General features: G+C 49.9%; 3 protein-coding genes and 1 pseudogene across 10 annotated transcripts; 1 reads left to right on the forward strand and 3 right to left on the reverse strand.

Moving 5' to 3' along the window:
• Window positions 1-5494: 5494 nt before the first annotated feature.
• Window positions 5495-32606, reverse strand: Sft2d2 (SFT2 domain containing 2). Of its 2 annotated transcripts, XR_013092936.2 has the most exons (9): window positions 32313-32606; window positions 28233-28319; window positions 27977-28062; window positions 24663-24744; window positions 23388-23423; window positions 23246-23304; window positions 21483-21512; window positions 18497-18720; window positions 5495-6945 (listed from the first exon to the last, which is right to left on the reverse strand). XR_013092936.2 is itself a non-coding variant. In XM_076872980.2 (8 exons), the coding sequence occupies exons 1-8, from the start codon at window positions 32373-32375 to the stop codon at window positions 18681-18683; spliced, it is 483 nt and encodes a 160-aa protein (XP_076729095.1). In that variant the 5' UTR covers window positions 32376-32606; the 3' UTR covers window positions 18393-18680. The 2 variants fall into 2 exon arrangements, 1 of the variants encoding a protein (XP_076729095.1); XM_076872980.2 differs by lacking the exon at window positions 5495-6945 and having other exon boundaries at window positions 18393-18720.
• Window positions 32607-36986: 4380 nt separating this feature from the next.
• On the reverse strand, window positions 36987-58751 carry Tiprl (TOR signaling pathway regulator). The gene is made up of 7 exons (XM_076873070.2): window positions 58497-58751; window positions 52243-52422; window positions 51460-51559; window positions 45422-45553; window positions 40938-41033; window positions 39797-39859; window positions 36987-38738 (listed from the first exon to the last, which is right to left on the reverse strand). The coding sequence occupies exons 1-7, from the start codon at window positions 58598-58600 to the stop codon at window positions 38595-38597; spliced, it is 819 nt and encodes a 272-aa protein (XP_076729185.1). The 5' UTR covers window positions 58601-58751; the 3' UTR covers window positions 36987-38594.
• Window positions 58752-74459: 15708 nt separating this feature from the next.
• Window positions 74460-75185, reverse strand: LOC143379417 (charged multivesicular body protein 5 pseudogene; annotated as a pseudogene).
• An 8183-nt stretch (window positions 75186-83368) lies between these two features.
• Gpr161 (G protein-coupled receptor 161) lies at window positions 83369-116008 on the forward strand. Of its 7 annotated transcripts, none has more exons than XM_076831497.2 (7): window positions 83369-83520; window positions 85082-85208; window positions 96858-97275; window positions 102404-103128; window positions 107968-108072; window positions 109092-109211; window positions 110875-116008. In XM_076831497.2, the coding sequence occupies exons 3-7, from the start codon at window positions 96902-96904 to the stop codon at window positions 111138-111140; spliced, it is 1590 nt and encodes a 529-aa protein (XP_076687612.1). In that variant the 5' UTR covers window positions 83369-83520; window positions 85082-85208; window positions 96858-96901; the 3' UTR covers window positions 111141-116008. The 7 variants fall into 7 exon arrangements, with proteins under 7 accessions (XP_076687612.1, XP_076687616.1, XP_076687614.1 ...); XM_076831501.2 differs by lacking the exon at window positions 83369-83520 and adding an exon at window positions 83983-84139; XM_076831499.2 differs by lacking the exon at window positions 83369-83520 and adding an exon at window positions 84386-84782.
• Window positions 116009-118659: the final 2651 nt, after the last annotated feature.

Raw genomic sequence — 118659 nt, forward strand, 5'->3', positions numbered from 1 at the left:
AATTTTCTCCACTATTATTTTGACCCTTGCAAATTATTTCATCTTATAAATAGGTAATGTTCCAATCCTCTTTTATATTCATTGCTTCTTCATTTTTATAATTTTAAACACTCAGATAAAAATTATGGACAATAAACATTTAGGAACATTTATAATTATTTCTTTACACCTGATTTTTTAAAGTAGTGCTCATGGTCAAGAATAAGAAGTGCTGGGCTGGGGCTGGGGCTCAGCGGTAGAGCCCTTGCCCAGCACGTGTGAGCAGTGGGTTCGATTCTCAGCACCACATATAAGTAAATAAAGTCCCATCAACAAGTAAAAAAAAAAAAATTTAAGAACAAAAAGCACTAAGCATATTTACGTCTCCTTTAGCCCTTCCTTATAACAATCCCAGGGGGTTGGAGCTCGGGTGGCGAAGTGGCTTCCACAGGGTCCAGCCCGGAGCATGAGGCCGTATCTGAGCCCAAGGAGCTGCCTCTTCTCTGACCCAGGATCCTCCGCTGCTCACTCACCGTGACCTGGACAGCTCCCTGGTGGGCAAAACCAGCAAGGGTCATGTTTTCCTTTCACATGAGGATGATACGGGGATAAAAGGAAGTAAAGAAGGGATCTCATGAGACAGAAGGCGAGCAGGGAGAGGCAGGGCAGAGGGGGAGGGAGCAGGAGGGGACCATGCTGGGTGTGTGTGTTCCACACTCACACCTTCTCGGCAGCCCTGTCTTCCCAGGTGCAAGGGGGCATCCCGTGACATAGTGGCATGCCGCGACGGCAGCTTACCACTTTCTGAACTGTTCTGTAGGAGTTGACAGCTGTGTCCCTGGCAGATCTTGTCAGCAGAGGCCCGCTTCCTAGAAACGTCATTTTCATTCTCTCTCTCTCTCTCTCTCCCCCCCCAACACACACACCCCTTTCCAGCTTCTCGGCAGCACAGTGCTTCCCTGAGAGGGCTACACCTCACAGCATGGAGCACAGTGGCGCGTCTGGGACATCTGATGGTACCCCATGCACGCATCTTAGGGTTATGTTGGGAAATGGTTCTGCCGTCAACACCCTAAGTCCACACGACCATTAACCCAAAAAACCTCATAGCTGGCACACAGTAGGTCCTCTATTGTTATTGCTTAGTACATCAAGATGTAATGAGGTGATAACTGATACTATTAAGAAAAAGATGGGCTGGGGATGTGGCTCTAGCGGTAGCGCGCTCGCCTGGCAGGCGTGCGGCCCGGGTTCAATCCTCAGCACCACATGCAAACAGAGATGTTGTGTCTGCTGAAAGCTAAGAAAATAAATAAATAAATGTTTTAAAAAAGAAAAAGAAACCTGCTTATTTAATTGTGTATCACAATATTTATTGAGGCACTTTTAAGAGACAATTAGTATTTCATAAGAAGTTTTTCAAAGACATTTTGTTCTATTTATTTTTTTATTTTTATTTATTTATTTTTTTACATGAGTTATTATTATTATTATCATAATTATTATTATTGCCTTACAATTCTTAATTCACCTTTTTACCACAATTGACATTTTGTTTTAAACATTTTGCTAGGGCTGGGGATGCAGCTCAGTGGTCGGTCACTTGCCTAGAATGCATGAGATCTCACCTTCAGTCATCAGAACCACACACACACCAAAAAGCCTACCTTTGAAATAGCCCAGCGGAATTTTTATTAAAAATATTTTAAAATAAATTCATTTCCATTCTGAGATTTTTAAAAAACAAAAATTTTACAGTAATTAAATAATGATTTTGTCAACTATGACATGAGGCCAGTGCAGTGGTGCAGTCTGGAGTCCCAGCAACTGGGAGGTCAAGGCGGGAGACCTGCTTGAGCCCGGGAGTTCCAGACCAGCAAGATAGGGAGACCCCGTCTCAAAAGCAAACAACGCAGCAACAAAAAAGATACCAGATGTTTCCTCAAGATTGTGGGGCGGCTGCATTTTGAATAAAGTGTCAAGTCAAATAAAACAACAGCCCACAACCCACACCCAAGAGAAATCAATGCAATTGGATGAAAATACACACACACACCTCCTCATGCACACGACTGGGAGGAAGCTGTGCGTCCTGTGTTAATCCCAGGACGGCAGTGGGAGGGCTGGAACCCCTAAAATCCTGGCCCTGCTGACCCTTCTGAGTTTAGGACCACCGCCTCTCTGCTCTGCCACCCCTCATGAGACCCTCTACCCCTCTGCTGCTGGTTCAGATGCTCACCGGCGGGTCCCAGCAGATGCCAGCTGCCTGCAGACCTCCCCACACACCGCATCAGGACACAGGTCATGGCTGCAGGCAGGCCCTCTTTACCCGTCCTTTAACCCTTCGAAGGACACTTGCTACCCAGGCCCTCCTACTGTGGCCAAGCGGAGACTCCACAGAAGCCTGCCCTGAGAATCTGTGCGCACCTCTGGCTCTGACTTGCAGGCCCTGTTCAAAGAGGCCTTGGGCAAAGCTTCCTGAGAAGGAGAGTCCGAGGAAGTCTTCGCCGCGGAGGCCCAGGAATGACGGACAGGCGAGTGCTACCGGCCAGGAGTGGGCCAGCCCCCTTCCTCCCATGCTCCCTGTCTACTTCTCCACTAAGCAGCTGTTTCATTCCTACAAGAGCCCAGCCACTCAGTTCCTCTCTAGTCTCCTTCGCCAAGAGCTCTTGACAGTGAGGGGCAGGTTGTAGCAGGGCCAGGGGGCCTCTCACTGGGGACACTGCTTCCCAGGCTGTGGCTTGTATGTGCCCGTGTCTGCCACGTGAGCTGCCATGTCAGGAGGAACGCAATACTGAGATCCACGGAAAAGAGAAACATAACGTGGGCTGTACTCTGCCTCAAGTGAGCTGCGTCCATCGCCGAGACTTTCCCCATCGTTCCTTTTTCACTAGGAGGAGCACAAAAGAGGTCCCAGAGAGCTCCCAAATGCCCTCTGACTCCACAAAGGGGACTCCTGGCACGGGGCGGGGCCCTTCCAGCAGGGCTCAAGGTCACTAGGTGTGGAGCCACCTCAGGAGGTTCAAGAATCCAGAAAGCCCACCACTCCAGCAGGGCCGTCCGAGCTGGAGACTGTGCTGAGCTGGAAGCCACCCGTCACCTGGCACACTGGGGGGGGGGGGGGGAGGCCCAAGGCAGAGAAGCCCTGAGTGTTCAGATGACAACAAAATGAGCCAAATGACGAGGCTCTGAACACCCCGAGAGGCGACAAGGACACAGCGGCAGCTGGCTTATGGCTAACAGCATTTGACATTGTGACAGTTACAGCGGAGAAACGCAACTAGCGTGTTAAAGGTGGCCTTAAGGACATGTCGCCACAGACAGGTAAAGGTAAACCTAGGAAAGCGAGAAGTGGTCCGAGACGCTAAGGAAGCAATAGGAAGTGAGCCTCAAGAATCAGTGGTGGACGGCCAGCCAGGAGGTGCCCAGGAACCACTGGATGATCTGACCAAGCAGCCGGCCTGACCAGGTCTGCACCATCAAAGGGCCTCCTGGGCAGCAGGCGAGATGCAGGGAAAGGAGGGAGGCAGGGAGGCAGGGAGGCAGGGAGGCCAGGAGGCCGCTGCAGGAGCCTCGAGAGGGCTGAGGACCCACGGGCACGATGGAGGAAAGGGCTTGGCTGATGTGAGAGCTGCCCCAACGTAGACTCCATGGAAGTGGTCACCACTGAAGGCGGCTTTTAAAAGAAGGCACCCGGGATGACCGCTCAGACATCCAGCTGGACAACTGGGCCAAGGACAGGACATTCTCCACACCAGGAGCAGTGAGCGCTCACCATGGGCAGGGCACTAATGCAGAGGACAGTCCCGTCCTCAGACTTCTCAGCCTGCCTCCAGCACTCCTGAGACACAGCTGGATGTCTGAATTGGGAGGTGCCAGTTCTGTGACCTTGAACCCTGCAGGAGGGGTGAGGGGCTAAGTGCTCCCCTTCCCCCTGACAACCTGACATCCATCTCACAGGCCTGGTGGCTGCTCGGCTCCAGTTGTTGGAGGCAGGGGAGGCAGAGGGTGATGAGATGTTAATTAAGGTGTGTGGCCTAGCTGACACCTGATAGCACTGCCGTGTCCTCTGGCACACAGAGACCCATGTCTCCAGCTCAGAGGGCAGAAATTAAAAGCCACGCAACCTGAGCTCACCTGCTTGAGCTCCCCGGGACTGTCCCTAGGTCTTGAGGCTTCTGCAGGGCAGAATCCACGTCTGCACATTCAGTCCCCGCAGACTGCAGAAACCTAACACCGTTCTCCACCCACAGCCAGGGCCACCAGGAAATTAGCCCTCGCCCAGGGACCTGGGCATAATTAAACTGGACAAAAAGACAGCTGTTCTTACCTTTCTTTTTTAATCACCAACACGCAGCCTGGGGATTACTAGCTTTGGGGTGATTTGGGGAGGATTATTCTTTCATTAGTGTCTGGGTCAGTTCCAACACAATGTCATAAGAGCCTTTTGCGATACCCTCCCATGCCAACAGCTCATCCCCACCCAGGTCTGAAAGGTTAGATTTTTGAGAGCCCCTGGCAACCTAACCAGAGCCCCAGAGAGCTGACATCTGTTACCAGAAACATCACACAGAAGTGACTTCTGCTCCAAGTTTCCAGGCATCTGTGCTACCATCTTTCTAAGTCCCCCGTAGTCTCTGGGATGAGGATGACGCACACAGCTGACCCTCCACGCTGACAGGAATGTGTCCCCATGTACTAACCAGGGGACACCGACGTGCTGACCTCAAGTGAAGAGGGGCAACAGGAGAAAGGAAAAGTGCGTGTCCATCCAAAGCCCCCAAAGGGCCACAGCGCCCAAGTCTCTCCCCTCCATGGGTTGGTACCCGCAGGCTGGGGACACGGTAGCCAGCAGAGGCAGACACAGCCCCTGTCCCCGGGAACACAGGATGGCTGGAAACCACGGGCTGAGGGTCAGGGAAGGCCTCCTGAGCTCGAGGCTCACTCTGAGACCTGGGGCTCAGCAGAGGGAACCTGGTGAACAGGAGACATACGGGCAGCCGAAGCCACGGCGCAGAGACCACAGGGCAACACAGCACGACAGGAGGGGCCACCCAGGCACAGGAAGGAGACGGAGGCAGAGGCCACCCGACCAAGACACACAGCCGTGTCGGCGGAAGTGTGGAACACTGCCTTGTGTGATGACCCTCACTGGCCACGGTGAAGCACCAGAGGGGTCCTGGGACAGACACGGGTCAGCCGGTCAGCAGTCGGCCTCAGCACCCCCAGCCAGTGATGGTGGTGACTTACACATCTGTTACCTCTCAGAGTCACAAATGTCACCTCTACTTCCTGCTAAACAGAGTCTAAACGGCCTCCTTAGCCCAGCACCCCTTGATCCCAGGAGGCTGAAGCAGAGGATCACAAGTTCAAGGCCAGCCCCGGCAACTTAGCAAGGCCCTGTCTCAAAATAAAATAGGCTGAGAGTGTGGCTCAGTGGTTAAGCATCCCTGGGTTCAGTCTCCTGTATCAAAAAGAATTTTTTTAATAAAAAGTAAATAATAAAATGGCTTCTTTAATCTATTTATTTATTCATTTTTGCATTACAATTCTTAATACACTATTATACCATAATTTATCATCTCTCTGATTATATATAGGTATGTTGACACCAAATTCACATATTCACACATGTATTTTGAATAATGATGAGGGCCTCCTTTAATCTTGAAGGGCTGGTTCCGTTCTTGGACAAGGATTTGGTGCACCAGCCTGGGGTTTTCTTCGTTGTGTGATTTCCATCCTTCCCATAGCAATAGCTCCTTAGCTGGTTTCATTTTCTACCCAAAAATAATTCTCACTATTAAGTATGATGTTAGCTTTTTTTTATTATTATCTTTACTGAGTTTAACAAGTTTCCCTGTGTTCCTAGTTTACTCAGAGTTTTGTCATGAGTGTTGGATTTTGTCAAATGCTTTTCCTGCACCTATCTACACCATCATGGTCATGTGACGTTTTTCTTTAGCCTACTAATGTGTGATGGATTATATTTATTGATTTCCAAATGTTGAACCGGCCTTGTGCACCTGCAATAAATCCCACTTAGTCATGGTGTATAATTCTTTTTTCTTTAAATTCAATATACTGATATTTTGTAGAGGATTTTGCATTCATGTTCACCAGACATATTGGTCTATGGTTTTCTTGTAATGCCTTTGACACTCACCAAAGAAGAGATGCAGATGGCAAATAAGCAGAGGAAGAGATGTTACACATCATGTTGTCAGGGAAGTGCAGCCTAAAATGAGATGGCACTTTAACACCTGTTCAGGTGGCCAAAATCCAGAACTCTGATCCCACCAAAGGCCAGCAAGGATATGGAGCAACACTGGCTCCCAGTCATTACTGGTGGGGGTGCAGGATGGCTCAGCCACCTTGGAAGAAAGCTGGGCAGATTCCTACAAAACCAAACAAACTCTCACAGTGAAATCCACAGCGCATCCTGTGGTATCTGCTCAAGGGAGCTGAAAACTCACATCGACGCAAAGACTCTTCACAGGTGTCTATAGTACCTTTGCTCATAACTGCGGCCACCTGGAAGTAACAGAGTGTCCTCTAGCAGACATGTGAGCCCTGTGGTACATGCACACAGTGGAAGTTCCTCAGGACTTCAGTAGGTCTGGAACCCTGGGGAGAGGGCGCCACAAGGAAGGCACCAGTCTGAGAAGGCTGTGCGCTGAGACATCGAACCAAGGACATTCTGGAAACGCAGAACCCTGGAGGCAGTAAAAGATCAGTGGTGCCAGGGAGGGGCGACAAGGCAGAGCACAGGGGCGAGGGAGCAAAACAACCTGCGTGCCACTGTGAGGGCAGGCGCATGTCACTGTGACTCTGTCCACAGAATGCAAAACACCAAGAGTCGTTCTGATGTAGACCCCAGACTGAGGGTCAGTGCTGGGTTGGAGCAGGCTCTTCAGCGTAGGTACGACACTGGGGCGGGGATGGTGGCAACTGGTGGCGTCATGCCTGTAAGGGTGCAGAGGATGTATGGGAAATCTCCATCTTCTGCTGATTTTCACTAAAAACCTAAAATTGCTTTGAAAAAAATAAAGTTAAATTCAAAAATTAAAGCATTTTCTTTAGAAAAAAATTTTAAAACTATCACCTAAAATTTTAAGTCCAACCAAAAAATCTTTCAAAGTAAAGGCAAGTAGTTTTTTCAGACAAACAAAAGCAGAGATAATCCAACACTATCAGAACTAAATTCAAAAATTATTAAAGGTGGTTATCTGTGGGCAGAATAAAGTGGTGTCTTTGGATCTATTCAAGGCAACCACAGAAAATGGTAAATATTTGGGAAAATATCATACTTTTTTCTTATTTCTTAATCTTTCCAAAAGATAAGTGTGTGAAGCCAAAATAACAATGTATTGTGGAATTCACAACACGTACAAGCCAAGTGTGTGGTGGTCTCTTGGGACACCAAGCGGGAGGCTCTTAGGCCATGCTGCATTACTCAAGGTAGACGGAGGTATGTTACAGATGCGTATTGGAGACAGACCTGAGAGCCAGCACTAGTAAAGCAGAGGTGTAATAAGCTAATAAGGAAAACCTAGAAGAAAAGAAAATCTCTATTAATCCAAAAAAAGGCAGGAAAAGAGGGGAAAGGAACAAATGGAGTAATGCTGAGAGCCATAACCAAGTAGGAATGACGCATGGCAATTTCCTTGTCAGCCTACCCAATGTTGCTTAGAGGGAGGACTCTCCATTGTGGAAATGGGCTTGCCTTGGACCCAGGTCATTTGCAGTGACATTGCATGAATGTTTGAGAGTTTGGGTTTGTAAGGCGACCCTGCTCAGGGATTAGGGCGGCTCCAGGTTTAGGGTGGATCCTGCTGGATTAGGGTGGCTCCAGGTTTAGGGTGGATCCTGCTGGGAATAGGGTGTATCCTGCTGTCTCAGGCGCCCACTCCTTGAGTTCTCGCGGGATTCAGAGGGTATTTGGTACGCAGAGCCCGGTGGAGGATGTGCTATTTTCCCAAGAACATGCGTGTAGAGTGCCGGTGAGAGTTCGGGAATAAAGAGTTGCTGTTTGAATCTACAAGGCTTTTGTGGTGGCTCGGTTATTTTGTGCCCAGCCAGACTGCGGCATTTGGTGACCCGTGCGGGGAACGCCTGAAGCTTGGAGGTAAGTGAAATTGCTCGTCCCTGAGGAAGAGTGAAAGAATGGGTGACCATTTCAAAAAACAATGTGTTCTTGTTTTGATTTATTTTGTTTTTATTTCAAGTTGCCTGTCCCTAGAACTTTCACAGGCAAACTGGGGAAAATGGTTGACCCAAGGTTTAAAGTTGTTCGCCCCCGAGGAAGAGAAATTGTTAGAGGAAGGAGGCACCCCAGTAAGACCAAGAACAGTTAGAACATATGTTGATACAATACAAAAATGTAGCCCATGGCTTTTTAAAGACGAGTTATTAAGTATATCAATGGGACCATCATGGTATCCTGTAAAAAGATTTTTCTTCAACAAAAAAGAGATGGCTAGTTCTGCTTACTACACTTGTCTAAGATCTTGGTTTTTACAGACATCTGATTAATTTACAAAGCTAAAGTGTTGAAACATCAACCACTAAATATAAAATCAAGTATTCTTTACTGATTAAGTTCCATAAGGTAATATATTTAAACATTATGTGTGTTTTCATAAATTGGTGAATGGAAAAATGTTTAATATTGCTTTGTGTCTGTGTCTTTGCTGAAACAAGGTTACTGTTAAGATTCTATCAGGTGTAATTTATATACAAAGAATATAAGAAGTTTCAGTTGGGTTTCAATTATAGTGTTATAGTACCATAAAAAAACATGAAATTATTTCATCTTATTAAAGTGGAGTAATTTGTTTAAATTCAGAAATTTTATGAGGGTTGTTTCAGAATGTGAATTTATAAAAAGGGTTAACAGCTAAAAAAGAGATATAAAAAGATTCAAGATGTGGAAATATGTTTTAATATGAAAGCTGAAGAAAAAAGAAATGTTTTTAGATGAGATAATCTTTGTGTGATAAAGTGAAAAAAGAAATGTTTTTAGATGAGATAATCTTTGTGTGATAAAGTAAAAAGTTGTAAAATGTCTAAGTAAGTTGCAAAAGGCTTTAAAAGGTTAAATTGAAGGTGGTTAAGATGCCTTCATGACGGAGGAAAGATTGCATCATTCGAAGCCTAGTTAATCTTAAAAGCATTACTTTAAAAAAACCATGAAAATGGGAAGATAATAGGATAAAAGCAATTTGGAGAAAGAATATTAGAAATTTGAAGTGAAAAACTTTGAAGACAGAAGTACAGGAAGGTGAAAAAAAGATAGAAAAGATGTAGGAAGATAGAGAAGATGTAGGAAGACAAGAATTTTAAACCCACAAAATAGGAAACAAAAGAAAACAACGAGGAAAAAAGGAACTAAGGGTCAATGTACAAACCTTAGGGGGAAAAAACTAGAAGATAGAAATAAGATAGAAAATGGTTGAAAATGTCAAGTAAAGGTATTTCAGATAGAAAATGCAAAAAGCTAAGACAACTATTAGATACAGACATTCAAGATAGAAAAAGGTAGAAGAGAGAAGTTTAAAGTCAAATATTGGATAAAATAGAAGAACAAGGAGATTATTAGTAATTTTTTCAAAAAGTCCATCAACCTAATTTCTGGTGGTGCAGAAATTAGAAGTCTCAGATGAGGGTGTTAAAATTTATAGACAAGAGCCATAGAAAACATTAAACTAGAAGGAAATTGGTTTAAAACCACATCAAAAAATTCAAAGGACTAAAGTAATTCTAAAAACTAAGGCAAAATGCTTTTGGAAGACTTGAATTTAAAAGGATCTTTAAATTTCCAAAGGATGCATATAGGATATTTTGGAACATCATCCCTGAAGAAAAATCAGTTAATGTTTTACTTAACAGGAATCCCATACAATCCACAGGGACAAAGCATAGTTGAAAGAGCTCATCAAACTATTAAAATATACTTATTAAAGCAAAAAGAAGGAATTGGGAAGGGGTATATATCCCCCAAAGATAAACTTAAAATAACCCTTTTTACTCTAAACTTTTTAAATTTGGATTCATCAGGACTCAGTGCTGCGGAAAGGCATATGTATCCAAGAAATGTACATAATGTACTTTGGAAAGATATTCTAACAGGACAATGGAAAGGTCCTGACCCAGTGATTGTCTGGAGTCAGGGTTCTGTTTGCATGTTTCCACAGGGAGAACAGCAGCCAATTTGGATTCCAGAGAGACTAACCAAAGCGATTTCTACAGACCAAAAAGAAGATGATTTGACTCAAATCCATAACAGCTGATATCCAGAGCTCCAGCTTGGCTATTCTTACATCTGTGACAGTGATTAACCAGGATGCTTTTTTCAATATCTATTTTATTATTGCATTTTTCCACATCATAAAGTTCTATTTTATTTTTTGAGCTCATACAAACTTAGATTAATGTTTTTCTGATCAGTTTTATTTTTTGACTGTGGAGTTTTTAAACATTGCAATGGAGATTTCACTGTGTAAAGCTACAAGGCCTTTACTATTATCTTATGTGTTGTAAGTTTGTGTGCACTCTTGTGTTTTGTGTTGTATGTCTGTGTGTGCGTATGTCCATATATCATATATGAGGAGCGCTCATGAAATAATGGATCCGAATTTTTTTTTTATTCACATGATTTAAATGGTTTAATTTAAATTAGGTAAACAGCTGTTAAGGATTGTTTTTAAAGGAGGTTAACAGATCTGTTTGTTTACTTGCACCTTTCCTTTTCATTATATTTAATAATTCTGTTCAGGATAATGTAAATTGTTCAAAAAAATGTTTTCTTAGTACCTGTTGGAATGTTACATAATTTCTTTTTAGCATCATTGCCAGAATTCCTATCTTCATCCCAGTGCCGGTGAAGACAAAGATAAAACCAAACTACAGCTTCTATGATAGCTATCACAGTAAACTGTATAAACTGATGCATCAATGAATAATAACAAGTAATGCTCAATCAAGGAGTCAATTTACTTTGGGAGGAAATGGACATATTGATAGATTCCTCCACTTTGAACTGCTTGCAGAACTTGCCTGGACTATGTATCACTTGTATGCATTGTGAACTATCTGTTGGTGCAGTGAATTGTGGTAGTGCTGGCATATCTTTGCTGATGGTGTCACTGGTGGTACAATTTTTCCAAAAGAGCCGTCAATTGGCTTGGTGTCCTTGCATTTCTGTATCCTCCTCCCTTCTGCTAGTGATGGTCTAAAATTTGGAGACCAACAGAGGTGAGGCAAAGAACCTCACCCCCCCACTGGTGCATAGGCCTATCCACAAGTATGGCTGTATGCTGGACCGGTAGTCAGTGACGGGTATGATCCAATTGCAGTGGTACCAACCTAAGACAGGAGGCTGATGCCTAGAGGTCAGATCATCTGATGATGGGTAAGGACCATATGTTGAATTGGAAAACCTAACAGGCACGGTCCCTAAGCCACATTGTTTGTTGTTTAATTAATCAGAAGGGGGGAGATGCTGAGAGCCATAGCCAAGTAGGAATGACGCATGGCAATTTCCTTGTCAGCCTACCCACTGTTGCTTAGAGGAAGGACTCTCCATTGTGGAAATGGGCTTGCCTTGGACCCAGGTCATTTGCAGTGACATTGCATGAATGTTTGAGAGTTTTGGTTGAAAGGTGACCCTGCTCAGGGATTAGGGCGGCTCCAGGTTTAGGGTGGATCCTGCTGGATTAGGGTGGCTCCAGGTTTAGGGTGGATCCTACTGGGAATAGGGCGTATCCTGCTGCCTCAGGCGCCCGCTCCTTGAGTTCCCATTGAGTTCTCGCCGGATTCAGAGGGTATTTGGTATGCAGAGCCTGGTGGAGGGTGTGGTATTTTCCCCAGAACATGTGTGTAGAGTGCCGGTGAGAGTTCGGGAATAAAGAGTTGCTGTTTGAATCTACAAGGCTTTTGTGGTGGCTTGGTTATTTTGTGCCCAGCCAGACTGCGGCAGGGTAAGACCTAGGAGACAAATAGCCTAGCAACAACTTAATGGGAGTTTTTTAAAGCAGGGCTAACTATGTGCTGTCTACAAGAGAGCCACTCTAGATACAAAGGGACAGGCAGGTTGGAAGTGCAAGTCTGACCCCATTTTAAAAATGTTTGACTACTGCTAGTTTGGATCATTTGGTGGGGGCAGGGGATTGAACCCAGGAGGGCTTTACCACTGAGCCACATCCCCAGCCCTTTGTACTGAGACAGGACCTTGCTAAGTTGCTCAGGCTGGCCCGGGATTACAGTGCCTCAGGAGGCTGAGACAGGAGGATTCGTGTTGTTGAGGCTTGGTCTTCAGAGCAGTGCTACTGACAGGTGGTAAGGCTATGCTGCATGAGGATAAAACTGAACAGATGGAAGAGGAACAGTGAGAACACACAATCGACATTTGCTCAAGGACTGTCGGCAGTGAGTCAAGCACGAGTATCTCCATCAACCTGCTTGACCGAGCTGGTACCCACCAAGCACTCCACCCAACGGTGGAGTGCAGAGTCTTTCAAAGTTCACAGGGGCGTTCATCAGGACAGACCAAGGCGCTGGCCATAAACAAGGCCCAGTGAATATAAAAGGATGGAGTCAGTATATTAGTCCCATCTTTAAATGACTACGGCCATTAGAATAGGTTTGTCTCTACACTGCATCTATGTTACACGTCCTGTTTATTGCATTGGCTCACACAAGCAGAGGCTGGGCAGTCCCACAGTGGTTGTCTGCACCTGGAGCCAGGGAAACCAGTAGCTGCTCCAACCAAGAAAGAGGAAGCCTCAGAGCAAGAGGTTCCAGTGCTGCAGCCCCAGCTGGTGGTCCTGGAGAGCCACCCAGAGTCCAGGATGAGGGCTGAAGCGGAGGCTGACGTCACGGCATGGCAGCAGCCCACCCACCTGAGAAGAACCAAGCTCGCCAAGCTGGGGCTCCTCCACCCTGCTCCACAGGCCCAGTCTGTCGGACAGTGCGGGTGGCCCTCCCAGTTGGCTGGCCCACATGTCAGTCATCTCCGTAAGCCCTCTCAGACACACCCAGAAGTGTGCTTTACTGGATTCCTGGGCATCTCATTCCAAGCTGCCAATCAAGATTAACTATCACACATATGGTCTCTGACGACAGTGAAATAAATTCACTTTCCTGGTAATTGCACAGTCTTCATTTGATTTAGTGATTCCTGGAAACCTAAAATATAGATATTTGGAAAGAAAGTCCTTGAAATGTTTAGAAATTAAATATACTTCTAAGTAATCAATGGGTCAACAACGATATCACAGGAAAATTAAAATACTGAACTGAATTAAAATAACGAAGCAACTGAGTCTCACTAATCACAGGCTGCCGACTGATTAGAACATATCCACGTCAGGCAAAGGCCAACTGTGTGTGACCAAGCTTGGTTTTGTGTTATCACTTCCTCTTCTCTGACCATAAATACAACTCCACACTTGGTGGGGTGCCGGGGTGGGATGTTCCATACATCTTTCTGCTGATTAATTTGATAAACTACTTTATATAGAATAAGTAAACCAGTTACATATGCAGGAATATTCCAAAATAAACACTTAAATTTTCTTACCCTTTGAAAACCTTCAAAACTGTCCTTAGACCCAAGTTAAACCCCAAATCACTTGAAAAAGAGGACTACACATCATTTTGGGGAGAGGGGGCCTTTTAAGTGCCTACAATGTGTACTACACACTCAGAATTCAGGTTAAAGGGCTGGGGTTGTGGCTCAGCAGCAGAGCGCTCGCCTAGCACGGGCAGGAGCGGGATTCGTTCGGTCCTCAGCACCACATAAAAATAAAGGCATTGTGTTGTGGCCATCTACACCTAAAAATATAATAAATGTTTTCTTAAAAAAAGAATTCAGGTTAAAGGTGTGGTCTTTTCTGATAGTTGTACAATCTTCATTGGGTCTAGGGATTCCTGGAAAACCAGACACAAATAAGAGACAACACTCAGTTTCTTAAAATCATCACACTACCATTTATTGGAGAATGATAATTGTGACAGGAGGAAGAGGAAAGAGCTTAGTTACCAGCGACACTCTCTCTCTGAAATAGGTTAGTCAAAATAAAACAGTATTATATGAAATAGATTCCCAAGAATATGTTTTTGGATACAAAAATTCAGTTATCAATAGTAGCATTCAAAATTAGTAAATTCAGTTATCAATAAGTAGCATCCGAAATTAGTTGTAGCTATACAATTATAAAAAACTGATTCATGTTGTAACAAAGTTTTCTAAAAGCTCATCGTGTTAGAACAGGCATGCAGCAGTGTTCTGAGGCTTACAAATTCACCAAAGGTTTTTTGGGGGTTTTTTTTTGGTGGTGCTGGGAGTTGAACCAGCGTCTGGCGTAGGCAAGTGCTCTACCACTGCGCCACACCCGAGCCCTCACCATAGGCGTCTGAACACCCTCAGTCCCAACTTCACATCCAGAATTCACACAAACAACAGAAGATCAGAGTTCAGAGGGTTTTTTTCTTTTTCCTTTCCTTATTCAAGGTTGCTAAGTCAGTCAGGCAAATACATAGAAAAAGGCAAAATGAGTACTTTTCATAGCAGAAAGATCACAAAGTCCAACGTAAACTCATTTCCTGTTGTAGTAGGACCCTCGACAGGCAGAGCAAACTGGCCCAGTGCCAGCCTCCATTTGCCCTCTAAAGAGCTCACAGAGATGCTCTGCCCGGACACCCGGCCTGTTGACATTGGGGACCATTTGTGCTTTTGCTGCTGCTGTTTTGGCTCTGTGGCTGCTTATCAAACACAGTGCTATCGGGTTGGGAACACACACATCCTCACTGTCGCGCTGTGTGCACAGACCCCATTCCCCAGCACAGCTTGCTGTGCACCGGCTGCTTCCCTGGTTGCCCAAAGGCTTGTCTATAGAAAGCAGCTTTGAAGCCTGGGGTCACTCCCAGCTCCTGCTGGAAAGGCTGCCGGCCCCTCACCTGACTGCCACAGAACCCGACTAACCAGGGTCTCGCTCCAGGTCAGGCTGGGAGGGCTGCGGAGCATCATCCCCGCGTCAAGAAATACCCAAGTGCAACTGAACGTCCTGAGTGGACCCAGGTCACATGAATCCCCTGCACTTTCCTCTTCACCAGACCAAAAACACTGGATTCCAGGACTGCACAGAACTCTGAGTTGGAAAGTACCTTGATGGATCGCCTCCTAACCAACCTCTCAAGCAAAACTCTAGACCTCTAGGTTGTTTGGTGTTGGGGGGTGGGCAGCAGGTTTCAGGGGTTAAACAAACAGATCTGTATTTGAGTTGAGGGACAATTTGCTTTTTTAAAAATACTATCTGTAAACTCTTGCATGTGTCAAAAATCACAAAAAATAAATATCTTAGATGTGTAAATTTTTAAAACTATGCCAAAAGCTCTAGTACATAGTTTCATGTACCTTTGAACAGTTGAATATTTTATGTGCTCAAATGAGGTTTTAGATTATGTTGTAAATCAAGTGTCTGTTATAATCCCACAGGTGACTCTGGTCAGATGTCATCTGAGAGATGAGGGAGGCCTGGCGCAGGCTGTCCCACGGGAAAGGGAGCCCACGGCCTCAGGGCCTTGCTCTAGCTCTTCACGGACACTGTGGCTCCTGCCCTGTTCACAGGGCCATCAGAAGCGGACGCCACACTGGCCAACCCCATACCTTTCTCCAGGTGAGGCCCACTTGCTAATTTTTCTGTCTGTGGAAGAATCAAAAGGTAATTCCATTGTTTCCGGCTCCGTTGGCATACAGTGATTGGCACACGGGCAGATGAGCCACGAGTCACGGTACGAGTGTGCTGGGTCGAACTTCAGCACTGAGAGATCACCCAGGGAACACGCCGCGTCTGCGAGACAGAGGCGGGAGCAGGGACTTGGGGCCTCCCTTGCCTGGTACGGAACAGGCAGCCTCAGAGCCTGGAGCAGGAGACAGGGCCTAGGGGACTCGGTCGGCAGGGCAGAGCCCCTCCCAGTGCAGCGCTCACAGAGCCTGTGGGAGGGAGCTCACAGGGAGCCTCTGCCAGGACTTCTCACAAGTGGGGAGCACAGCCTGAATAAGCAAGCACGGCCACCACAGGAGAACCCCCTGGATGGCCCCCCACTCCTCAAATGCAGCGATGCCTCCTCTGCCCAGCAGCGAACAGGGCGAGGACCAGAGCAGGGAGCCAGTAAGTCCATGACGAGCCTCAGGACTAGAACCCAGCTGTGAACCTCCACCTCGTCCGCTGGGTCGTTTCAACCCACGTGGGGCTTGGTGCAGATGGCAGCAGAGGGGAAGTGGGTTTCTTCCTCCAAACAAAAGCAAACAGACAAGGAGGCACTGCAGGAAAAGTGGGGGGTGAGTCTGCAGGTCCAGGAGGCAGCATATCCAAAAGCTGCTCAGCTCTCTCATGGGGCTGTCTGGGCAAACCAGCCACAGGCCACGGCCGTCAGGGAGAAGCCTGGCTCCTGCAAGGCCTCCGCCCAGGACTTGCCCTGGTGCCCTTGCCGGTGGGAGGTGGGACTCTCCCCGGAGCTGCTGCTTCTCTGTCATCATGGGAACAGCAGCAACAGCCACTGTGCACCTCAGTGACAGGACACACAGTACCAAGTGTCAGTCAGATACGCTCATGGCCACATGCTCACCCTGCCACTACCAGGGTCACCAGTATTCATTCCTCAGATTCAACAGTGACACCTGCCCTTCACAGAGGGGGCTCGGCCCAGCTGGGCCCTGCCGCACCCCCCTCCAGCATCCTGCAATGCGCCAGCAGGAAGAATCGCCCTCGCCCTGTGTTCACAGAGAGACGGAGAAGGACACCATACACAACCCGGTCGACAGCACACTCGTCTGTGACTAGCCCAGCTCACGCCCAGACCCCTGTGACTTCCAAGCTGCATTCACTGCCACTGTGCTGTCTGGACAGTCTGGTGAGGCCTGGAGAGGCGTCTCAGAAAGGGCATCTCACTCCAGCCCACTGAGGCCAACCCCATATCCCACATCATCTATAAGAGAAGGACCCCGGCCTCCCACGTCCTTCTGGGGTCTGAACTGCCTCCCAGAAGAACTGGGACATGGATACACCCCACAAAAGCCAGAGGGTAGCACGCGTCTCCCCTCCTGGCTCAGGGCAGGTGGAGGACAGCAGTTCCTTCGGCAGCCTGGGAAGGGCCTGCAAGATGGCCTGCCTCTGCCATCAGCCCTGCCCTGACCTCTCCAGCCACAGGCAGAACCCAGGCAGCCTGAGCTCACGGCCCCAAGCAAACAGACAGCCAGAGGCCACTGCCTTTGGTGTGGAGGTGCTGGAGCACAGCCCAGGTGACAGCCAAGAGGAAAACCCAGAGAGCCTTCATCTGAGGGTGGGCCTGGAGGTCCTGGAGTGCCAGGGACCCGGCTGATCAAGACAGGCCCTGCTGATGGTCAGGTGGCACAGAGCAGCTGAGAGGGTACACCAGGGACCAGCAAACGCCCTAGAGACCCAGGAGGAGACGGTCACAAAGGACGGGGTGTGGCAGGCAGGAGACGGCACAGGTGGCATAAGACACTGGAGCCAGGCAGGCAGGGGCCAGGCAGAAGAAGGCAGGGTGGGTCCTAGGAGGTGGGGGGGGGGTGCCCAGCCGGCCCAGCCCTGCCCTGGGGAGGTGGAGGCTGGTCCAGTTTCCCAGCTGCACAGGGGAGACAGGCCCTGCTGCTCACAAACCCCTTGTGAGGACCAGAAAGCCCACAAACATGGAAGCACACTGCACATGGTTGGGTGTGAGCTAAGACCTGATCACCTGCAGTGCTCCCAGTGTTCCCTGCACTGCTGAGTGCCAATACAGGGACCGCCTGAGGGTGGCTGGGCAGGCATGCTGACCTCCTGCCCTCCCAGCAGGAATCTGTCTTCTCACCCGCTCTGCCCGGGCCCCACCGCAGGGGCTGACAGAAAATAAAATCAACTTAAAAGCGAACACCTAGGAATAATCAAGAAAAAATACAGCAGGAAGCAGCCAGCTTTTCACCTCCTGTCGGCCCCCGTCCACAGGACGCGGCAGTGTTTGCTACTGCTGCTGCTCTCCCTCCACCTCGTGCTAGGAAGTCGTGAGGACAGAAGCGAGCTGGGAGACAGGGGACCCCGGAGACGAGGAGTCTGCGCCAGACGCAGGAGAAGTCGTTCCACAGCCAGGTGCTTCCCAACAGCAGGAGCGCCCAGGTCCGGGAGGCAGCAGTGCGTCTCGCCAGAAGGGGCCCCACTCCCCTCCACGGCCAGGCTCGCCAGGACCCAGGTAGCACAGAACACCCATGTGGGTTCCCAGGGCAGAAGCCAGTCCATGCTGGGGGAGGCAGCAGCACCAGGCCCCGGGCGGAGGGACAAGTCTGCAAAGGCCTCGTTGGCCCCGCCATTCTGTCCCTGCCTCCCCCCGAGGCCTCCCCAGGGCTCATCTGCTGAGGTTTAGCCAGGTTTTTTTATTTAGGGGAATTCAGTGGGTCAGCACCCAAAGAGGAACAGGTGTGAGAGGAAGACTCGGCTGCACGAGGTGCAGAACCCACCTCTGACTCCGTGCCACAGGCTTCGGGGTGGAAGCATGACCGCTTCCAAAGGCAAACCCTCAAGTGTTGAGACTGTGGGATAAAGGCACGTGTCTCACAGACACAGGTTTGGGGGCTATTTACAAAGATGTCCACCAGCTTCCGCGCCTGGTGCCTTCCAGAGCTCTGCAGACCTGGCAGCGTATCATGCAAGACACACGGCAAAACACTTCTTCACAGCATCCCTAGGAAGGAAAGAACACAAAGATGAAAGGGACATCACTACCCCTAGGCGCCTGTCCACGAGAGCCCCTGCTTGAGCGTCTCCTAGGCCCAGAGTCTCCGAGAGGCGTGCTGGACTGGGCAGAGCTACTGGTGGCCCACCGCAGCTCAACATTCACTGGAAGGACTCTCTGGGAAAGTGACTAGTCCTGCAGGAGTTTCAATTCCTCGTCCCTCAGAGCCCACTCCCCCTGCTCCCTTCTGTGGACGTCAGCGCACTGCACAGAAACGGGCATTTGGAAACGACAGCTGTCACTGCAATCAGAGCAAGACAGGCAGGTGGAGAGTACAGACTGTCGGGACCAAAGCGGTTTAATCAGCCGCAATCACAGACTGCACCAAAAACAGGTCAGTCGCTTCCTTCCAAGCAGGCAGCAGCGACCCTTCGAGGGACACCTCTGAGGAGCAGCCTCACTCAGGGCGTCTCCCACGGGCACCAAGCCCTGCCACAGGCTCCTGCACTCCGTGGGATTCGATGCGGAGAGCACGAGGGAAGAGCGGTACTCAGACGACTAGTAGCCCAGCAAGCTCTCTGCACCCAGCACACCCCGCTGCACGTGTCACACTCATCCCCACCTGCACCACGTCATGTGAGGCAGAGAGGTGAGGGGGGCACTGTGTGTTAACACGGAGGTGACTGAGGGCAGCACTTCCTAAGTCACATTCCACTGAAGTCCCAGAAGGTCACGGGACCCCTCACGCGGCTCACAGGCAAACAAGGGCTCTGGAAGGCTGGACAAGGCAAGCCATCTGGCTTATAATATTTCCCAATTACAAGGTCAGGGAACCCTTCTCTTCCAGGTAAACAGCACTTTCTGAGGAGCACTGGGTAGAGGCTGTACAGGCGGGTGACACCCAACCTTGTGGGGGGCTTCATCTGCTCCGCGCAGGAAACTCACCGCTGCCAACGGAATGCCCTCGTGCTGCCTACCCCTCACTCAGAAGGCCCACAGGTGCCAATCTAGGCCAAGTGGGAAGGCCCGAGAAAGACACCGAGCAAGGCGGCTTCACGGTGAGACCTGCACAACTGGGCCCTGAACCAGGAGAGTCCAGTCTCATGGGTGCCCTCTTGTCACCTCGTGACATCCCTAATCATGTCTGAGTTAGGCGCCCAAGCCTTCATTCTGCACTGGGGTCTGCCAACGAGGGAGCTGCTCCAGGCCCCAGGTGGACACGGCTTGGACACTCAGACCTGGTGGGCTCTGGCCATCTCCACTACACACCTAGCACCCAGGGCATCCCTGTCCACACTCATCAGACAAGCCATGGCCCCCAAAACTGCAAAGTCGCCTGGAGCATCTCACCACCATTATGCTCCTGGGTTCTATGTGCCAAGTCCCCAGCTGCTCTAGCTCGATGGGCTTGTTAGTGCCTCACCCAATGGTCATGCCCCAGCCCCTCCACACCACTGTCCGCAAAAGACCTGGGACGTGGGAGGTGCCATGCTGCCCTGCCTCCTTCCCAGCTCACCCAGGACACGAGCAGGAAGAAGGTGGCCTTCGGTGAGCAGGTAATGACGGAGGAGAATGGAAATCAATGGCTGCATTAGAACAGTTGGAGGCAAAGATCCCAAAGGCCAGTCGTGAGAGGCCCCATAGAAAGGGCTTGTGCAAGGTGCTTGGGCTCAGGGGAACCTCCAGGCCAGAAGGGCCTCTGGGGACCACCAGCCCAGCCACTCTGGTTATCGAGGCACTACTAGCTAGAAGACCTGGCCTCTGGTCCTGCCTCTGCTCACGCTCTCCCTTCATCGACTCCTTGGAAACTCTCTCATAAGTGGGAACCACAAGGAAACAGCGCAATTCCAGCCCCCGCCTCCCGCCCAGGGATTTAAATCAGTGTTCACCTTTAAAAAAACAGAACTATACCCAAAGGACAGCATACTACAGGGACACAGCCACATCAATGTTTATAGCAGCACAATTCACAATAGCTAAACTGTGGAGCCAACCTAGACACCCCCAGAAAACCAACCTAGAAAACGTGGTACATCTACACAATGGAATATTATTCAGCAATAAAAGAGAACAAAATCATGGCATTTGCAGGTAAATGGTTGGAGCTGGAGAAGATAATGCTAAATGAAGTTAGCCAATCCCCAAAAACAAATGCCAAATGTTTTCTCTGATATAAAGAGGCTGACTCATAGTGGGGTAGGGAGCAGGACCAAGGGAGGAATAGACCAACTCTAGATAAGGCAGAGGCGTGGGAGGGGAAGGGAGGGGGCATGGGTTATTAATGATGGTGGAATGTGATGGACATTATAATCCAAAGTACATGTATAAAGACACAAATTGGTGTGAATACACTGTGTTTACAACCAGAAATATGAAAAATTGTGCTCTATATGTGTAGTATGAATTGTACTGCATACTGTGTCATATATATAAAATAAATAAACAAACAAAAGAGCCTACTCAAAGCTACAGGTTAAAAGGGTGATAACGTATACACACACATTTCATATTACAGTGGGAAGCTCACCCAACCAGTAGCCAGCAGGCTGGGAGCACCTCATTGGGGTATAATTGGGGTGGGTGGAGGGTGGCCCTGACTTACTAATCTATGAAACAGATATAAGCCTTTGCCTATTTTGGCTCAAATAATTTTAATAAAGATAAATAAAATAGCATGTACTTTCTGTAATTAATCTTATAAGGCCCTACACAAACATATCATTGTTCACAAATGACAGAAGTTATATTTCCAAACACATCATTAGTCTTACCTTGCAAATGGTATGAAGGAAAGGCTGTACCTGCAACAGAGAGCAAAGGTCAGACGGAATGCACAGTGCTCCTGAGTGCCAGGAGCACCAACATGCCCTCCCCAGACCGCTCCATCCCGTGGCCCGGGAGAGAACACACATGCACGTGTGCACACACACCAAGCCAGAGCTAGGGGCCACAGAAGCGGGCAGAAGACCATGTGGAGATGAGCCCTCCGACCTCAGCCTCACTGGGGTGCTACTTTAATCATATGAGCCAGCAGTGAGCACCTAAAAGACACAGATTCCAGACACCCAGGTGGCACGGACGCCCTGTTCTAGAAGAACTTCAGATAACATCCACAACAGCTATCCTCTAAAATTTTATAAACCCTCAAAAGAATGTTAACTTTGACCCAACTGAGATAGACTGTCTGGTGTGCTCCTGTAATTAAAAAGAAACAGGAAAGAACAAAGTAAAGAGCCCCCCTACTCCCTGGATGAGCATGCATCAGGCTATGATTGCTCAAGTCCCAAGTCATCCTGGCAGGGCCAGTTAGCCCGGCCACAGCAGGGAAGGCAGCCGCGCAGAAGGCTGAGCAGCCCTACACGACCAGGTGTGTGTGTGTCGGGTCACGTCATTCACTGAGCCATGTGACTGCTGCCCTTGGAAAGTGACTTCACAAGCAAAAGTCCAAGGCAAAAGGAATGTGTGTACATGGCTACCGATTTCTGCACCCAGAATAAAACCAAAATGTAAACATGAGCCACCACACCAGGCCCTTCGGCACCCACTAGCCAAAGTGTCACATTAAAATCAGACGGCACTCTGCCGCATGCCTCGCCCTGTCCGTGCACACGAGCACCATTACTCATGAACACGGTGCTTCCAAAGGCAGTGGGAGGCATATTTATTCAGAAGCCCACATCACAGAAGGGGGAGGGGGCTGGGTTCAGTCTCCAGGCCCATCTCTACCGAGTGGTTCGCTGATCTTGGGGAACTGTAAGACACCCACAGTCCTCTCTATGCCATTCACTACAGTGAACGTTTCCTCCCAAGAGATCAGTCATACCTACAGTGAACCTGACATGCGGATTTCATCCCTGAACGCATCCCAGGAGCATCTCAGGACTACAGGGCCCACCCGGGCCGCCTCCCCTCACTCTGATGGTGTGTGGGGTGGGAGGAGCCGTGAACCCACAGCGCCTCTCATGGTTTTAAAACCATGCCTCCAGTCGCCCTTCTACTGTGCTCGGCCCTTGGTCCATCTCCCAGTCTTCAACTGAACTTCCCAAAGTGGCAGGCCCCAGGGCCTAAACTGACCCTGCCGCCCACAGCCACCTGGTTTTCCATTTCGTCAGCCGCTGCTCCTCGGCTCCCGCTGACAATTCCCTCTTTGTCCTTGTGTACGTGATTCCGTTCCATCACAAGTGTGTCACTCATTCATTCTCTCACCGCTTTCCTTTTCTTCTATTTGACTCAGAGCCTCTTGTGACCAGCCCTCAGATACTTTCATTGTCCTTGTACTTAGGGGACATGAGTGGCTTAATAACATTTGTACATCACAATCAGCCCTGAGCTCAGCGGACAGCCTGGGGCCACTCGGGACCTCTGCCGCCATCTACTGGCGGTGGGCGGGCGGAGGCTTCCGCTCTGGAGCCCAGGCCTCACTGAGAATTCCTCCTCCTGCACTCCCAGCCTCCCCCTCAACACGAGGCCTCGCCTCCTGGAGCAGCATCAGTCAGGGGTCTGCGTGGGAGAGCGCTGCTAAAAGGTTACTCACCACGTCAAGGACAAGGACTGCAGGATGCAGAAGATGAGCGCCAGTCCCTTGTTGTGCCACTGAAAGGAAAACAAGAAGGTCACAGAAAAGCACGAGGCGGGGGGAAAGCCAAGGGGTTCGGGGAAGTCCAGGCCACACTTACCCAAAAGGCAGAACACAGGGTGAGGGCGAAGCACAGCTGCAGGGAGAGAGGGACACCATGATCAAGACCAGGACACACGGCCAGAGAAACCCCGTGAAGACGGGCTCCTGACCAGCCCCAGCAGGCGGCAGGCCACCACACAACCCTCACCTCAAAGCACTCGACCTGCTGAGCATGCACACCTGGCACAGCTGACCCAGGAAACCAGCAAGATCTGCACACGGGACCCGCCCCCAGCACACGAAAGTCACATTCCGGCCCATGCCCGCACCATCGTCTGCTCCCCCGAACACCCTGAGTGCACTTCACAGAAAGACTCTATCCTAACTCTTCCCCAAGTCCTCCCTGGAGTAGAAAGGGCGCGATAACAAAGGTCATCAGGAGACGTCCATCGCATCAGCAAGCCAGCCCCCTGTGTACGTGTCACCTGACCCTTTCCCTAGTACCTTAGAGAGCTCTTTCCATAGCGGCTGTCCCAGCCAGCTACACCTGGGGCTGGCCTAGAGCAAATGGCACCTGAGCCACCAGCCATGGCTTTCACCTCACATCTATGACCAGGTGTCCTAGCCACGTTCTGTGTCCAGCAATGTGTCTGGTGCCCTGAAGGGACCAAACAGCAAACGCATCCCTGGCCTCAGAGCACTTACCTATTTGAATAAGTGAAATGCATTCAAATGAAACTAAAAATAAAAGTATGTCGATCAAGGTCCTAATGTGGCCAGAGAGAAGGTCTGGGGTAATTTTTGTCAGCCACATAGAAAACTAGATCCAAGAGAGAGTCCAGGTGGAGGGGACAGGAAGCAATGACAAACTGCAGGCAGCTCTGCCAGAGCAGGGCACAAGGACGACAGGCCACAGACAGCCCACTTCACTTCAGGAAGCCTGATGGGAACAGTATGCATGAGGCCAAAGTCAGACACCGTCCTAGAAGACGTCATCACCCGCGGTAGGTGCTGTGCAGCCACTCCCTAAGGCTCTGCCTGTGGGGCTCTGACAGCCCAAGGGTGGGGCCAGTGTGACAAGCAGCACCCTCTACAGGTGCTTTGTGGAACTGCAGTATCTAGACACCAACTGATGCACGTTGGGAAGGTGGGCCTGGCACTTACTAGAAGATGAAGACCACCCTCCTGCGGTGTGGTTACAGGACTGCGTAGTGTTAAGTTGAAGGAGGGCAGGGCGCAGTGGAGGGGGTCCTTAGGTGTAAGAAGAAAACTATTCCATGCAGCCAAAATAAAGATGCCCACGTGAGAAGTCCAGCAAAATCGCAGCACTTACCAGCACCAGGATGGTTGCGATCAGACGCGTTGGCTCGAACATGCGCTTCAGCTGTTTCAGGGGCCCCATGAGGAAGATGGTACTAGGAGGCAAAGACACACGTGAGCCGCTCAGAGCAGAACAGAACCACGGCAGGCACACGGAGTCACCTCCTGAGACCTCCTGGGGCAGCAAGAGCAGGGAGGGCAGATGACGCTGGAAAGCCCTGGAAAGCTCCGTGGAGACCCCTGGGCATGGCTCCCACTCAGTCCACCAACCCACAATCACCCACTCACCCTGCACAGGGGGACACTGAAGGCCAGGGCTTCCACATCCAAGGCCACTTGACCAGTGAAGGAGAGAGCTGGCTGTGGGTGTGGGTCTGTCCCTAGAGCCACACTCACACCCCTAGGTTAGACAAGCCCCCTCTTAGATGCCCCTTGACAACCTCCCCTTGAAGCAGACAAGCCAAAAGGCTCAGAACAGGCCTTCCTTGGTCAAAACTAGAGCATTTTCTTTTATAACCTCCAGGGAATCATTTCAATGATGATGTCATCTGTCCCTTGTTGAATGTCTGCTAAATACCAGATAATAAACACTTTTTCTTTCATTCCCTCAAAACCCTTGAGTTCATATTATTACACTTATTTTAGAGATGTGAAAAATAAAGCTCAGAAAGGTTAATTTCTTTATCTAAGATCACACAGCTTGGAACCAAAGGAGCTGGCATTCACCCCCAGGTATTCTGGGGACACCAAGCATGCTTTCCAGGTGACCAGAACCTGAGAGCTTGGGAGGGGGAGTGACCTCACACGAAGCAGACCCTCCCACCCAACACCCCCAGTGCCAGGGTCGGCACTCGGCCACATTTCCTGAGTCCTACAGGGTGTCACCACAGTGGGAGCTCCGGACAGCTAGTCCTGGACGCAAGCCAACCAGCAGATGGCATCAGCTACTGAGCCTTCAATAAAAACAAGAACTCCCAAAAGTCAGTCCGCCTCTCTGAGTGCCCTTCAGCTGCACCCTGAATTGCAGGCTGTGCTCCCAGCTCAGGGTGTAAGCCCACAGGGCACCTCCTCAACACCACACTGTAGGAAGCCACAGCCAGACGGGTCCTAAACACCACAGCAGCAGACGCAGAAAACAGCACAGATGGTAGGCAAAGCCACAAACCCTGGCAGCAGCCAGGAAATCACCATTCGTTCCCTATCCCCTGTCAGTGCCACGAAGGGTCCTCCCCGTCAAGGTCTGCTGGGACGCTCTTCTGCACTGAGCAACATACCACGTACCCACGCTCAGTGCAGACCACACTGTCCGCCAAAGCACAGCCGCCTAAGGACGGTCAGTATCTGAGAAGGCTTTAGCGGCAACGACGACACCTCTCAGGCCAGACCTCCTGTCAGAGCATCAATACACCAAGCTTCAGGAAGGTGCCCAGAGCATCATTCCACCTTTTCCTACTGCACACAGAGCGGGGTCTGGCACAGCGGGGGACCAGGGAGCCACAGGCACAGCCCTTGACAAGTGGCTGACAGTGACAAGTTGGGGTGATGGACAGCTGTAAGCACAGACGGCACAGCCGGAGCCCAAAGGAGGCCGTCCATTCTGGGCAAGAGGGAATTGGGAAAGGTCTTGCAGAAGAGGGAACGTGGGGCCAGGTCGTAACAAGTGGACAAGTACCCCCAAACCCGGGGAGGCAGGGACGGGCAGCAACCCAGGCAGAGGAGACAGCCCCCACAAAGGCACATCGAGGACAGAGAAACCGAGGGAGTGGGCCCAGCTGGGTAGGGCAGGGCACGTCGCAGGCTGAGGAGTTTGTATCCCTGAGTAGAGGGGACAGGGAGCCACTCGAGGGACTGCAGGTGAATGGCTCCGCAGGCCATCAAGGAGGCAGAGACGTCAGCAGAGGCATGTGGCAGCAGCTCAGGTGACAGGGCATGGCCAGAGCTCAGGCCAGCTCAGACACCACCCGCGCCCAGAGGCCCCCAAACCCTGACCAGGTGGGACCAGTGGTCCCTCCCCAAGTGTCCCCTTCCTTATCCTGCATTGACATCAGCCTACTAGGTGCGTCTGAGTGGCTGACCCACGGGCTCCACTGGGCCAGGACCAACCTGTACCTGTCACTGCAGCCTCATAACCCAGGGGGGACAGAAGTCAACCACTAGGGACAAGTAGCCATGGGGACAGAGGAAGGAGACAGGTAAGAGAGGTCAGCACCGAGCCTGGGGCCAGGAACTTGGACCCTGGGACTCCAAAGCCATTTACGGAGACACAAAGGAAGGGCAGGAAAGATGACCAGGATCAGGCTCCTGCGGGCCATTCCGGCAGAGGCCAGGCCCACGCTGCCAGCTGGGAGGCAGCACAAGCGCAGTCAGCCTAGGCGCGGTGGACCTTCAGCATGGTGGACCTTCAGTGTGGTGAGCTCTGCCCCCTCCGGCCACCCTGCTGCGTGCACTGACACCCGGGCCTGGGATGGCCTGGCACCACAGGATAACCCGCTTCACCTGCGGCCAGGGGACGGTCTGCAGTGGGAGCAGAGTGTGGGAATGACCTCTCCCACCACGGCCCTGAGCAGCCTTCATCTCCCCACCCCTGCTCTCTTAGCCACAGAAAAGGAGGCAGTGGAAGGGGACTTGGAGAAGCCACTCTGCTGGGAGCCATCAGCCAAGTAGGTATGACAAATTCCTTGCCAGCTTACTCCCATGCTGTCTAGTGGAAGGACTTCTGAAAGGTGACCTTGCTCAAGGACCAGGGCAGGATCTGTGTTTAGGGTGTTCCCCCTTTAGAATAGGGCAGTTTAGCATAATAGGAGATTAGGGTGTTCCCCCTTTAGAATAGGGCATATCCTGCTGCTGAGTTCCTCTTGAGTGCTTAGGGTCAGACAGTATATTTTGGGAGACAGAAGTCCATGTGGTGTGGATTTGGGCAGAGTGGATTTGGGCAGAGAACGTGGATTCCCCCAGAACGTGTTTGTTGACAGCCGGTGTGAGTTCGGGAATAAAGAATTGCTGTTTGAATCTACAAGCTGTGTGGAGACTCGTGATTTGTGCCCAGCCAGAGACTGCGGCACCACTCAAGCACAGCTTGCCAGTTCCCTGGTGCACAACCCAGGACTGATGCGTTTCCTGCTTTCCCACGGTGCTTCGGAGGTGTATGGAGACAGGTGTTCTGGAACAGCAGGCTGTGAACGCAATGCACTCCAACCACCTCTTCAAGCCCTTAAAACTCCTGGAGCACCCCGTCACCTCCCCGAGCACCCCGTCACCTCCCCGAGCACCACCCACACCCGTTTTCCCATCTCATGATGGATCAAGGTTAAATTAAACAGTTGTTACCTCCCAATGGATGCGATGTTACCAAAGGTGTAAAAGACCGCGAAGAGGGTTAGTCCCTTCTTGGGCACCCACAGCAGCAGAGTCCCCTGGAAGTAAAAGCACAGCACTGGTGTCAGAGTGGCCCCTCCCACCACAGCCTGAGCACCCTTCATGCCCCCACCCCTGCTCTCTTAGCCACAAATTTGAGAGGATAAAAGAGAAAAGGAGGCGAGTGGAAGGGGGGGGACTCAGCAAAGGAGGTTCAGGGGAATCTTACCAGCAGGGAGCAGAGAATCCCGATAGCAAAACACGCGATGAAGCCTTTCACCCTGGTGCCCCAGCTTAGCGAGGAGGCCTCCACAACCTGGAATTCAAACACAGTGACACAGATGCCACGAGGACCTACCAAAGTCCCAGCAAGCACAATAATCAGAAGTGGCATCAATCTGTGTCTAGGAAGGCAGGGGAGACAGGATCCCATGTGCCCACAGCTACAGAAGGGCCTCGGTCCGACTCTCCTCGGGGCTGCACACCCTCCAGACCAGTCTCCTCTCCAGTAGCTGCCAGGAGTGTCCTGTGCCTCAGAGGAGCATCTCCAGAGACAGCGATTCCTGTCTCAACAAAGCCAGCAAAGCCAAGTGCAGCCAAAGCCTCCCACATCCAGCAGCAGGACCACAGCTGGAAAGGCATGAGATCCACCAGACAGGGCCCCACCACTTGGGCAGCAGGGTCACCCTCTCCTTGGTCCATCAGCTCAGCTGCGGCAGCTGCTGCTCCTCAGGCACTGGGACTTGGAGTGCAAAGGCCGCCACTCTCACCAGGACTCATCTGCAACTAGACATTGTTGTAGTCACAGGGTGGGGGACAGATCATCAATGCCCTGCTCGTCCTGCTGCTATGCTCAGGGCCGTGGTGGGATTGGTCCCCTTCCAGAGCAAAGTTCAGGGGAAGTCAAGGTTCCAGAGAAACTCAGCTGAGTCAGGACCTTCGAGCAGCTCCCAACCCTTCTCCTGATGCAAGAGGGCAAGCCCCTTCACAGCTGGACACAGGCAGCTGCCACCAGAGACCAGACCGTGGCAGGGCAGCAGGAGCTGAGAGTATCCACACAGTGCTCCCCTGTGAGGCCAGGGACTCCACCCAAAAAAGTGGTGAGGGTGCCTCCCACACTTCTACCCCTCATGTAGGCAGGCAGGTGGTGGCAGAGGCTGCAGGATCTCTAGACGGGCCAGGCCCTGGGTCTTGATTCCCGCTGCTTAGGAACCTGCTTTCAACCTGTCAAACCAGAAGCTTGAAGAGAAAGCGCAGAGGCTCCCGGTTTGGCAGGTACTACTACAAATGGCTTAATTGCCACTCAGGACGATAAGCTGATGTCATCAGAAGGGTCCTCTTCCCACTCCCAGGTAGTCACATGACTGAAACTGGGCTGGTGACCGCACCACACAGAGCACTCACAGAAACTTGCAGCAACAGAGGACCTGCAGAGGCACAGCTGGCCTGGGACACACAGCAGGAAGCCCACACTGGGACCTGACAGAGGAGCCACCTGTGCCCATGCTGGGGATACCCCTGGTCTTCATCTCCCTCTGGCTCCAAGATGAGGTATCTGGGGCTCTGGCACCAGGCTTTACTGGGCCCAGACGATCGAGTTAGGCAGCTTCTAACTCACCCACGACACCACCCTCCATGGTGAGAATACATGACACTCCACACTCCTCCCACCAGCGCAAGAACCCCAGAACTCGCCTTCCCAGGGGGATCAGGAGCAAGGAAAGGGCCAGGAGGCTCAGCGGGGGATTTGCCCCCCCCCCCCCGCCACCAAGCACCACTCGGCATCAACAGGGATGTTCCAAAGGATCCCACCTTGTTTTATCAAGAGGATAAACCACAAGGTTAAATGTTAGATTTGAACTGGCCTCGACATTCAGACAGAACTGAAGAGACTCAGGAGGTCAGTAAGATTCCAGCCCTTGTAAAACTCAAAACACTGGCAAGAGAAAGTAATTCTGCCGAAAATCTGTTTCTGATTCTTCCTTTCAGGATGGAGCGAGACACCTGGTCTCTAGGTCCCCCAGGGGACTCTATCCAAATGTTACTTTTTTTGCCAAAATGGGTGAGTGGGGGTGGATTTTCACCACTGTTTTCCATGGCCTGTGGCTGCATGTTCTTTCCCCTGCACATTTGCTGCTCTGCTTCTCCCAAGTGGACTCTGAAAGCAGACTCACTCCCCTTCCACCGTGTGTGAAAGCAACTGTCTCTGACCACAGCGGCTGGAAGCTGTGCTAGCCGGCTTCTCTGGAAGTTAGAACAACATACACGGTACCTGGAGAGGCTGCAGGCAACTGCTCACTCAGTGCCAGCAGTCGGGACAAAGGTCCCTTTGACTCCAGGTTGTGGAGAAAAGAGGGGCTCTGGCCAAGAAATACAGCCAAGAGCCGCTCAGGGAGTTGGGCCTGCCAACAGTAGGGAGCGGCTTTCCCCTGTTTTAAGGTCGGGGCCATTCATTCCTCCCTTGCCCCGGAATCCTCTGTAGAAAACACAAAACCTACACTCGCAGAAAGAAGTCCACTGAGGCCAGGACTTAAGGTGTGTGTTTGAAGGCAAGGCATCGATTAGAGAACTGGCCAGGAGGCTCCTGATGAGACACCCACGCAATCTTCAGAGCTCCCTGGAGGAAGGGGGACCAGAGCAGGGCTACACATGCTCTCTTTTATGATTTGCATTTAAACAGTTAAAAAAACTAAAACACCTCTGGTGACTTCTGACAAGTCATATAATTGGATTTGAAAAGATTTTTAAGGCCACCTAGTCCAACTCACCACACATAACAGAAATTTCACCACAGAAACCTCCATCATTGCCAGCCTCAAAATCATGGAAAATGTGAGTTGATCACATTTTTTGCCCAGATTTTAAAAGAAGCCCTGTCCTGATAAGTGAAAACTAAGCCAAAACAGCTCTAAAAACAACTCAGTTGGCTAAAAATGTTTCCAGGGCTTCAGGACTCCGGAAGCGCCACACCATGATGCACATAAACAGGAATCTCACTCAGAAAGAGGAAACTGGGTGTTTTAGAACAAAACAAGATCACCTAATCTTTCACAGACAAACGCAGCTTGTGCCTGTGCTTCCCAGAGGCTCTCACTGGGCCAGACAAACCCAGGCACTGGTGTCCCTCAGATGCGCGCCTCAGGGGCGCCAGAGGTCTCCTGCTGCTCCATGAGGATTTCCTGAACCATGGGCCTCACTGTCCACACTGCACCCAGAGTCCAGAACAGAAAGCGGTCCCTCTTCAGCCCCGGCTGCTCCAGACAGCTTGTCCACAGCCCACCCGGCGCACGTCTGCAGATGAGCATCAGGGTCAACCACCAGGGCACAGCTCTGTTGGGCCCTGTGAGGGTCCCCTTGGTGCATCTTGGCGGCGGGGCGCTTCCGGAGTCCTGAAGCCTGGTGGTTCCTGGCCAAGAAATACAGCTAAGAGGCCAGAAATCAAGAAAAAAAAGGACACACGAAGGTACTCCGGAGCCTTGGCCAGTTAACAAAGGCACCAGCCAGCTGTTGTGAAGTGTCCAAAAAACAACACAATGGACCCACATTCCTCCAACACGGGACTCGTGGTGAAGATTCGGGAAGCGCGTTTTACACTGAGGTTCCCTGGAGAGGGCGCAGGTACCCACAGCAAACGAAGCTCGGAACGCACCGGCCGCAGGGAGGAGGAAACAGCGCTGCTGCAGTCGGGCTGGTCCCGGGAGCGCGCCCACCGCCGCCCTCGCCTTCACACCGAAAGCCGGACGTCGGTCTTCCAGCGGGAAACCAAAACAGAGACCCCCCGCCCTGCGCCTGCCCCGACTCGGGCCTAGTGCGGGCCTCGGCTCCGTCGAACCCTTTCGAAGAAAACAACAGGCCGGCGTCTCCCGAGGGACGCAGTCCACCGAGAGGGGCGCAGTCCACCGAGAGGGGCGCAGTCCACCGAGAGGGGCGCGGGCTGTGGACCGAGCCGCCGGAGGGGCTGGCCCCGTCCCGGGAGTTCTCGGCTTCGTCGCGCACCAGCTTCGCCCCCGCGGCCACCGCACTGGTCGGTGGGCGTGGCGCCGCCCGCAGCTACACCCGCCGCGGCCTCTGCCCCGCGAGGACTCGCCGCCGGCCCCGCCGCGCTCCCGGCTCAGGGCCGGGAGGAGGGCTGCAGGGGCGCGGGCGCCCAAGGACGCGGCTGGGCGCACCTGCGGCCGCGGCCCGGCGGGGCCCGCAGGACAGGAGGGACTCGGGGCAGGGCAGCCTCCCAAGAAGCCCGGAGGCCTGTGGCTCCCCGCCCGCGTCCGCAGGGCCAGCGGGGCGGCGCGGGGGCAGCGGGAGCACTCACCTCCGACAGGCCGCTGCGGTCCTCCGCGTCCTGCCCGCTCAGCACCTTCTTCAGCTTGTCCATCCCGAGCCCGGGCCGCGCCGGCTCCAGCCGTGGCGGCCGCCTGTTGCGCTCACTCCGCCAGCGGCCTTCCGGGTGCTGGGCCGCCGCCCCGCCCCGGGCCTGCCCACCTGCTGCCCGGCGTGCCCTGCGGCCGCGCCGCCCCAGGACCTGCCCACCTGCCACCTCGCCCTGGGACCTGCCCACGTGCCTTCAGCCTCGCCAGGAGCCACCTGCGGGTCGCTTCGCCCAGGGACCGGCCCACTTTCCTTCAACCCCGCCCAGACGCCTGCCCACCTGCCTTAAGCCCCGCCCAGGGACCTGCCCACCTGCTTAAGCCCCGCCCAGGAGCCTGTCCACCTGCCTTAAGCCCCGCCCAGGCGGCTGCTCCCCTACCTCTGGCCCCGCCCAGGGACCTTCTCACCCGCCGAGGCGCCCACCTGCGTGTGCCCTGTGCCCGCCCCGCCCACCCCGTCGCGTTTCGAAGGAGGGAGGCGGCAGAAGAGCAGAGGTTAAAGTTGAACTGGCTTGGCCAAAAGCCACGTCTGTCCAGCGCCTTGTTCCAACCTAAGCTAGCTGCCCTCCTTCGTGCAGTCTTGTGAACAAATGCTGCGGTTAACCCAGTGTGTCCCATCTTCCCAGATGTGAACACTGGAGACTAACAAATTTAATCTGTTACAAGCTTTGTGGAAATGTAAAATTTTAAAAAATGATTTTAAAAAGCAACACCACTATAATTCCAGCTACAAATGCATTAAGAGGTTTGATTTGGTTAAAATTGGGGAACCGATGGAGTAGAACTTGGCTGAGAGAAGGAATCTTCAATACAAGACCATAAAACATCACATTCTATCTATGTGAAATATCCAGAATGGATAAATTAATACAGACAGAAAACAGATTGGTGATTCCCAGGGGTTACAAAAGGGAAGAAGAGAAACTACTTAATGTGTCTTATTCTGTTCAGTGCTATAACAAAACGCCATAAATGCATGGGTTTATAAACAACAGAAATTTATTTCTCATGGTTCTAAGGCTGGAAGTCCAAGCTCAGGTTTCTAGCACAGTGGTGTCTGGTTCGTAGGTGTCCTTCTTCTCACTGGGTCCTCACAGCGTGGAATGGTGAAGGAATCTCTCTGGAGTCTCTTTTCATAAGGTACTAATTCTTCATAACCTAATCACCCCCACCTCCAGACATATCACAATGGGAATTTCAACATTCAGTCTACAGCACTGGACTGGACTTTGGAGTGCTGAAAATGTGTTGAACTAGACAGAGGTGGAGACAGCACACCACTGTGAGTGACCTAAATACCACTGAATTGTTCGCTGTGAAATAGTTATGCAAATTTCACCTCCATAAACTTTTAAAGAGAAGAGATGGGGAGGAGAGGAAGAAGGGAAGGAAGGGAGAGAAGAAAGGGGCGGCCCGGCAGTGCCACCACCACAGCAGGCCAGGTAAGGGAACACCTCACAGGGAGCAGCCTGTGCCAGGGAAGGGTGGAGGCCCAAGAGGTCCTGGGAGAGGGAGCCATGCAGGGCAGTCACTCTTCCTCTGGCTGCGGGGCTTCTGCCCTTAATACGGGCACCCCGATGGGAGCAAGCTCCAACCCCACCACCAGTCCTGTGGGGCCTGGAGCAGTCACTCACACTGCCACCCTGCCCTCCTCACCCACTCCTGGGAGGCCTGGACAGCCCCGCGCTCCAGACCCAGTCCTGCACATGGTCCACCCCATCCACCTGTCTCGAAAGCTCTGTGACCCCATGATGGCCAGATGGCTTCTCTCCTTTTAAATGAACACAAGGGCTAATTATTCTTCCAGGAATTGGGAGCTGGGCCTCGTCCCCTCTGAAGACTACAGACCCACGGCTCCCTGGGGCTCCAGGGAGTTCCTTGGTGGCAATTCTCTCCCAAAGGCCAGTGACACCTCCCTCACCAGGGCAAGAAAAGGCTCTCCAGCGGCCCCCACTGCACAGCCCCCCTGCACCCCTGCCGGCCTGCCTGGGCTCTGCCCATCATGGGCTGCCCACATCAAACCCTGCGTGTGCCAGGGAGATCCCCTTCACTGTCACCTCCACCCTCGGTTCTTTCTCAGCCCCACGTCACTAGCTCCATGAAGGAAGACTGCAGTCCTTCCTGAATGGCCTCCTGCCTTCACCCTGCCTCCACCACAGCTTCATCATGGGCCACAGTCAGCCAGTCCCACTCCGCACTTAAAACCTTGTCTGTCACTGAAGGCTGGCCTGGAACCCAGGCCCCTTCGAATGCTGCACCCCGTGATTTAGGCATTGTGTTTTGCTCATAATTGCTCAACCAACACTTACAAGTGGAATTTAAACACGTTGAAATTTCAAATGTATTCATGCACATATCAAGTTCAGATCTCCAGTCATCAGTGTGCTCTGGGAGCCCAAGAGAATGGGAGTCGCGGGATTTCAGCATTGATCGTACTAGGAACCAAGAGTCCTGGTGCTGTACGCAGACCATCTCGGGCAAGAGCTTCAGAGGCAGTGGGTGGAAGGTTCCCGTCCTGGGGTCACACATGTCACACATGTCTCTCCTGCTTGTCCTTTCACGGCTCAGGTTTAGGTTGCTCCTCTGCAGCTGGAAAAGCAGGGGCTATTGTCCTAATTGAGTTTTCATGAATGATGACGTGGGGTCTTGACCAGTTAAAGCACTTCCTCCGGGTCTCTGAGGCTCTCCCCTAACCTGGAATCCTCCAGAGGCTGTTGTGGAAGGCTGACTGGTGACGATGATGTTTGAACCAGGGCCGGGCAGTAGATGTGAAGAAACGACCCTAGTTTCTTTTCACACATGCTTAACCACGCAGCTTCCCTCAGTGATTCATGAAATACCAACCTTTCCCCAGCCTCTCCTAGGAACACAAGCCTAGTTGTCCCAGGACAACACACTGGTCACTGAGGCCTGTACTGGCCTATAGGCCTCAGACTGTCCCACACAGGAGAGGAGCCTGGTCCATTTATACTCCCATCCATGGTGAATATCTCTGGGGACAACGGCCTGGTCACACTTGGCTTTTCAAAGGTCCCTCTGGGGATGGTGTGGCACAAAGGACCCCCGGAGACATTTATGAAACCTACCTGAACTCGCAGGGTAGAACAGGGCATGGAGGGAGCTGGGCACTTGCACTCTGTGTACCACCTTGGCCTGATTTGGGACTCAAATGCCAACACTGGCTGCTCTTGGCTCTCAAGCCTGCTGGACTGTGGACTGGAACTCACACCACCAACTCCCGGGGCTCTCAGGACCACAAACACTACGTCATAGCTCCCTGAGTCTCTAGTTTGCTGACTGCAGACTTCTCAGCCTCCATAACACACGAGCCAATTCCTTATAACATATGATGATAGATATTCTTCCTTAAGTAGCTCCAATTTCTGATATATCATTTTTATTTATTTTTTACTTGGTGCTCCTCATTACCTAGGGCACAGGCTCATTCAGGGACAGGAAGGTTTCTTGTTGACTTTGGTGAGCCTCAGTCTTAGGCAGTCTTTGTGTCTCACCTTCAGGGGTCAACAGTCCTTTCCCATTTCCCAACAGCAGCCAAACTCTACCTTAAACCTATTGTTGGTCTTGTGTGAGAAAGAATTCCATGCTCACCCCCTGGGGGCAAAACTCTGTTTACATGTGGAACCCTGGCCCTCCTCCAAGGTCCTGTTAGCTCCTGTTCCTTGCCACCCCTCCACAGATGCAACCCTTTGGCCAATACTCTTCCACCAGAAGCAATGGAGTTTTGCCTGGGGGTGGTATGTTTGTTGTTCCTCCCCAAAGCAAACTTAGGCATTTGTATCCTTTAAGAGAAGGCCTGGGAAAGTGGGCAAGGTCTCCTTTCTACCTCAGTTACCTATCGCATGTCTGAACTACTGCCCAGGGTGTTCTGGTCCCCTGGTCTGCTCCAATCTTTCCTATGAGCACCAGGCCAAGGTCCTTGGGAAAGAACTGTGAGGGTGTATGAAGCCTCTTCAACTGAGCCTTCCCAACTGAGCTCCTCCCAACTGATACGCCAATCCACAGTCTTTAGAATGAATTGAATTTTTTGCTGTGTTCTTACCTGATTCCACAGTGGCCACTCTTTTTCTTGTTATTCTCCCTACAGGACACAGCACTCTTTGGAATTTGGCTTGGTCGTGTGTCTGTTTGATTTGCTCAAGGAAAGATAGTTTTGTAGATCACCCACCTGGACTGTTGCACCGCAGGCTTCAAATCCCTTCAGAGGCTGACAGCTTCACCTCCTGTTTACAGCACACCTGGAGGGCAGGAAGATTGATGCCCACCACAATTTTCAAGGATCCCTGCATCCCAAGAACTTTTTAACATTTCTTATAAGGCAAGACTCCTGACAAATTCCCCCAACTTTTGTTTTTCTAAGAAAGAACATATTTCTTCTATAATTTTGAAGGCTAATTTGAAAGGACATAGAATTATGTTCTGAACTACCTGTTTGGTTTTCATTTATCATCTGCACGAAGAATTTGCCTGCCATGCTGAACAAGTTCAAAACATGCAGAACAAATGAGAAAGCTACACCCCAAACACCAAACTCAAATGGAGAAAGCTTCTTCCATTAAGCTCTAAAAAAAGCTGAAAGAAATTAAACATCAAAACACAGATCAGTAATTCCTTATTGTTTATTCTCCTCTTACAAAAAGACACTTGGAACAAATAAATATAAAATGGTATATATCATATTTATCAATGGCCAAATACACATTTTCTTGTTATCCCCCACAGGAATAAACTAATGAAATTTTCAGAAGCACACTCACCCACCCCTCCCACCTTCTTTAAGGAAAAAAAGTCAATTTTTTTAATTCTCCATAATTTTAAACAATGGATTCTCAAAATAAGTAATCTAAATCTACTCAGGGACAAGACATCTATATCAAAAAGTTAAAAAAAATACACATGTGTACACACTCACACAATGAGTGAAATGATGTTGCCCAGAAACTATAACTAATGAATATTCTTAAAAGTTTTTCATTTCTTATGAGTCTTTTGTGTTTAGATCTGCACGGTGTATAAAACAAAGCTGAGTGCAATGTACGTATATATGTACATACTTTCCCATCCTAAAAGAAAGCATTAAATACAGGTATATTTATTATTCACAGAACACAAAATTCTGATTTCCTATACCTTGGAGGTAATGCAGAAGGCAGACACATACCAAAACTACATGTGACCAATTTACCCTGACTGTTTGGCTCACAATAATGTACAAAATTTGAACAATGATTAGTAACCAAGTGTATTTTTTCACTAAAATTTATCTTCAGGCCAATACTTGAAGAGTTGAGCTTTGCTAATGCTTTCAATTAAAGATTCTTATTTAACGGATTTTCCATCAAGTGGAAATATGCACAACAGTTATTTCAAGAACAAAGGGGGTGATTTTTCCCTATCCTTTAAAAAATCATTTTTAAAAATCCATTTCAAGTAATCCCTTTGTTGATGCTTACATAATTTTCCACTTTATGAAAACAATCTAGAAAGGCAGAAAATAATATAAAATGTTTAAAGGGTCATCATCAAAATAAACAAATGGATTTTAAATTTATTTTTATATAGCTTCTGAACTAGCTAGGTCCCAAGCTGAAAAGCACCTAGAGATAGCTCTGACACCCTAGGTTCAAGTTTCCACGTACATAACTGCTTCAGTTCTCCAAAACACTAGGGGGATGGATTTCAGTTCCATGTCTAAAACTTTCTTAAAACTCAAAGGTAATTCGAAAGAAACTGGTATATATAATAGGGGGTAGATACATTTGAAAATTTCTGTGGGTGAAGATCATTAAACTGTGGCAAGTCACAACTCCATAAGTGCAAATAAACATTGGAAAGCCCAAAGCCAAAGCCAGTACATGAACATGCACAATCCAGGATTCAATGACCAAAGTAACCTCTTCATGGCAGAAGTCAGTGTTTCATGATGGCTGCAGATTATGCCCCCACTCTGAAGTCCCACTCTGTGATAATTCATAAATCCAAACTTAACTCCAGAACGTGTAAATCTGAAGTGTGAATTTGGAGAGACAGTACAAACAGCGGTTGAGTGGACCTGCCTGCAACAATTTTTATTTTTAACTTTTTTTCCTTTAAGGCTACAGAAGATCTGCACATAAACAAGGCAATTAATTCTCATAATAAAAATACCCCCTTACAAATAGCCAAAGTGTTCAGTCAGATTCCATGGTGAGTATATGCTGTAGTACATTCTATTCCACAGGTGCACATTCTTGTGAGTCTGCAGGGTTAGGATCCATTCTTTCTGGAAATATCAGCTTCTCACAAACTGCCTCCTTTATTGGTAAATACTGTGATATTTCATTAGGTTCCGTGAACAGGGAAGGTGGGACGTGCTAGGAAATACATAAATCACATTAGTATACACTCAGTGCATTGTCACTTTTTGAAAATGTTCTGGCTCAGATATTCTCAAAGTATGGCAATTTCAAAATCAGGTGCAACATATGCATATAAGAAATATTATTAAGTACTACTAAAAATAATCATTCAACTCTCTTATTGAATGCAAAGACCACAGGATTACATAATTTATAAAGCTCCCATAAATGTCATAAGAATTTAATACAACTTAATTCAATCCCCTATTCTTGTTCCTTTGGTAACTTAAAGCATTAGTCTTTAGTTAGAGCCCATTATGTTGTCTAGAACACAATCTGGGCAACTTTTCTAACCCAGGATTCAAGATACCCAGACAGAAATAAGTACTCACAGCAAAAAAGAATACCAAAGTTTGTAGAAAAGTATTACTTTTTAAGCAATTCATTATAGATCCCTAAGTACTGAGGTAGCTCTTCCCAAGTCCCCAAAGAGCAAAAACTATAGGAAAATTATACCAAAGTATGTCACAGTAAAGAATTGTCACATTTTAGGGAGAAAAAAGGAGACTGTGGAAAGGAATTCTCAAGTAGCAGGTACACAAGGAAAGTACATCTAACTGATGCCAGTTGGAGCTCCACCACCAGCTATATGGCTCAGATGAAGTCACACCCCTGGATCTCAGTTTCTCCAGAATAAAATGTGAAAATTAGACTGAATGATGGCCTATATCTAACAAATCCAAATGTTCTTGTATTTGAGGCAAGTTCAGAAATGATATGCTCCAGGGGATGAGGGGGGAAGTACTGGGGAGCGATACTGGACAAATTATATCATTATCTTGTGTGCATATACAAATATGTAACAATAAATCCCATCATTATGTACAACTATTATGCACCAATAAAAAATGTAGGAAAAAAAATGCTATGCTCCAGTAAGTAGGATTTATCCTATGGAGCTCTATGAATGAATGGACAATCTACAGATGTAAATTTAATGAATGGGCATGGTTACGAAGATACCATACTTAAAACAACATTCAATTTCTAAAAACTGAAATTTAAATACTTACCATTAAATTAGCAATTTTGCTCTCTCGTGATGTGTATTCTCGTAACATGTAGGTCTTGTCTGCCTATGTTTAAAATGTTTAAAGTTGCAATAAATTTATTTGCATTGATTTACATATTTCCAATCCCTGTAAGTCACAGCAATGCTAGATACACATATGTAAACAAATTTAATATTACCAGGTGAAAGAAACACAAGCAGAGGTTTCCTTTGAAAAAATACAGGTATGTGTATAAATAAGATATGCAAGAGATTTTAATTAAGTTAAAACAATATTCTTAAGATTTAGATTTCACTCTCTCTGGAGGAGAAAAATGCAGTATGTCTCTGCTTTAAAAAAAAAAAAAAATCCTAAGTAAATGATTTAGGAAAACACCACTGGGTTCAAATTCCAGTTCTGCTGCCTCCTAACTCTGGAACTTGGGGGCACTGTTTGACTCTTGGGCACCTCGCCTATAGAATGGGTGATAATAGCATTGATTCCCAGTGCCATGATAAGATGTAAAGGTACAGTACTGTGACTGCCATGACTAATACCAGCGGTCTATTCTCTAACTCCTCCTCTCCATAATCATAAACCCAAAGTTAAAAGTTCATTCAGAAAGAAAAGGCTGAGATGAAGCTACTGAAAGAGTTTTCTTGATAGTTTAAGCCCTCCCAACACTTTTTTTTTAAAAAATGCATGCTAACAGTTACTTTAGACAGAACATAAGTTTTCAAACTTAGCTATCGATATAATTAAGTAATACGGATTTCAGGAGGCCATCTGATTGGTATTTCTAACGTCAGGACATTATATGAACAATATGTACTATATACAAAGGAAAAAGTTGAAGGGAAGTTTTCTTAAACATAGATTAAGTGCATACAATGTGTAATAAGAATTGTAAGGCATTCTGCTGTCATGTATTTAAAAAAATACAGTATCTTTAGAAAACATTTTCAGTCACCAAAACTTCTGGAAAAAAAGATGTGATGTTTTGATAACAATGTGTAGCCAACAGTGAATCTGAGACAAACCCAAAAGTCAGAAATATGCCATCTAACAGAAAGAATTATTTAATTTCCAATTCCCAGAGTGAAAGTGGAACATTAACAGGCCCCGTATCGACTGGCACGTTCATTAAAATGAGAACAGATACCTCATGGTAAAGCCTCGTGTCGTTCATTCTGATAAGCACACCATCAATCCTCAGGAAAAACCGCAACAGCAGAAAAAAGCTAGAAGGCATTACTCTCTGGGGGCAAAAAGGAACATCAATATTTTAATGAAAATAATATTTTATTACTTTGCTAAAAGAAAAAAAAATGAAGGCCTTCCTTGGAAGAAAGCTAAATTAGCAATAAGAATACTCCTTAATTACAATGAGGTTATGTCCCAATAAACCATTTCAGTTGAAAAAACATAAGTCAACAATGCATTGAACAGGGCTGGGGTTGTGGCTCAGTGCTAGAGCGCTCACCTAGCACATGTGAGGTCCTGGGTTTGATACTCAGCACCACATGGAAACAAATAAATTAAAAAATGTACTGAACAGGGCAAGGGTTGTGGCTCACACTTGCCTAGAATGTGTAAAGCCCTGGGTTTGATCCCCGGCACCACATAAAAATAAACAAATAAAATAAAGGTATTGTGTCCATCTACAAGTTAAAAAAAAAAAAAAATGCACTGAACACACCCAGCCTGCCAACATGGTAGCTGAGCAACATGCAGCAAGCAGCAGTATCAGCTGTTTACCCTGCTGACCACACAGTTGAGTGGTAGCTGAGGCTCTATGCCCAGCATCAGGAGTGCCCTACCACATATTGCTAGCCTGGGAAAAGGCCAAAATTCAGAATTCCAAGTACAATTTTTACTGAATGCATCTCACTCTTATACCACCACAAAGCCCCCCTCACCAAAAAAAAAAAAAAAAAAAATCACAAGTGGAACCATTGTTAAGTCAGGAAATGGAACTGTCTGTATATAAAAATCTCTAAACTAGAGAGGCTCTTTGTCCTGGTTGCAACTGGCCTCAAAACCTTGTGCAAACTACCCAATGTCATGGTTTCAATTTCCTACACTAGAATAATGTTTTTCTAGGTCAAAAGAAACTGAGATAAAAAAAATTTATTTCCAAGTAATGTGAAAATTACAATGTTCACTTTAAAAAATGGTAACACTGATAGTAAATATCAAACACCAGTAAAACCAAAAATGAACGAACAACCTGGATTCTTGCTGCTACTCACTTGTATTCACTTTACACACAATAAAGAGACCTTGAACTGCATGTTTTAGCTCAATGAACTCAAATAAGCACAATTCATATTGCCAAATATCTGGTTTATCAGAATGATATAACATATTCTTAACAGTTTTCATTTGTGGCACATCTACAAACTCCCAAGCTTTCCAAATCTAATTCCCAAAGAAAGAAGCCCATAATCAGTTGAGAGTAAGAAGATGTGTCTTGGTGGCAGAGAGGCGGGCAGTAGAAGGGGTGGAAGGCGTTTCATTATTTAAAAAGAATACGCTTGACCATTTGCTAAGTAAATATTTACTGTCTACTAAGTGCAAAGTTTCTTACTACAGGTGGTCTTAGATTTATATCAATGAAAAGATAAAAATCCCAAGGCTCAAAAAGTTTACCAAGCAGGAAAGTGGTCAAAAAGATAAAATGATGTAATTGCTGCTATGATAAAGGTAAGCACAAGAATCAACAAGCAGAGAAGGAAGAATTTAAGTCTACTCAAAAAAGTCAAAGAAGGTAACTCTCAAGCAGTAGTGCGCTCGCCTGGCATGTGTGCGGCGCGGGTTCGATCCTCAGCACCACATACAAACAAAGATGTTGTGTCCACCGAAAACTAAAAAATAAATATTAAAATTCGGGCTGGGGATGTGGCTCAAGCGGTAGCGCGCTCGCCTGGAATGCGTGCGGCCTGGGTTCGATCCTCAGCACCACATACAAACAAAGATGTTGTGTCCGCCGATAACTAAAAAATAAATATTAAAACTCACTCTCTCTCTCTCTCTCTCCCTCTCTCACTCTCTCTTTAAAAAAAAAAAAAAAAAAAAAAAAAAATTAAAATTCTCTCTCTCTCTCTCTCTCTCTCTAAAAAAAAAAAAAAAAGAAGGTAACTCTCGAGCTGCCCGTGAAAAGAATTCCAGACAGGAAAAAGCATGTTCAGAAAGTTTTGAGGCATGAAACAGATACACTCAAGAGAACTACCTCTAATTCCATACAAGCAAATGGCTACCTTAATGAAGAAGTAACAGGACGACCCATTAATGACAGAGGCATAACTACCTCTGGTCACCAGCCACGGGTCAAGCTCCTTCCTGCCTTCGGGCCTTTACACGCCCTGTTCCCTTATTCTGGCTAAGGTTTGCCTGCCCTTTAGTTCTTGTATATAAATACCTCTTCCCAGAGAGAGGCTTTTCTTACCATTGCACATCTAGGTTCCCCTTGCTATCCTCTTCTATGGGACAGCACTAGAAATCAGCAGGGTTGAGCCTGTGTTCACTGATGGTTTTACCTCTCAATGCCCACCTCTTGCCACTTGACTGGAGGCTCCACTACAGAGGGAATCTGCTTCCTTCATCACTGCATCTCACTGCTTAGAAAAGTACTCAGCACATAGCAGGTGCTCACTAAATTTGCCAAGTGAGAGAGAGGGTGGATGATATGTGGAGAGAAGGCTCTGAGTCACATAGCATCTTCCTGTGAGCACCCACACATGCTAAAATCTTCCCCATATTAAAAAAAAAATCACTCATTCATACACATACGGCTGCAAAACTCATATTCTCTATTTCCCATGCCTTTGTTTCTTCTCCTGTAATTCTGTCTTTTATATTTGCTCTACATTTATACTTTAACTCCACTGCTACATTTTTCATTTACTGCCTAGTCATGTAACTTAAATTGTTCTTGCCAAAGTGAACAATATTCTAATTGCTAAAACCAATATACAAACCTTTTAGTCTAATGGATGCCATCCTAATCTAAGCTTACAAGCCCTCTCTATAACATGACACTGACTTCAATGCTCTCCTTCTCGAAAAGATCTACTTTCTCAGCATCCCAATGTCCTGCCTACATCCGTATTTATCAGTCTAGTCTGCTTCTGTAAAAGGGAACTTCACTGTCCACACCTCACTAAGCCAGATACTACGGCATTTATTTTATTTAGAACAGATGTGTTACATTGTTAGGGAAAAAAACAAACCAGAAAGAGCACTAGTATAATAAAATCCTTCCAGGCATTCTCAAAAATGCAATCCTGTCACCTAATTTAACACAAGTTACATTCAGAAGGAAGAAAGAACACTTGAGGATGACGTTACTCCTCAATTTGAGACTTACTATTCACTATGGTACACACTTTCATCCTCAAAATACACACACTCCTCCGACACGCGTAGATACACCCACCACTTGGACACAAACGCACATGCAAACCACAGCCAACACTGCTAATTCAGTGGGTGGGTAGACAAGTGGAAGGGGACATGACTAGATGAGTTGGTGGTAAATAAATCTAAATGAAAAGGAACAAACTGATCACATTTCCTATATAAACGAACATGGAACAAGGACACTCACCTTTCTGTATAAATAATATGTACCAATAAAAACATAAAAAAGGAAATTTGGAGTTACAAGTGAGCAAGGGAGTGAGGTGCTACAAAACAACTACCTAATACTAGAATAATGATATATATTAGATGGTACAAAGAAAATCTTGCAGCTAATTAGTCTCACAGTCTTAGATAAACAAATCTTTTAGGGGCCTAGTTTATAAAATATGCAGGCTGAACTTAATGAGCCTCTAAAAATTCATTTCAGTTGTAAAATTCTGTGATTCCACAGGAAAAAACCTGACTTTAAAACAAATATATTGTTCCTTTTGTATTACTGCTTTCATTCTTAATATTGCTCAAATCCCAGTACCCATATCATTGTGCTTCAGAATAATGCCTGATGCTGAGGTATCTCTGAGAGACTCCTGATCATGCTTCTATAACCATGAGGTTTGAAATAAAAGTACTTATTACAGGGATATGAAAAAGGCATACTGGACTTTGCCTAAGGGAATTGTGAAAATCCATACAGAGGCAGCAGTATTGTAGCTGGGACTTAAAGGCTAAGAAATTTAGTAAAAAGTTTCAGTTAAATTTTTTTTTGGAATGTATTAGAAACCCAATTATAATCCAGTAGTAAATAAATATGAGTAACTGCTAGTGGCCTATTTATTACTTCTTTAAAGCATGCTTCACCAATAACATTATTAATGGGAGTTGTATGGCTCCACTGATGGAATTTACAAGTCACTGTTCTCCTCTACGTCTATGCTAAAAAATGAGATGGGAGTTTAAGGATGCTCTGGTACCCTACACATGGGCCACCACCTTGCTATCTACAAAATGGGAAAATAGCTACTGTTTTCATTCAGGTTAAGTAATAGGCAAATGAAATACAAAGTACAGGCAAGTATTTTTTAAAAAAATGCTTTGCTGAAGTAAAGTCTTAACAATATACTGAGATTTTTCTTTAATAATGTATAACAGATTACATTTCTGCCCAATAGCAAGAATAGAATAAAAATGTCAATTTAACAAAAATCACAACACACTACTCACAATTTTCACACTCAGGCTTGAAACACCATGATCATGAAGTTCATCCTCAAACAGGAGAACTTCTTCAAAAAATTTAATCTGTTCTCTGGCTTTCAATTTCTCTGTATCTATATGATCTGTTGTAGGTACAACCTGGAAGAAAAAAATTAAACACATTAAAAAAATTTTAAAGAGCTACAAAGTCACAAGAAAGTCGTTTTTCCTCCCAGCCTCTCCTACATGGCCAGAGTGTACAGTTCTGATGTGGGTGTCATCAGGACACCTCAGAGGATGGGTGCGCCTTGACTTGGAAAAACTGAAGACACTAACTACATTCAGTATTCCAGCTTCAAAAGTCAAAAAGTCAAAAGTCCCCACCCTTCATACAAGTCAAATGAAAATCAAGTGTTATAATACGACTAAGAAAATTAACCAATTAAAAACTGGTAAATGTGATTAATTACAACTAACAAAGAAATTTGAACTATTAACTATCACAGAAGTTTTGAGCTATGAAAGCAGGCTTATAAATATTTTTTTGGAATTTAAATATTTTCCCATTAAAATGTTGTATCTTTAATTCCCAGCCTAATTTCTCAAACCTACAAAGAAAGGTGCTCTGAATAATGAGATAAACAAGAACTTTAGAGAAACCCTGAGGGTAAGTCCTGGATCACACAGGACTTTGAACAATACTGGCAATCTTTTCAATATACTATTTTGTAGTTCACACACACACACACACATTTTTTCTCTCTCTCTGTCCAACTAAAGCATTAATAATCTCAATGCATACTGTTATTAGGAGCTCACTAAACCCAGTGTCTCATAATAGTAGCACCAAAATTATTTGGCATTGTCATTCCTCTCTTTCTTTTTTCAACTTTTTTTGCGGAGGGACACAGGGAGTGATACTGGGGATTGAACCCAGGTTACCTGACCACTGAGCTACATCCCCAGCCCTTTGTTTGAGGCACTAGGTTGCCTAGGTTGGCCTGGAACTTGGAAATTCTCCTGTCTCAGCCTCCCAAGTTGATGGGATCACTGGCATGATGGGATCACTACTATACCCATTTCCGCCATAAAATGTTCAGTTTATCTGTTATTGACATGGTTTATCATAAACATAAAAATGATTGTCCAAACTATAGGTATTCGGTAAATGGCAGCTATTATTTTGCTCTATTAACAGTCATGGTAAGGTCATTTCCTTAACTACGAACAGAATCAGAAAAAGAGTAATTTGACATAACTGTATAGGAATTAGAAGAAAACTATAAAGGATGTTTAAGAGACTACATAGATTTAGGGGAGGGGGAAATCCAAGGGAGTACTAAAAGGTATAAGGAAAAAAAAAAGTTTCAATAAGTAACACATGAGGGGCTGAGGCTGTGGCTCAGTGGCAGAGTGCTTGCCTCGCATGTGTGAGGCCCTGGGTTCAATCCTCAGAACCACATAAAAATAAACAAATAAAATAAAAGTACTGTGTTCAACTACACTAAATATATAGTTTAAGGACGCTCTGTTACCCTACACATGGGCCACCACCTTGCTGTCTGCAAAATGGGAAAAGTAGCTATTGTTTTCATTCAGGTTAAGTAATACAAAGTACAGGCAAGTATTTAAAAAAAATGCTTTGCTGAAGTAAAGTCATTTATTATATATATTTTATATATATATATAAAATAAGTAACACATGATTCCCAAGAGAGGAAAAATACATCCACAGTTCTTCTGTGTTCACCTACAGTTGACCCTTTACCCCCCTGCAATTTTGCAATTGTTCCTCTTGGTTTAACTTGTTTTCATGACACACTGACAATCTTAAATAATTTTTAAATAATTTCACTTACTGAAATTGATAGCTAAGAAATACATGTGTATACTAATCTGCGCAGTGTGTATATACACACATCTATAAATATGTCTGTATGTAACTACTGTACCCACATTTAGCCAAACATGAGTTCTTACTGATGTCTCCGACTCTAATCCATTACACCGGATCACTCCAGCTTCTCCCCCTTGCTGGACTACACATTCCTGCTCCAACTGTGATAACCAACTTCCCTCATTTGCCATCCTCTTACTTGACAATGCACAGGTGTAACAGCACCAGCACTGCTAACCCAGGCCTCTACAGTTCTTGTCCATGGAGGTGTGGGTTAGCAGTATATCAGCAAGCTTCAGAATCACATGCAGTTTCTTTTGCCTTTATTCTTACAAACTTTATTCCTTTCCAATGTTTATATCAGCATATTTCCCCCATAAATTTATTTTTAAAAGCTCAATATATTAAAGATAACATAAAATGGCCAAAAAGCATGTGAAATGATGATCAATATCACTGACTATTAGAGAAATAAAAATCAAAACCAGAGATCATCTCAAACACATTAGAATGTCTACTATCAAAAAAAAAAAAAAGAAAAGAAAAAGCATTGGCAAAGATGTGGAAAAATTGGATTTGTGCACTTGTGCACTGTCGGTGGAAACATAAAATGGTACAGCCACTGTGGAAAACAGTACAGTGGTTTCCTCAAAAACTTAAAAACAAAATTACCACATGACCCAGCAATACAACTTCTGGCTATTTATCTAAAAATACTAATTAGCAGACTTTCAAGGAGATATCTGCACATTCACATTCACAGCAGCACTATTCACAACAGCAGCCAGACGCCCATCAACAGATGAATGGAGGAACAAAACGTGCAGTGGAATGCCATTCAGTCTTAGAAAAGGAGGAACACTACTTCATGCTACAACACGGACAAACCTTGAGGGCATCACGCAAAGTGAAATGAGCCTGCCACAAAAAGACAATGTATGAATTCACTCATATAAAGTAAACACACTCACAGAAACAAAAGCAAAGTGGAGGCTGCCAGGATCTGGGGTGGGAGTTAGGGAACTGCTTTCCAATGGATGCAGCATTTTGGTCTCACAAGATGAGAACACTCTGGAGCTTGGTCACACAACAATGTTAATATGCTTAATACTTCTGAACTATACACTTAGAAAAGATGGTAAATTTTATGGCCAAAATAGTAAATCACAGTGAACAAACTGGAAAAGTGTTTCAGAGTGCTTTAAAAAACTTTTTAACACTACGCATATGTTTTATCTCAAAAAGGCAGTACAATTAGGAGTGGCATTAACAGAAAAGAAGACAGCCACCTATGACTAGGCTACCACATGCCAAGTACAGTCCTGAACATCTGCCCCGTGTTCTCATCACATTCTCATACTATAATCTCAGATGCCTAAGATGACCTGGCTAAAAAATGGCAGGACTAGAACTGTATCCACACAGGTCAGCAGAACTCTGTGAGGGGCTCTCTTTTCTTACATCATGACCCAAGAGCGAGAAAACACTAAAACACACACACAACACATACAGCCTCCAGCAAATAAGAAGCAAGGATTTTACAGCAAAAGAAAGGCTCCATTCTAATTCCTCATTTTTTAATATTCCTACTGTCCATATGAGATATACAATTGCCTATACAGACATATACTTCCTGTATATAGTAGGGCCTTTGAGGAAGGACTGAAGAATTACAGAATTTAAAATCCCAACCAGTATTAGAGGTTAAAAAAAACAAACAGCCGCCCCTCTGGAAGTGATCTTGTACATGACAGATGTGCCTACACAAACTACAAAACAGTGTTATATTACCATTGTGTGTTACTGGCAGTTCATCATGAAGAGAGACACGCTTTGAGATCCTAAAGCCAATTCTTCACCTACAAAATAAGGCTAACAATACCTACCCTACAAGGTTATTGTGAGAATTAAACAACAAAACCTTAATAATTTTGCCTGGAAAATAGTCATTTTGTTTTTGTGTGTTGCTTTGTATTGTTTTTTTTAACATTTATTTTTTAGTTGTAGGTGGACACAGTATTTTTATTTTATTTTTATATAGTGTTGAGTATCGAACCCAGTGCCTCACACGTGCTAGGTGACCATTCTACCACTGAGCCACAATCCCAGCCCCCTTGTATTGCTTTTTAAAGGCAATAAAGGGAAAGCCTTCATCAACTCTAAATCGTAAAGCAAGAGTAAATACTTAGACAATACATCTTTTACTCTTGGTATTTCAATAGTATTAACCTAGGTTCCTCTTGATATTTGAGACATGACGTTACCACAGGGAAACAGCTGCCATCTTACTGTGGAGCAGACCTGCACTCCACTCTTCACATGTATAACCTTATTTACAACCTCACAACTGGAACTGTCCTCAGTTCACCAAAGTGAGAGACAAGGTTTTACAAGATTAAGTTGCTTTTCCAGTGGGCTGGGGTATAGCTCAGTTGGCACATGGCTTGCCCATGTGAGGTCCTGAGTTCAATCCCCACCATACACACACACACACACACACACAAATTGTTTTTCCAAGACGGTAAATAGTGCTGATTTGAACCCTGATCTGTGTTCTGCCAAAATTTGAGTTCATTACTGTCAGGGTAAGCAATCACACTGACATTCACCAGCAACACCTTAGAATAACTCACATAATAAGCTGAAGTGTCGATAAGAGAGTACTGAACAGTTTTCACCTCCTATTACTTTCAGTCTTCATTTCTGTTGCCATGGTTCTTGCTCCCGATGCTAACATCCATGACTAGTGCCTCTTCATAGCCTCCAGGAGGCTTTTCCTAAGTCAGCCCACAAAGTTAGTCTTCCTCATTATTTCATGAGGTTAAAATAAGTTCCTATTTCCTCACTCCTAGCAATAAAATATCAAATGACCCAAGCTTTCTGCAAACTTTTTCATCAGAAGAGAGGAGGGGAAATACTAATCTATGCAGTTCTGTCAGGGACTGGAATAAGCTTGCTCTCTCATTAGATATAAAGGAGCAATTTCTCTTAGTTGTACTGAACCCAATTCCTAGGATCAGTTCCTGGCACACAGAAAGAGCACAAGAAATAGCTGCTGAATGAATGAATGAAGCATGTCATCTCAAAAGTTATGTTTTGATCCTTGAAGCACCAAGAAATAGTTAAAGCTTGGAATGTCACAGAGGCAGAAACTAATGACAAGAATTAAGTTCCTGCTATGAACTCCTATCTTCTTGAGACTGAAAATCTCTGCAGAGACCCAGAGTCCATATACAACCCTACCTTCTTAACATTTCTGCCTAAGCACCAAAATGGGATATAGTCTCCAATAACTTCTAATGAAAATAGTTTTCAATGAAATATTTTTGGGTTTTAAAATGATCTAACATTTAAAGACACACAATCTAAGTCAAATTGTTTCATTTCAGTCATACTCCAAGATTTTAAAATATAGCTTAAGTCCCAATAAGATCTACCAATTCCACATTCCATTTACCATGAAGTCTCTTCACTTCTTCAGCAGAGCTTACAGACATGCAACGTAACACTGATATAAAGCTTTAGAATGTATTGAGGACTTTCCCAAGAATTATTTTATATGAAAACTCTGCTGGGTGGTTAGATATTTGTTTACCCAATTTGGTGATAAAACAGAGACTTGGATAGATTAAGAAGAGTACTCAAATTTATACAGCTTCCTATACAGGGCAGGCAGGACACAAAATGAAGTTGTCTGACCAGTGTTCCATTTGTCTATGTATCTGTTCATGTGTAAAATTCTAAGCTACTAGCAAGTTCTGTCTAAATCATCTTCTTGGTCATGATAACGTTAACACTAAGGCAGTTTCCATTCTACCAACCACACTTTCAAGAATAAATACTGTTCCACTACTCAGGCACTGTCTCATTATTTCAGGCCAGGTACGCTGGCAGGAGAATCACTAGAGCCCAAGTTCAAGGCCAGCCTGCGTAACATATGAAGACCTCATATAAAAATAATAATAATAATAATGTTCAATTATGTCCTTCTTTTCTTTTCAATAAGCAAAATCCCCTCACATTAGGTTCTAAATCCTGCCACAACCCAAACAAGAAGAATGAAAGTAGTGCCAAAAACAAAAACAAAACAAAGACCCAAACCATTAGTGGAAAGTTCTAATGCTGAGACTGTCCAAGACAATTAACGACTTACAAAAGCAAAATTTACCTTTAATTTAAGAGATTCTCCAAGTAACGTTCCTTTATAATCTGTCGTATAGGTCCAATCATAGGGCTTAATAACCTCTTTGGAGTGTTCGCCCTCCGTCCTCATATACCAAAATGAAAAGGGTCAGATTTAGTGATGCAGAATATAGACTATCTGTATTCATAATCACACCAAATTACACTCAAAGAATAAGAAAAATCCTACTAAATACATACACTTGTCATAATTCACTAGTATAAGATCTTTCTTACCCTATTCCTGCACATTTACTGTTATTTAACTTGTCATGTGCTAGTGTCGTCTTTCCTAGTGGTTTGTACACTGCCTGAGGACATAATTTAAAGGCTTACACTTCTTTGTATCCTCCAAGGTACCTAGTACATAATTGACATAAAGTAAATAACTGCTAATTTGATTATCAAAAAAATACATTTTTCCCTTAGTTTTAACACTACACAAATAATCAATGCAAATTACAAGTAAACATCTGTCTTTAAAAACAAGAACATTAAAGGACAATGTACTTACTGCCTCTTGACTAAGGAACACTCAAAAGTCTGAAAAAGTAAATCCTATATAGAACAGCTCAATTGTATTCCAATTTAACTCAACAAATATTCAAGCAGTAGGTAATTAACCTTTATTTTATGGCTGAGAAAAATGAATTCTAGAATAATCCAAATATAAACTTTAATAATAACACTAGCCCTTCAGTCTAATAAAACACAAACATAAATAAAAAGAATATCTTTGTTTTTAACCCATAAATGCCTGGAGTCTCACCTGCTTTCCTGCCACTCTTCGGCACAGGCCACTTTAAGCATTCCTTGGTAGTTGTTTACACATCTTAATGCATCTGTAGCATTGAACTCGATCCCAAAGCCAGAGCCGTGCTGGATTCTTAAGACATTGTCTCCAAACATCATTTCAGGGAGAGAAGGCATGTGCAGTTCATCTGCTAACCTACACAGAACCAAAAGTCAGGTGAAAGGATCTCATGTCACAGGTGGCACTTGTGTTTCCTTTTCAACACAACATAATTCTTCCTACAAAACTGAATTAGTTGAAGAACATATGATTAATAAACATGACATATTTGTAAAAATCTATACGATGCCTTCATTATCTAATCTTTATGGCAGTAGGTAGTAGATCAACAAATACAAGAATATGCAGCATGATGTCAGCTAGTGACAAGTGATACAAAAAAACAAAGCAAGGTCATTGGGTAGGAGACATTATTTTAGTAGCAGGATCAAACATGCTTCTGAGTAGTGAGATCTGAATGTCAAATGCAATAGTTTAAGTGGCTAACTCAAGATTAGGAGAAGGAGTAAATGGAAACACCAGGCCTCTTTCCAATACACTAGACTGCTTTCTATGTGCTGGGGCCTCACTGGGCAGTCTCATTAGAAAAGACAGCCCCATCAGACATTCTACAGCGCTAACCACAAATCAGTAAGCCACAGGTGTTCTTGCTGGTCTGAACACTGTTGGGGTTTTTGTCTGTTTACTTGTTTTAATATTTGGAACAGTTGCCAACAAAAACAAAGCAATTTTAAATATGGATTTCTGGTTAGAAAAAAAAACAGGGCCTAACACTGGATCTACATATTACATGGCTTCAACAGGCTGGAGAAGTGGCTTCCCTTTAAGAGGGGCATGGCCTTTCCAGGTCACCAGTCCCTGTGGCCCCTTAGAAAGCTGAGTTTTAATCCTTGCTGCAAAGGGGATGTTTTGTTTTCTTTTGTTGGTGCCAGTAATTAAACCCAGGGCCTCCAGCTGTATCCTCATCCCCTGCAGTCTTTAAGTGGCAGCCAGGTACTCAGAAAAGGTAGCTGTACACAGAGGTCACCATATTTTATGATCAGATCACCTTAGTTACAACCTGGACTTTCAATTCAGGGAGGAAAGTATAACACCTTTACCAAAAGCAATTACCACCGGGTTGGCCAGAACTCCTGACTCTTAGCCTGAGAACTCTGCCCAGAGTTTACTCTAAATGAAAAATGACCAATTAACTCACTCTGATGCTCTTTTCAGAAATCTGAAGGACAGTCAAATGAACCTATGCCAAGTGAGATGGCAAAAGCCATGAGGCAGAGAAAGGGAAGAGAAAATCTGCTAAGCAACAGGAAGGGAAATGAGGAGAGTGAAGAAAAGACAGAAATAACAGTAACAAGACAGTGGAGCATTTACACAGTTGTGGGGCACAGTTTCAGAGGTTATTCCTGTACTTAATCATTTCCTCCATTTCCTCACGGAGTAGTAAACTCTCACTACTTCAGCAACCTAGGTCTCCACTTCTTGCTGTGGCAAAGCATAAAAAAACACAGAGGTTCCATGCAAGTACATTTTCCAGTTACTTTATGTGTCAAATTTATTGATTTTGGGAACTTTTCAAAATGGTTTATAGGCTTCAATTTTTTTAAGAATATAAAACTATTTATTGACCACTGTTCAACACTATTTACAATGAAGTAACCCATATATAGTTGGATGACATTATTATTGGTTTCCCCGGCTTGTGCTGAACCAGTACCAAAAACACAGGGGCTGGGGGGGGGGGGGGGGAATAGAGAACACACACTTGAAAGGAGCAAACTGGGATAAATTAAATACATGCAGGTCAATAGCTTAAATTACAAAGGCATGTTCACTCCTTCATGCCAGCAGGTCCCACACTGACCAACTCCCTTAGCCAGCTGATTAATGACCATGAATAATGAGCACAGAGATTTCAATTTTCTGTAAAGAAATGGCTCATGACAAGAATCTTTAAAAGACTGTTTAATTAAGTCTTGCTCACTAATTAAAACACATCAAAATTTGTCTATTTTCCTCATTTGGGCAGGGAGTTTGTTAGCAATGATAAAACTTTTCCTTTCAGGAATTTTTTTGGGAAAAAAAATGTTGCATTTACACACTATAGATATAGATATGGATTCTGTTATGGCTGCTTTTAAATTATCCAATGTAAATTGCTGGGTTTTCTGCTGTCCTTAAACAGAAAACATTAAAAAAAAAAAAAAAAAAAAGAAACGGTAAAATAACATTTTAAGTATTTTTAGTTGTCAATGGACCTTCATTTTATTTATGTATATGCAGTGCTGAGATTTGAACCCAGTGTCTCACACATGCTGGGCAAGCGCTCTACCGCTGGGCCACAACCCCAGCCCCTTTATTATTTCTTGATGATCAGTAATCATCACATATATCAACCATACAGGACAATGGCCTCATGTTCAAATGAGTGTGTGCACTCCCAGAAGGCAGGTATGGGCCGGGCCCCTGAAGCACCCTCGCTCCTTTTCATTTGATTTCTCATCTATATAACAGGAAAATCAAATAAATACACTTCTTAAAATTACATAATGAATAAAAAGCACATGAAAAATAAGCCCTGCTTAGGGAAAAGAGACCACAAGTTAACTCTTCTCTTCAAGGCACCAAGTGCCAACGCCCCAATGCTACAAAGTGTGGGATCTTAGTGCATGTGCGACAGGAAATCTGAAGTACAGTCAAATGAAGTCCATGCCAAGTGAAAACCCAGCAATTTACACTGGATAATTTAAAAGCAGCCATAACAGGGGCTGGGGATGTGGCTCAAGCGGGAGCACGCTCGCCTGGCATGCGTGCGGCCCGGGTTCGATCCTCAGCACCACATACAAACACAAAGATGTTGTGTCCGCCGAAAAACTAAAAAAAAACAAATAAATATTAAAACTTAAAAAAAAAATAAAGCAGCCATAACAGAATCCATATCTATATCTATAGTATGTAAATGCAAACAGCTGCTCCAGCACACTAAAAGTTTTCTTTGACTTTTCTCCTTTTTAAAATTTCTGGATTTCTGAACAGCTAATTAGCTATAATAACTCAGTAAGGTAAAAAAATGCCATTTTAAAGAATACATTCCTACATAAAATCAACAAAGCATTCACATATATTCCCAAGTCTACAAATGCCCTCTTTTTTCCAATCACTTTAAATCTATTTCTAATTAAATATACCAAACAGGTCTTTGATATACACATGGGGGGGTGAGTAAAAACCACTGCATGATCAAGTTGTAAAATTTAAGTTCCAGATGGAAAAAATACTGGTCCTTATTGGAAACATCTGTCTCATTCCTGGATCATCAAAGGCCCATAACGTTAAAAACTAAACATTTGGGGTTGGGGTTGTGGCTCAGCAATACAGCGCTTGCCTAGAACGTGCAAGACCCTGGGTTCGATCCTCAGCACCACATAAAAACAGATAAATAAAGGTACTGTGTCCAACTACAATTAAAAAAATAAATATTAAAAACTAAACATTTTAGTTTTAATTCCACTGTGGCTGCAGAGGAGACAGCTCCACATTTCCATAAGCATGGTGTCTGTGAACTTTTCATTCTTACAAGATAACTATATTAATAATAGCAAAGAAAAGACAGCAATTAAAGATTCCAACACTTGTAAGAAGGAAAAAAAAAAAAAAAACACCTTTTCCAGTAAAATCCTCAACTTGTTATAAGTTTCAAAAAGTGATGATGATAAGAAGCAAAAGCACCTGACATTATAAGGAAACCAGCACTTGCTCAAATGGCTCTCCAGGACTGGGCCACTGCCACCCCAGGACAACCGTCAAGCAAAATATTACAAGAATTTTACCAAATTTATACTCTGTGACTTAAAATATCAGCTTTGGGCCAGGCATACATCTCTAATCCTGGCAGCTTGGGAGGCTGAGGCAAGAGGATTGTGAGTTCAAAGCACACCTTAAGCAACTCAGCAAGACCCTGTCTCTAAATAAAACATAAAAGGCTAGGGGTTAAGCACCTCAGGGGTTAAGCACCCAATACCAAAACAAAACAAAACAACAACAAAAAAAAATCAGCATTGGACATCTGTACAAAATAAATAATCCTAAATACAGAAAAAAGGGCATTCCCACTGAGACTCGTAACAACCTTATTTATAATAGTGAAAATACTCTGAATGTCCCAAACATAAAGAAATAAATGATTATGTAAACTTGAGTATACTCACATGATGAAATTCTATGGAACCATTTTTAAAATATAAGAATAATGTAGAAAACTGGTTATGATGTAGTAGTAAGGAAAAAACTGGACATGTACTGTATATTTATTACATCTGGGTATTTATGTATGCAACTACCAGTGAGATTATGTTTTTGTGAGTTGCACATTTTTAAGATCATAACTAACAATGGTAAGTTTTCATTATAAATTTTAAGTAAAATGTATTCTTCTTTATTAGGAGATTCCATGAGACATATTTTAACTACTTTATTGAATTCATACTGTATTCATACCAAATATAAAATAATAAATACAATGGGATTCTCTGGGTTTCACCCAATTTATCTGAAAAACTGTGGTAGTCCAACAAAATATTCCAGATATATACATAAAAGAATCACTGCTACTAACCTATATTGCTTCAAATGTTCTAAATTCAAAGTATCTTAAACACAGGACCAAATACCCCATATCTAATGTCAAACTTCACCTTGACCTTAGGAAAAAACAGCTAAAGGACAGGAAGATAGGATGCTCCTAAGGTTTTTTAAGATCCCTTTAATATTTATTAAAAGAAACCTCTTTAATCCAATAGTTTACCCAATCAATGTCTTAGTACTCTACAGGTTTTTACACCCTAGAGAGATGCATCATGAAAAACTCAGGATTGGTGAGGGTACGACCTCCTTTTCATATGGAAAAAGGACTAGTACACTCAATCAGAAATAAAAGATAAGGAGATTACTGATCTGGAATAAAATGCTCCAACACACAGCATCTCTTAAAGTCTTCAAGTAAATTATATGGTTATCACAATTTAAAGCTCTCCGGTTTATGGCATGATTACATATGGTGCAATATATAAAAGAAAGTTATGTGAAGAGGAAAAAAATTCAAAGAGTATTTCAACTTGTGGTGTGATGAAAGGAACTTTTCCATATTTTCCTAATTTTTTTCAGTGAGTCTCCCAAAATGTTACAATTCATCTTTATTTTTTATTTAAATAAGAAAACAAAACATGGGTTTTACAACTGTCATCTCTTCCCTAGTCACTCTCCATCTAAATGTTAAAATGCTAGTGCTCCTTTGGGTTCTTCTATCTGCCTCTTCCTCTGGATGATCTTAATTTACTTCCAAGGCTCCAGGTACCAACTATAAGCTGGTGACTCTCCAGCCTAAACCCACAGACGGCATTTTCCTCGAGCTACAAGACAAGCATATCCAAGTCCCACTGATCATCTCCGCTTCATGACCCACGCCCGCCTCGCGTCTACCCTACCCTCGCGCTCCGCTGCCCCGCGCCCTGGCCAGCCACCTCCCCACCACACGGAGACCCGCGGACCCTCGACACCGCTCCCGCCCCGCAGCCTCCAATCCACCTCCACCTCGTCCCCCAGGAAATCCCCCAGGGACGTCGGTCAGGCAGCTCCTCGGGACAGAAAGCACGCCCGGTGGCCGTCAGGTACCAGGGACCACTTCCTGGCCCGGCACCGACCCCGCTTCGCCCGGCCTCCGCCCACGGGAACGGCTCCCCAGCGCACCGCCGCGCTCGCCCTCCCCGCGTGCCCAGGACCCGCTCAAGGATCCGTTCGGCGCCCGACGGTCGGGCTCGCTGTCCCCGGCCCGCGGGCCCCGCGCCCGCGCCACCCACCGGGCTTAGCGAGCCGGGTCGGCCCCCCAACCTCCGGGACGCCCCGACCCTGCGGACCGGAGTGCACCGCGTCCCCAGCAGCCGCCCCCGCTGCAACACGGCGCCGGTCCCCGGAACCGCGCGCGCCCCGCACCTGGCTGCCCGACGCCAGACACCCTCCCGCCGCCGCCCGCAGCCGGCCACAGGTCGCAGCCCCGCAGAGCCGGGCCCGCGGGGCGGGAAGACAGCGCATCGGGGCCGCGGCCGGGCACCGGCGGGGTGACAGCCCCCACCCCCGACCAGGAGGCAGGCGGAAGCGACCCTCCGGAGGCCGCGTCCTGAGGCCCCGGCCCCGCGGCCCCCGCGCCCGCGCCGCACCTCTCCACGTCCGCCGACTTCATGATGTGGGTCTTGGAGGCCGTCAGCTTCCAGGGCCCGAAGGAGAAGTCCTGGTGGCTGCTCTGGAAGCCGTGGATCATCATGGTAAGGCGAGTCCGCAGGCCGCACAGAACGCGCGGGAAGGCGGCAGCGGCGGCGATCACCCGCGGCGGCGCTGCCTGCGGCCCTTCGCGCTCGGCTCCCGAGCCGTTACCATGCCCGCCGCCCCGCCCCTCGCCGCGACCCGGACGCAGCGGCCTTCCCGCCTTCCGCTCCGCCCCTTCGCCTTCTGCTTCCGGGCCAGTGGGCAAACACCGCGTGACCCACGTCCTACGCTACGACGCACAGGAAGAAGGGAAAGGAGCGAGCTCCGGGGCGGGGCTTCCGCGCAGGGGGCGGAGCCAGGCCAGTGCGCACCGCCCTCCCGAGAGCTTTGGGTGACGTCATCCAGAGACCTGGTCGGATTGCCACCTAGGCGCGGGGAAAGCGGTGTTGCTTCCAGAGTGGGTGAGCGGTGGTGGGGAAGAATGCGCAACATTGAGACCAGAACTAATCCCGTAGAGCTTAGGAGGGCCAGCTTCAGGTGACCATGTGGCTACTGTTGACAGAATGTCCCTTTTGAGGGAGAAGGAAGGAGGAAGCACTGGCGACTGAAATGGAGCAAATCATATTCCATGCATCTATGATTATGTCAAAATGAACCCCATGGTTGTGTAGAACTATAATGCAGTGATAAAAACATTTTTTAAAAAAATGTCATCCTTGAGATATTTCAAGACTTTCATGACCCAGGTGCTACCTGGGCCCCAGGTATAGTGAAAACAACACCCAACACCTCGTGTTAGGTGCTTTGCAACACAATCTTTGGGCAAAACACAGCTAATTATTTAGACTTAAAATGAACCTTTGATTTTTATCGTTCCTCCCAAATATGTCTTTCTGGCCCCAATTACAACAACTCCCTTTTAGGGCTTCCCCCTGCGCTCAGCACTTCCTGAAACCTGGCAACCTTTTTAAAATACAGATTTCTCTACACCCCGTGCCTTCTACCTGCCTGGAATAATCTACCCTGCACTGATACATCTTCAAAATGTTTTTCCTAGGGCTGGGGATGTGGCTCAAGCGGTAGTGCGCTCGCCTGGCATGCGTGCGGCCTGGGTTCGATCCTCAGCACCACATACAAACAATGATGTTGTGTCTGCCGAAAGCTAAAAAATAAATAAATATTAAAATTCTCTCTCTTTCTCTCTCTCTTAAAAAAAAAAAAAAATGTTTTTCCTAAACCCCAGAGCTGGATTTAATTCTTCCTCCTGTTACCTATTTGTTGATACAAATCAACTTTAATTATTTTAGTTATCACTGTTAAAATAAATGTACAAAATTGAGCATCTGCTATTTGCCAAGTGTTTGTTTTATTACAAAATAGCACTCACATCCTGCCTTTGAAAGAGTGACAGTAGAATTCCAAGACATGATTTCAGTGATATAAGACTGGACTCCCTACCCTTTAAAATTGTATGTTTTCCATCTGTCCAACATTATCTTAGATAATAAACATATGCATAAATCATGATATTTACCACCCTCAACTGCTTCTGTGTAGGGTAACAGGCCCCTGATTGGCTTAATCAGTTATGTATAGTTAGTCTAATGCATTTTATCATACAGTTCCATCCAAGTTGCCTTGATAGAGAAGTGCCAAAGTGCCTTACTCAGAACTAAGATATGATAAAGTCTTTCTCTAATAGGGGTATCTTTATTCAAATTTCAAATTTAACAATTAAACCTGTTAGCTTCATGACCTCCAATCCAAAAATTTGTTGGAGACTAAAAGTGTTGAAGTCATGGAAAAAGCATACTCTGCCGCAGTCTGGCTGGGCACAAAATCACGAGCCACTCAAGCAGGAACAAACTTTATTTCCAAAACTCCCGCGAACACCACGGCCTTCTCCAGGGACACACCACACCAACAGGAAGTCCCTCCTCTAGAAATCCCTCCTACCGCACTTCCCCAACAAATGGGAACTCTCTGGGAGTCCCAGGAGAGCTCCAAAGTAGCAGGCGGAGGCGGAAAGCAGGGGTCTAATATCCAATTGAATACACATCTTAACATAACCATTATCATCTCAATGGCTTGCTGGGGTCACCTTTCAACTACTGGGCTATGGCTCTCAGCAATACTCCTCTCTCCACATGACATCTTCTTCTACAACAACTCCCTCCTCTCCTCATTCTCCCAGTCACCTGTGCATCTGTTCATCCACCCACCCCACCACCCATCTGCTTATTCATTCAATGAATGCTTACATTTCTCAGCTAGAAGAATAGTATGTAACAGCGTTACAGTGGATGATATGAATAAAATAAGATACTCCCCAACTCCAGGCACCTTGGTCATCTGTGCCAAGTGCCAGGGATGCAGAGAAATTGGGCACATTGCCTGTAATCTCAAGGAGGGTGCTCCCAAGTATAAGAAACACCAAGTAAATGCAACAATGCCACCTAACACCTGGGTAAAAAGATGTTTGCACATGGAATGTTGCAGAGGGGACAGGTAGAGGTTGGGAATGGCTCACAAGGGGGCGGATCCCACATTAGCAAGATACAGTCTACACAAAGGATGAGGAGCAGCGGCTGGACAGGTGGACCAGCACTGGGTGAGTAAGGAGCACCAAGTGTGGGGTTCTGCAGAGATAAACACGCCAGGAAGGTGGTGGGGCAAGAGTCTAGAAAGGTCAGCAGGAGCCCAATCACGAAGGAACAAGTGCCGAGCTAAAGAACTTAGAATTTTTTCCATTGGATGATTAGGGGCCACTGTGTAGACGAGAGGTCATGAGGGCTCGACTTACCTCTTCACAGTGAGATACATGTACCCCACGGTATGGACAAACTGAGCCAGGGTGGAGGAAGCAAATGTCAATGCTTGCATTTATCTCACCCTTTTAAGTCAGTTGCTCTCCTTGCTTGATGATGCACACAATATATCATACATTGGCATGTCTTTTTTTTCTCGGTGATGCCGGGGATCAAACCCAGGGCCTCATGCACACTAGGCAGACATTCTCCCAGTAAGCCACATCCCCACCCTCCACATGCATTTTATGGTAAACAATATTGGGCTTCATGCTTAATATTTTACAGATACTAATGACATGATCAAAACTGTGGGTCATTGTAACGAGACAGTAAAAGAGGAGAGAGAGACAGAAGAACCCTAGGTGACTAAGCATGGAGGAGAGATGTCCAGTGTGGCCAGGTGACCACAAGGCCTTAATCAGGGTGATGGTCAAGCGATGACAAAGGACAGGAACTACCAAAACAAAAGACAGGGGCATGTAAAAAGAGAGAGGAAACATGGATTTCCTGAGTAAAAATCCTGTGAGGGAAAAAATCAGATTTGCTTGAGCTCCCTTTTTCCCCCACATGTGAAGTTTCCCACACAGAGCACCTGGACAAGGAACAATAACTACACTGTGACCTCTGCAGGGGAATATGTGGCCTCGGTCCCCAACATCAACATTCAAGATCCTGTACTGCATCCGCTGTGATTGGATTCAACTGTCTCTTCTACCCCAGAATGATTCTTTTCTGCATGACAGTATAGCATTCAGACAGGGTAATTCGGACAACGCAAATAATTTGACCAAATTGCCCCTCCACAAATCTTCCCTTCACTCAAAAGGGTCAGAGTTTTGTGAACTCTGAGTTTTTTGAGTCAGATCTGGGAATTAGGAGAGGGGCTGTGTCTCCAGTGAACCCAAGTTTTTCTTTTCTCTACTGAGGGCTGTGTTGGTAATACAGATCTAGAAGAGCTTAGTGTGTGGCCCATCATCCTTCCAGTGGAGCATCAGTCACCTGTATCCCTGGCCTACCAAGGCCAGCCGATGAAGCATTTCCCAAGGATGTCGTCTCCCTTTTCACTCATACAATTATTTCATTGTCAAGGTCATGTCCTCTAGACTTCCCAAGGAACATAATTACAAGGTTGGTGAGCAGATTACATACTACATTCTTATCAATCTGTGTCTTTGCATTACTTCTGCATTAGATCAAGTCAAATCTGTATCTGTTTCTTTCAGCATCAGTCATGGTTGGATTCAGGTTTGAGTCTACTGAGAGACAAGTCCCAGTTGTTCCTCCAGTGCATTAAATCCCGAATCTCTAAGTATAACATATTAACACGTTTGGCTCACTCTAAAATTACATTTCTCACATTTTTATTATTTTTATTTTTTATTTTATTCCCACATCTGTTTTCCAAGATTTTGCCAATATAAATTAGCAAAATATTGAGATTCATTTGCCATTTACAAGTGCTCTACCTGTGTTTGACTTTGTCACCTGTCCTGTGACGGTGAGTACAGTTAAGGACACAGTCAATGAGGAGTGCGAGGTTTGGGACACAAGGAGAACTGGCATCCTCTTGCAAATTAGCTACCTCAGCTGAGGCCATGCCTTCAAGCAAGAAGAATCTTCAAGCAAGTCAGAACCAACCTCATCAGAGAAGGGAGGCAATGTTTGGGATGGTGGGATCAGGTAACTTGGTCCTCCCAGATTTCACTACAGCCCTGTTTTCTACTGTTGTACTAAAAGTGTCCTAAATTCACAGCATTTGCAATCCTGAAAATCTAACCTATGTTGAAATTCAGCAACTCACATTCTGCTCTGTCCACCTTACAGCTACACGAGGCCAGAGAAACTTGTGTAGGTGGTCATACAAAGTCCCTGGTTTTCTGGATCACAAGGTACTAGGATTCCATTTGCTTAGGGACCCCATGAAAATGTCCCCTTGCACACCTAACAAAGCCATTGTCCATTACTACTTTCTCCTCAAATGGCATAAGGACCTAGAGTGCTTTATCTCTGATCACCTCTTACTGTTATTTTTCTTCCATGTCTTAAAAAATCCTCTGACTTGCTGTTCCCACTAACTGAACTGAAAAATTTTAAAAATTCCTCAAAAGGAATTGTGCCTATCTCAAAACAAAACAACGGAGACAGCAGTCAGAACACCTGTTCTGTTCTGCACAGGATAAAACTGCCCAGGTAGCAGACAGAGGCAGCCGTTGTGGGAGAACCCAGGGGAGAGTGGGAGCAAGGGGCAGCACACACACAGGGAGGTCTGGAAGGGTCTCTGGGAAGTGAGTGTCTGCAGGGGCCTCAGTACCCTTCATGAGGTAATGATGAGAATATTGAGCACAAAGCCTATCTCTTATGGGGATGGCTCGAGTTACTCTGGGTTCAGAATAAAAGCCTCTTCAAACTAGCTTTAGCAAAGGAGTATATTCTTTTTATATAAAGTGTATCTTTTATATACAAAGGAGTATATTTGGCAAAGGAGAGAGAGAGATTGAGATTGCATTTAAGGATGTGGAGTCACCTCATGGCATGTGAGGAGAACGTGAACGGCCCGTCTTCAGGAAGGAAGGCCGCAGGGCTGGAATGCCAGGGGTGCAGGCTGGCTTAGCTCCTGGCTCACGTCCCAAATTCCCGGCGGAGACAATCGCACTGGCTCCAGTTTGGGTCTGCAAGAGATGGGCCTTGTTGGTACAAGTCCATGGACTCTGAAGAGGGGTTCTCCAAAGTGGACATGCCCCTGCCTCCAGGGCCAAGACGCAGCTCTGTGCTGCTGAGAGGAGGGACAGGAGGTACTGCCAGTACAGGAGCTGGGGTTGGGGCAGGGCAGAAAGAGACAGAGCAGAAAATGGAAGGCGAAAGAGACACTGAAAGAGAAGTTGGGAAATCCACCCTGGCAAGGATCGAGGACACCCAGAAGGATGGATAAGGGGAACCGCAGCCCAAAGTCAGAGTGCACACTAGTGTTTGTGGGCTCACCAGACACGCGGAGCAGGGAACTACTTACTTGGGAATCGTGTCTCTGGTTCTCTCGTGTCTGAGTCATAACCCAGTATTCGCCCATATGGAGGGGGTGACTTAGGAATTAACTCTCCTACTCTGGCTTCTAAGTCATTTCTTAGAATGGTCACCTGCCTGGAGAGCTGCTGAGCAGGAGGCGCAGGCCACGTGTGCCCCCCCCCCCCCAGTGCCTCTCACCTCGTGCTGTGGGCTGATCTCAGCGCTTGGTGGCTTGTGGTGGAGGCCATCTCTGGACTCAGAGCATTACTGGTGTCGACTTTCTTGTCTTTGATGTTATGTTTGGGGCACTGAAGTTGTGATACATGAGCGTGGTGAGGCTTCGCAGTGTATTTATAACACGTGCTCCCATTGTGAGAGCAAGGAACCGTGCAGAGCACCGGGTGGCCATGGGAGACAGCCCTGTGTCGGAAATGCCTGTGAAGGGAAGCCACTGTCCTGCGCCATCCTAACCAGAGGTAACATCAACTAAGGAAGCAACCGTGCCTACTTCTTAGAGCACCTCTGTAGTTTTAGTAAAAACTGGACATTCACTTAGGGACTTGAGAATGACTTGGGGCAGGGGTCGGGACTTGGGAGAATTTAAACATATAAAAACCTTGACTCAAGTCAAGTGTTGCTTTAAAGTTGTGAGAACACTACATAATTCATATGACACTATTAAAAATGTCTTTAAGAGCAATACCCTTTAGTATAGGACAGACTTCTATGTGAACTTTAATTCTGAACTTTAATTCTAGTTCAAAATACCCAACTCTAAAACTCCAGGAGATGAGCAAAATATTACTAAGGAAACCTTTACATGCAAACTTCTGAAGACAGAGATGAAGCGGATGAACCCAGTATTAAAACAACAGCTGACAGAGAAACAGATTAAAACAAAACCAAACTGAACAATATTGGAATTTGTGCTCTTTTTGTCCAGAGAGGCTCTATGGACAAAAGTTTTTCTTACTTTTCCCTACATATTGTTGGTGAGGAAAGTGGATAAAAGAAATGAGCAATTTACTTGAATGGAACTTAAATGGCAAAGGCAGCCTTTCTGAAACCTTAAGCTGAAGGTCACGATTTGGAGCCAGGAGTGAGCCGGTGGAGGACAAGGGTTGAGATCTGAGTGGATCCTCAGTGGGGGCAGGCCCCTCTCATGGTGAATAGAAGCAGGAGGCCACACGTGGAGGTGGGCTGGACACCCGCATCCTGCCACCTGAGTTCCATCACTCAGGTTAAGACGAGAAGAAAAGATCCCAGGGGTTACTACTATCATGGGTGAGACCCATCAGACCATCCTCCTGTCTCAAACTCCCAAATTGCTGGGATTACAGGTGCGAGTGACATGCTCGGCCAGGCAAATTTACTTTTAAAAACAAAAAAGAAACATTGCCTACTTTCATTTGGTGGCACCACCTGAAAAGGAGACTGACTCACAGTCAAGGAGAAGCACCATTTGAAATGCTCAGAGAGACAGGTTCACCATCCAAAGCTGCAGAAGACAATCAGGCCCAGGTTATTATGGACTCCGTTATTTTATCAACATGAAAACAATTATCTTTTCCTAACAGAACTGGAGTTAATTGATTTCTGCATAACCATAATTCAGTTAATAAGTATTTCCTAAAAGGCACAATTAGCAAATCAACTCAATTGCAATATCACATTAAGTTTCCTAATCTCTTTCAATTAACTATCCCTAAGAAATATCTTTTTCTTTTCTCTTAATTTTCCTCCTGGAAAAAGAGTGTGGGAGTCACAGAGGTTCCCTCTCTAAATAAATGGCTACAAAGTGGGTCTGTTGAGAAGTAACTGAGTGAATGGGCCTCTTCCCTCCCTGATGCTAGTAAAATCTCGGAGGGCTGGTTGAGGTTGGCTTCTAAGAGAGTTATACAGTTAAGACAAAACTTCATGGTAAAATGTGAAAAACACAGATGTGAAGTCAGTAAGCCTGCTACCTCCTGGTGGCTCCATCTTAGATGGCGTTTTCAAATCTCTGTTTCTGTAACATAATAATAAAAGTAGTAGTCACGATACTAAGTTATAGTCTTGCTGACCTTGGCTTGCCTGTGACGTGAAGTCCCTTCGTTACCCGTGGTGTCTGAGTGCAGACTGCAATGGTGAAGGGTTCTATTACTTGACCCTGACAGTGCTCTGGAAACCCCCCTGGTTTTCATTCTGTGCTCTGCCAGAAATCTAAAGAGACTCTAGAGTCAGCTTAGGTGACAGAGCAGGTGAAAAACAGGGCCGGGATGGGATCTGGATTGTGCCCCAATCCGAATGTCACGTTACTCTGTGTGTTCCAGGCAGACTGGGCCTGGCTCCTGCTGGATGGAGGGCAGAGACGGCAGAGGAGGGTCACCCACCGCACCCAGGAGCAGCCGCGCTGGAGTTAACTGCCAGGAAAGGAGGAGCAGCTTCAGTAACCACTCATCCCAGAGGCCCCTCACCCTCCACGGTGGAGAGCGCTACCCTGAGACCAAAGGCATCACTTCCCATCTCCCCAAGCCCATAGGTGTGGGGAGGGGGATGCTCCCTCAGCTCTGCCAGGGAAAGAGTCTGCTTCCGGAACTCAACGCCTGCCACTAAGAGGCTGCTTAGAAGAGGCTGGAGGAGGGGAGGGAGACCCCTCAGGGTTAGAGCAAGGGCCGGCTGCAGTCAGGGGAGGAAGAGAACCAAGGGCACCTGAATCAGGACAAAGGATTCAAAGGACTCCAAGTGCTGCAGCTCCTCCTTCAGAGGCCAAGCGCTAGGAACGTCCAGGGAAATGGGAAAAGGAACTGTCAGTGGGGACAGTGGATGCTGGCCTACACCTGCTCTTTTTCAGTCAGCAGCTCTGAGCTGTTTGTCATTGCCCATTTCACATCCGGGGAAGCTGAGGCTGAGAGAGTCCATGACCAGAACCACAGAGAAATAAAGTGACCAAGCAAGATCACAAGGAGGGCTGGGGTGCAGCTCAGTGGTCGAGCGCTGGCATGACGGGGGCCTCGGGTTCCATCCTTATCGCTCAAGATGGAACAGAATATGACAGATATCTGCAGCAGCAGAAGACATATCCTACTCAGACCCCTAGGCAAATAGAGTAGATATTCCCTCCACCCACCCCACACACTCCTCACCCTTCCTTAGGAAAAGATGAAGGCCCTGTTCAGCGTTTCTTAGGAGTCTGCACCTTGGAGGGGCTACCCAGAGCCCTCTACCCTCAAGGGAGATGCAGCTGCTATCATGGTCTGCAGTTGGAGAACCTAGAGCTCGCGACGACGGTCAGTGCTGGACTCAGAATCAAACCCCAGGGACCTGACTCCTCCCACTGCATCAGGTGCAGGAAGGAATCCTTCTCTCTAGAGTCTGCAAGAGTGGTTTCCTTTTTCCTTTCTCTTAAAACAAAAACAAAAAATCCACTACATAATCATAGATTGTGTATTAAATTTTAAAATTCAGGGAGAAATTTACTCTTGGTCTCATAAAAATAAAATATTTTCACTTGTCTTTGTCATCTTCTAGAATGTTCCATTTGCATACTTAAATTTTTACACATTTAACACAATGTAAGAAGTAAAATTTGTAGCCTACATTTAAAAGGCCAGCATATCATTAAAATATCATCATTTTTGTGCATTTTACATATTTTATATATTACATGTGAATACATCCTACGTGTACATTTTACTTCATACACACGGGTACTTTGCCATGATCTGGCTGGTTTTTTTTTGTTTTTTTGTTTTTTTTTTGTCTCTTACAACATCCTTGCCCTCTCCTCGCCCCAAAACAGAAACACTTACAGCCTAGTGTGTGTTTTCTCATTGATTTCTCTCCACTTATACAATCATATAATAAGACAAGAATTGAGGGATTGGTCATTATTTATTTTACATTTTTTTAAAATATACAGTTTCATATACTTACATGCCTATAAAATTTTTCTGATATTGCTTTATTTTCTTAACAACATACATGGTGAAGATACTTCCAGATTGATACCACTTTAACTCTCTCCGGCCTAATACCATAACCCATCATGTGGTTACACTTTATTCATCCTCTCCTCTATGTTTGAGCAGTGCTTTGTTTATATTTTTTCCCAACAATGTTGCAATAAGCTTTCTTGCCTACCTATTTCTTCTATTCTGGTGCTCTGACTCTGAGGGATAGATTTGCAAGAATAGAACCTTCTGGGTAAAGGGCATGTATTGACTTAACTTATTAGATACTGCCAGTTGCTTTTTAAATGACCACAAAAGCATAAACTCGCAGCACTGTATGAGGGTGCAGGGCTCCGTGTTCAAATTCTAGTTCTGAGGCCAACCCACCTCCAGAAGCTCCATTTATGAGTGAGTGGGAGTTTCCCAGACCAATGAGAACCTTCAGAGTTCTACAGGAAATTTCAATAGAAAATAAGGCTTTGGAATGTGAGATCCACTTTCCTGGGGGGTTTATGAAAAGGCGGGAATAGGGGCAAGAGTCAGGAGAGCCATTTATGGAACCCTCGTTGCCAAAGGACTTCAAATTTAAATGTTTCACCTAATAACCCCACAACACTGTGAAGAACAGAGATGCCCGGTCAGGACCGAAAAAGAAAATAATCATCACTCAACCTTAAACATACATCTTATCAGCCCACCCACCCCACTGTTAATATTTGTCTTTTCATACATTTTGTGCTCGCAGCACAGTTATATGGTAGAACATTGCCATCTGTGTGGAGCATTTTAAATTCAATTAAGTCTATACCTTATGTGTGACATATGGCCATCATTCAAGCTGAAGTTGGAAGAAATCTTTCAACAATATTATTTTTTGTAAAAAAAACAAAATCTATGTAGATCAAAATACTTCAGTGAGTCTGATGTTTCTGAGTAGAGAAACAAATTACTGCATTGTATTGGAGAAAATGATTAAAAGTATGTATTATTAAAAGTGAATATGGACCCCGCCAGATGTTTTACAAGCCTCTGCTGGCTCTTCTGCTCTTTCCTGGACTCCTCCCTCCTTCTCCCTCCTGCCCCCCTCCTCCCCTCACTTGCTCAAGCCCAGGAAGGGCAGGGGTTCTCAGGGCAGCTCTTCCTCACCAACCAGCAGCCTGGGTCCTGGGCTGCGGCTTCTGCAGCTCCAGCACTGGCCACTGGGGGCCTCATCGCTGACCTGAGGAGAGGGACAGTGCCTTCTCTGTAGAGTAAGTCTCCTGGTTCCTTTCAAAGAAAAATCCCACCACCACCACCCCCTCCCCCCAAAAAAAAGCCCAAGGGAAAAGAAAGACAAAAGATGCTCCAAAGAGCAAAATGGTTTTCAAGTTTAAGGTGCCCAAAGCCCACGCCTTGCTGTCTTGATGGGCACAGCCTTGGCCTACCTCCTCCGTCTAAGGAAGCACAACCAGGATGAAATTAAACCTGCCATGACTTGAGCGTTAGCAAGGCCCAGCCGCTCTCTCCAGCCATGCCCCTGCCCTGGGGAGATCTCTGCAGCCCATGTGACCTCTGGTTGTCCACCGGCCCACAGGGAAAATCTGGGCCGCCTGCTCCAGTCTGGCCGTTTTGCCCTCAGTCCCCGCGGCAGTCAGTGCAGGAAGCTTTGTCCTCTTGAGCCCCTTCCCTGGGCAGTCCTGCCTCCACTCACCCCTGTGGCTCCCACGTTAGCAGGTCTGGCCGAGGCAGGACCAGAATCCAGGTCCTTTGACTCCAGGGGCTGACATTTATACCATAATCCCCCCTCCAAGGGCCAAGCGTGAGGTGACTTTTTTCTTTTTGAAGGCAATGGCAACCAGAATAGAAAGTTATGATTTTAATACGTGAATAACAATAAGCGATCTTGAGTTCCAAGGCTGAACAAAGTAAATGTTTGGGAATAAATCCACTCTGCCTTCTCCAGTGGCTCAGGTTTTCAGTGAATTTCTTTCTCTCCAGCTTGCATATACTAGTTTTCAAGAACTTGAAGCCTGTGTTGGTAATTTTCTGTTACTACAACAAAACCTGATATAAATCAACTTATAGAGAAGGAACTTTGGACTCGCAGTCTTAGAGGTCAGTCCATGACTGATCACCTGTTGCTTTGCACCTGCGGCGGCACAGCACATCATGGTGGGAGTGTGTGATGGAGGGGGCCAGGAAGTGAAGAGAAAGAGGGAGAGATCAGAACCCACAGCTCCCTTTGAGGGACTGCCCCAGCGACCTAAAACCTCCCACTCGGCCCCCTTCTTTGTTCTTTGGTTTTGAAATGGGGTTTCACTATGTTGCTGAGGCTAGGTTCAAGTGACCCTCCCTCTTCAGCCTCCCAAGTAGGTGGGACCACAGGTGCACACCACCTGCCCAAAGGTCCATTTGATAAAGTTTCTGCCTCCTCCTGACAGCACCAAGCTGGGGGCTTGAACACAGCACCTTTGGGAGATTCCAGGTCCAAACTCAAGTGGAGTTGAGCATAGACATGTTTTGACCTGCTCAGTGTCTCTCCCCAGGCAAGATGCATGCGGGATGTTTCCTGGTGCTGTGGAATGTTTCCCTGTCCCACAGTGTGTGCGACACAAGGATGGATGGGTTTCCACCACCATTCACCAGTGACTGCAGGGGACACAGACGACTGCGGCTGAAGGAGCCAAAGTGGCACAGTCTCTGTGCCAAGCTCTACTCACCAGGAAGCCTATCCACAGCAGGGGTCACGTCCATCCAGGGCAAGCCTCGAAGAGTCTGTGTGAGGGATGAGCCTCCCGGACCAAGGCTGGGAAATAACCTCGATCCCCAGACACTGGCCATGCGGCGGCACCCATCCTGGGTAAACAAGCTTCCACCCACCTCCCTGCGTGTCTCCTGGTGACATCCCTATTACTTACCTCCTGGTCCAGATAGCCATTCCATCTGTCATTCCTTCACAGAGTTATTGTTTTTTGTCCAAAAAGCATACAAGCACACTCTGATCACTTCTTTGGACAACACTCTCTTAGGAAGATCCCCTTGTACATATAAAAGTAACGAACTTCTGGGGCTGGGGATGTGGCTCAAGCGGTAGCGCACTCGCCTGGCATGCGTGCGGCCCGGGTTAGATCCTCAGCACCATATATAGACAAAGATGTTGTGTCCGCCAAATACTAAAAAATAAATATTAAAATTCTCTCTCTCTCCCTCTTTCTCACTCTCTCTCACTCTTTCTTAAAAAAAAAAAATAAAATAAAATAAAATAAAAGTAACGAACTTCTATACTTTCTCCTGGGAATCAATTCTTACCTTAATTGGGTTTCTACATCTAGCCAAAGAGGCCACACAAGAACTTGGGGAGAAGAGGGGCAACTCTCTTTCCTGCCTTGCATATGACACTACTTCACCAAGGGCTGCAAAATGGTGATTCTAGCCGGGCACAGTGGCACATGTCTGTAATCCCAGTGGCTCCGGAGGCTGAGGCAGGAGGACCATGAGTTCAAAGCCAGCCTCAGCAACTTAGCAACACAGCTAAGTAACACAGTGAGACCCTGTCACAAAATAAAAAATGAAAAAGGGCTGGGGATGTGGCTCAGTGATTAAGCACCCAAGGGTTCAATTCCCGGTACCAAAAAAAAAAAAAAAATGGTGGCTCTAAAATTCTGTCCTTCCTTCTGCATTTATTTGCTGGGATTTTTTATTGAGGAAAACTTTTTCTAACTACTCTTTGATTACAGTGAAATGCAATTCCTATAGGAAAAATAGAATAAATGTTTGATTCCTTATCTACTCATTTTTCAGAGGAATAAATTGGTTGCCTAGCAATCACCAATGGTAACAAATAGTCTAAAAAAAAATCAAACATAAGCTCAAAGATTCTTCTGTGTTGAATATATCCAATCCATTGTAATTATCATTCTTTGCGAAACTGAGTTTCCAGATCAGCTCTTTTATCTTTCTTGAAATGACCCCACTGGTGTTTGAAGATGTTCCAGATCCATTTCCTACCCTTCCTGGTCCGTTTCTGCAAGGATCTGAAATGCAAGGTCCATTTCTCACCCTAATGAGGAATGATATTTTGGGGCCACATGTGGCTGTTAGGGGTGTTCATCACTACAAGAGTCCCCCTTGCTTCTGGGTGGTCTTATCTTTTTTGCCTTTTGAACAGAAGTGTTAGGAAATAGTCTAAAGAAAAAGCCGCAAGATCATGCAGACTCTTCATGCAAATTACTCTGTAGGTTTTCATGTATCTGCTCCAACTTCATTCGATCTCTTCTTCACTAAAAATCACAGGTCCTGCAATGGGAACATAATTATTGTTGCCTTTTCTAAGCAATCGCTGTAGGTGTTTCAAACAATGATAGCCAGATACCACTGACGTAAGACAGCTGAGAGGACTTGAGGGGCTTTGGCTCTTGTTTTAAGATTCTCTCTGACCCTAGAACACACCCCACTGGGGAAAGACAGTCCCAGTACTGCACTCCAAACACACTTGGAATCCTTTCTCCATGTTGTTGGGGCAGAAGGCGAAGGTAGCTACACAGAGAAGTCCATTCTAATCCCCAAAACCGTGAGGATGACGAGCTGTCACTCTAGAGCCTGGGTTGTGCTATGTGACCCCGTAGGCCTTTAAATGGGGATATTACCCAGTAGGTCTCAGCCAAAGGCAGGAGCACTTCAAGGCCGGGAGCTCTCCCTGGCTTAAGAGGGAGTGAGGAGGTCCAGAGAGATGGGAGCCGAGCCGGACTGGCCCACTTTCGCTGCTCTGCATCCAGGGAGGCCATGGGGGGAGGGGTGTGGGAGCATCCAGCAGCAGGGGCCCACAGCGCAGGGCAATGGAGACAGTCGCGCCACACAGGGAGCTGAGTTCCACAGCAGCCTGAAGGTGCTTGGAAGCAGAGTCTCCACCAGACCCTCCGTGTAGGAGCCCCACTTAGCCAGCGGTGGCTTTGGCACTGTGACCCTGGGGGACTGGGAACCCAGGGAGCCCCGTAGGACTTCTCCAAACCACAAGGTAACTCATGAGCTCTGGGCTGGTAAATTTGGAATAATGTTTATGCAGTGTCAGAAAAATAATCAAGTTCTTATGCCACCTATTTATTCTAGTTTTTCTCCCATTTTAGGGTTAATTCTTCTTTTTTGAGTTAACTTTTTTCAATTTTGTAAAATATGTACCTAGTTTCAAAGTCAAAATCACATAAGCAAGGACTTCCTCTTGGGTTCCTTCCACCCACTTGTCCTTTTCCCTGATTGGAAATCATCTCTGTATTGGTTTGGGGCTGGTTCTTCTGCTATTCTCTTCTCCTTGGAGGGTGGCCTGCCACTGCTCAGTGCCTGGCTTTTCTGACTGGACCAGGTAGTTTGGAGGCCACTGCGGTTGGGCTACAGGGATCGTCTGTTCTTTTGTGCGACACGATCACAACTTGGTCAGCCAACCCCCTATTGACCCATGCTTGGGCCTTTCAATCTCCTGTAATCACAAATAATTCCAGTTTATCGGTGACACTTTTAATTTGGGGTCTACTCCTGGGAGTGCTACCATTATAGATGGAAGGGCGGATGTGTCTTTATTTGGAGTTCTTTTCCGTCCTGACACCAAATCCGTGGTGTCTTTTCCTTTTTTTTTTTTCCCCTTTTGAAAAATATTTATTGAGTATAAATAAATGTCCTATACATTAAATATTAAGAAATATTCATTATTGATTACAAGTCAGGCTGTAATACTAAGGGAACGACAAAGTCAAAATATCAACTTGTGATACTGTAGCGACAATTCCATTCCAACACTGGACACATGATTTGCTCACAAGACACAACAAAACCTATCAAAAGAGCCATTACTTTGAGCCACCTATATGTCACAATAGAAAATGGTTTTGAATCATAATATGAACAGTCTCAATAATCTTCACTTCATCAATTTATCAGGTCATACTGAGACCGTAGAGTTACACTGTCACAAAATTTAAGATTTCATATCCTTGGTTTTATTTCAAATTGTTATTAATGAGTGAAAATGAGTCATACAAAAGCCAAAGATACTTTTAAGTTAATCTTTCATAAAATAAAAAGAGTCAAATTTTAGTATAAGAAAGCTTCCCCAAGCAATGAATTTCTTAACAGAAAAAAAATAAAAGAGCAGTGTAATTAACCTTTCCTTCAAAGAAGGGAAAGGAACTTAAGTCTGTTATGGAAAATCTGGATATATTTCCTAGTCCCACAATATGTGTTTATTTTACATGTGTACTTGAATGATGAAAGTCTATGAAGCAGGTATCTGTGGCAATCCAAATTCATCCACCAGGACTCCATCCTTGTTTTTTGTGTCAGTGGGAACACCCACTGGAATTGCAGGTGCAGATGCTGCTTCATCCAAGTAAGAACTATCTTCATCAGCCAGAAGCTCACCACCCAGTGCATCCAACTCTGCTTCCAGGGCATCTTCATCTAATTCTGGGGTGCCGTAGCTACAACTTAGTGCTTCTTGAATTTCATTTGCATCTTCCATCATATCCTCTAGCTGGTCTTGTAAATCCTCAATCTGGTCAATTTTCACTTCCTTGTATGCCTTCTTCATTTCCTTTACTCCCAGTTTCATAGCGTCAACCGTAGTTTTGGTGTCCTTCAGTGACTGGATGGTGTAATTGGCTTGTTCCATGTTAAAGGACTGTTGGGCGAGGTTGTCCTGCTGTTGCTCATATACCTGCTTTTGCTTTAAAACCCGCAACGCTTTCTGCTTGACCATATTCTTGGCAGGACCCTCTCTCATCTTTTTTATTTGATCCTTATACTTCACTAGCTCAGCATCCAATCGGGAAATCTTCTTGTCAATGGATTCTGCTCTGCTGTCCACTGTGCCAATGCAGTCGGTCAGGCTGGGCGGTGGAGCCTTGGGTTTCGCTTTCCCGAGGAATCGGTTCATCTTGGGCGGCCGCGAAGAACCCAAACACTCCGTGGTGTCTTTTCCAACACTTCTCCATGCCCCCATTCTCCTACTCCCAGTGGGTGTCCCACAACTTGATTCGATTCTGACACTAACTCTTGCAGTTGGTGTAGACAGAGGGCCCCCCTCCAGACGTCAGTCCAAGTCCCAGACCCCTGGCCCCCAGCCGACTTGACTTCAACTCGGGGTGTCCAGGACCCTCCTCAGGTCCTGGGCACTGTGAGCTCACAGGACTCAGGAGGGTACTTTCGAGGCTCTTGCCTTTGCTTCTGTCTGATGGTCGTGTGGGCAGAGGGGAGAGGACGGAGGGTCGCGGCCCCCAGCGCTGTTTCCCTTCAGCCTTCCTGTGGAGCACCGGCCACACTGTGGAGTGATGCCTCCTGATTAGTGAAATAGGTGCGTCAGTGTAGCTTGAAAAACGGCTTTCCGAGGGACATCACAGACACCAGAGGACACACAAAGACACACCGCCACTCAGGCCCCCAGGCCCTCCCCGCCTCAACATCGCGCTCCTCCTAGCAGAGGTCAGTGTCACCTCCTTCTGCACTTTATCGAAATGGAACCAGCCATGTATGTCCCCGGGCTCTTCTTAAAACTGATCACTGTGCTCTGGAGATTCACGCACACACACACACACACACACACACACACACACCCCGGTGTGTGCAGCTGTGAGGTCGTGGGTCCTCTGTGTGCGGATGTCCAAGGGCCTGGGAAGATCTCCAGGTGGAGACCTACAGACAGGGATCCTCCCGCACCCCCGGGACCGTCAGAGTGGGTCGGCAGGGCCCATCAGAGGCACGGGGCCCAGCAGAAGAGGATTTAACTTGGTTGGGCAGTTACCAAAGCTGGGGTCCAGTGGCTGCTCCCTGCCCCTCCCTGTGCTCTGCTGTGACAATGGGTGAGGCCCTAGACAATGACACGTACTCCCTTGGAAGAGCTAATAGAGCACACGGCAGGCCGGAGGAGACCCGAGCTCAGAGGTAGAGCTCTTGCTCAGCATGTGCCAAGCCTTGATGATCCATAGCACCACAACACACTCTCTCTCACACACACACATACACACAGAGACAGACAGACAGACACAGACACAGACACACAGACACAGACATACACAGACACACACACAGGCACAGACAGAGAGACACACACAGACACACAGAGACAGACACACACACAGAGACACACACAGACACACAGAGACAGACACACGCACAGAGACACACACACACACACATACACACAGAGAGAGACAGACAGACACAGACACACAGACACAGGTATAGGCACACACAGAGAGACACACACAGACACACAGAGACAGACACACATGCAGAGACACACACACACACAGAGACAGACACACACAGAGAGACACACACACACAGACACAGGCACAGGCACACACAGAGAGACACACACAGACACGGACACACCGAGATACACACACAGACGCAGACAGACACGAGACATGTGGCACATGAGGCGGGGAGGAAGAGGGAAGGTACTGGGGAATGAGACTGAGGAGTTACGTGCAGGTACAGATGTGGCATGATGAATCCCACGCTTGGGTATAATTATAGTGCACCAATTAAAATTTTTAAAATACCCACACATTCTCTTAGCAATATGGTGAAAACCTGTAAATGAAATGAAAAACCTTGTCAGACCTTAAATTGGGACACTGATAGGGGCACACGTATTCTCAGTAAAGGGCCCAGGAAGTTGTGCTGAAAGACCCCAGCCCAGAAACCCCAGGCCCCATTGTGAAACCATCAGGGCGTGTTGCTAACCCACTAAACACCGGAGAGGTCTATCTGTTAATCAGTTAAGGGTAGTCTATTGTGAAAGGACAGGATGGTTGGAAAAAGAACAAAAAAAAACAGGTCCCAGGGCATTCTTAGGCAAATAGGAACTGATAACATAAAGTGAAGAACAACTTTGCCCTTTAGGTAATCTATATGCTGGGTTCAAAATAACCAATAAGAAACCTGTTGCTTACCGCGCGCGCGAAACCTGCCCCATTATCCTATAAAAGACCTGTACCCCAAAGCCCGGTGTGCCAGTTCACCAAAGCTCCGGCTGAGGTTTTGCTGAGCACCCACAGGCGTCTGTGTCTGAATAAACCTCTTGCGTTTGCAGCCAGTGCCTCGTGCGTCTTTCTTGGACAGGGAATCGGTGGGTCTTTCAGTGCTGTGTAGAGCTGGGTGCATAGATATGTGTCTGTGAACGCTGGTTTATTTACACACACATACACTTGCAGTGAAATAATGAATATGTTTCACCAATGCTAAGAAACAGTGTTTGAGATATTCTTTCACATTTATCATCTCTGAAATCATGCTGCTTCTCGCTATCAGCGGTATCTTGTAATGGATTATTTGATGAAATATTCTCTCTCTCTCTCTCTCTCTCTCTCTCTCTCTCTCTCTGCATCTGACAGGCCCACTTCAAAATCCTTTTGTTCGTGTGCTGGGGATGGAACCCAGGGCCTCACTCCTGTTGGCAAGTGCTCTGCCGCTGAGCTAATAATCCCCAGCCCCAACTTTAAGTTCCCGCCCCAGCGGGTGTGCGCCCCAGCGGGCACCCACTCTCTCTGCCACAGCGGTCACCTGCCCTCCTGGAGGGGGCTTTCACAGCTTCTTTTCTAACTCCCAGCTCTTATTCAGTGTTGGCTTTTTATCTGACTTCCTACTTCCTGAGGAAGATGGAAGCCCTGGAATGTCCACAGACCAGTGCCCAGGGCGGCCCCCCCAGCACCCAGATGACTGTCCCTGCCCTGCCTCAGCCAACCCGGCACCAGGCACAGTCTGGCCGCCTGCCAGCAGTTTCCCCTCTCTCTCCTCCATCCTTTCTACGTGATTGTTACTATCAGTGCAGAAACATGCTGTTGTCTTCTCTGTAAGAAGAAAACAAGGGCCAGGGCTGTGGCTCCGTGCAGGAGCACCGTTCTCGCATGCATGGGGCCCTGGCTTCCATTTCCAGGGGCAGGAAGAGAGGAAAACCTACCCTTGGCGCCCCCTTCCACGCCAGGCCGTACCGGGGGTCTTGCACAGGCACACACACACTTTATGAAAATGGAGTCGTACTACTTTAAAAACTCCTCACTTTCTGCACTCACCCAGTTTCTCTCCTTTCCTCACTATTAAGCTGGCTCCAATTGGGCTTTGGTCCTTGTACTCTGCAAAGCCCTCTTGTCAAGGTCATGAATAACCTCACCAAGTCCGGTAACCTAGAGGCAATCTGTACGCTGAAGAGCCCACAGTTTGTTTTTTTTTTTTTTCTTTTCTTTTTTACTATTTTTTAGTTGTCAATAGATCCTTATTTACTTATATGTGGTGCTGAGGATCAAACCCAGGGCCTCACACATGCCAGGCAAGCGCTCTGCCACTGAGCCACAACTCAGGTCCCCCGAAGATCCTGCATTTACCTCTGTCTCATACCTGTTTCCATCATCCCTTGCTGGGAGCCATCAGCCAAGTAGGTATGACAATCTCCTTGCCAGCTTACTCCCATGCTGTCTAGTGGAAGGACTTCTGAAAGGTGACCTTGCTCAAGGACCAGGGCAGGATCCGTGTTTAGGGTGTTCCCCCTTTAGAATAGGGCGGTTTAGCATAATAGGAGATTAGGGTGTTCCCCCTTTAGAATAGGGCAGTTTAGCATAATAGGAGATTAGGGTGTTCCCCCTTTAGAATAGGGCATATCCTGCTGCTGAGTTCCTCTTGAGTTCTTAGGGTCAGACAGTATATTTTGGGAGACAGAAGCCCATGCAGAGTGGATTTGGGAGAGAGTGGATTTGGGCAGAGAACGTGGATTTCCCCAGAACGTGTTTGTAGATGGCCGGTGTGAGTTCGAGAATAAAGAATTGCTGTTTGAATCTACAAGCTGTGTGGCGACTCGTGATTTGTGCCCAGCCAGAGACTGCGGCAATCCCTCCCTGGATGACCAATAGACAGACGTTGCAAACAACATGACCAACCAAATCTCTGACCCCCGTCATTAATCTCCATCTCAGTCTCCATTTTTTCTACTAGTGGATGTTTAAGGACCCGGGATTCCATCCCCAGCACCGCAAAAAACAAAGCAACACAAAACAAAACAACAACAGAACATGCACAGGTGCACACACACACTTTATAAAAGTGCAGTTGTACTATTTTTACATTTTGGGGAGCTTTTTCATTTACTATATCATGGACAACTTTTCATGTCAACATAGCTCTTATTTCATTGGTTTTTAGAGATGTTAACTACCTAGAGATTTTTTTTTTTATTCTAGCAAAATTTCTCAATTTGTTTGACATATTTGGGAAAGGAACTGGCTTAGTTTGCCTTTAATTATAAAGAAAGGAATAGTGAAGCAAGTTATTTGTAAATTGTGTGGGGCGGAAGTTCGAGGGGTCAAATCTTGGGTCTCATACATTCTAAACAAGCACTCTACCACTGAGCTCTATGCCCAGCCCTACTTGTAAATAATATTACTAATGAATGTGCAATTTTAGAAAATAAGTACTTCCATATTACTATCTAATAAAGATAGTAAGAGAGAAGTCTCATTTACTTTAAAACTAGGGAAATACCTCAGAGGCCATCCTTTCCCACTGCCTGAACCAGCTTTGGGGAAAAGCTCAGAGCTCTTTCAGTGAGTCCACTCCTGCTCCCCAGGTGCTCCTGCCAGCCCCCAGAAGTGTGCATTGCACACACAGGTCGGACTTAGGAGGAGCTGGAGAGGCTGCAGTGCAGAAACTCGAGTCCCTTCCAAAAGTGATCTCCATTAGCGAATTTTTAACAGCTTTATTCAGTTTCTCTACGAGACTTGGAAGTATTCAAATCTATTTCTTGCCGATATCTACCTCTCACGAATTCAGCAGGACCCCATCTCCCTGCCCTGCCTCCTCTACTTTGTTATTTAACACTGATGTGGCCCTAAGTGTCAGTCCCTATTCTAAATGCCTTGCAATTCTGGAATCATTTGATCCCTGTAGGAGCTAGTACACAGTCTACCTCCTGTACGTGTGTTCATGTGTGCCCACGTGTGCACAGGGGCACCTGCATTTATTGGATGCCTGCTGTGTATGCTGTTTCCCTGCACTGTGTGGGTCTGTCTTCACCGGCATCCAGTGAGTTAGGTACAGCTTTGATTCCAGGTAAGAGGTACAAATCCTAAAGCAGGGAAGAGCTCCCGGAGAGGTGCGTTTGCCTGCTCTTCCTCGTGCCTGGGTCTCAGTTCGATAGGCCACATTGGGTCTGTGTCTTTCTTTGTAGGATTCCTCCAGCATTTTCTGGAAGCAAGACAGAACAGAAAACTGCTTACATAAAGGATATGATGAAAGAAGAAAGAATCACGCTGGAAGGTCAAACGTGGGGTCCCAGGCATCTGCACCAGCTGTGGGCCCCGGGGGTGTGATGCAGTGTTCTGGGCCCTGTCCCTGAGCGGCCAGGTTTGTCAGAGAAACCACGCTCAACGGAACACACCCCGGGGCAGAGTGGTTCTGCTTGCCCTCCTCTTCTGTGCTCTGCAAGTCTGGGCTTTGCTCGGGCTGGCTTCTCCTTGTAGTCCAACAGTGGCTGCCCAAAGCTAGACCCACAGGCTTCATTTACAGCCACCGAGACAAGACGTCCAGCTGTCCAGGGTCCTCAGCAAAATGTCTCTGAGGCTTTCCTCTGCCCAGAGAGTCTGGAGGCTGCCTCCTAACCTGAACCACCACGGCGGCTGAACACAGGAGACGCTGGCCCGCAGAGCCCAACTCTGGAGCTCGAGTGAGACCCACATTGTACAAACCCCGTGGCTGACCCCAGAGGAAGCAGTGGTTTCCCAAAGGAAATTTGAGGGTGTGCTCCCTGCGGCAGAGGGAAGGACAGAGGGAACAGATGCGGAATAGCATCGCCCTGTGAATGGGTCCTGGGACCCGCTTCACAAACCACCCCCAGGGCAGGGGGTTCTCTTTTCACTTTCTTGATGATGGAGTCCAACTTATTAAAAGTCTCTCTGTTGCACATGCCTGTGGTGTGGATCTGAGAAATCTCAGGCGATTCTTCCATGCCCTGCAGCTTACGGACCAGAGGTTCCTGAAGATAGCATTTATTTATTTTTGTCCTCATTTATTTTAAAAGTTTTGTGAGGCTGGGCCCTGGCTCTGCCCGGGCGAGAGGGAAAGCTCTGGGTGAACTCCGTGGAGGACCTGCTGTCCCGCAGTTTACCAGAGGACGCCTCCTCCAAGCCAATGCTCAGAAACAAACAGGACTAGATTGTAAATTGGGAGGCGTTTTATAAAGAAAAAGCACAGGGAGCCGAGGTGGCCGGGGGGACAGGGGTGTTAAGGAGCCTCTCTCATACTGCTCAGGGAAGGGCACATTGGAGCTGCCATGGGGTCAGGGAGGATGCCTTGGCCTGGGGAATGGATTGGGGGTACTCGTGCTAGTTTTTGTGGCCTGATGGACTGAAGTGACATTTTATATAAAAGAAGTCTCATCAAAGGTGGATTCTTCAACACACACTTGGGATTCAGTTGGATGAGGCCTGTTATTATCCTAATGAAGAAGTCTTTGGAGGATCCTTCAAAAGAATGGCTTATAAAACTAATTTGGGAGCTGGGTGTGGTGACGCAAGACTGTAATCCCAGCAGATCTGGAGGCTGAGGCAGGAGAATTGAAAGTTCAAAGCCAGCCTCAGCAATTTAGCAAGGCCCTATAGCAACTTAGCAAGACCCTGTCTCAAAATAGAATATAAAAAGGGCTGGGGATGTGCTCAGAGGTTAAATGCCCCTGGGTTCATTCCCTGGTACCAAAAAAAAAAAAAAAGAAAAGAAAAGAAAAGAAAAAGAAAGAAAGAAAAGATGGGGGAGGAGAATTTCTTGTTTTGAAAAATAAAATTAAATTCTTGCACAAAATCAGTATTGTGTTTTTTCACACAATAGTTACTTATATATAGTCACCTAAACATATAGTGAAACACTTTGATAACAATTTTTCTATTTGCATCTAACCAAATGCTGCTCATAGCTTGATATTAGCTCTAGAAGAAAAAAAGAAACAATCTTAAGAGAGCAATGGAAACATGAATTCCTTGGCAGCAGTTTCTATCCCTGAATGCATGGTGAGTTCTGAGGGTGCGAGCTCTGGGGTAAAACATCTTTGTGATTAATAATATATTTGATAATGAGCAGGAGGAAAAAATATGCTTTCCACTGAAGGATTTAAAATGAAACAGAGTAAGCTGGGAAGATTGCTGAGTGTAGAGGATAGCTTTTGCATCTTGCAGGGAGGTGAAGCTGGAAGAGCCATGCTTGTTTGCTTTGGATTCTCATTTCCTCAGCGCTGGTCTGTGGCATATAGTTTCTGATCTCCTTTGCATACCCACTTTCCAAAGGACTTAGTCCTCAGACTCCATGACACTGGGAGATTTACTTGTGCTATCTCATTTAACCCTTTCAACCCCACCAATAGGCAGGTATGAGTGTCCCCATTTTATAAATGATTAAGGTGAGACTCAAGAAGGCTAAGGAACCCCCCAGAGCTGAGCTGGCGACTGAGTCAGTGTAAATTAGATCAATAACCAGGGATTTCAGAACAAATGTCTGAGATACTCTTGAGAATAGCCTGCTTTGAGCTGCTTCAAGCATCTGGCTTGCTGGGTGACCTAGACTTTAAAAGGAGCTCAGCTCCAGCTTCTGACCAAATAAAGCATCTATCCCATGGGAATAGTAAGGCATCCGTTTCCTTTTTTCCTCCTCATTATCCCATTTGTCCCTTAAGCAGTCTGGGTGTTTGGCAGGTGCTAGAGAGTAAATTATTGTTCTAAATGGTGCCTCAGTGGCCCAATAATAACAAGGAAGCCGCTCCAACGGATGGTATCACTCTGTAGACAAGAGCATAATTAATGCGTTTATTAAAGCCGACGGATCCGGGGGAGTTGAAGCCCTGCCCAGAGCAGGCAGCCCTTTCTGCTGGAGTTGAGGGCTGGGCTTTGGAACTTCCTAGCTGACTGTTCTGCTGCCGTTTTCAGGGTTTCGGTCTGTTTTCTCTTTTCGTAGCAGCTGCACGGCTGGCTTCAACTCCCCCACCCCCAGACCGATGCGTCGGGGACGCAGGAGGCTGGGGACAGGCAGAAAAGCGGGGCGCGGCAGGGGACGGGGGGAGGCGCCCTGGTGGCCTGGGAGCAGGCCTCGGGGCCGGGGGGAGGCGACCGCGTCGTAACTCGGTTTACACCACCGCCCGCTCCCACCTCCTGCCGGACTGGCCGGCGGCGGCCCTGCGCCGTGTCCCCGGGTCCCGCCAGAGCCGGGCGGACGGCACCGACTGGTCGGCATGGAAGGTGAGCGGCCCGCGACGCCCGGGGACGGGGGACGGGGACGGGCGACAGCCGGCCCGGGAGGAGTCCGAATGGCCGCGGCGCCGGGGCGGGCGGGGACGGGGCGCGGGCCGGCGGCGAGGAGCCGAGCGGGCGCGGAGACAAAGGGCGGCGGGCGCCGTGGGGCGCGGGCGGCCGCGAAGTTCCGGGCGGCGGGCCGCGTGGGGCGGCGGGCGGGGCTGAAACCCGAGACCCGCGTCCCGCGCGGCCCGGGAGGGAGCGGCGGCCGGTCCCGGGGAGAGCGCGGGCCGGACCAGGGCCGCGGGGACGCCGCGGGGAGCGCGCCGAGCGGGCGAGGGTCCCCGCGGAGGCTGTCCCCGGCCGCCGCGCGGGGCCCGGGGGCGCTGCAGCTCTTTGTGGGCCCGGGGCGCCCCTCCCTCGGCCAGGGGCCGCCCAGGCGCACCCACCCACGGGTCCCCTGCGCCCCCGGGCCCCCAAAGTCCTCCGGGAGGGGACAGCCGGTGCGCTCCCGGGACTCGGCGGAGGAGGGCCGCGCCCCCCGGGGCAGGGGGCTCCGCGCTCCGCCCCGGGATCGGGCGTGGGACGAGGTGGCCGCGGCCGTCGGTGGGATCCGCGAGGACAGGTGAGCCCCCTTCTCTGGGAGGGGACCAGGGGCGCAGTGTCCCGTGCCTTGGCGGCGGGAGCGTCCTGGAGTCGCCCGGAGCCGGGGTGGACGCCTCCGCCCCCCAGATCTGCTCGCGGAAGATTCGTTGGGTTGGGGGTCGGGGGTCGCTGGGCCTAAGGCGCATGGAGTGTGAACGGGGGCTGGAGGGCTGGGATGATGTCTGGAGCGTCTGATGGGTCGGCTCCCAGTGACCACGCAGGCGGTGGCACCGCTCAGGGCTGTGAGAGGCTGCATTTTGTCATTGTACCTTCCCTCCGTTTTGCACAGTGCTCCACCAGCGGGTCTTCCGACCCCCCGCTGTGAGGTAGGGAGGTGGTGTGAGTGTGCAGGATCTGTCCAGGGAGGACACCGAGACCTCGGGCCAGCCAATCTCACCGCATCCCTGCGCCCCTTCCCGGTGGAGCCGGCAGCCAGTGCGGCCCGGCCTCCGAACCCGGCCTCCACAGGAGCTCTGGACATCTGTGCTCACCGCAGGCCAGCGGAGAGGTGAAGGCCCCGGACAGGGCTCTTCATCCACCCTAACTGGGAGGCCAGCCGTGGCCCCATCACTTCTTCAGAGGGCGCCTCTGCTGTGCTCGTCCGTCCACCTTGTACCTGTAAGGTGCTACAGCTTCTTGATTCAGTCTCAGGACAGCCCTGTGACGTCCCATCAGCTCTTTAGTGGGCGAGGAGACTGAGACTCTGGAGAGGTCAAGGAATCTGCCCAGCTTGCCCTTGAGGCCAGGACTTTTGACTGGGCACTACTCTACTGGCCTTCGGGTTCCACACGGGGGTCCCTGAACTCAGGACTTCTCCCTGCCTTCCAGAAACCATGATCCCACAGAAAGAAGCCTTCTTGGCATTTTGAAACTAAATCCAAGGTCTCAGAGTACCCCAAATCCATCTCTCTTTGTGTTGCAGGCTCGCGCACCGGGAGTGCTCTGCGCAACCCGGACACCCAGCCGTCAGAGGGGCGTGAGTTCTGCGTCTGGGTTGTGGAACACAGAATGGGCTGAACTGGAGCCGACCCAACCGGCAGCCAAAGGAGGTAGAGTTCTGTGGGGTACCCCTCCGCCAGTAGGTAGTGGAGGGCGGTGCCAAGGCTCCCCGCAGGACCACCCACCCACCCACACAGCTCAAGGGCCTGCCCTCTGGGCTCCACGCTCAGTGTTCCCTGCTCAGAGTTTTGGAGAAACGCGAAATTTTTTATGGAAAAAAGTTCCATATTTTTAAATCTGTCAACTAACTCAACATTCTGAAGAACGTACAGGGTAACTGAACTGTGTGCGCAGGCTGGTCCCGGCCCGCAGGTTGCCCGTGGGCAGCTTCTAGTCCACCCTTTGGAAGCACTGTCTTTCTAAACTGCCTTAAAGGCTGACTGGATGGAAGGAATGGTGTCTTCATGCAGTTTTTCTTTAAGAACAAAAAAGAAAGCCAACAACTTAGAGATAGCCATCAGCTCTGCTGGCGGAAGAAGGGTTGACCTCATGACTCAATTCTTTATTTTATCAAATAGCACTGGGGATTGAACCCAGGGGTGCTCTACCACTAAACTATACCCCAGCCCTATTTTTAAATTTTATTTTGACATAGGGTCTCACTTAATTGCCTTGGCTTTCAACTTGCAATCCTATCTTCAGTTATAACTGTGGGACCAACCGGAATATAGTGGATATATACTTTGAATATATACTTTTAAACATATATAAATGTGGGACATATATAATAATGCCCTGTGGTTTGCTTTTTCAATTTAACAATATAACTTGGAAGTCTTTCAGTATCAGTAATAGATGTTTTCATTCATTCTTTTTAATGGCTACATAGCATTTCATAGTATGGATTCATTATAATTTATTTAAACATTCCCTGTCCATGGGCTCTTAAATTGTTTCCAACCCTGTCTTTGTATCATTATTGATCTATGTGCATGCAGAGAGTCTTTCCAGGTAGAAATTGTTCCTAACAGTGAAATTGGTTGGTTGAAGAGAATGCATATTTAAACTATTATTTAAGGAGAGTTCTCTTTATTTATTGATGTCTTAGAGATTGTGCAGAAAAGAAATTTAATTGATTAGCTTATTTAGCTTAGTACTTGTTTGGAGATAGTATATTTTAAAGGTACAACATTGAAAGTTCATGAAAGGTAACATCTCCCCCCTCCTGTTCACCAGCCCTCTGTTTTCCTTTGGGGATACAATTAATTTTGCCAGATTTTGTTTATTCTTTCAGAGAGAATCCATGTACCTACAGGGGGGAAAAGGATCTCTCATTTTTTTCCCTCTTTCAATAATATAGACTTTTAGAAGCTTCATCTAGATCTTGGAGACTATGCCATATCAGTCATGTGCATTTTAAAGGTCGAGAGTCTTCCAAGTTTACCCTTTTTAAAAAACCTTAAATCAATTTATACTTTCTCTAATTGTTTGGTCAAATCATTTGTCTATTTTTCTGTTGAATTTCATGAATTTGTGAGGCTCTTTCTGCATTCTCACCTCTTGTTAGTAAATCAGGCATCTTGTTTCTATGTCTTCAATTTACCCCTTGTACCTTTTATGGTGCAGAACTATTTAATTTTATGATGTTAAATTGGTGTCATTTTTCTTTGTGGCTTCAAGTTTTCTGCTTGTTTAGGGAAATCTCCTATTTCAATTTCCCTTTATCAAAGTTTCCCTGATCTGCTCTTCCTCCCTCTCCTGTCTCTGCTGTTCTCCATCTACAGTGTCCTGCCCTCCTGCCTCTTTCCCTTCCTTTGTGGGTTTCCCTCTGCCCTGGGACCACAAGTAGATGGGGTTTGCGTCTGTCCATGGGCTTCTGTAGCCAGTCTGTTTTCTTGGGCTTCCTAGGGATGCGCTCTCTGCTCTCCCTGGCACACAGAGCAGAAGCGAGGGCGGTGCGGGCTGGACCGCCCAATGCACGTCCCAGGTGGCCCCGGAGCAGCCGCATGAGCACTTGGAGGCCGGGGCGTGGTGGGGCAGCAGAGGGGCAGGGTGTACCTTCTGCAGGTGTGGGGAGTGGCATGTGTGATCAGTCTGAGCGGAACCTTCAGTCTGGCAAGAGTGGGGAGGACAGATTGAGTGGGGGCGAGAGTGGAGATAGAAACACCTGGTGACCATGGCGGGAGAGGGTGAGGCTCTGAGCTGGGTAATGGCGGTGAGCTCGAAGTTGTGAGCTAGAATTTAGTGATGACCTGGACATCTGTGATGGGAGTGGGACAGACCACCGTGTGTTCGATTTTCTCATTCAACGCTGGAGAGTCTGCGTGGAAATTCATGACTCAGAGCGGTTGGTTAGTCTACCCAAGGCCACATAGTCAGAAAGAGTCAGTCGGGGCCTTAGCTCTGCGGGGGTTACCTGGCAAGACCCTCGAGGACACCCTAGCTGTCTGTCTGGAGAGTCTGGGCGGTGGGTGGTGCTTTTTCTAGGATAGACAAGAACATGGAGAAGAGCATATTGGGAAGGTAGAAGCAGAGATGCAGAATTCCCCTTTGTACAAGTCTCAATCCGGGTGCCCGGGTGGCATCTGGGAGGAGACATCTACCAGGTGGGTGACTTGACTCTGGGTGCTGCAGTGCTGCCCAGGATGTCAGTTTTGGCGGCATACCCAGGATGGCAAGTTTGGAGTCATTGGGGTTTAATGGGCTGAGCGAGGGAGCTGAGGAGACAGGAGGGATCTCCTGCAAAAGGCCCCTTCCTCCTACAAGTGGTAGAAAAGCCGGTTCACATGGACCTAAGCCAACAGGAACGTCACTGACTGTCACAAGGGCCCCACTACGCTTGGCTCCTGGGTGGGTTCAGGGTTCAGGTGCTTTCCTCAGGACCCATGTTCTCACCTTCTGTGTTGGCCTTCCTGACGCTCCATGAGGTGGCCCCTGGCATTCGGGCTCCCCGAGAGGGAAGGGGGACCTGTCCACTGGAACGTCTTCTCCCAGCCACCAGCAGTGGTCTGCTAGGCCCCTCCGCTCTGCCCCAGTGACAGGCAGTTGGATGAGACTGATGGGGGGCAGAGGTCATGTGTCCATGTCCACCGAGGCAGTGGGTGGGCGGAGGTGGGGCTCTCCAGAGGAAATGCAGGGCGAAGGCAGAGTGTGGGGATGGACAGCTGAGGAGCTGCACTTGGTCTCCTCTGAGGGTGAGCCGAGAAGACACAGTAAGATGGCCAAGATGGTGGGGGTCAGTGAGAGGGAGGAGCTGGGGAGGAGGGGGGCTGGAGCAGGACCCGGAGCTGGGAAGAGGGAGTCTCAGAGGGAAACCACAGCAGTTGGGGTGTCCCATGCTGCAGAGAGCCAGGGAAGCCCTTGGGTTTGGTCTTTATTTTGAACCTGGCTAGGACCACCTTCCAGGCTCCTTTCCTGCCTGTCTTCCAAGTTGTCATCACAGCTGGGGCGGCTGGGTAAGGGCAAGGTGTCGCGAGGCCACCAGGAAGCACGGGCGTGGGCTGCAGTCAGGCCTGTGACTGTGGGGAGCGCACTTACCCTCTTAGGCTTCCGTTTCGTCTGGAGATGGACCCGTGGAAGGAGCTACCTGGAGGCCTCTCAGCTCTGCAACGCTGCACCTCTGGGAGGTGGCTGCCTCTCGTCACCCCTCGCCACCCGACCAAGCCTCCATCTCCACCTCTCGCGGGCCTCCTGGGTGCACGCCTCACCCAGCAGCAGCGTGAGCCCCTGTTAGAGCAGAAGAGTGGCTTCCCGTCCCGCGGCCACAAGGCCTGCGTGCCAGCCCCAGAGTCTCGGGAGTCTTCGGCTCTCTTCCAGCTCCCCGACTCTCTTGCTCGTTAGAGAGGCCACGCGCGCCCCGGCCTCGGGACCTTCAGGGGGCTCTTTCTCAGCCTGAAGTCCCTTGCAGCATTTTCTGGTCCCCATTCCAATGTTGCCTCCTGAGAGCCTTCCCTGACTGCCCAGTCCCAACCCACCCACCCGTTCCCTCCCGGACCCTGTGCTGCAGGTGGGGTGGGTTCTCCCCTGCAGTTCAGGCCTTGGAAGCTTGGTTCCTGGTGTGGGGATGTTCAGGGGTGGGGTCCTTAGGGGTGCAGCCCCACAGGAAGTAGTGAGGACAGGGGGCCTGCCCCTGGAAGGCATCAGTGTTGTTCAGTGGGACCCCGGTAGTTCCCTGGAGAGTGACCCATCCCCGTGCTTCCATGTCATCTCTTCCTCTCGCATGTGCTTCCGCCAGGTGCCACCCACCATGACATGACACAGTCAGGGGCCCCAAATCAAAGTCAGTGCCGTGTTGTTTGGAATTTCCAGCCTCCAAAACTGCAAGCTAAAAACCTCTTTTCTTTATAAAGTACCCAGCTGCGGGTATTTCATTATAGCCATAGAAAACAGGATAATGCACCCTGTTTTATTTTCCTTCATAGCACCTGCTGACCTAGAATTATTCTGCATTTTTACTATGTGCTGCCTGCCTGTGTCCCCTCTCGTTAAATGTGAGCTTTGGCATGTCTTGCTCCATGCTATGCCCCAGTTGTAGAGTGGAGCTGAGCAGAGAGTAGGGGTCAGTGAATATCGTTGGGGCAGCTCAGTGAGGAATGAGAAGGGGAAGGCTAACTGGAAGACCAGAATATGGGAGGGTCCAGAAACCAGTGGCAGTCGCTGCCACCAGGAGGGAGAGAGGGGACACCTGCCTTCCTCCTGCGTCTGTCTCACAGTGGCCATCAGAGAAAATGTACTTGGGAGAACTTCTCCCGTAAACCATTTAAAAATGATATTCTAAATTATGGAAACGGGTGTGCGTTCGCTTGGCCGTGCGAGGGCGATGAACAGAACAGTTATTGGTCCGCCTGGTGGTGCGGGTGGTCTCCCGCCCTGCTCTCCACCCCTTGCCTCCTTGGAGCTGTGCCTTTGGTATGCAAGGACAGTGAGTCCCCATGTGCCCACCAAGGTTCACAGCGAGACATTTCCCCCGTAGTCTTGGCACCAGTGAGACCTTGGGCTGCTCACCTTTGCCATGTGGGCTGTCCCCGTGCACAGGGTGTTTAGCAGCCGCCTGCAGCTGTGTGACAACCCAGAACGTTCCCAGCCATTCCCAGATGTCCCCTGGAGTCTCCTGCTGGGACGTCTTCAGAGGCTCCCTGCCACCCTGGTCTTCTTCACTCATGTCCCTCGAGCTTTTCTGCTGAGTGAAGAGATTCTCTCTCACGGGGGAGGGGCTGTGGCCAAAGCCAGCAGGGGACACCAGCCCCCAGGCACAGGTGCAGGTTGGCAGGTTGGGCGGCTGGCACCTGGGTGGCCTGCCTCAGCTGGGGAAGTGCTTCTCTCCCTCACCCTCGAGCCCCGGGCCCTGAGCCCCTAATGGAGTCAGCGGAGCCTCCCTTCCCTTTCCCTTTCACCCAGGTAAGTGGTCGGGAGAAACCGCTTTGGCTTTAATTAAAATTAGAAGTGAGGGGGAGGGAATTGAGTTCTCTCTTCACGTCTTCAGGGACTCACTGAAACATTTTGTGGTTTATCTTCTCTCCAACGCTCCGCCGATGCTCTTATCTACCTTAGCGCAGACATCCCTCTCCGCAGTCCTCAAAATGCGTTAATTCTGTCTTCAGAGGCTCAGAGAGGTTAAGAGACACTCACAAGGTCACGCAGAATTCCCATCCAGCTTTGGAGAGGAGTCCAAAGCCCGCATTCTTTCTATTGACATCAGGCCTAAGTGGACATAAGTGTGTAGGGGAATATAAATATTTATCTTCCCAACAGCAGAGGGCTGCTGGGAATTCAGAGGGGAACTGAGGAAGCTTTTGCCAACATCTGGAAGGAAGAACAAGCATCCTCGCCTAGAGTAGAACCTCGTACTATGTGAGAAGACATGCTTCTCTGAGAGAATAGCTAAAATATAAAAGGGAGAGTGTAGCCAGTAGGGGTAGTAAGGGTCATTGTATGTAGAATGTTCCAGAAAGTCTTCCTCCGAGTTCAGCTCTTCAGGTGGCCTTGAGGCTGATGGTATTTGAACAGGTGACAAAGGAGGCGAGTGCCCAGGACCGGGAATGGCTTACGCGGGGATGGAGCTTTCTGGGCCGTGGATCCTCTCCTGCCCTTTTTGGTATTCCAAACTGGAGAAGGTGCCTAATTATGAAAAGCAGCTGAATCAAGTCAGTGTAAAAAGTGGATTTCTCAAGGAGCATCCGTGGACCTCTGCAGCGTGCAGATTTGTGTCCTGTCACTTGTTGGTCTCTGGACGGCGCTCGGCGTCCTGGTCGGGAAGGCCTCTCACAGTCACCGGCCCCCACCGCTGGGAGCGTCTGACCTGAGGATGTGCAGCAGGATGGTTCATAGAGGAGGTAGATCCAAGGGGAAGCGAGGTGGCCCAGGGGTGGTGACGCTGTCCTCCTGTGCAGTCCCACGCAGCCCTCCTCCACGGGCAGAGTTGGCATTTGAGCACATTCTGCTGGCACCGACGGCACCCACATGCCCACCTCTCTGCAGGTGCAGCACCAGCTGTGCCCTGCACGGCCACCATCTCCTTCCACACTCCTCAACCTGCTGTGACCTGAGCAGCACTCTTTGTCGAGGGAGAGGGACCGCTCAGCGTTGGAAGGAGATGGGCACCCTGCAGGGCACAGTCGCTGCTAGCCAGAGGGCACTGCCTGTGTCAGTCTGAGGGGTCGCTGCTGCAGATCTCCTGCAGCCTCCTGCCGGGTTTCAAAGAAAGCTGCACCCGATTGACAGCGAAGGTCTTTGCCGAACCAAAATTCCCTGCATCTTGGGACTTAAAGACCTTGAATCATTATGCAATTAACTATTTTGTGGACTTTGCTTTAAAATATAGATGAATCTATGACAGATTGGCATGACTTTTGCTTAAAACTTTGATACAGAGCGTTGGCATTTTAAGTGGTGAAATCCACCAATTCAGAAAGCTCCACCTTCCAGGAGGAGCCCTTGCAGAGCACTTGCTGGGGCTCGCTTCATTTCTAAGGGGGTTGTTCCCAGAGGCCCTCTCCTTCCGACATCAGGATCTCTGATTGCGTTTAGGGTTGTGCTGGGAAAGGCTGACCAGGTCAGGGCTGGGGGTCGGTGCTGGGGCTGGAGAGCAAGACAGGGTGGATGGGGACGACAGATGGGGCGCGAGGCCCCAGCTCCAGCGCTTCCCGGCCACACAGAAGTCACCTCCGCCTGTGTGGCTCTCCTCACGCCCAGGGTGTGTGAACTCAGGTTTTGTCTGAGCGTGTAAAGGAGACTGCTGCAGGACTCACCCTGGCAGGGGTGGCTGGCGTGGCCGGCCCAGCGGCTCCGCAGCTCATCTGGGCTTGGGCTGCTGTGGGGTTCTGTCTGCATTGTGGGACACTTCCACTGCGAGGCCAGAAAACGGCTGCTCACTGTCACACGTGGGTGTGAGTTCCCCTGGGAGAACGGGAAGGAACAGGGCCAAAGCCACAGCTCTCCACACCTGTGGGCTGGGCCTGCTGGCCACCAGCCTCTGCAAGCCTTCCCTAGGTGCCGTGGCCCTCCACGCCAGTCAGTTCTGTCGGTGGGGAGAGGAGAAGGGGCACCGACGTAAGTACTAGCGCCTGCCCCGCTGCTGCGGGACACCCTACCTTGTCCCGGGGTCTCCTGTGGTTCCCTTGTTCGTCTGTCCATCACGCAGTGAATGCCACTGGGCGCAGCCGCTGTCCTAGATCTGACCAGAGTGTCCACAGACCAGGCTGCCTTCGTCCTCAGGGATTCTGCAGTGTTGAGAGAGAGAGGCCAACCTGATAAACACCGGAACACACCACGTGCTGTCCAGAGAACGTACTGAAGGGGCCAGAGCCGGGCTGTGCGGGAGGCCAGGGAAGGGTGGCGCAGCGTGCCTGGGAGGGCTTTGCTCACCTAGGCGTGAGAACAACCCACAAAGTGATGTGGGGTGAGGGCATTCTGGGCACAGGTCAGCAAGCGCAAAGGCCCTGGGTGAGGCCTGTGTGACGCCTGGAGAAACAGTGAGACCAGTGCGCGTGGAGCGGCAGGAGTGAGGGGGGTGTTCATTCTGGGCTTGGAGCCGTCGTGGGGACCTGGCAGGACCCTGTCGGCGCTGCGGGTCTAGGTAAGAGCTCTGGAGGGCAGTGCTCCTGTCCCCACGCTGGCTGCCTCGTCAGGCTCACTCTGCTGCCTGTGCAGAGTGGGGGAGGGCCCAGCAGGTGGACTGGTGGCAGCTGTCCTCATAACCTGGAGCCTGGACTGGCGCGTGGCGGCTGAGATGTGGTCAGACGTGGGCAGGTTCTGGGCAGGTTGCTGGCCCAGAGTGGGTGTGGGAGAACGCGAGGCATCAGGACCTGGGCTTTTGGGTCTGAGCTCCTGGAGGGCGGGAGCCATCGGCGAGGCGGGGGGAAGAAGTGAAGAGTGGGTTGGTTGTGGACACACTGGACACAGGAAGCAGGCGCCCCAGGCCCTCCTGTGAGCAGGGCCTGCCGAGCTGCCTCTTGGCCTTAGGGTCGTCCCAGCCACTCCGGCAGCTGTGCCAGGGGGACTGGAGTGGCCTTTCGCCTCTGGGATTGGCTGGGATCCCGGGTTGGGGCAGGGGCTTCCCAGAGCCTGTTGTGGAAACCTGGCCTGAGCCCCTCCCTCCCCTGGGGAGGCCCGGGGAGGCCCGTAGGTGCCCAGGAGAGACTGTGTCTCACTGAAACGTGTCAGACTTGCTAAACGCTTGTTAATTCATCCACAAGTAGGGGACAGTCCACGTGGAGGGGGACGCAGCTGCAGCCAGCCCGGGCGGGGGCGGGGCGGGGGGGGCTGGTGGTGAGAAGCCCGGACCTGGCCCAGGTCAGGCTAGGCCAAAGCCCCGACTCCGGGATGGACACATTGAAGGGGGACGTGGACAGCCGTGGGCTGGCTGCAGAGCCCGTGCCAACTGTGCTCTTGACCCGTCCACCCCTGAGCCCCAACCCCAGCCCTGTACTCTTGGATTTTGAAGGGATTCTTTACAAATCAGAGTGATTGGCCCTTTATCTGTGATGTGAGTTGCAAATGTTTTCTGACAGTTTTTCCTTTGTCTCTTTCTCTGATCGCGCTGTTCCCCCTGTGCAAGGCAAGTCTGGAGTAACAGGCTTATGTGGAAGCTTTATTTTGAGCACCAATTAATAATTTAGTATAAGAGCCCACAAAATCCAGAGCTTGCCAATTACAGGAACAACTTCCAAAGACACGGGTGGGCAGTGCACTTATGGAGTCTATTCGTGGTGCAAAGTCAGAGTAACGAAGAAGTTGGGTAACCGAAATCAACATGCAGAGGGTTTTAACGGCCTGGAATCAGGAGCTGAGTGTACAAAATAAAATTTAGTAGAAACAATGGTTTGTATTTAGGCTTAAAAACATTAATTCCATATGTTCAAGATGGGGGACGTCTGCCTTCCCAGAAATTCATGGATGTACTGACTTGGGTCTTTGTAGACCACACACTTACATAAAGTACAAGAAATGCTGTCCTAGAGTGACTCGGAAGGAGATTGTCCCCATCATGGAGCAAGCGGCCCCTCTGGGCCTACTCTGACCAGACCAGAGAAGCATTTGCAACTTACATCAGAGATGAAGGACTGACCATCTGTGCCGGCCTGGGGACATCAGGGGCCACCATCTCCGTGAGCAGGCACCAGCGGATGAGTAGAGGGTGGGAGGCAGACATCCCCTGGGACTGGTCGGTCCTTCTGAGCAGGGAGGCCACTGCTTGGTGCAGCCTGGAGCAGTGTGGGCAGATGGGCCCTCTGCAGGGCAGCTGTCCAGCAGGTGTTGTGACCTCTGCCAGGGGCAGGCCTGCTTCTTCCCCTGTGGGCTCCTGTGGCCATGGGTCCTGGGACAGAGCCACAGGCCCGCTAGGAAGGGGGTTGTCCTGCGGCTGAGTGGAGGCGGTTTGGGCCCCGGTTTCTGTCATGTGGCTCGCAGGACACCGTCTTTGCTTCTTCCTGGTGTCCTCTGTCTGTGGAGAAGGAGAGCAGGTGGGGAAAGGGCTTTTTGGCTGACTGAAGTAGATGAAAAGTTTTGGGGGAACTTGAGTCTGTGGGATCTGACGTGGAGCTGTGTGAGGCTTGAGTGGCAGCCGGGATCCGGAGCCCGTTTCCTGAGCGCAGAGTCTGCACCTTGCGGTCCGTGGGCGAGACCTCAGATGGGCCTCTGCTGACCCACCTGTGGTCAGTGCTGGGTCCTCGTCCTCCCTCCCACGGCTGCTGAGAGCAGTGCAGCGTCCCCCATGGACTGTTCGTGACCCCTGCTTGGGGAGCCCGGAACTGCTCCTGCGTGACCTTGTCCCACACGTGCAGCAATCAGCTGAGGACGGGGCCCAAGTGCAGACTTTGATTCTGTGGGTCAGAGTGGCTCTGAACTTCTGCACCTCTGGTAGCTCCAAGGTGGTGCCACCTCTTCAGGTCAGTATCCCCCCGAGGAGCAGAGTCTAAAGCAGCACTCTGCAGTGTCCCCCATGGACACTTGTAATGGGGTCACTGCTCCCACTGGCTTGCTCAAAGTGCAGATTCCCAGCTGGACCTCATCTCCAGGACAGGAATCTGTAGTGGTGGCACCTAAAAACTGGCTTTTTGAATTGGCACATCAGGTGATTCTTAAGCACATTAAAGGTTTTGAATAACTGGCTTTGGGAAAATGGTAAGGCCGGTTGTGAGTCATCTTTCTATTACTATAATGAAATACCTGAGATAATCAACTTCTAAGGAAAAAAGGTTTGGGACTGAGCATGTATTTCAGGGGTAGAGCACTTACCTAGTACACGTTGAGTCCCTGGTGGGTATGACCCCCAGCACTGCCAAAAATCAAAAAAGCCAGCACAGTTGTGCATGCTCTGTCCAGCTTCCTGCTGTCCATGTTGGTGCTGCCATTTGTGATGACAGGCTCCCAGTAAGTTGGGAGGCTGAGACAGGATGATTGCAAGTTTGAGGCCAGCCTCAGTCACTTAGCAAGACCCTCAGAAAGACCCTGTCTCAAAATAAAAAATTAAAAGGAATGGGGAACTGGGCCCAGGGGTGCACACTAGTAATCCCAGCAGCTTGGGAGGCTGAGACAGGAGGATGGCGAGTTCAAAGTCAGCCTCAGCAAAAAGCGACTCAGACTTTTACTTTTATTTAGGGACAGAGTCTGAGTTACTCAGACAAGTAACTCAGACTCTGTCCCTAAATAAAATACAAATCAGGGCTGGGGACGTGGCTCAGTGAAGCGCCCCTGGGTTAGATGCCCAGTATGAAAAAATGGAAAAGGGCTCTCAGTTCTGGAGGTGGCCGCGTTACTTTTGGGCCCGCAGCAAGGCAGTCTGCCGCGGTGGAGCAGAGATGGTCACCTCAGGGCAGTCGGGAGATGAAAGAGGAAGAGACGGGGGTCCTATGGACCCCTCCAGGGCACGCCCCATGCCCTAACCCTCCCATGAATCCTGCCTCCGGAAGGCTGCACTCCTCCCAGTAGCACCAAGTGGAGGCCGAGCCTTTAGCACAGGGGCCTTTGGACTCTGCAAAGTTGGAGAAGAAGTCGTCAGGCCAGAGTGAGTGAGCCCCACACGGGGGAGGGAGCACACCGGAGGACTGGCTGGAGAGGCTGGCTGGGGGGCTGGCTAGGGAGGCTGGCTGGGGGGCTGGCTGGGGGCTGGCTGGGGGCTGGCTAGGGAGGCTGGCTGGAGAGGCTGGCTGGGGGGCAGCCTGGGACTTCCCGGCCGAGCCTCTGCTGCCTTTCTTGCCAGCTGCATGCAGATGATGTGTGACAAGGCCCCTCCTGTCCCCGGCCCCGTCTTGTTTCTGCAGCCGTCCAGCATGCTCTGCCTACCCCGGGCTGAGGCGCACTGACCATGAGCCTCAACTCCTCCCTCGGCCACAGGAAGGAGCTGAGCGACCTCCCCGCGGAGGAGAGCGGGCCAGGGGGCAGCGGCGTCCCCGAGTTCGTGGCCATCGTGGTCATCGCCGTGTTCGTCTGCCTGGGCAACCTGGTCGTCGTGGTCACCCTGTACAAGAAGTCCTACCTCCTCACCCTCAGCAACAAGTTCGTCTTCAGCCTGACGCTGTCCAACTTCCTGCTGTCGGTGCTGGTGCTGCCCTTCGTGGTGACGAGCTCCGTCCGCAGGGAATGGATCTTCGGGGTCGTGTGGTGCAACTTCTCCGCCCTGCTGTACCTGCTCATCAGCTCGGCCAGCATGCTCACCCTCGGGGTCATCGCCATCGACCGGTAAGCTGGCCTCCGGGAGCGCAGGGCCACGGAGAGGCAGGTCCTGGCCCCCGACTCAGACTCCCAGGCCTCGCTCGGGGCGGGGCCCAGCCATCTCCGCTGCTCTTGGCTCCTGGCCTGGAGCCCGGCTTCCTTTGCCTGGGTTCGGGTGGAGAGTGGGCCCCGTGTGACACCCGGGTCCCCGTCATCCAGGACGGCAGCAGTGTGCGTCCGTTCGGTGCAGTGTTCTCCGCGACGTTTACAAGTGATGAGATTGCGCAGTGGCGGGTTCTCAGCATGGTGCCCTGTTTTAAGGGACGCGTGACTACAGTTTTCTGTGAGCTCCATTGCTTAAAAGCACAAAACAGAGACCGGCCTGGAGACCCCTGACCCTCCTTTTCCCCGTGAAGCGCAGAGCCGAGGAAGGACAGGTGCAGCAGGCTGGGCCCATTCCTCCTGACGTGGCCCGCTGGCTCTCACTTTGGCAATGGCCCCAGCTTGACCATGGCGCCCACATGGGGTCCCCTCACTCCTTCACAGTGCAGGACGGAGGGGCAGCAGGGGACAGGACAGCCTGGGCAGTGCAGACAGCGGCGCTGGGAGTGGCTGGATGTGCTTGGTTCAGCGGGGACCATCCCTGCTGGCTCCTCTGGGCCCTACAGGTGCTGCAGACCCCGCTGTCCTGGCAGAGGTGGCCGTGCAGGTCTCAGCCCCAGGCCACTTCACTCCCCACGTGGAGAAGGAGGGCAGGTCAAGGTTCGTGCCATGTGGTCAGTGGCCGGCAGACCGGGGTGTCCTCACTGGTGCCAAGTCCCCAGGCTCTCTGGACCCTCGGGTGTTCGGTGGTGTGTGGTGGTGGACAGTCCGTCAGGAGCACAGGCCTCCCCTGGGCGGACTCCTGTGGGCCCTCCGCACAGGGCGAGGATGGAGAGGACGTCCGGACAGGGAGCCCGCCAGCTTCTCCACGTGTCTGGTTTTCCCAGCGATGAGATAGACAGTAAAGGAGCAGTGCCAGCGACCTGATCGCCAGGGACAGTCCCTGTTGCTGTGTTTGCCTCCAGCGGTTTTGGGTGGTGCACAGTCGATTTTGAAATAGGCTCTGCACACATGGTTTTGTGGCCTGTTTTGTCATCTTCCGTGGTCTGCAGCTTCTTTGGGGTGTGAGGTGCTCCCTGGGTGTGAGGTGCTCCCTGGGTGTGAGGTGCTCCCTGGGTGTGTGGTGCTCCCTGGGTGTGAGGTGGTCCCTGGGTTCGAGGTGCTCCCTGGGTGTGAGGTGCTCCCTGGCTGTGTGGTGCTCCCTGGGTGTGAGGTACTCCCTGGGTGTGAGGTGCTCCCTGGGTGTGAGGTGCTCCCTGGGTGTGAGTTGCTCCATGGTGTGCATGGCCGTGCCTTTGAGACTCTGAGGTTTCCGGGTCACCCTTCTGAGGGGTGTGTCCCTCGGAATTGCCTTGTTTTCAGGGAGGGAGACCGTGCTTTCCTGCAGCACTCCAGGTGTGACAGTGCACAACCTCCGAGACATTGCCAGCCATGCCCCAGCCCACTCGCTGAGAACCCCAGTGAGTGGAGGCCACCAGGCTGCTCAGTGGTCACTCAATCTGAGGGCACTGGGAAGGAAGGGTGGGAGAGGCCGGGGAGAGGGAAGAAATCCGTCAGGCTGGGTGGACAGCCCACAGAGCAGAGGCAGACGGTGGAAAGAATGCAATGACAGTCACCAAACCCGCGAGTGGAAGCCGCCAGCAGGGCACCCGGTGAGCAAGTCACTGCTGCCGGGGTCACGTGTGGTCACCTCCATCAGAGCCTAGGTGGCTGGGCTGCTGGGTGGCCTTCCGCCCACACCGTGGGCCATGACACCCGTTCTGCAGACGGCAGCTAACGAGGACAGGAGCTCTGGCTCAGGATGCAGGTGGCTGCACTGTTAGGGCTCCTTCGTGGGGTCAGCCGAGTGCTGCTGCAGCTGGAAGTGGGGACGGCTGGCGGGACGGTGCTGTGGCCGTGGCGGGGGCAGGCCACGCTCTGGAGCTGGGCCCTCACAGGTCCTCCGTTACTCAGGACAACCCGAAAGTCTCTTTGGGGTCTGAAGGGCTGTGTGCAGGCTGGTGTCTGAGAAGGACGGAGAGCCGCAGGGGACAGCCCTCTCCCGGGGCCTGTGGTGACTCACAGGGGACAGGGACTTGCTTTTGTTCCGTTTTTCTTTGAGCTTACAGGAGCTTCAGTTTAAATTGGAGCCTCCAGTCTGCTTACGATTCAGGGCGACTGCCCTCACCTTGACAGGGCCGTGGATTCCTGCACTCCAAGGCCTATGCCCCCCTCTGCAAATCAGGACTAAAAGCAAGGTGGCCCCAGGCCTGTGGCTCCTCAGGGGAAGGACTCCAGGGCCTTCCTGCCTCAGAGGCACACTCGGGAGGGAGGGGCACTGTCGTGTTGGGGCGCTGCCAGTGGCTGGACCTCGTCAAGCAGTGACCTAGAGCCGTTTGCTACAGGCTTGCCGTGAAGTCGGGACACGGCGGAGTGGAGGCCTGCAGGCAGCCCGGCAGAGGACGCCTGTTGGCTGCAGTCATTTTCATGACTGCCGGAGCAGGGTTGGTCCAAGGAGCCAGGACAGTTAGCCTGCAGCACCTGGTCCCCCACACCAGCTGACACCCCCGGGTTCTGAGGTCCCCACTCTGAAAAGAGCTGGAGAAAAGCAGGAATCTTGGCCTGTGTCTTCTGAGAAGTGAAGGGATCTTCCTGGAAGTGTCCCCATCCCTCCCTAGCCAGCTCCTTCACACTCCTGTTGCCTGGATGGTCATGCAGGTCAGTGGCCCAGCTGGGCACTCGGCAGGGGAAAGAGGATGCACAGCTGCTTGAGTCACCCCAGGGCTCAGAGGGCCCACTGTCCCCAAGGGTCATGGGAGAGGGCCAGGGGCAAGGGGAACAGGCAAGAGCAGGCCCTGCCCACTGCCATCTGCCTCTCAGGCTCTGAGCCATCCACTCCTAGGAGCAGGCCTGGCCTGGAGGTGGGCATGGGGGTGCTGCTTCCCACTCACGAAGGAAGCGCCGCAGATCTGGGGGCTGAGCTAGAGCACGGGGAGCAGAGCTGGTGGGAGCACAGTGGTGGGAGCATAGTGGTGGGAGCAGAGCTGGTGGGAGCACAGTGGTGGGAGCAGAGCTGGTGGGAGCACAGTGGTGGGAGCACAGTGGTGGGAGCACAGCGGTGGGAGCACAGTGGTGGGAGCACAGCAGTGGGAGCGCAGCTGGTGGGACCAGAGCTGGTGGGAGCACAGAAGTGGGAGCACAGTGGTGGGAGCACAGTGGTGGGACCAGAGCTGGTGGGAGCATAGCAGTGGGAGCAGAGCTGGTGGGAGCACAGTGGTGGGAGCACAGCAGTGGGAGCAGAGCTGGTGGGACCAGAGCTGGTGGGAGCACAGCAGTGGGAGCACAGCCGGCTCCCAGGCATCTCCTCCCCGGCTGCACACCCTCTGCAGAGGCAGACCCACGTGTGGGTGCAGCGGCAGCCACGGCGGGCCCTCTCCCCAGGCCGGATGTTGGCCTCTCAGCTCCAGATCAGAGCAGCCCGCTGAGCTGTGGGGACACTGGAGGCAGCCTCTCCTAGAGGCAGCTTGTCCTGGAGGCAGGTGGCACTTCGGCTCTGGGACCAAGGGTGATGCAGAAAGTGCTGCTGGAGGGTGTCTCACGATGACCTGGAGGTCACTCTCTGCATCCTGCTGCTTAGGGCAGCATTGGTGTGGCCACACTGTCCCCCAAGCCGTCCTCACAGGAAAGTCCTGCTCACGTAAGCGGCGGTGCCGTGGAGGGAAGTCTGGACGGGGGCTACTCCAGCCCCGAGGTCTGAGTTAGACCACACGGCTGACCTTTACCAGTGCCCATTCCCAGTTAGAGGTCCAGTCCGGGGCCGTCTGGCCGCTGCCGCCTGCCCCCCCTCTGCATCTCGTGTCCCGCCCCTGCCTGCTGTGCCTTCCTGACCGAGTGGCACCAGCTTGCCCTTCCACCTGTCCGCACGCCTGCCCGGCTCACTCTCTGCCTGGCTGGCCCTGGGCAGTGTCCCCCACCTTTCCAGGCCTGGGTGTTGGTGTTGCCTCCTCCAGAAGGCCTGTTCGCCCGTCTGACCTGGGTCTGTGACCTCCTCCACCGTGGAGCCGACTGGGACCCCGCCCCGTCCCTGGTCCCTGGACTCTGGAACACGGTGGCTTGCCAGGCACAGCTCATATGTGCGGTGGGGACCATAGGGTCAGGTGGCCTGCGTTGACGTCGTTTCTTCTCTTGGTCGGGCGGGCCCTGTACTCTCCAGTGACCTTGCCTGTGGAAGGAGAGCCACACACCACGGTTCACAGCTCTGAGGTCTGGCCTGTCCTGCTCCCAGCCCCGCTGCCGCCCGTCTGCCTTCCCCGCCACTGCTCCTCACCTATATGTCCAGGCTTTCAGGAAATGCCCACTGAGCAATGTCCACGTTCTTCATGTTCTTTTTTTTTCAGGGCGGGGGGCGTACTAGGAGCACTCGACCACTGAGCCACATCCCCAGCCCTATTTTGTACTTAGAGTCAGGGTCTCACTGAGTGGCTTAGCGCCTCACAATTGCTGAGGCTGGCTTTGAACTCGTGATCCTCCTCTCTCAGCCTCCCCAGCCTTGGGATTACAGGCATGGCCACCGGCCCAGCAACCTTTGGGTTCTTTAAGATCCTGGACACTGATCTGAGTGGATTACCATCAGCAAGAGCAGCCCTTGACCCCCTGCAGAGGCCCAGGGGTGCCTGCAAGTGCTGCTGTTGGTGGGTGGGTTCTCCCAGGACTGTACCTTCGCCTCTGGCTCAAGGCACAGGTTTCCTGTGGGGAGGGAGCGCACCTGTCCCTGGGACCCCAGGCACCTTCCTGTGCCACCTGGGACCCCAGGCACCTTCCTGTGCCACCGGAAGGCCAGCGTGGTTTCAGAAGAGTCAGGCCGGGGTCGGCAGGATGCGGAAGGCCACCTGGAAGCAGCACCTCCGAGGTCTGCTCCCCCAGCGCCCGCCGGCCCATGTGAAGGACCTACAGAGCTGTGCGACCAGTGGCCGGCCACTCCTGTGGGGAGGGCTGGGTGGGCCGAGGGCGTGGGGCCCCTGAGAGCGGGTGCCGCCCCCCTGACGCCCTCTCTTGCCTCCCTGCCCTCTTCCAGCTATTATGCCGTCCTGTACCCCATGGTGTACCCCATGAAGATCACGGGCAACAGGGCCGTGCTGGCGCTGGTCTACGTCTGGCTGCACTCCCTGGTGGGCTGCCTGCCCCCGCTGTTCGGGTGGTCGTCGGTGGAGTTTGACGAGTTCAAGTGGATGTGCGTGGCCGCCTGGCACCGGGAGCCCGCCTACACTGCCTTCTGGCAGATCTGGTGCGCACTGTTCCCCTTTCTGGTCATGCTGGTGTGCTACGGCTTCATCTTCCGCGTGGCCAGGGTCAAGGCCCGCAAGGTGCACTGTGGCACGGTGGTCATCATGGAGGAGGAGGCCCGCAGGAGCGGGAGGAAGAACTCCAGCACCTCCACCTCGTCCTCGGGCAGCAGGAGGAGCGCCTTCCAGGGAGTGGCCTACTCGGCCAACCAGTGCAAGGCCCTCGTCACCATCCTGGTGGTCATCGGTGCCTTCATGGTCACCTGGGGCCCCTACATGGCCGTCATCACCTCCGAGGCCCTCTGGGGGAAGAACTATGTCTCCCCAGCCCTGGAGACCTGGGCCACCTGGCTGTCCTTTACCAGTGCCGCCTGCCACCCGCTGATCTATGGACTCTGGAACAAGACTGTCCGCAAGGAGCTCCTGGGCATGTGCTTTGGGGACCGGTACTACCGGGAGCCCTTCGTCCAGCGGCAGAGGACCTCGAGGCTCTTCAGCATTTCCAACAGGATCACAGGTGACTTGGGAGGAGTTAGGAAGGGACCCACCACCAGGCAGGTGTAGTGGGGGCTTTCTTCCCAGACTTTCTGTGGGTGGGGTTCTCCTGTGGCCTCACCTCCGGCTCAAAGCACAGACTTCTAGCTGGACGCGGTGTCACAGGCCTGTGATCCCAGGGATCGGGAGGCTGAGGCAGGGGGATCGTGAGTTCAGAGCCAGCCTCAGCAGTAGTGAGGTGCTGAGCAACTCAGTGAGACCCTGTCTCTAAATAAAATGCAAACTAGGGCCGAGGATGTGACTCAGTGGCCCAGTGCCACCAAGTTCAATCCCTGGTACCAAAATAAATAAATAAATAAATAAATAAAATCCCAGCACAGGTTTCCTGTGGGTAAGGAGCACACCTGTCCCTGGGATCCCAGACACCTTCGTGCCACCCAGGAGGCCAGCGTAGTTTCAGAAGAGTTAGGCCAAGGACACCAGGATGCGGAACTCTGTCTTCCAAAGCCCTGTCTGGGACCCTGGTCTCAGCACAGTTGCTTCCTGTGGAGAGAAGGGGTCTGTGGGGCGCAGGCCTGCCCGCCCCCTCCCCTCGCTGCGTCCCCTGCCTGGCTCCCTGCCCAGCCAGCTGCTCACCCAGACCTCCCTCCCAGGCCAGGGGTCTCCTCTCTGGCAGGTGGCAGTGCCAGACTCAGCCCTTCACTGAGATGTCACCATGGGGAGCACCTGTCCCTCCCTCTGCCAGCTGACCCCCGTCAGCCTCACCACACTCGGTGAGACCCAGAGGAAGCCTGGTCTCCAGGGCTCAGGTTTCTCTCACTTTTGAAACAGTTTTAGATGCAGGAGCGTGGGACACAGTACAGGAGCTTTGCAGCCCAGGGCAACAGGCGCACCGGCAAGGCGGCTCACCCTGCCCTGTGGAGCCGGCCTCACAGCAGGGAGACTGGACCTGGGCGGCAATGTGCTGGTGATGGCCCCGGGTCCTGCACTGGCCCAGCCGCTGGGCCCCCTGGTGACTTCCGTGGCAGTCTCTGTTAGGCACCTTTCTCCTCCAGCTGCGGTGGCTCCGGCTGTGGGTCCTGCCCCGCGGCTGTGGCTCTGCTCTTCTGAGGGGAGGAGCTGGGAGTCCTGAGGCGCAGTCGGGTTGGGGTCTGACCTCCAGGCGACTTTGGGCAGCTCCTCAACCCGCTATGAATCTCCCCTCATGAAATGGAGGGGTCCCCACTCCCCCTCAAGAGGGAGAAAGAAGTGACTCCTAATAGCAGGGACACTCAGTGGCAGAGGTGACAGGGCATACTGATGGCTTTCCGGGCGTTTTCCGAGGGTGTTTAGTTCAGTCATGGAGAAAGCTCCTGCAGTGTCCTCGCATTTCTGCCTGCGAGAGCCCTCCCTGCCGCGGCGGCCGCCTGTGCAGGGCGACCTGTGCGCCACCAGGACCCTGGCCGCCCCATTTGTTCAGATTTTGCAGAGTCCGTCTTCCAGGCAGAAACGATGGGCGCTTTCTGTTCCCGCGAACTTGAGGACGAGGCAGGAAACAAGGAGCTCAGAGAGGGGGAGGGAGGGGGCAGCCAATGGGGCATCTGCTCGCTGCCCAGTTCCCAGGCGCCTCGCCGTGACTGTCCTTGGGGTCCCGCGGCTCTGACCGGGGCCGGTGGAGAGCAGCTGCTGTGGTGGGGTTGGCCAGCCAGTGGCTGTGCGCTGTCCCACGTGGTGAAGGGCTGTCCTGTGGGTGCCTCAGGGTGGAAGAGCTCGTGGATGATGGGCTCCAGTCCTTGGCCTCCTCCAGGGACAGGACCTGGGGAGTCCCTTGGTTCCTCCTGGCAGGGCCTGATGGCAGCAGGAGGCAGTGGCAGCGGCAGCGGTAGGAGTCGGGAACGAGGCAGGACGCGCCCGTCCTGGCCGTGCGCCCTGACTGACCCGGCAGGACGCTGGTGCCCCTGTCTCAGCTCTCGGTGGCAGGGCTTTGGCCTGCAGCTGATCCCTAAACCCAGAGATCTTTCCTGCCACAAACCTGCCTCTGGGCCCCTCCTGTCCCCCGGAGTGCCCCAGGGCTCCCGTGGGGAAGGATGTCTGATCCATTCCAGAGCCAGCAGGAGTGCCCTGGGGCTCTGTCTTGGTCCTGTGGGTGTCCCCTTGCAGGGTACCTGGAAAGCTTTCACCAACAGGTGCAAAGGCACATCCCGCAGTGCCCCGAGGCCCCGCTGACTGGAAGGCCTCCCGCGGCAGCGACCCCTCGGGCTGCAGGTCTCAGCCACCATCAGTGGGTCCAGTCTCTCATTTCTGTTTGCCTGGAGTGGAAGCTCTCCGTGGGGTACCATCTGCCACTGGGCCAGCAGACCTTCTGCTTGTGGGGTCACCGGCATGTTCCCACTGGGGTCCTGCCTAGCAGCTGAGGTGCCTGGGCCTCCTGGAGGCGGTGGCAATACACCTCATGGTGGCGGGGGGTCAACCTGAGTGGACCTTGGCTTCAAGTGATGAAAGGTGTGCCCCATGCCAACGCTGGCCTCAGGCTGCTAACCCCGAGTCCAAAGCTGGCAGGCAGAGGGAGGGGGGCCTTTGGGAGGGCAGGCAGCGCTTCCGCCCGCAGCGCCAGGCCTTGGGAGCGCGGCCGGACACAGGTGCCCTCACCTGGGGTTGCGCTCCGGGCTCCCGTGGCTGCAGACAGAGCCTCCCGCTGGCCTCCTGAGAAGGAGGCTGCTATCTCCATCAGGCCCTTTGAGGTGCCAGGGCTGAGGGGAGGCGAGGGCCCTTGAACTTGCCCCTTTGCTTTTCTGAGTAGCTTCCTGGTGGCACCTTTGGGTTCTTGGTTCCTGCAGGTGCCTGCTTCACCCTGGAACCCTGTCGTGGTTTCAGTTCTAAAAGGGTCAGTGGCTTCTACCCACCACGGCTCCCGTCCCCCCGTGCTGCTTTTCTAGGGGTTGAATTGGGCCCCAGAGATGTGTCGTTCCTGGGGGAACGTTGCAGGGTGCCTGGACTTTCCAGCGGGAAGTGCTGGGTAAGCAGCGATGCCACCTGGCGCCCAGCCACAGTGGTCTGGCACAGATGGTCCTCCCACTGGTGGACGCTGAGACATGTTCCAGGCATTTGCCACGGCCTCAGAGATAGTGTCCAAACCCATGTGGCGTCCACCCCTGCAGCTGGCAGGGGCCCTGCGGTGCTGCTCTCCACACCAGGCCTCCTGTTGAACACAGCCATGATCTGCACCCAGACCTGGGGGAGTGGCCAGGTGCAGGGAGGTGCTGGGAGTCCTCTGGCCCCAGCCTGTACCAACACCCAACAATGGGGCAAGCAAAAGCGCGTCTTCTTGTGGGGTTCCCAGAGGTGATGAAAAGAGTGTTCTGAGGGAAGCTTGCTGGGACTGACGCTCCATTGCCACCACCATTTCCTCCCCGGCTCCAGAGAAGAAAGGAAATAGTACATTCTGACACTTTGTACCCTCAGAAGCACGAGGAAGAAATCAAAGATTGAGGTCTTCTACTGGGAGTGTATGATAGAATACAAGAGCGTCTTTAAGGTAGATCATTGTCTTAGACCATTTTCTGCTGCTGTGACAAAACACCTGAGGTCAGATAGTTTATAATGGACAAGGATGATTCTGGAGTCTGAGAAGCCCAGGAGCATGGTGTCATTGGGCAAGGGCCTCTGTGCCATGTCATACCACCGCGGAAGATGGGACAGCAAGAGCAAGTTGAGGCCAGACTCACTTTGGCACCACGCCCACTCTCGAGGTCACCCACCAGCCTCTAGAATAATGAGGTTGACCTATTCATCAGGCCCCACCTCCCAACGCTGCTGCCCTGGGGATGACGTTTCCAACCCGAGCCTTGGGGACCCATGCCAGCCACACAGTTGTCACATCTGTTGGGCAGGAGGTCTTCCTGGGGCGTCTCAGGAGTTTTGCGTTTGTCTTCTGTTTTAATTTCTCAGAGCTTTTTGGGCCTGGTCCTTTTCCGGGAGCTCTGGCCCCGGGTCTTATGGATTCTTTATTTTCATGGTGGCTTTTTCCTTAAGCTCCTTGCACAGTCTCCCCAGGCCCCCCGACCCCCATCTTCCTGCTGGTGCCTTTCCCAGCTGCCGCTGGTACTTGCCCGACCCTTCGCGTCCAGCACCTCAGCCTGGGCAGGCGGCTGGGAAGCCATGCCCGCAAGGTGCCCAGGGTGCCCGTGGGGTGTCCTGCAGGCCCACCCCACAGGCTCTTCGGCCTGGCCCTGGTCCTTCTGGGCAGGTGATGGGCAGCTCTTGCTCCCTGTCTCCAGGGCTTCTAGCTTCTCCCCGGGAGGGGTTCTCAGTCCGCCCTCCTGGCGGGTCCAGTGGGACGAGGCTCGGGCTGCTCAGTGTGACTTCTCACTCCCGGCGTCCCCCGTGTCAGCCCACCCTCGCCGTGCCCGGGTCTCCCACCTCTACCAGCCCCGGGGGTCGGGCAGCCAGGCTGAGGGCTGAGAGGCCGAGGGCTGAGAAGCCGCAGGGCCCAGCTTGGCCTGCCTGCAGCAGCACCTGGCCTCGGGTGCCCACGCCTGCTGGCCCTGCCCTGCCCTCCTCGGTCCCCTTCCCTGGCCGAGTCCCATCCTTATGAGTGTTTCCAGCTCTCAGCATCCTCTCCTCCTTTGTATTTGAGCAAGATTTCGGGAGGAGGACCCGGGGTCTGGCCTCCAGGCTGACTGCCACCTCAGGTGCCCCCACCCGCCTCACTGCCCGGGCTCCCCGTGGAGACCCGAGGCCTGCCCCAGTGGGATGGGCAGGGGGACGGGAGGCAGCGGAGGTCTCCTTCAGGGCGCAGAGCGAGTTTTGCCAGGGAGGCCCGGCAGAGGGGAGTGGGGGTCAGCTGCTGGTCACCGTGTCACACACCCATGTTGCTTTTCAGACCTGGGCCTGTCCCCGCACCTCACGGCACTCATGGCAGGAGGCCAGCCCCTGGGACACAGCAGCAGCACGGGCGACACTGGCTTCAGCTGCTCCCGGGACTCGGGTAAGCTTGCTGGGGGGCCTTCTGCCACTGTGCCCCGCTGCGCCCCGCTGCCCTGTGAGAAGGCAGCTCTGGGCCGCTCTCCTGCACGGGGTGGCTCTGTGGTTGAAATGGCTCTGTGGTCGAAAGTGTCTGAGAAGTTGATTCAAAAGTAATTTGTTATTCTAATTATAATAACCTCTGACCAGAGGGCCTGGAGTCCACCTGCTGGCCTGGTCTCCCGAGGGCTCCCACTTGGCAGAGCGGGCCAGAAGCCCCTGTATCAGAGGGCATCTGTCCCTGGCATAAAGGAAGCCCCCGGCAAGCTGTGGCCTTGTCATTGTGGTCCACCACGCCTGCTGCCTGGGAGAAGCACCTCCCAAACCCACCCAGTCTCGCTGAGCCCCTCCCTGCCCACTGGGCCCGCACCATGAGCCCGTTCTGGGACTATGGGCCTGGGTGAGCGCCCCCCTCCCCCAGAGGCTGCCAGGGTCTCCACGGGGCCAGTTCATGGCTCCGCGCTGCTGAAGAAGCAGGGCATTGGCCACACCTGTCACCCGTCCTGCTGGGGTGTGAAGGCAGCAGTGCCCAGCTCACAGCAGTGGCCTGGGCAGAGGTGTTCCACTGGCCGCTCCAAAAAATCCTTTGTTTTTCGTTTTGATTCCCTAAGAACTTCAAGCTTCCAAGTCTCCGTGTTTGTGTAGCACTTGTCTCAACTATGGGCACATGGCACTGAAGGGGTCACCCAGAAGACCCTCTCCCCCAGCCCTGCCCGCCTGCCCCTCCTAGTCTGGCAGCACCCGTGCGGGTGGCTCATAGCCCACTCTCCAGGGGGGATACCGGGCGGGTTCTGTGTATGGAGGCCGCCTCCTGCTGTGTGCGGACCCCAGAGTGCAGTGACAGCTGGGGCGGTTCGGGGAGGTGCTGCAGGGCAGTTAGCTGCCCCTGACCAGGGTTTGAAGGAAGGGAGAGGGCCGGAGGGGTGTGGGGAGGGAGGGGACCTGGCGTTGCTATCAGACTGCACAGTCCACCCTCCGCCTCAGGGACAGACGTGATGCTGCTGGAAGACTGTGCGTCTGAGGACACCCCGCCCACCCACTGTACCTGCCCGCCCAAGAGGAGGAGCTCAGTGACATTTGAGGATGAGGTGGAGCAAATCAAAGGTGGGTCTCTGTGAAGGACTGCTTCAAGAAAAGAGCGGGGAAAGGAGGATCTGAGGGAGCCGGCTTGGCCCAGCCCTGCCCGCCCCAGACACCCCCCCCCCCCCCCCCCCGCCCGACTCCCAGCCCTGCTGGTCTCACTGGAGTCCGGAGGCTCCCAGCTCAGAGCAAGCAGCCCAGCTGCCCACACACCGCCAGGTCCTGGTTCCCTCTCGATTAGGAACGTGGACCTGGCCTCTGAGCCACAGCTCCTTCCAGTTGGCCAGCGAGTAGAAGCCACAGCTGCCCCTAAGCTGAGGTGGGCGCCGCAGCCCCTCCCTCCATCTCCCGCTCCGCCTGTTCTGAACACCTTGCCCCTGCTGCTCTGGGACTCCGGGTACAGCCTGCCGAGTCCAGGGACCACAACGGAGCCACCCAGCTGCCCACAGATTTCAGACTCTGTTCCCTGAACCCGAGGGCGGGCAGCAGCAGCGTGGCTGGGAGGTGGATGTGGTGGAGGGGCCAGGGTTTTAAGTCTCCAGAATGGTGAATGCAAACATGAGGACGGGCCCAGCAGAGTCGGTAGCGCATCATTCATTTCTTCTACTTTCTCTCTACATAATTAATGTCCTGCCTGAATTCAGAGTGAACACAGAGGTGGTCATGCAGGGCAGCGAGGAAGAGACCGAGTCATCCACTTCACAGAGTCGAGAATGGAGCTTGGACCAGCAGCCCCACAGGCTTCATAATTATTATTTTTACAGAAATGATTATCCCACACAGGGCCACCTGTCCCTTCACACCTGTGTCCTGGGAGGGCAGCTCTGAAAGCACCTTTTTGCAGGCCTGAAAGAGAAGGCACTGGCAGGGTGCCACCCCTGCCCCGTGAGGGGCAGAGCAGGGAGGCCAGTCCTCTCCTCTCTGCCCTCCTGGAGAGTGGCATGTAAGCTGGGCATATGGCCCACGCCTGGAGTCCCCGCCACTCAGGAGGCTGACTTAGGTGAGGCAGGAGAATGGGTAGTTCAAGGCCAGCTCAGCAACTCAATGAGCATTTGAGACCTTGTCTCAAAAGAAAGATTAGTGGATGTAGCTCAGTGGTGGAGCCCCTGAGTGTGAGCCCGTGCTGACACAAAAGGCAGGGGGTGAGTAGGTTGCTGCTCCTTAGGAAATGAGAAAGGCATTGCGTCTGTGATGTAGGGCCAGGTGTGACGTGAGGTGCGGCCTCCCTGTCCTGTTCGTGTCGCTCTCCATGGTCCCAATCCTGGTAGGGTTCCTTAACATCTCTCCACCCTGAGTCCCATGACTTAGGAAGCTCTAGCAATGTGGAGAGGAGAGAGCTGGCACCTGGGTCTGTGGTGGTCGCAGCCACGGATGGTACCTGAAGCTGGGGATCCGGAAGAGCAGAGAACTCTTCCCAGATGGCTGAGCATCTTGAAAGGAACTCACTTGTACTGCAGAGACCCTAGGAAGTAAGCGCCCTCCTCTGTGCAGATGAGGAACCAAGGACAGACTCAGTAACTTTGGAGAGTTTCTGGGTAGTGAGTTGGGAGTCCAGGATTGTAGCTGGGGAGTCTGGCGTCTGCCACCTCAGTGTGCCTCCTCTCCCAGGGCAGGGCAGCTGCGGCCCCCTCTGCAGCGCAGCCATTGGTCCTGGCCCTCTGCTAACTTCTCTCTGCCCTCTCCCCAGAAGCTGCCCGGAACTCTGTCCTCCATGTGAAAGCCGAAGTACACAAGTCCTTGGACAGCTATGCAGCCAGCTTGGCTAGAGCCATTGAGGCTGAGGCCAAAATCAACTTATTTGGGGAGGAGGCTTTGCCGGGTGTCTTATTCTCAGCACGAACTGTCCCAGGGGCTGGCCCCGGGGGTCGCCGAGGCAGCAGGGCTCTTGCGAGTCAGCGGCTGCAGCTGCAGAGCATTGAAGAGGGGAACATTTTAGCTGCAGAAGAGAGATGAGGGCCCCAGGAAGGGCTGGGCTGGATGGAGCCAGGGGTGCTGGCCTTCACGGAGTCCCCGGCCATCTGTGCCAGGGCCTGGGACATGTCATCACGCTCAGGGAAGGAAGCACCTGGTGTGCAGCTGCGGAGGGACTGAAAATGATGGCACCGGTCTGTGACTTCAGTATCTGCTGTGAGATGCGTGTCGGCTGCTTCTAGATTCCAGTGACAGAACCAGAGGCATCTGAAGCACCCAGGGCAGATGGAGGTGTGGCCCGCAGGAGGAGCAGGGACTTGGAGGAGACCACAGCACGAACTCTTTTCTCTTCTTCACAACCTGTACCAGGAATCCAGTCCACTGTCCCCGAAGCCTTGGGCAGAAGCGGCCTAGTGTGGTTGAGCGCAGCAAGGCACTCCCTAACCTGCAGCTTGTCCTGGGCTTTGTGGGCTCCAGGCAGGCAGCATGGGGCAGCCACAGGTACCCAATAGTCCATGGGGAGCATCCAGGAGCAGGGGTCTGGTTAGGACCTGGCCCACAGGCTGCCAGGACACCCTCCACCTCCCCACTGGCAGATTCTTTGGTATTTCAAAAGAAGGGAGAAACCACTATAAATAAGACAGAAAAGGCAGGTACCAAGTGTTCCACTTCCAGAATTTAACAACAAGCAAACACATCTGGTGAGGACAGGTCAGTGTGTCACCGTGACTAGGGTTGTGGCACCAAGCCAAGCCAAGAAACAGACACTGTTAGTAGGAGGGCAGTTTCTGCTGGTCCTAAGTGCCCTGTGAGAAGGGCTGGCCTCAGGGCCACACGGCTACTCCTGGGAGCAAGTTCCTGTTACTGTGGCCTGGGGGCAGCACAGAATAGAAGGCACTGGACCTGGACTAAGCAATTCGAGGCCTGGGCCCGGTTCTGCCTCGGTCCCCACATCATGGGACACCTTGTCGCCTCTCGACATCCTTTGTAAAATGGGAAAGGGGAGTGGGGAGTTGACCTGTGGTCTCTGAGATCATTTCTAGCTTCTGCTCTTCTATGATATCGCTGAATTGATAAATTAGATACAGGGAAAAAACCTTCAGAAGTGGAGCACGAGACCAGAACTGGTACACCTGGTGTAGCTCCTCATGGGTGTGAAGCACTGCCAGTCCGCCCTGGCCATGGCCTGTGTGGCTTGCTGTTTGGAGCAGCACCAAGAGTGAGGGAGGAGGAGGGTGTGGCCCAGAGGTGGAGGCACAGTGGTGAGGTGTTTCTATGGCCAGGTTCCTCTCTTCCTGTTGATTGCAACAGCCCTTGGAGTGTGGGCTTGCAGTTGCTGTGGTGAACCCCCTCCTGTGCTGCCCGTCTGCCTGGTGATCACCTAAGCCAAGTTCAGGACTCTCCCTTGCCCTGGTCAGCAGGGGCACTTCCAGAACTTGCTGTGGATGACTTCCGAAGTGTGCCCCTTGGGAGTCTCACCATCCTCTGGAGAGGCAGCCTTTGCCGTGTGGCAGATACCAGTGGCTGGCTGGTCCCTGCCCTTCAGCTCACAGAAGACCTTCTATGAGGCCTAGGGCAGCCACCGCATAGTGCCTGACCTCAACAAGGCAGGTGCACTGGCTTCTGCTGCTGGCCCACAGGCAGCCCACGCTCCCGCTGCCAGGTGGTGTCCGTTTTCTATGTATATCTGTGTATCCTGTCCTGTTTCAGAAGGGACCATATTCCTGATTAGTATGCACGGAGGTAGAACAGGGCAGAACCTTACCTCTGGAATGAGTTCCTGTTTAGGGATTTTTGAGTGCAGTAAACTGGCTTGGGACCCAAGGGCTGAAGAAAGCTCCCCTGATTATGCTGCTCTAGGGAAAGAATGCAGACTCCAAGCCCCCATAGCTGACCACAGACCAGCTGGGATACAGTGGGATTTAGTCTGAATTATCCTAGAAAAACTGCATCTCACAAAAACTGCATCTTCCTTCCTGAGCGAGGTCCATTCATTTTACTCTTCTACTGGACACTGCATACCTGCTGTTTGCGAAGCACCAAGCTAGGTGCTAGGGGCAAGAACACTAGAGTATTTTCTCCCTAATTTTGGGAGAAATACCTGGGAGATGTGATTCTAATACAAGTCAAGTACTGATTCTAGAAATAGAGTTGGGTATTTCCAACCAGGGAGTTATGGAGACCCCCCAAATTGGTGACAGTGCAGCTGTCTTGAAGGATGTCTGGTAACTAGAACCATATTCTGCAGTATTCAGAAATTCAGATTTGCTCGGTTGAGCTAGAGGGATGTGTGTGCGGGCACCAGGGGGCAAGAACATTCTACAGTCCCCAAGTATTTTGGAGAACACTGCTTCTGCAGCTCAGAACCCCCAGCTAAACCCACGCTCATACGTGGTGAACCCACGGACAGTGCAGGTGGGACATCTGGCCACTTTTATTTAAAAACCTCAGTCCTGGCGGGGGTGTAGCTCAAGGGTAGAGTGCTTGCCTACCATGCATGAGAGTCCTGGGTTCAATCCTCAGGATCACGAAAAAACATAACAAAACACAACAAAAATAAAAATCCAGACCCACATCTTCTGGCTTTGTTGAAAGGGGAAAACTTGTAGGGCTTTTGCAAGTCTTTGCTTGTTTCACCGAGATTCACACTTGGCTCGGCCCTGTGCTGCTCTGGATGCTAGCAGTGGGGGTTGCTGTGGCCCAGGAGGCACAGAGCCCCACGCGGAGGAACCCAGCTCAGCACGTGGCCCTTTCCCTGGCCACATGAAGATGAGCTCAGGTCCTGAGACACTAGGTGGCAGCAGCATGGCTGAGAAGGAGGGGACTGTGGCTGAGGGCCACCCTGCTTTGATCCTGCCGGCCCACTGTTCCCATTCATTTAGTTACCACCTCTGCTCAGCTGTGTGACCCTAAGCTAATCACAGCTCCTGGAGCAGTGGGTAGAGAGTCAAGACAGGACCACCTAATGCTCAGGTTCCTTGATTTTCATTTGCAGAGCTGCTTGGGGTCTTTCTGCAAAGAATCGAACCACCAATGACACTAAATATTTGCAACAGGCCAAGGCAGACAGGGCCAGAGCAGGAGAGGGAGGGACAGTGCACTGACAGGGAGGGACTGAGTGCTGTGCGCTCTGACAGCCTGCCTGAGAAGCGGGATGCTGCCTCGTGGCTGGGTCTTCTGGGCAGGCTGCTTGGTTTCATGTGCAAAGTTCTGGAATCTGTTTCTGTGTGAGACACAAGAGTTTAGGGAGGAGTCCCTCACAGGGATGACAGGAACGTGGGCAAAGCACCCAGGGAGGGCCTAGGCTACGGGAGAGCAGGGCCAGTGGCTTTTCTCCTCAGGAGCTCCCCTGAGCAGGTTGGATTCTTCCTTTTACAGGGGTCTCCATGGAAAAAAGTGAGAAGTTGTTGAAAAGATAACTTTATCCTAGAATGGAGGTGCTGACAGCTGTCATTTGCTGAGCAGCACAAGAGGACTGTGAGGAAGGGGATGGCAATAGGGAGGTAGGGAGGGAGCGCTGAGTAGCACCAGGAGCCCAAGGAGTCTGGGGGAGCAGCAAAGACAACATGCTTCGGTATCGCCCTGAATGACCACGAGAGAGGGTGAGTCCCAAATCATGATCTTAATTCACACAGAGCAGGGGATCCTCTCTGGGAAGTGCTCCTCAGGTGGTGAGGACAGCTCTGCCCAGCAGTGACAGTGCTTGATGGGTTGTGGCTCTTTGGTCACAGCACCCAGAGCTCCAAGCCTCTGAGGGAGGAGGCAGAGACAGGCGTCCATGCTGCTACCTGCAGTGAACACAGAACCCAGAGGGAAGAGAGAGGAAGTCAGTCTCAGCCTGATGCTTGGAAAAATGGCCATGACTAGCCATAAATGAGGACGGGAAGGGGCAGACCAGCGCCATCCTTTTGGTCAGAGAGGGGACAAACAATCCAGGAAGGCCCAAGAAAACTGCCTGAGGTCTCCAAAGAGTTAAGCTAGAAGCAGGGCCAAACTCCAGGTCTTCTCCACAGAGAGGGAGTCTTCTCTTTGTAGCCCCAGAGGATGAGGGATAGTTAAAGTCGCTGTCAACACTGGGTGCAGTGATAGCCGCCTGCAATCCCAGTGGCTAGGGAGGCTGAGGGAGGAGGGTCGCCCTTTCAAAGCCAACCTCATCAACTCAGCAAGACCCTGTCTCTAAATAAAATATAAAAAGGGCTGGGGATGTTGCTCAGTGGTTAAGCACCCCTGGGTTCAATCCCTGGTACCAAAACAAAAAACAGTCACTGTTATCAGAACAGGCCAGAGGCTTCGTAAGGTAGGCAGAAAGAGCCACCATGAATCAAAGGGCATGGGAGGTGTTAATATCTGCAGCCTGACCTCAAAAACTGAAGACACAAGGAAAGCAATTAGATTTGTTGAGAAGAATTCAAAGCACAAACCCAAATCTGCACAAGATTACCAGGAACACAGTTTTGGCCAGTGTTCCTTTTATAAGGATATAATCCACATAGCTGTGTTCATTTCCCTCAGAGGCATTTCCTGAGCAGTATTAATAGCTTAGGAATGGGCACACTCCTCCTTTCCTCCACACCACCATTCTGAATGCCATGAACCAATGCGAATCACCCCAACTCCTGGCAGTCAAGACCCACCGAGCACAGCGCAGGCTGTGCCTGTCCATCAGTGTCTGCACATGCCCAAGGGACAGTCCTGCGCTGTGTTCTGACAATGGACACCTGAATGCACTGGGTGTTAAAAACTGCACTACAAACAAAAAGCCCAACTAATCCTGAAATATATTTAACTTGAATTTTTGGGATTTTCTTTTTTTGAGGAAAAATGTTTAGGATTATAATCAATATTTATAAATAAGTGTTATTTAGAATAGGTTTGTCTGATTAAATGTGTTTCTGGTACGTGTATAGTGGTAGAAATTGTGACTCTGTACTGGGACTTGGGCCTGTGGATGATTCTGGATGCCTCTCCCTTCCCCGTTTTGCAGTCCTGTTCCTATCTCTAGCCTCCCCTGAGGGAGAGGACTCCGGGGCAGATTATTACTCAACAGCTATATCCAATCATGCATTTCATAACTCCCCGTGGCAATTACATTCATGGAATATCATTAAATGAATAATTCTCAGCATGCCACAAAAAACACTCTTAAGCCCAAAGTTTTAAAAGGAGATTTAATGAACATCAGTGGTTTATCATTTATCCATCAATCAACAGATTTGTATTCTCTGTCCCATAAGCAAAGTCAAAGAGGGTGAGAGGCAGATCATATCATTGAGATGTAGCAACAAAACCCACCACTTTTGCCTGACCCTACCTGTCACCGCTGAAGCCACCTTCTGTTTCCTGAGGGAGCCCCAGAGCCCAGCCTCTTTCTCTGGGCCCTGAATTTTGATGTGGCTGGCACCTGCTCCCTTTGCCTCTATAGAAGGCTTCCTCTCACTGCGCCTCCCTGCATGTCTTGCCCTAATCCTGAGTCACCAAGCGTCTGTCATTTCCCTATGGACAGAGGTCCTAATTCCTCTGACAAGTTAAAAAATTTTTTTCAGAGCAGTTTCAGGTTCACAGGAGAACTGTGCAAAGCAGTCCTGTACCTCCCGCCCTCCCCCAGTCACAGCCTCCCCATGAACACCTGTGCAGGTGGAGAAAAGCCACTTGACTTTCTTCTGTTACTTTTCCTGCTCCTCGACCCTCCCGAGTCCTCCAGTAGCCTCTGTCCTCTTGATTTCCCTACACCCTCTATAGCATATACATGTTACTGCTTTATCAGTGAAAGAAGTGACATCCTACTGTGTGCTGTGGTCCTAAAACATCCCCTGTGACATGGGATGGAGGGTGTATAATCACCCCTGCTTCAGAGAAGAGGAACCAAAAACCCAAAGAAAACAAAAGGCTTGAGCAGGGCACAGAAGTAGCTGAGAACCAGAAACCAAAACTACGGTACCCTCCAGGAATCGTGGCGTCATTAACCTGTTTGCTAAGTCTTGACCCTTCGCCATGCTGAATAACATAGACACACCTCTGTGGCTTTGTCCACTAAGTGCCAGATGGTGAAGCCATTTCCCTTGCTTCACAAAGCTAACCATCTCCTTTTGGCAGTGGCGGCTCTGGGCTTGTGCCACTTCAGGGGGAGGAGAGGTCTCTGATGCCCATGCAGGAGAGGCTCTCCTTGGCCACACAGTGAGGCTGTTCATGGCCCAGCTGAAGACAGGTTATGTTCAGTCCCTTTTTTCCCAGGATATCTAGATTTCTTAAAATAAAAGGTATATTTAAACTGCCGCTAATTAAACGGAAAGGGATGTATTACTTTTGATTAAAAAAAATCAGCTGTGGGCTGGGGATGTGGCTCAAGTGGTAGCGTGCTTGCCTGGCATGTGTGCGGCCCGGGTTCCATCCTCAGTACCACATACAAACAAAGATGTTGTGTCTGCCGAAAACTAATAAATATTAAAATTCTCTCTCTCAAAAAAAAAAAAATCAGCTGTTACAGCAAACACACTAAAAGCATTAACCAGGAGGGGTCTCTGTTTGAACTGACCATGGAGGTCTATCAGATTTATGTTGGCACTGGCCTCTTGGCCACCATGCAGCCATCGAGGGTCTGGTTTCCACCTCCAGATTACAGTCAAGAGCAAGAGGTGCTGGTGCTGGCAGTGACTGATGAGGTCCATGAATCTACAGCTCTGACCCTGACAACTCCACATTTCTTTCCCATGTCATGGCTATAATTTTGGCAGCACTGGGTGGCTATTTCCAGGTGAGTAACAGTAATCCAAGAGTGTAATTTTATTTCTTCTCCAACTGTTGGCTGGTAAGGAGGTCCAGTAAAGACAGCTGCTAGTGGGAATCAGTCACAGAGAGGCTGTGGGTTTGCTGCTCTCCTCTACAGGGAGACAGTTCCAAGAGCTCAAGCTGTAGTTTCAAGTTATCTTCTTCTTAGAAAAGAAGAATCAACATGTTATCCCAGAAATCTGTAACAGCAATGCTGTGTGTGTGTGTGTGTGTGTGTGTGTGTGTGTGTGTATGTGTGTGAGAGAGACAGAGACAGAGAGAGACAGAGATACTGATTTTGAAATTATCCTGTTGAACCAGTGAATAGTGGACAAACCACTCTACCGTACTTGATTTTCTGCCCCCAAGGACACAACAGATTAACTGCCCCTCTCCCCACCTAGCAAGTCCAGCTTCTGAGAGGCTTTAGACATCAGGAAAGCAGCACAAAAAAGTCAATAGATATATATGCTGTGCTCATTTAGATAATAACCAGAGTAGAGAAATTAGAAAGTATATAAAGAGAGAACAGTTTGGTATTAAGAAACGATTTTCCTTATTTTGTAAAAGGATTGAGGAGATGTGAGCATACAATTAGACTGAGGGAAAGACCAATAGAATAAATTTAGAAATGGGGAGGGAGGATGCCTGCAGGGTTAAGCCTACAGGAACAGTTTCGGGGCATAACCTCTAAGGTACAAAGGCCTAGGTGTAAACTATGTCGGTCCTGCTAGAGGGGAAGGGGACACTGGGTGCAGTGGCACACACCTGTAATCCCAATGACTTGGAGGCTGAG

The sequence above is a fragment of the Callospermophilus lateralis genome, chromosome 13 (genome assembly GCF_048772815.1).
Source record: "Callospermophilus lateralis isolate mCalLat2 chromosome 13, mCalLat2.hap1, whole genome shotgun sequence".
Classification (NCBI taxonomy): domain Eukaryota; kingdom Metazoa; phylum Chordata; class Mammalia; order Rodentia; family Sciuridae; genus Callospermophilus; species Callospermophilus lateralis.

Bases quoted from the DNA above. Each gene is read 5' to 3' on its own strand.
- Tiprl (XM_076873070.2), bottom strand. From the start codon at position 58,600: ATGATGATCCACGGCTTCCAGAGCAGCCACCAGGACTTCTCCTTCGGG. The intron at 52,423-58,496 runs GTGCGGCGCGGG...GGTTCTGTGTAG, and splicing joins AAGTCGGCGGACGTGGAGAG to GTTAGCAGATGAACTGCACA. The intron at 51,560-52,242 runs GTGAGACTCCAG...TTGGTATATGAG, and splicing joins GAAGAGTGGCAGGAAAGCAG to GACGGAGGGCGAACACTCCA.
- Gpr161 (XM_076831497.2), top strand. From the start codon at position 96,902: ATGAGCCTCAACTCCTCCCTCGGCCACAGGAAGGAGCTGAGCGACCTC. The intron at 97,276-102,403 runs GTAAGCTGGCCT...GCCCTCTTCCAG, and splicing joins GGGGTCATCGCCATCGACCG to CTATTATGCCGTCCTGTACC. The intron at 103,129-107,967 runs GTGACTTGGGAG...GTTGCTTTTCAG, and splicing joins CATTTCCAACAGGATCACAG to ACCTGGGCCTGTCCCCGCAC.
- Sft2d2 (XM_076872980.2), bottom strand. From the start codon at position 32,375: ATGGACAAGCTGAAGAAGGTGCTGAGCGGGCAGGACGCGGAGGACCGC. The intron at 28,063-28,232 runs GTAAGATTCCCC...TTTTACTTCCAG, and splicing joins GGATTCTCTGCTCCCTGCTG to GGGACTCTGCTGCTGTGGGT. The intron at 23,305-23,387 runs GTAAGTGTGGCC...TTTTCCTTTCAG, and splicing joins CCCTGTGTTCTGCCTTTTGG to TGGCACAACAAGGGACTGGC.